We start from the raw sequence: 144,179 nt of genomic DNA, 5'->3' as shown, positions 1-144,179 counted from the left end.
CAACAATAATCTTCATGTTTTCAAGAACGTTTTGGTACTGACTTGCTTCGTTTTTGTCTCTCTGATAACAGGTTAAAAGAATCCTTAATTAATGAATTCATTTAAAACTGGTGTATGCTCTGAAAGTCAAAGTGAAAACTAGATACAAAAGATGATAAAATAAAACACATCTAAAAACATTGAAAGGGACCTCGAAAGAATGAGCATTACATTTCCAACAAATAGCAAATGGTCCCGCAGAATTATTAATCTCTCACAAATCTCCCAGTGTTGAAGCTCCAACCTGATATTTCCGAGGCACAAATAGATTTCTCTTTAATTTCCTCCCCGTTACCCCTCTGAAAGGTATTTGAATGGATTCTAACTACAGCGATGAACTGAAACATGATGCAATTGCTGTGATGCAATTTAGTTCATTGAAGGACTGATGAAAAGTATACAGATATTTATGTTCGTAACCCCATAAATTAATTATATAAGCATTATATTATCAGCATATTTCGTTCTATGACTCAATAGGTCGTGTAGTTTCAACTCGTTTGAGATATTTCTTGTGTAATTAGCACACGAGCACTCATGGTATTCGAGATATTTCTTGTGTAATTAGCACATGAGCACTCATAGTATCCCATTTTATCAAATTAACCAATTCAAAATAAATTACTACAAACTATCATTTATTTTCTCGGGCGTAGATGTGATGAGAAACATATACTTCACTTCCAGCTAATATTAAACCATAAATAAGCTACCAAAGCACCACAAGATGAATCCCACATCGAATGTAAAACCCCATTTGTAAGCGAACGCTGTCCCAATGGAAACCGTACGATGTCCGTTGCATATTTAACCAATAACCCAACAACAGAATTCAATTTCCCATCGATCCGGTACCAGTTTAACAGCCCGGTGCACCTCCGGCCGCAATGGGGTTGAAAAGCCACACAAAAACCAGTAATGCATCACACACATACACACCCACTGGTGAGGCGTGTTTCGACGGAAGAAGGAAGCATCGTACGAGCACAGCATAAATCATCTGCAACACTGTGTGCACTCAATGCAACAACGTGTCACAGAAAACTCTTCCTCGCCTGCCCGGACGATGCAGTGGACACCACGACTAAATCAATCAACGACGAACATCAGAACTATGCCCGTTGGCCAGCCCGATGTCCGGAGAGAAATAATAAGTACACATAGGACGCCATGCGTCGAGGACGTCGGAAGGAGGTCGGAAAAGCGGACGGATGCACTGGACACACAGCGGCCGTGGGTAACCGATCGGGCTGCTAATGTCTTCCCCGAGCTTCAGCTGCACTTGAACTTGTGCTCAAAAGCGCTCGAAAGGTATGTTTGTCCCATCACCGCCATTGCCATCAACATCATCATCATCATCATCATCATCATCTTCGCCCTAATCATTGGACAATGGGACTACTCAGGGCCTTTCGTGGAAACTCAATCAATGGCAGGATGGACGAAGCCGCTAGCAGTTTCCTTGGCTTTTCTGTTTGCTTTGCAACCCTACTTTTCTCTGGCCTTTTTTCTCCAATCTTAAATTTTACCCCGCTAACCCTGTCTGTTCCTTTGCCTGCATCCGCTTCCTGCCCTTGTCACGCGACGAACCAACTGCACAACCTCGACGAAGCGCTGCAGGCAACAATGAACGACGTTTCGACGTTCGGTGGCTGCGTCTGCCCGAATGCAATTGATTATTCATCCATTAAAACAGGGAAGACAGGGGTTTGCAGCGGAATGCGGAATCACGAGCCACCAGGCGTCTCCATCGCCGTCGTCAGGCTTTGCCTTTCGCATCGACCAACGAACCGAACGCACCGGTTTACAATCCCACCGTCCCTGCGGAACCTCTCCAGTTGGATTCCCGTTTCGAACTCGGCCGGCACGTGCACTTCTTGTATCTTGCAGTTCGCATTACAATGGAAAGTGCCTTTTGAGTACCGTTTTTCCGCCCGCTGTGGGTGGAAGGGGTGGTAGAGCGTAGTCCTCGCGAAGTGTTTTGCATAAGCACCAAACATTGACCTCCCGTTAATGCGGCGCTCGGTGGCAACCGGGTTGATGGACCTTTTGCTAGATGATCTTTATTCGCACGTCCGCACGATTGCGGGTCAGGCCGGAGCAACCGCCTTTCGTAATGCCGCACATTTTTCTTTAGTGGCCCGGTAGTAAATTTTAACACGGTTAAGCGTCCCCCGTTGGTGGAGTGGTCGTGCAACCCCTTCGGTGACACAGCCGGAAGGCGATTGTCCACCGGCGACGAGGCGAAAGGCAACTGACACTAAACAGCTTGCCGGCATCGTGGAAAATGTAATCTACCCGAGCCGTCGTTAAACATCTTATTATACAAAACCCTACCGGCCGAGTCGGTCGGCGTCGTTACCGACCAAAGCAACGGTACTCGGTGGTTTAAAGACGTTCGAGGGATAGCATAGAGCTGGTGTCTTGCAGAAAAAAGCCGCATGCTCGTAAAAATCGATCCGCCTTGGTAGGGGTTTTAATTAAATGACCCTAAGATCAAGCAGCAAGCTGACGTCTGATTATTTGACATTAAATTTAGACCACTACGTATTGTACATGGTTGTTTTTAGGTATGATCTTCTGTTGTTATTTTTATCATTAAACAGTCATCCAACTCTGGCAATTATGATGATGAACATTTTGGACACAAGACTTACATTTGAGTACGTCAACGTGAAGCTCATGGAAAACAACCTTCCACAAAATTTTGAGACGAGTATTCGTTTCATACATAATTACGAAGCAATTTAAATCTAATTTCATTCGTTCCACAACCAAATCACACATTTTGTACTGCCTCCCACACAGGCAAACTTTTTGCCATCCCAGGAAGAAAGAAACCCCTTTTGCGAAGCTGACGAGTAAGGACAACAATGTGGCGCAAGTGTGTTGCGATTCAGTTCCAAATCCATGTGGAAAATCAATTCCAGGATTTCTCTCGCAGCTTGTCAAGTGCCATACCATCCAGCTTAATATCATGCTCGTGCTTCGAAGGTGCGAACGTTTCTTCACCAGAAGCCAAAAGTCCCGGCCACGGCAAGGGTGTGAAGAAGCAGTTCATACATAATATTAATTATTCAACTGATGTGCTTTCAGTGTTCGCGCTTCACTGGTTGGTTCTTGCAAAAAAAAAAAAAATAAAACGACAAGGAATCCATAAAGGGGGTTGGAAAAAGTTAAAGCGAATTTGCGTTGCGAAAGCGCCCATGATGGATCCTCGGTCGGCGTCTGAAAAGTTTGGTGTCTCCATCTTTGTTGTGCGTTTCATCGTCCTAGCGTGGTAGAGGCACTGTGTAATGATTCGATTTTCGTCCACTATTGCCATAGGCCGCCAGGAGCCTTGAGGCATCCCCGACCACCGGACGACGCCCAGCAGTAGAGAAAATGATAAAGTTTCCAATATCCGCCGCATTCCGTTTCTCTTCCGTTGCAGCGGCTTCGGATAAGAAAAAAACATCAACATCAGCCAATGTCTGAGTGACTAAATCGCCCATGGATCACACACACACACACTCACATGCACCCCGGCCTTCCGGCAACCACCTCCGGTCGGTGGCATTGCAACGTCAAGTTTTGGGCTAGAGATAAACGCATTCGAGCCGAGTTTGGCGTCACGCTACGGTAGATCCACTGCCGAAGAAATCTTGCACACGCTCAAGAAGGAGTCTGGCAGGACTAACTTTGTTCGAGATTTACCCTTCACCACCGCTCGCAACCGTTACCCGTTCGGTAAGCATCCATTCGTAAACATTCCGCCCGTTGTTGGGTTGTCCGTGTGGCGAAAAGTTGATTGGCGCAGGCAACATTTACCCCCATCGCACGAAACCCAAAACCCGTCCACGGAAAGGGATGGAACCTGCGGCGCGTTGGCTAATGTTCGCAGCAGTCGCCTTCAAATCGCTTTAGTAGAAGTATGTGCTATGTGCTTTTTGAAGCTTTCAAAATTGGCCGGCGATAATTTGGTTTGATGTTCTATCGGGGGGAAAGTTTTCCATCTTATCATCGCAAAACTTTCGCAACGGGATCTGGGCCCGAAATTCCTTTGCTGGTGGGTAGCAACAAATTCCTTGCAAAATGCGCACAATACCCGCGACGCGGAGTGGGCACGAGACATTAAAATTTAGGGTGGAAAACTTTCAAATAATAGCTGTTTACGAAACACAGGGGAACAGCGCATTAAATTGCTATGCATAACGGATTTTAAAATGTAATTGAAAAGTATTTTTAAATAATTTATAGCGGGTTTATTTGAGCAGTAATATACAGTCCTATGGTTTTTATTTATGAGCACGCAATACCATTTTTAAAACGAAATTCTCCTATTGCATACATTCGGATGACTTGACAGTTGCCACTCTGAAAGTCATTTTTATTTAACCTTTAAAATTGATAAAACAGGATAATTTTCAGTATTAACTTAACTAAATCGGTAGAATGTGAACCGTGTTTCCAACATTCTTTTTAAAGCTTTGTTTCTCAGCCAAATCAAACCAGTTTTCCTTTGGCTATTAAAAATATGTTGCTATCACATTCAGCAGCTGTCCCCGCACGGTTATGTTGATTGTAGTTTATATTATAGTGTACCCCGGCCACTCGCAACATGTTACCAAGAGGTTGTAGCCCCGAGCAAACACATCACTGGGGGAAAAATACACGCCACAAGAAGGTAAACCCTACAATAATTAATATTATTACTAAACTTTTGCGCCTTCCTCTGATTGAGAAAAATGAAGCAAAACCCATATGTCTTTCCCTGGAACAAGTTATTAATGAAAACAAGGGAGCACTTTGAATTGTTGTTAGGATTCGGGGAACAGCTTTACCGAAGCGAGCTCCAATCCCCAAACTAAAGAACGAACGTTGAGAAGATCAACATTCCCATAGTAGTGATAATGTTACACCACATTTTCATAACCATTAGAAATTCAACTCGGAAGCCCCGGTACCTATTATCGTTAATGGACTTGCACATTTTCTAACAGGCTCGCCTGTGGGGAGAGTGAAAAACCCAGCATGCACACCTCCCGGCCGGTGTAGGGAACTGTTATGAGTGTGAATATTCTTCCAATTTTCCGCAGTGCGGAAAGCAATATTTGTCATTTGATGAACAGATGCAAATCCCTCAGCCGTAGTTCATGAATACAGGAAGCGAATGAAGCACGAACGAGACGCACCTCGAGTGAGCATAAATCAAAATGTCCCCACCAATTCTTACCCGGGGGTAGATGAAAGGGTGCATAGCATAAAACATTCCTAGGGGTGGACACATCATAATGTGAGAATCGTTTTCACACACTCAAACACACAAACACACACACTATATGAGATGGCACGACATTTTCTCGACCCCTTTTTGGAGCTAGCTGAGGAAAAGCGGCTACAGTTTCCACCCCAGCGGACACATGCGAATGGGAAATTGCGTCGGATGCATTCCGGTGCTAGGCATGCGGTGCACTGGAGAATCTATGCAATGCTCGACTCGCATGCATTTCTGGGATGTAAAAATACCTTGCATTCGAGTTTATCTCGCATCTTCGGGCTCGTTGACCATGCAGAGCATGAGTGAACCCGGAGTGAAATTCCTTCCCCTTCCAGGAAATGCCCACCGGGTGCATGTGGAAATGGAAATTCAAAAGTATATTGGCTTCGTACGACGGTGTAAGCGACCTGACTGGCTCGTCGTACGTGGCGTACGTTTTCATTTCCCTGCCATCCCCAGGCAGCCTAAAACGATCGGTTGAATTATCGACGCTATGAATCTCATTATCATAAAGCGGGCATTAATTGATTGCCGGGAGGGCGTACATCCTTTCCAAAATAGTGCCACTCTTGCACTGTAGCTTGATTTTAACCACACATTTCCATAAACAATGTCAAACACAGTCAGTGTAATTAAGCAGCAGGGTGTTATTTTATTGTGCCGAAAATAGCTGCTTACAAGCCGCTTGTACCTGGCGCCAACATGATGATAATAGTGGTTGACCCTGTCTGAAAGGCTACAGCATGAACGACCGTTTCTACTCTCAATTTTATCAACCTGTGCTACGAGTTTTAATCAAGTTGATAAATTTAATGTAATACACAGCACTCGTTTCGTATTCGTACGAAAACATAAAACAAATTAAGCTTCTACAAACACTCGCAAAAACAATATGTGAAAAAAAGCCAAACATAAAACCGGCAGGAAGGAAAGCGGGGTGCTCTTGGGTTACACGTGTGGGTACATGTGAAAAAAAAGAAGCCAAACTGAAAATCGATGACAAAGTTGGCATTGCTCGAGGACACCGGAAAACCTTCCCAAACTTTTCCTACCACAAAATAGTACGCATGCAGTGTGGAAAATTGGACACATTGCCAAAGGATGGAAGCAGCATGGGAGAAAGAAACGGATGCACTAAGCTAAAATGGGGATGAAAAGATAGAGCGATAGAGCAAGAGTTTAGAAACAGAGAAAGAAATGAACTACCCCACGCGAGTGAAAGAGGCGGATACTATGTTTATTCCTGCACAGCTGTTTAAGTCCTCCATGCTGCAAAAGGAAGTGTCCGGTGGAATGTGCAGCAAACATAGACAAACGCGGTGGGAGTGATAGTGCCGTAAATCACGACAAAAACCAATCACTAAAAGTCGGGTGCTATTTAATATATTTTATATACCTACAACGCTAATCCGGTGGCCAGCATGCAGACTGGTGAACGGGTGGCAGAAAAACCCCTAAAATGCTTTGCTCCTTTGTCGTACACCCGGTTGCACGCTACGGTCTATTTTGGATTTTATTGCCAATTTATTTTTAGCCAAACGAGGTTAAATTTGTCGTTGCTCTTTAAAAAAAACTCGTTTTATGAAACCTATTTCATTTCGACATGGGATAGAAAAAAAAGTTGACTGACAGATGAACTTACGGGGCGCAGTTCTGTTTCGCAAAAAACATGATCACATGTTGTTTTGGTTATCGAGGACATTCTTTTCTCAATTGTGCTCTAAGATTCCCTGTTCAATTTACATCAACCGTCGTTTTAAAAATGAGGCTACTGAAATGGTTCTAGTAACCTTGATTGACAGGTGAACTCACAGTTCATGTAGAATGGTTATGTCAAAATGTGTTTTCTTTCCGCCATGTTAATTGTTTACCTCGCCTACGCAACTGTCAAACACTATTTGAAAACGTCCTTTAGATTTACTGCGTAGCAATGGCGAGGAGCCTGATAGTTAAATCTTTGAGACAAACAAACAAAGCTATAGTATCGTTTCCATTGTACAATGTATACAGCAGTAATATAAATCAACTTAAAAAGTTTCTGGAAAATGTTATCTTATTTCGTAGCATACATTACCCAAGAAGAAAAATATCTCTAGTTCGAGTTGTCAAATGCATTTACATTGTATGGTTCGAGTTCAACTTACATGCAATCTAATGGAAGACGTCAGTTTGAAATATTTTCGTCAATCCGGTTTCAAATCGAAACACCAAAGCATAGTCTATCATCTCTTTCTATTTCTCATTCTCGACTGTTCTATCTTGAGCTAGCTCTAACAAATGGCGGAAACTTTGAATAGTGGACTGTTGTGAACAAGTGCTTTGCTTCTTTCGACGACTCGAAATTTTCTATTTGCTTACTGAATCAAATTAAGCAATCATGCCTAAATACATATGTTCGTCGTTTGAAACAAACCGGAGCATTGTACCGGTTAGTAAATCGACATGAAAGGCAAATGAGATGTGTTGAAAACGAAGCAGCTTCCGTAGATGAAGGGCCACAAATGATAGGTAAGCCAAAGATTGAGCTGAATCTGAAATATATGATAATATGAAAGCGCAATTTGTTCATGAACTTGTTTGTTACATGTTTCAGTCCCTGAAGAAATATGCGAAGCTACAGAGAGTAAAGTGATTTGTATAGCTACTGGTCCTGACGAAAACAAATGTACATTTATCCCATTACTCCATACACTTGTAAATTGAATGCAATAGATTAAGAAAAATAAAGTCAACCAGATACTTATAATATAATGGTTTAATTATTAGCGAAAGTGAATTATTGGAGACTTCTTACATATAACATATCTTAATTTCAAAGCAAACTTTTACGATTACGACACGAATCAAAATCATCAGCTCATCAATATCAATCAATCAATAAATCAGCTTCTAACCATTCAATCACTTTGTTGAGGTAATTTTCATTTTCTAGTAATTTTTCTCTTTCATGCAGATCTTCGGAAGACTTAAATATTTTAAAATCGAAGTTTGGTCGCCGTTGTATCCCTGCACCCGGTTTCACCATATCTACTAGAAGCTTTATTTGTGTTTCCTGGCGTTTTTGAGTCCGCTGAATGTCACGGATTACTATTGCAAAACCGTCAAATGCAGTGAAAATTTTATCTATTTTAGCTTCTAGTCGATCCAATGGGTCATTTTCTTCGTTGTGCTCATAAGTTTCTGAAATAGTTAACCAACAGTTCAATCTACAATATCATACAAATATTCTCAATGTTTTACCATTTTTTCGATGAGCGGTGTTGGAAGTCGATGCTGATACTTCTATGTGGATTGATTTGCGTTTCTTATGGTATTGTGGCTCGGTTTCCAATTGTGCTAAAAAAGTATTATATCCTTATCAAATCAACCCTGTAGAATACTTGTGTTTCAATAAAATTTAAAGATGAATTTCCACTAACCTTTCGCTATTGTACCATCCGTATAAACTACTGGACCGCTTTTGTTGACCACGGTTGTAGGTTTAGGAGCAACCGGTGGTTACAGCGTAGCTGGCAAAGACGAGCCTTGAATGAAAAATTAATATAATTACTTGCACACATTCTTGTTCAATAATACTTTTAATGCTTCCAGTTACCACTTGCTGCTGGATGACCCGTGAAATTCAGTAGACGCAATTGGCTTGGCTTGATCACGAATGCAGGTTTTGGTGCAACTGGTGGTTTCATCGCCGATGATGTGAGGAACCTTAAATAAAAATTAATATAATCACTTGCACACATTCTTCTTGTATGTTGTATTTAACGCTTCGAATTACTACTTGGTTTTGAAGAATCCGAAACTGTAATTCCTTGCGATCGACATTGCTGAACGTTTACTTCAGATAAAACTCGTTTGTGGGGCAATTGATCCATGGCACAGTTTGAAACAAAAAACACAGTTTTAATGTAGCCCGTCAGCGAAGTCGGCCTAGCTGCTTACGAAAACACGACGGTTCAACTGATCACAATGCAGCCTGCAGTAATGGGTTCTAATCCTGCTCCGGTAAGTACGAAACACTTTCATGTAAATAAAAATTTGAGAAATAACTAACATATACCACTTACCAGTAGTAACACACACATTTGTAAATCACAGCACATCTGATAATAACCGACGGTAACATACGATGGAAAAAGTGCGTAGTTGGAGCTGTCAATTCTTTTTTTTTTAATTTTCATACAGTGCTGCCAGAGACGATCAAAAATTTTGACAGCGGACAGTTCGAATAAGCGCTGCTGCTCGAGTGGGTTGTGACCATTAGTTCGAATTCAACTTAGAGGTCACAAACACCTCAAATAGCAGGGTTTTTTCTTCTTGGGTATTCGATGATCTGTCAAAATGCAATCGTTGAAGCAACCAGCGTCTAGATAGATTGTGGGGAAAATACGTAAACATTTGTCAGTGCAGCAGCAGGTGGATGGTGCAGGTGCAGGTGGACTTGTGCGAGTTGTACGATGGTGGAATGTTGTTCACTTATCAATTATTCACGCTTGTGCAGTTAGATTCCTAATCAAAGCACTGCGTTCAGCATTAGCACAACACCATCGATCCGGTATCGATTACTCGTAGTTTTACTGCGGCTGGTGTTTGTTGTTTCGTTGAACCACTTGTTCACAGTGAAGTCCGTTTTGCGGAACCATTTATTTACCTTTTTCCCAGCATGTTGATATGTTAACGTGAAAAGAAAACACAGCAGAAAGTGGTTGCAAACAAATAGCATTAAACAGTAAAATCAAGTCGCGTGAACGCTTTTCTTCACCCTCATTGCTCTCGTGTGAGCGCCGTCGTCGACAACGTGACGTCCGTGTCGTGCATTTTCCAGACGTACTTCGCTGCCCTCGTTTTCTACCTGCATAGCTGCAACTAAGAAAACGGGTGCTACTCGATGCTTACGTCGATGAGCTCATAGCCTGCTGTTGTGCTTGCAGTCGCTAGTTTTACTACGCGCACATCCCCCCTAGTCAAATGCCCCGCGGAGTAGTCGAAGTTCATTAGCCGCATCGCTGTTGGACGGCTACTATTATCAACCAGTGGCCACTGCTGGCGAGTCACAACAACCACAACAACGTCGCCGTCATCATCATCATCATCATCGCTCGCGTAATTCAGGAAGCGACGGGGAATCGCATTCGCAAGACCCAAAGTCCAAACGCACCACGTAATCGAGCCAACTGGATGACTGGATGACCCCTTGTCAGTGTGTGATACGAGAATGATAAGCTCCAAACCGCTGGCCGTGGTAGGCGCAGTCAGTTTGAGTTCGGTTTCATTCTTCAGCTGGCAGTGAATAGACACAGGTTTCGAGTATTTGAGTAGCATCGTTATCGCACCAAATTTCACAATGGACCAGCAGCAACGGCAAGAGCCCGCAGTGGCCAGCAGCAGTGAAAGTGGAAGCGGTCCAGAACAGCAGAACCTGATGCTGTTCGACAGTCTGATCGAGCTGTGTCGTAACAATGTTAATTACTTCGAGGGAGACGACACGGAGACCGGTTTGCGGCTGCACGGTGCATTCGTCGGGCTGATCGACCACATCGAGATGGCCAAGCCGCTCGTGCGCACGGTGCAAGGTTTCATGCACGAGTACGACTTCGATCCGTCCGTGCCGGGTAACGGGTTCCGCAGCTTCCTGGCCGTCGTCGATTGCTGCGTGAAGATGTCCCTGAAGCTGGCCCGTTACGTCATGGAAAACCGGAGCGCCATTCTGTTCCGCAAGGCGGTGTACGTGAAGGAGGTGGAAGCGTACAACCACCTGATGGCCAGCCTGTGCACGTGTCTCGAGCACGCGCAAACGCTACGCGAATGGACGCGCGAATCGGGCGACCTCTTCCCGGATGAGTCGCACTCGGTCGAGGAGCTGTTCGCCACCGGTGGCATTATCAATCAGTACTGCTTTTACGGCCGGTGTCTCGGATTTCAGTTCTGCGACTCGATCAAACCGCTGCTCAAGTTCATCTCGATCGGCATGGCCGGTTTCTCTGAGGGCTACTACTCCGAGGGTGGCCGCATTTCGAAGGCCACCAGCCTGATGTACACCAGCACCAAGTACATGCTCGATCCGGAGTTGCGCGCACGGCGCATTGTGAACATCTCGCAAAACTCGAACGTGGACTTTTGCAAGGCGTTCTGGTTTCTGGCCGAATCGGAGATGATGCACTCGCTACCGTCGTTCGTTGGCTTCAAGGTAAAGGTGAACCGCGTGATTACGATCCCACCGGAACCGATCCAGCTGAAGTCGACCGTACCGGATGCGGCCGTCTTCGTGGACATTCCCATCCCGAAGAGTCACGGTGGGGCGGCCCCGATTAAGGCTCGGCTCATATCGGCCGTCAAGCGCAAGGGTATGATTGGCGAGCGGAGTAACTCACAGCGGAGTACCATCTATCCGGCAAGCCGTGGCCTCCTGTTCCACTGCCACGGAGGCGGTTTTGTGGCGCAGAGTTCTAAATCGCACGAATCGTACCTGCGCGAGTGGGCCGTCTCGCTGAACGTGCCCATCCTTTCGATCGACTACAGTCTTGCACCGGAGGCACCATTCCCGAGGGCCTTGGAAGAGGTCTTTTATGCGTACTGCTGGGCGCTGCGCAACTGCGAGCTGCTTGGCACGACCGGCGAGAAGATTATCGTCGCCGGTGATTCGGCCGGTGCCAATCTCAATCTCGGCTGCGCGATGAAAGCGATCGAGTTGGGCATACGGCGCCCGGATGGTATCTTCATCGCGTACTGCCCCGTGCTGATCAGTTTCGTTCCCAGCCCGGCCCGTATGCTCTGCCTGATGGATCCACTGCTTCCGTTCGGATTTATGATGCGCTGCCTGAAGGCGTACGCCTGCCCCAGCCGGGAGGTGCTGGAGGAGAACCGAAAGCGCCACGAGCAACGGCAAGCGATCGTTAATGCTGGGCTGCAGGTGGCCAACAAACAGGCCGTTGAAGCGTCTGCAACATTGACCGTTTCGAACGCTGCTACCACAGTGATCAAGGAGGATGAGGACGAGGAGGAGGACGTGCAAGGAATCAACGGAAACAACAGTCCAGATCGATCGCCAGATTCGGTTGATGACAATTCGATGTGGGAACAGTTAAACAGCGTCAATACGGTGCAGGTAAGGTGTTTTATATTTTTCCAAACTAACTTGATGGTCCATGTAGTGGAATATTTGAAGTTCTCTAAGTGTAGCAAATTGAAATTACCGATTACTGCGAAATTTCTGAAAACGCACTATCATTTCTTTACATTATAAGGTTGCTGTTGAGGTGAAAAACGCTTTGTATTATTTTTTAAAGCTTGCTTATATCAAATTCCAGTTCTAAAGGCTCTCAAAACTTGATGGAACTTGTGAACACATTTTGGTTTTTTTTTGTCTAAGGATAACACGGAATATTTTTCGGCCAGGCAACGCCATGATACGCTTAAAAAAGTCATCTTAACAGTGAACAATTTTGGAGAAAAACATCACTCTTTCGGATTGGCCAGCACGAAAAGCGATACCTTTGGCCATTCTGCCAAACTTGGCCAATTCGATGCCGATTTTTTTTTTAATTCTCCTGTAAAAGACCGGGAAAAAACTAATCATTTGTTGTAGATTTTTAGTGAAATAATCAAGATAAATTGAAATAAAATTAGGTTGCGTTTATAGGAATTTCCTTTGGTAATAATTTCTTAATTTTTTTCTTTGTAAAATGGTCACCGCACCAACTCTAGTGAAAATCTCCACAGCTCTAATGAAAATCTCAAAGACAAAGAGCAAATAATATTTGTTTAAACTATACAAAGAAATTTAAACTTACTTCTGACGGTAATTGACTCAAACCATAAACATATGTGTATTAGTTGATTATCTAACATTAAAAAAACTGCAAATTTTAGGAAAACGTACAGGACACACCATGAAATCGTCCAACGGTTGAATTTCATAAACTTGTTTTTTTTTATAATAAAGGGCTCACGAAGATCCGTCCTATACGGTATAATCATCTTTGTTTGGCAGTACAGAAACAGAGCCCCATGCAGGACAATTTTAAGGTCATCTAGGCAACTGATAAGCTGTTATAAATGTGTTTTTTTTAATCGCCAAAACTCAGCATAACGAAGATAACAATTCCACAGCATTATATAAAAAGCGCATACCGAAGGATTTTTTTTATTATCAATTCATCGCATCACGGCGCCTCGAACAAAACATGGGAATGTATAACGAAATTAGAACATGCTGAATTACTTTTAGAAAAAAAACAAATAGTAATCAATAAGTTCATTTACACTGATATGATCTCGATTACGTTCCGTATGGCGTATTCAAGCGGATGCTCCTGTAGTACAATCTTTCGTTATCTCCCATTTGGCATCGTACAAATTCCAAGCGATTTGTTTGAAGCATTAGAAAAAATATGATTTAGTTCTGAATGCTTGATTAATGGTCACACTCCGTCTTTGTTCTGCTTTGAACACAGCTCCAAAACCAACATCTCAGCCCGGTGAGTGACACGGCCAGCGATACGCTTGCCCTGAAGAGCCAATCGGCCGGGAACACGATCGACATCATCAGCCCGGACGAGAGCAACACCATCACGTCGCTGGAGGAAGACTCTCAGCCGATTACGCTGCAACAGGTAACTCTTAACACCGAGCCCAGCAATGTGACCGTCGTGGACGATCTCGATATGGATATGCCAAGCGATATCAGCTCGGAGCGGACCACGCATAAGTACGTTTCAGATTTCATAGAAAGGTAGGTAGTTTGGGTGTGTTTGTGTGGCGCAAGTACGGCGTTTAATAATCACCTTCAAATTGGCTTGTTCGTTAGATACGTCCTCGATACGACCACCAATGCCGCGGGTGAAATTGAACCGATCCTCCGTCCGGTGTCGCGTTCACAATCGGAAGAAAATATAGTCCTCGATATCGGAAGGGAAGCGATCAGTGTACAGAACCTACAGGAACGGTAAGAGTGTTTAAATTAAAATCAACCAACATCCAAACGTATCTCATTCATGAACCTTCTAATCCTGCAGTGTTACGTCGGTCGCGAGTAACTTCGTCAGTAAGGTATGTAAGATGTTGGGTCCCTTATTCTCCTACTTCAATCGCACTTTGATTATATCTATGACTCAACTTCCCTAATCTTTCATTTTTAAAAGCCAACTCTTCTTTTTATCTGACTCGATTTGCCTGATCTTTCCCTTTTTCCTTTTCCCTCGACAACCATGTGTACTTTGATTAGCAAGGCCAACTCTGATTTTTACATCCAATTTTCAGGTATCGAGTACGATCACCAGCATTACCGCATCCAAACCTATCGCCGTCGGTGGAGGGTCGCAGAGCGAACTGCAGAGCAATCTCGATGCGCTGATTGCCCGCAGCCCGTCGGACGAGTTTATCTTTCACGTCCCGAAAGATTCCCACCTGTCACCGTACTGGGCTTCTGATGATGTACTGAGTCAATTTCCACCTACTAAAATTTTGGCAAGTATTTGGAAAAGATACGATTGGACACGTCGTCCCCATTGATAGGATTATTTTAATTTCATATTCATAATTTCGATACCTACATACCATTGCAGACAGTTGTTCTGGATCCCTGCCTCGACGACTGTGTGATGTTTGCCAAAAGACTGAAATCTTTAAACAGGTCCGTTTCGCTCGACATTCTCCCGGGGTTGCCGCATGGATTTTTGAACTTTGCAACCGTAAGTAAAGCTGTCTCTTGTGAAGCTTCATTTCGGTAAACATTAATTCCACCTGCTCTCTCAGATTTCCAAAGAGGCTCACGAAGGCTCCAAATTGTGCGTCCAGCGCATATCGGAGTTGCTCGATATACCGGCCACGCCGGAGGAGGAGGCCGGCACGACGCAGCAAGGCTGCTGTTAGCGAACCTGCTGGTAAAGCTGTCTCGAAGACCCACTTCGCAACTTCGCACGGCACACCGATACGCTACCGGCTGTAGTTCGGTTGATCATACGCGGGTCATGTTGGATAAACCCGGCAGTGAAAGAGAAAAAAAGATCATAAACGCCGTAGACAAGCTTTACAATGCGCTTACGTAGTGCGCGCTGCAGGAAACTGCAATGGGGGATTTTTTTCGATTTTATTTTACATCGGAGATATGCATTGAATACACTTTAACTTCGCTTCATCTCCCCATCATGCTCAAGCGAGGCTTCTACGTAGCCCTGTCATTGCCCCAAAATGTCCAAAACCGTAAAGATACTGGGTCGCTGAAAGCGCGGACCATGCATGGAACCAAGTGAACGTAACTAATTTCACCAACCCAGAAAAACGTAACACGTCCCGATAATGAGAATTTTGCAACCCAAAACGCAACCGATTGGCCTTTTTCCTCTGCATTGTTTTTTACTGGCGATGCGGCGATTATTATTGCACATTTATATACATTTATACATTGCGTAGGCAAAAGCATTCTAAAATGCGCCTCGTTTAGGTTTGTGGAGATGGAATTGGCGCAACTTACACATTGTACCGTATTGCAACTCGAAATCCATGAGCTGAGCAAAAAAAGAAACACACACTGCTTAATGATAACATAATAACCTGCTTCATCGTATCAAACCAATCTATCGTTGTTATTTTTTTTTGTTTTTGTATTGTTTAGCAAATAATTACTAAAAAAAAACTTGTTAGGTGTTGTTTTATTTTTTTAGTATCAATGGAATTGTTTAGAAACGTTAAGCTAAGCTTCAAACTGTTAAAGTATGCTAAAGATGGGTCACGGAGGGAATTGTCACACGATAGTGAAACTAAAATTGAAATAGCCAAACAATAAGCATTGGGAAAAGTAGTAATAAGGTAGAACAGTGGTATAGGAACGAGTACGACATAAAACAAAAACAAAAATCTCATCCGTTATCTTGTTGTTACACGTTACATACACATATTATACTAACAATACGATATGTTCAAGCAAAACTACCGCGAACAAAACAGAAAATACACAACATGATATTAGCGGTCGATGGAGAAGAATCTGAACAGGAAAGGAAACAAGGAGTAGTTGTATAACCAACCAGGGTCTGTTAGACATTCAATCATATCCGGTGACAAATCCAGCATTATGTTTCCCACCGTTTACCTTAACTTAGTTTTGTGGTAATTTAACTGTACAATCAGCTTTTTTTAATGCAATTCTAATATTCCGAACATCGGTTTTTCTTTTCACATAAGAGTGCAAGACTAGGAGTTTGTCGTGGTACTTGAAAGACTATGTAAAGATTAAAGTATTTGAGTAGCAAACTGCAACCGTAAAAAAAAACAAAAAAACACGTGTGCTATTAACGTTCATGTGTGCAATGTTCGTCCACTAATATACACGATGCAGCTAAGCTATTTCTAAAGCGATCATATTCTATACTGCTTATAAAAGAAAAATGAAACAATTGGTATAACAACTTCTGAGCCAACCAATTGTGGTTTTATTGATTTCCTATCGCAGGTTGATTCGAATCCGATGGTTAGAACAAAAAATGTACCTAAATTACTCAAGATGTTATTTATTCCCTTTCGACTGGAAAGATATTCAAAAAAACGACTTATTGTTCAACATAAGAAGATAGGAGATTCTCACGCTGACGAGAGGTATGTGATGCTGTAAAGTGAACAAAGTATATTTCTACAATACCATGGTCGAAGAATTCTAAAAATAAACTATTATTGCATTGTGAAACAGGTTGGGTCTATTTTAAGGGAATCAGCGAAAGAAAGAACCTGCTGAAAATAAGCTCATTGTTCGATCGAAAGACACGAGGGAGGAGGTGGGGGGGCAGAGGAAATTAACAGGACGATCTGACTACACGTTATACTGGTAAACTTTATTCGTCCTAAGATATTCGTTAGATGTTTGTTGTTCATTTTGTGTGGGGAGCATTTCCTCACATGACCGTCTCATTTTCGTATCGAATAAATGTTTCGCTTAACTATCGACGCGTTATTACTACAACAAAAAACACAGACCGAATTTGTCGTGACATTTCCCTCCAAAAGGGCGACACGAGCGGCGATCGCTAGGATAATTATTGTACACAGTACGGAAAGAAAACTGAGCGACGAAGAACTGTATGTAACATGGATGACCCGATAATTATCACCCATTTTTGCATTATAAAACAGCAGAACAAACATAATCAACATGATGTGTGGCTATTCTACGCTTAGTTTGTCTTATCGCGAAGAAGGCGAAGACACTAGTAGTATAGAAAATATATAATTTAACAAACACAATCAATCCACTTAACTGAGTAGAAAAGAAAAAGCTCTCTCGTTATCCCGTCCGGACACAACCGACTGCTGTCTTCGGGAACGATTCCTGATCCGGTTTTGCATCCATCCATGCATCGATTTTGGAGTGTGTCAAAAGGGCGGGAGGATCTTATCGATTTTTCTCCGGCGCCGACTTAGTTTGTTGCGAGGTCGAGTTTTGAATGCTAGAGTGATTGTTTACGTTCGGCGGAGCAACTGGTTCGGCTTCCGCCGGTTCACCCATGTCACCGTTGGTTTCGAGACACTCTTCCGCGTCATGGTGCTGCGTTGAGCTGCCACCACTGGACGCGGCCGCATCAGCGGCCTTCTTCGTCAACGTCTTCTGCAACACGTGCGCATCCGCCGGTTCGATTCGTTTGTAGTAGTGCTGTTTGGTTTCAACGATTTCGAATCCGAACCGTTTGTAGAACTCGATGGCGCCCTTGTTGTCCACCTTCACGTGCAGGAATATGCTGTCGAAGTTGCCGTCCCGCTCGACGCAGTTCAGTATGTGCTGCACCATGACCGTACCGATGCCGAGCCGCCGGTACGGATAGAGACAACCGAGGGTCATGATGTACAGGCGGCGCATGTTCTCGGACGTATCGACGCGGGAGCATACTGCCCCGACCACCACGTCGTTGTAGTAGGCCAGCTTCGCCAGCTCGCCCGATTGGAGCACATCCAGATAGAATTTATTGTTGTACGACACCGGCAGCACGACGGTGTTGATTTTCTTCAGCTGCTTCAGATTATGGTGGGTCACGTCGCCCAGCTCGATGTTGGCCCTGGGGGGTGCCTCGCGGATCAATCTGCAAGGAAGCCAGGAAGGAAAAATTAGCGAAATGAAAACAAAATATTGAGGTTAGAGTAGTCCGGGGGAGCCTCTGCTCGAAGGACGATAGCTCCGAAACTGTGCGCCGTACACTTACCGAGTCATTTTCGTTATTACTGCAACGGGACACAGCAAAACGCAGCCTGAATGGGGGAAATAAACTTAATTAAGAGAGGAAAATCACAAATTTTGGACGCAACAAGGCGCCTTCTTTGCACTGATCGACTGCTTCGAACTGGACTGACAGCGTAAAAAACGATGCTGTCAAATGCAAAGTGCCTATGCAATGTAAAGGTACAACTATTTTCTGCTGTCAAGTGCACCATTATTGAGGGAATGTTATACCCTTATTAGACAAGGAATGTATCAGTCATATTTTTCCAGAAGTTATCTGCCAAACGCTCTTGACAGATACATTCCTTCCTCAAAATCGGAATCAGGCATGACCGGTTCCGATTTTCTTTCGACTGGCATTTATATGTCAAAGTAGCGATTTGTTTACTTTTTGCTTTGTTGTTTGCAACGGATTTTGTTCGTTACTCTAGGATGAACAAAACGCTAAATTCAAACGTGAAAATGATCAAATAACTGCAAAACCCTTTTTGTGGAACTTTTCGTTATTACACGAGCGGACATCAGTTTTATGTCAAACGCCCTGCCAGAGCCTACTTTGACAGTAAAAGGATGCCCGGTTGACAAAAATTCAAATTTTTTACAGCTGTCATGTAGTACCAGCAAGTTTTTCCATGGCAGATTGCTGGGACTCTTGCTGGAACTACATAGTACCAGCAACAATGTCAATTTCTGTCAACCGGGTGGAAAAATATGGCAGATAAATTCCTTGTCTAATAAGGGTATTACAGGGATTTTCAGATGATCCCAAAACAGCAGCTGCATTATTTCTAACTGCAGCACATGATATTCCAACTGCATCAGTTGATTTTATACCGCGATCATGTTCATTATAACTTTGTAAGTTGAAATCAGAAGCGTAGCAGTTGATATTATAAGCCTGCTACAGCAGCTTGAGCGAAGTACGCAACTAGCATAGCACCCCAGCAGCACAAGAACGGAGGAAAGCGCATGCTAAAATCGATTAGTTCGACAAGTTCCGTTTTGATTCATTATCCTCCAGCTTTGCTCGATACATCGTTCGTGTTCTGTATTCAACAGTGTTGCACGGAAGCATTAATTGGTGCCATAATCAATAGAACCACCCAGGATTCAACAGGATTCAACCAGATTCAGTCGGATTCAACAGGATTCAACCGGATTCAAATCGGATTCAAACCGGATTCAACCGGATTAAAACCGGATTCAACCGGATTCAACCTGATTCAACCAGATTAACCTTCAGATCTACAACCGCCTACCTGGGTAAGTTTTGCCCTTTTACTTTGCGATTACTTCGAATTGAACAGTTATATCGACTCGAAATTCATGGAATGCCTCATGCAACATGTTCTCTATCATTCTGCCGAAAACCGACCTTTTATTTTTATTCTAAGTATTTTTTTACACCATTTTTCTATTTATACCCCTTAAATCTACAACCGCCTACCCGGGTAAGTCATACGTTTTGTATGAGAGTTTATATTTTTCTGTACCAAGAAAAACCACCAGTAGGTGAAAGGAGGTGCCTCTCGGGTTTTTCTTTTTATATTTATAATGAAAACAATCCAAATTTATCTAAGACACACTATGAAAGACTGTTTTACTCCTCGAACTCCTCGAACAATTAGTAATGAGATAAACTCGAAGACGATGTACAAATATGCAAATTATGCTACATTTTGGACCACACAGCGGAAACGAAAGCATTCTAGGTGAACTTTCATAATTTTCTACACAAAATAATAATTTATTAATTGCAAGAAAATCATGATGCAACGGGTTGAATTAAATACAAAAGAAACTGTTATCGTTTGAAACAAAACGATCGAATTTATGTATATGAGCTAAGTTTTAAAATGTTAAGGCTTAAATATTAGTTGTAACAATGTATAATGAAGAATTTCCTCCAGATATCCCACTGAATTTACTGAGGAACATGAACATTTCCAAAACGTAAAATTTAATAGAAAAATATTTTTACATCTTTGAAATTTCAATTTATAAGCAAAAATGTTGAAGACACCAAGAAGTTACTTCACCAGAAACTTAAGGAGTATAAACAAACACAATAACTTATTGAAAATGTATGGTTTACAGAGTTGGCGATTGTAGATCCATGGGATAAAATATATTTGAATGAAAAAATTACTTACTTATCGAATTTTTAATATTATTATTTGAATGGGATGTGTTAGAAAACATTCTTAAGTATCATTACTGAAAATTTCAACTCACTGCGGCATCTAGAACAAAAGATATTAGCTTTGAAGCACAGCAAAATGCAAACCCCCATGCAAAACGTATGGCCTACCCGGGTATGCGGTCGTATGTTAACGTAGGTATTTTTGGTCGTAGACCTGAAGGTTAAACTGAATTAAAATGGGTTCAACCTGGATTCAACCGAATTCTGAGGGTATTATGATTGGGAGCGCGGAAATGTAAACTTCTCGACGCTGGCCCATACAAAAGGTAAACAACACTTTGAAAAAAGCGAAAAAATGGCTGGGCGTCTCGACGATCCAAAACGACGCCACCTGCATGTCGAGACGATGCGCGGATACGAAACGACGCGCGTCGTTATCGTCGAGCAGTTTCAAGCACCTCCTGGTCGATGGATCTCTATAGACCGTATGTGTCCGAAGCATATGTGGGTTCTATGGATCTTGGTATTTACCAAGAACATGATAATTCAGGATGCACTTTTCATATCAACGTTGTGTTTAGACAAGTCACTTTGATTTATTTAGCCATTTAGCCATAGTATAAAACACACCAATAACTCGATCGTTTTGAAAATTGATTAAAAATCAAAGTGCTCGAAACTTGTTAAAAACTATATATTTATATACCTTGAAATACTTCCCGGTTGACAAAAATTCAAATTTTTTGCAGCTGTCATGTAGTACCAGCAAGTTTTTCCATGGCAGATTGCTGGGACTCTTGCTGGAACTACATAGTACCAGCAACAATGTCAATTTCTGTCAACCGGGTTGTATAAATACCCAGGTTGCTATTCGAGCAAATATGCGGAAACTTTCGAGCAATAACGCGGAACTGGATCATAATACCCTCATCTATCCAGATTTAACCCGGATTCAAATCGGATTCAACAATTTGTGAAATGTCGTTTTGCGCAACATGAAGCTACCTGCCACTAGCAATACCTTGGGCTTCCCTTTGTGTTGTCATTCGTACCGAAACCTTCGAGACTGCTGGATTGTTTGTTTGCGAAACGAAGAAAACAGTCGTAATTACCATTTTTAACTTTACAAAGTGGTCCACGAAAAACCATCTCTCGGTGAAACAACCAGTTAAGGCGTAAAACACAAAATGGGAGCCGTTTTGGGCCTAGTTTCAGCAGCCAATGTAAGTGCACCGTGAGTAATGGATTTGAACCAACATACTCGTTTCTCGTATTGATTTTCCGTGTTGGTCGTATCAAGGCCGCGGTGAAAAAAAAGGAATAGTAATGCTTGTTTGCTTTACTTTTATGTCCCAGTAATTTGATAAGCAAGAAAATACCGCTTATCTGCTGGTTTTTATATTCGTTACTGGTTTAAAGAACAAAAGTGAATCACGGAGAAGCAAGGATTCTGCGGCTACCGTCGAATAATTAGATGATTCATCCATTGTGTTTTTGCCCTCCACCATCTTTAGCTGGCATGCTGCTGTACGGGAACCGCTTGTTCCCTGTGCTGTTCGTTGTGTCCATCTTCGATGAAGTCCAACTCGGTCGCCACCCGGTTCATGTACGCCCTGATGCTGGTGCTCGGAGCAATCGTTGGGGCGATAATGTTAACACCGGGGTTGCAAGAAGCCCTACGAAAGGTACCGTTCTGTGCAAACTCGACATCGGTCGTTAAGGATGTGATTTCCATCGACTGTGATGCGGCCGTCGGTTATCTGGCGGTGTACCGCATCTGCTTCGCCCTGGTGTGCTTCTTCACGCTGTGGGCCCTGATGATGCTCGGTGTCCGCTCGTCGAAGGATCCCCGGGCGGCCCTGCAGAACGGCTTCTGGGGCATCAAGTTCATGATCGTGGTCGGCATTGCGATCGGTGCGTTCTTTATCCCCGAGACGGGCTTCGGAGTGGCGTGGATGTGGGTTGGCCTGATCGGTGGGTTTGCGTTCATCCTGGTGCAGCTCGTGTACATTATCGATTTCGCGCACAACTGGGCCGAGGCTTGGGTGAGCAACTACGAGCAGGATGAATCACGCGGCTGGTTCGCTGCGCTGTGCTGCGCCACCGGCGTCCAGTACGCGCTTTCGCTGACCGGTGTGGCACTGCTGTTCGTTTACTTCACGCAAGCGGACGACTGTTCGCTGAACAAATTCTTCATCACGATCAACTTGATCCTCTGCATCGGGGTGAGCATCCTGTCGATTACGCCGCGCGTTCAGGAAGCCCAGCCAAAGTCGGGACTGCTGCAAAGCTCGATGGTGATGTTGTATACCGTCTATCTGACCTGGTCGGCCGTCGCCAACAACCCGGATCCCGAATGCAACCCCGGTTTCTTGGGCATCATTGGGGAGAAGTCGAACAAGGTGCACTTCGACAAAACAAGCATCATCGGATTGGTTATCTGGTTGCTGTGTATCCTCTACTCGTCCCTGCGCTCGGCTAGCAACGTCTCCCGATTCTCTGATCCGGAGAAACAAGGTAAGATAGACTTCCCTTTAAGGTATCTGTTACAAATGGTTTGTAAAAACCTTGTAACGGAGCAGCTTAATGTAACGGGCTGAGTACCAACTGATTACTTTTGCCCGTGGAACTCACGGGTAAAAGGATATAAAGGGGGGCCACAGATGTGGCACACTCAGTGTGAAAAAATAGCCCAATAAAGGACTAATTTTTTAGTTTTTCCCACAAAGAAACTCTCAAAGAATTCCTTTATTTCACACTCTCGTTGCAGTTGCAACATTCTAAAAAATTAGTACATTAAAAACAAAAAGTTAACTCAGTAACAAGTGCTTCGCGATTGGTTTCGAAAAAAGGACGCGTTCGCGGTATGAAGTGAGAAGAAAATGACCGAACGATATTTGGCGGGATTCATCGGCAGCGTACGCGATGGCGTCGGCGCAAGATGCGCTATGCCGGAATACCCGGATCGGGTCACATCACTTCAAGGCGGATGGTTTTCTGGGCAGCCGGCAAGATGTGATTTCTACACGCCGAGGAGCCCCGGATGGTCGTATCCTACGCAAACGGAGCCACTACGCTACGAGCATGCACTGGGCCAGCCGTGCCAAAGGTCGAGTCAAGATGCCCGCTGGGAGCCGCCTGGATGGCACCACCGAAGCGCATCCTCGAGCTCGATTGAATCGAGCCGACCACCAAACCCTACTTACTATAGGGAGCACGAGCTGGAGCAAAGCTATCAGCTTAGATTAAGGCAAGTTGAGCTTGCCGAAATAGAGCTCGAAAAAAGAAAACTCGAGCTAGAGATGAAGAAACGCATCGCAATGGAGCAAGCGATGCGCACACGGTGGGAATGCGAAATGGACGCACTGGCGCAAACGGAGCGCCATTTTGCACACACCACGAAACACGGCACTTCAAGTGCAAATGCACTCCACACTACACACTCACACACTTCGCGACACCACACGGCAAATGGCACTGAATACGGTACACGGAACACTAAAACACCTTTGGAAGCAGTTCGTCCAAGTTATGCTCCATTCACGGAGGAGCAAATACGCGCACGTAAGGTGATGGATTGGAGATTGCCGGTATTTTCGGGGTCGCCGAAACAGTGGCCGAGGTTTATCGAAGCCTACGAAAGGTCAACGAAACTGTGTGGCTTCTGCGACATCGAAAACCTCCAGCGCCTGAGAGAAGCTCTCCAAGGAAAGGCGCGCAAAATGGTTTCGATGTCGTTAATTTTTCCCGCGACGGTTCATCTTGCGATTGAACACTTGAAATTGCGGTACGGCAGGACAGAGTTTAGCGAAGAAGGTTACCAGAGCGGAACGAGTGCGATGCAGAATAATGTCCTGAAAGAAGAATGCGAAATTAATCATTCTTCGCTACCACTGATGCCCTCCGTGACGGGACAAAACCAGAACGATACCGCGCTTGTGTTTACCGAACTGGCGCAGCATGCACCATCTGTATCGCCCAAGGAGTCTCGTGTAACGGCGGCAACACTAGCAGCCACGGCAGGTACAGTTACTTCAGCAACGCCTTTGTTCGTGGCAGCGGGTACGGAAAGGTCGGAATCCACCGAAGATACTCCGGACCCATCGATCGTGTCCCAATCGGTGCATGTTACCGAGCATCCGGCACAACGGGAGCACTTCACTGCGATCGTTATCGCACCTGGCATTTCGGATAGCACCATTGGAGATGAGCCGGACGAGGACACTAACGGTGGCGAGTTTCAGTCATCATTGGCTGCTTTGTCGAATGATCCGGCAGCACCAACAAGTAACGAGGTTGACAAACTCGCATTTGATAATTCCGTTGCCGCTGTGCTCACGCGCCAACAGCCACCTTTGGAGACCGTCCAGGAGGAAGGACCGCCTGCGCAGCTTGACCCGTCGTCAGCGCTGCAATTTCACGCCGCTGATAGTGTTCCTGGTTCAACGGAGCTGCAGCGGCATCCCACGATCGCGGTTGCCGAAGAAGCGGCTGCGATGAGTAGCAGCGTCGAGATGAATCCCATCGGAGCCAGCGGTCGGAGTAGTGTTGCTATCAATCCCGGTAGTTTTATTCGAATTTCGGCTGCTTTCCTAGCGGTGCTCGGTGTGATCAGCAGGCGAATCGCGATCTCACTGGATGGAGAATTACGTCGGCCAAAACCACCAAACGATGTGCCGCCAATCCGTGCGCTCAAACCACCTGACGAGCGCATTAATCGGGTCGCTGTGGCTGGAGCCTAAAAGGAAAATAATTAGCGACAATTTTGACTGGCACGAATTTACCCGGATTATGGATGCTGTCCTGTTTGTAAACCGCGTTGCTTTGACAGATGGCTGGCCCGTAACATTAAGCTGCGATTGTCTAAGTAGCACACAACACAGGGGTGTATGTGTGTACTGCCGAGGAGAATGTTACAAATGGTTTGTAAAAACCTTGTAACGGAGCAGCTTAATGTAACGGGCTGAGTACCAACTGATTACTTTTGCCCGTGGAACTCACGGGTAAAAGGATATAAAGGGGGGCCACAGATGTGGCACACTCAGTGTGAAAAAATAGCCCAATAAAGGACTAATTTTTTAGTTTTTCCCACAAAGAAACTCTCAAAGAATTCCTTTATTTCACACTCTCGTTGCAGTTGCAACAGTATCAGTTAACCATAATTTCGAAATGGCTGTTGCAAGATCTTAAGCATGTCGCTCTCCATTCCATTGTTACTAGCCCGTTTATCCTACAGACTGCGACTAATATATTGGGTTTTCAATTTTCTATCTTTTATACTCGGTAAACCGCCACGTTCGACACAAACTTTCTTGCTTTCTTGTGTGGGCTAAAATGTACTAACAACTGTATACAACCTGGTCGTGGCCGTAAATCTATTGCTCAACGTCCGGTGCCGGTTGTAACCGCAACAAATCCTACGGAAAATCTAATAATTAAAGATCTTACAGCTTCTCTCAGCGACGATGCTGCGGCCGGAGACCGAAATGGCAACGAGCTACGTGATAACGAAGAGGAAGCCGTCGCCTACAACTGGTCTCTGTTTCACGTCGTGTTTATTACGGCCACACTGTACGTTATGATGACGCTGACCAACTGGTACCAGTAAGTATTGAGGATGATAAAAAAAAAACAATCCCAACTTTTCGTGTGATTTAATGATTGGAAAAACTCCTGCTATTCCTCTTTTTTCCAGACCTAACTCGTCACTCGATACACTGAACGCAAACGCCGCCTCCATGTGGGTTAAGGTCGTCTCGAGCTGGATGTGCGTCACGCTGTACGGGTGGACACTTGTCGCGCCGATAGTACTGTCCGATCGTGAATTTAATTGAACTGACGTGTGCTAGAATATTTTATTCGCGACTAAATAGTAGCGACTATTGGATCTTAACGTTTTTTTTTTCTTTAGTTTTACATGTGATATGTGGTGTATGTTTAAAGGAAACTGAACTTTGTTTAACCAACCGAATAGGAATTAATCGCACCGGTTCATGATAGCTGGGTGCCTGCTGGTAATGCGAAGGATGGATGTACTGAAATATTCTACTGGAACGAGTTTGAATTTACGATTCGGCAGATAAATATTCACTTATTAGTAATACTCAAACTAATCACTTGCAACTAGAATCAACATTGTATTTGTCCTGGTACGTTTAGCTCCAACGCTTTTCTTCCACTCTTTACAACACAATATCGCAGCCCGGTGTATTTCATATGCATAACCGTAATGTAAAAACCAGCATCTAAGACGATTATCCACAGAAATAAATGAGAAAGTCGTTGAACACCAAAAGAGGGAAGTGTCTTCTTCTTATTCTTGCTCAGCGATGATTTAGCCCAGTACAGCTTTTGCATTCAGCTTTCTTGGCCTTCGCAAGGTAACGAGGAGACAGAGAACCCTAAAGGATCAAGGAGCGGCCATATGTCCCGATTTTCTTTGCCTAACCTTACTGTCTGTCTCAGTGGAAAGTGTCGGCTTTTGTGTTTACTTTACATAGCTTGCGCCTGGGAGCGTCATTTTTGCCTCCCAGCGGCCAGCTCTATCCGTTGGACCGTTTTTTCACGGCCCAATATTTCCATCATTTCCGGTACGGATGGGCCCTCCTGCAGGCCGCTCAGTCCCGACCGGAGCGCCTTCATGAGCTTCTCAAATGCAAGATGGTTCCGTTCGGCAAACGCTTTCATGAAGCGGCTGAGCTCGGACTTGTTGAACTCCGGTACGTCCGCGTCGGTGGCAAGATTTTTGGCGAGCAGTGCCAAAATGTCTACGATGAGGGAAAAGTAATTGCAGAAAGAATCTTACGAGAGGGGTTTTGCTTGGTTGTGCTAGTTTCGCCTTACCTGAATCGATCAGCTTCTCCTTCGAAGGTTGCGGTAACACCCACAGGAAGGACAGTTTACCCTTCACCAGGTCGTTTAGGGAATCTATTCTCGGAAGCGACCAGCTTAACACATCTCGGACGTGCCCGGGATCGAGCTGCAACTGTTTGGCGTCCTTGGCGAACTCTTTTCGTACCATTTCCGTAACGGCTGTCACGATCCGTTCGGCTGCTTCTGGATCGTTCTCTAGCCGATATCGTATCTCAGCCCGATTAAAGTGCTTCAGGAGCTCGGGATTGAGTCGACTAGAGTTTGCGTTAATTTTTTTCAGATCAAACTGCTTTATCAGGTCGGTCAGCTGGGGAGCTTCTATTTCAAGCAGCTCCCGGTCGAACCCTCCCCCACTCTGGGTGATATAGTTAAGTAGGGCCTGCGGGAATGTCCCATTGTTACGGTAGTGTTCCAGCTGAACGTCGCCCTGTCTTTTGCTGAGTTTCGATCCATTCGGGTTCATGATGAGGGGCAGATGAGCGTACTGCGGTGGCCGCCATCCGAACGCGTGGAACAGCTGAATGTGCTTTGGGGTGGATATTTGCCATTCGACCCCACGCAACACGTGCGTGATACGCATGTAATGGTCATCGACGACGTTGGCAAAGTGGTACGTCGGGTAGCCGTCCGATTTGATGATGACCGGGTCACCCTCCTGTTGTGCAATGAAGTACACGATCTTTCCGTAGATCAGGTCGTTAAACTCGTCGCCCTTCGAGGCGAGCCGAAAGCGGATGCAAAACTTATCGTTCTTTGCCAACCGTTCCGCAATCTGGCCCGGTGTTAAATGCCGACATTTATTGTCATACTTTGGCACCTGGCGCAGCCGGAGCGCTTCCTTGCGCAGCAACTCCAACCTTCGCTCGGTGCAGAAGCAGTAGTACGCCCGGCCATCTTCCATCAGCTTTTTCACCTCTTGCTTGTAGATATCGTACCGTTGGCTCTGTGTGTAGGGACCGTAAGGGCCCCCCTTGAACGGATCCTCGTCCGGTTCGACGCCGGCCCATTTCAGATCAGTGTACAGCTTTTCTGCCGCACCCTCGACGAACCGTTCCCGGTCGGTGTCCTCGATACGAAGCACAAACTTCCCTCCGTGCTGTTTTGCGAACAGATAATTATACAACGCGGTACGTAAACCACCGAGATGCATGAAGCCTGCGAATGAGGAATGGTAAGCGATGCAAGATAACAATTTTTCCATTGGGTTATGCCCGAATGAAACCCGGTACCTGTCGGGCTCGGTGCAAAACGAACGCGCACTTCTCCGTCGTCTTGAGACGGTTGGTCACAGTACGACCGTGTGCATCCTAAGGAGGTTGATCTCAGCACTGCCCGCAACCCCACTGGAAGACTAGTTTTCCACACTGCGCCGGAAATTACGCCCATAACTATTTATTCTCGGCGAACTATGCTTTCATGCCGCTACGTAAATATTCCGTGTGTACTTATTTGTTTTGATGTAGCGAGGTTTGACGTTTTGCATCATAACAAACCGGAACAGGGTGTTTCGAGATTAATCTTGAAATTATGGGATATCGAAATTCACTGCAATTAAATACAACTCGTGCGTCTCTAACATTAAAAAAATAGACTTAGAACTACCTTCTAAAACGGTTTATGATTAACTTAAACTTAGGATAAAATGTTTTTAAATTGTAATTAACCGCTACACCATACGGTAGCCCTGAAGCGTCAAACGATAAACAGCTGTTCGGATGTCATCAGTATTCCGTCAATGTTCAAATAACCCCACGGAATAAAAATGGTTTGTTGTTCAGTGTAAAAATTCCCTGCCCGCGCTAAACAGAATGTTTGTAGCTGTTTTGACGTAAACTTCCCTGCCCAGAATGCAACTGTAACATTCTGCAACATTCCGGGCGAACTTACAAACCACCGGAACCAACAAAAGCTGTTCCCCCCATCTTTCTGTTAGTCTTTCGAACACGAGTGCTACGTGAACAACGAATGCGTTGTTCCAACTAGCGGAGCGTGCACACAGTCCCCGTAGTCGTGACCTTCGTTCGACGAAGCATTCTATTGCCAACAGCATTGCGCGTGAGTAACCACCATGAGGAACTATGTACCAGACTTAATCATTTGGTGAGTTTTCATACTGTCGAAGGCATGGAGGGGGGAAGTAAACCCGGTTAATCCCGTACGTTTGTGTGTCGTTTTAGTTTTATCGTTATCGTTTCGATAACGACCGTACGGATAGTATCGCAGATCCTACACGAAACACTTAGCGATGGGCCCGATCTCAGTGCGCCGCCACCGGAAGGAAGTGCACCCCAGGTGGAACTTTCACTCAGCCAACTCATCGATAGAAAGTCCAAGGAGTACTCGTGGCTCCTACGGTTGATGGTGAACGTGTTTGGATACCTGTGCATCTTCGTGCCGGGTGTGCTGATCTACAAGTACTCCAAACGCAGCAAATATCTCGAACGCTCTGAACGATCGCATCTTTCATCGTTGGTAAAGTTTTGCTTCTCGGGAACCGATGGAACCGATCGGTCGCTCGACGGAGGAAGCCAATCCGGGGGCAAAGTAAAGCGCACAACGACCCAGGAGTGTATCCTCCTGTGCTACTGCCTGTTCGGTCTCATGGGATCGTATCTTACCTGGGGTGTGCTGCAGGAAAAGATCATGACGCAGGAGTACGAAGGGCCGGAAAAGCGAAAATCGCACTTCAAGGACTCCCAGTTCCTGGTGTTCTCGAACCGGGTACTCGGTTTCATGATAACCGCCGTGTACCTGGTGGTCAAGCGCCAATTTCGCCACCGGGCACCGCTGTACAAGTACTCGTACGCTTCCTTTTCGAACATCATGAGCGCCTGGTTCCAGTACGAGGCGCTCAAGTTCGTCAACTTTCCCACCCAGGTGTTGGCCAAATCGTGCAAAATCATACCGGTGATGATGATGGGCAAGATAATCTCGCGCAATAAGTACGAATTCTACGAGTACCTTACGGCGATCATGATCTCCGTAGGGATGATCTTCTTCCTCACCGGTTCGGCGGACGAATCGAAAGCGTCCGCCATGACTACGCTGACCGGGGTGCTGCTGCTGACGTTCTACATGATCTTCGATAGCTTCACGTCGAACTGGCAGGGCGAGCTGTTCAAGTCGTACTCGATGTCGTCCATCCAGATGATGTGCGGCGTGAATCTGTTCAGTACGCTGTTCACGGGCGCCTCGCTCGCCATGCAGGGCGGATTCTACAGCTCGCTCGTGTTTGCCGTCGATCATCCGAAGTTTGTGATCGACTGTGTGATCCTGTCGATTTCTTCCGCCATCGGCCAGCTGTTTATCTTCTACACCATTGCGACGTTTGGTGCGGTTGTGTTCACGATCATCATGACGCTCCGGCAGGCCATTGCCATACTGCTGTCGTGTCTCATCTATCAGCATCGGATCTCGTTCCTCGGTGTGATCGGTGTGCTGATCGTGTTCCTAGCCATATTTCTGCGAGTCTACTGTAATCAACGGTTGAAGGCAATCAAACAACGGCATCAAGCCGCGCCCGGTGGTACTAGTGGTGTTTCGGCCAAACCACGCATCAACGTCTAACCACGTGCGGTGGTGCGGACTGTTTTACTTAAGTAATTGCTACGGCAGTTGGACAGGAATTGCATTTAAATGCCTAACAATTGTTGACGAACAAAGGTGTTCATTCACGGCGGTTGTAGATTTATTTATAGATCCAGTTGAGCTTAAACTAATTTGGTATGGTAACAATTGACCAAAGCGCTGAATGCTGCACAGTTCGGATACCTGTCCTCTTTGATAGATGTTTCCTGTACCAGAATCTTCTTTTTCGATTGAATGAAATATTGCGCCAACTATAACATCCTCGAATTGTGATATCCACTATCGATTGAGTTTTCCCCTGCTTATATTCCACCGGACGTGACCAGCGGTATAGGTTAAAAATATATATTTTTATGCTTACGTATACTACTATCGACCATGCTAGACGAAGCGTGAGTAATCTGTAATTAAGTTGCAATAGCCAGAACCGAATCGAACGTTTTAAACGCTTAGATGCTTGTTAATCAACCAAAAAATGAAAAATAAACTGATTGTGAGTTGCAAATATGTGTGTAGTGTTCGTATGATGGTTAATAAAAACGCAAATTGCATGGAACAATAAAACGCTCGCGTTAAATTATTTGAAGAATTAGTTATTAAAAAAACTAAACCGAAAAATTATGTCGTTAATTATTGAGAGATAAAATGGATTTCACTTAAAGATACAATAATCCTTACATATGTTTATTCTCGGCGTTAGTATAAAACTTTGATTCCCGGATTAAGCGAGATTTTGCTAACGACCAATAAATTAGATATATTTAATATCAAATTCCACCATCTATAGAAAAACATTACTGTTACTGACGCGTTGCCTACCAGTAAAGTGATTTATAATGAGTGTCTCAACATTCTGCGAACCTTTAAAAGCTGCCGGTAGCGTGTTAGTCTGCGAAACATACTTTATTTCGAGTTAGTTTTGTCGTCGCACCGTGGGTGCGCAATCCAACAAGAATCATGGACAACGGGAAGCAATTACAATGGATATTTCAAATGATCACACTCAACTTGCTGCTGCAGGTAAGAATATCGTTACAGTTATGAACGCCAAATCTGAACGACGTTGGAGTGTCTATAATGTTGATCGATGTAAAATAATCTAGGGCATCGACGGTCAAACCACTGTTGCTCCGGTCAAAGTTCAGAAGGTATGTTATGAGGGTAGCATTAGGTAAGTGGGTTGGATAGTAATCATATTTACTTTGCTTTTACTCGCGTGCTTCAATGTACAAGAAAGCGGATCGATTGATCATCATGGATTATGAAAAAGTAGGAACAGCGGTAAGTATCCTTCGCTGCGTCGTACCTGGAAGCGGAAAATTCACATTTATCTTTTTTTTCGCTTTGAAGATCGCCCAACCGAATGCAGCAATAAAAGTGCAGGTACTTAAAAGAAAATCAGTTGATACACACTATTCGGGAGTTTTTCGCTGTAATTAATGTTTTGTAACTTTTTTTTTAATAACAGGCAACAACAAAACGGACAACTAGCGGTCAGGTATTTTGTAATTTGTCTTGGAAATTATAATAGTGGGCTAGTAAATATATATATATAAAATATCTATTCTCATAAAAAGGCATCATCAGGCAATACGTTCAATGCCGCAGGAGGTGGCGGGGTTATCACTAAATCGGTACGTATCTTCAAATGGGTTACATAGTTTGTAAAACATGTTGAAATAACCGTGCTACTGCAGGGGGGATTCTTCTACAGTGTCGGAGTAAACCAACCGGTTGCTGATGCTAACGTGACGGAGTGTACGAATTGTACCACAGAGTCGGATAATTATGTGTGGAACTATGACTATGGTAACTTCACTTGGATGACCAACTTCAGTTACCCTGATTATGGTGTCGATCTAGGAAACGATATGGGTAAAACGCCTGGAAATCATTTCACAAGGTTCCAAACTGAGTAAAATATGTTTTGCTTGATTCTTTTACCAAAGTGACAAAGAAAATTATAGTGCTAGACAACACGACGCTGGGGCCTGAAGCGGTAGGCGATCCGAGTACTACTGTAGCTCCACGTGAAACGGACAGACAACCTTCAGTTGTTGTTATACCCACACCGACCTCCGACAAAGTTGTGCAAGGTTCTCCAAAGGAGTCCGATGGTACGATAGCTGCCACCTCGCAGATAGGACCGACCGTATCGACGACGGAAGTAACCGAAGCGGCCACTACCTCCACGACCGATGCTCTAAGTACTACCAGGAAGAAGATAAAACGAAAGAAAACAACAACGACCACCACAACGACCACTACCACGACTACGACCACTGAAGCGCCGAAAAAGAAGCTGAAGAAAAAGAAAGTAATGAGGAACGAAAAAGAACGTAAAACATCGCCCAAAACCACCACTGCAACAACTTCCGCTCGGGGTAAAAAACGGACCACCACCATCGCCTCGGCCACCGGATAGGTATTTTCGACCCACCCTAAAGGACCCAGCCATGTGGCAAGCCCGATGGCACCCAGCTCAACCGTTAAATCACCAGCATAATCTTCACATTCGTTTTGCCCAAACGGTGGTAGCATTTTGTTGTTGTTGTTGTTGGATTGCTTTTATGCTGAACAGTAAAAATTAACCAGAATGGGTTGAAATAAAATGTCTAATCCCTGATGCCCTGTTGGGGAGGTTGCTAAAGCAAAGCCAAGGCGCCGTTAATGATAATGCCATTTCGACAGTGGCGCAAACTAATGGGAAATTACAAATGAATTCACCACAGGGACCCGACTCCCCTGTTCCGAGGCACCGATGTAAGTTGTTTGCCATTTTTGATGAAGGGGATTTTTCTTAAAACAGATGAGATCCTCTTTATCCTTCGTCACCGTTCAGGGACAGATGGAAGGTAAGCTGTGTTGCGCTAATGGGGGTTTGGACCGTTTGATACATGGCCAAATGTAGCCATTTTGTTTGGTGGAAGATTTAAATAAAAATCAAGCCGTAAGTAACATGCATGGGTTTGACAATGATTAGCTGTATGCTTTCTGGTTTGTATCGTAAAGCATGAGCTAAAGCCAATAGGCAATACGAATTCATTTCGGAAGTTTGAAATGGGTCGTAAGAAACAAAGATACGTTTGCTTGTTACGATTATAATTTTGAAATTGTAGGAAAAGACATTTTTAATAAAATAAATCTTATAAATCTTACCGAGCAAAAATCAGTGCAACTTGGAATTCTAAGAGATTTAACTCACGGAAACGTTTCAACTGATGTTTATTATTCTAGTGTCGAAATGAAACCTTTTTGCTTTGTGATTAACTTCAATTTAGAGTATAGTAATACTATAGTGTATTCACTAGTTAAAGTTTTGGATGTAACATACTGTAAAATTGTGCTGAAAACACTCTGCCACGTGTCCATAGTTTACCTTGTAATAACGATCATTACAACCAACTTCAAATAAAACTTGCAAGTTATGGAATTCCAAGCAGCAGTATTGCGCGTAAAGCACCATCCATTTAAAGTACAAACTAGTACGAGGCACGCCGCAATCGCGAAATAATTGCGGTCCCATACACCCCTCAAATGGCAGCCACACACGCTAATTGACTGTTATTGGCGAAGTGAAGTGAGTCGGTGTGGATAGTGGTGTAGAAAATAAAAAGTGGTAATGATAATGTGGGCATAATGTGGCTTGAGCGACTGCTGATAGCATCCAACTGGAGACCGTCGGAATGTGGCAATGTTTTCTTCGCGCGCAACAATTTAATGCTATTTTAAACTGTGACCGCGGCTGGACATGAAGATATTTAGAAAAGATTTGTGGAGTGGTAAATAATGATAATAAACAGTATGGCATCACTGATGAATTTTAGTGGGTGAATTCTATTCTATATGGCAGTTTTGTGCCTCGTAAAAAATATATAAATTTTTTTATTCAAAAATGTCCACTTATTCTATTCAATATTTTTTCTCATTGGAAATCAGTTTATTGTTTTATGTCGTATTCATTCCCACAACGTTAAAATGCGCCAGGCTTAAATATGCAAGGGATAATATTGATGGAAAATGTATACGAACAAAGTAAAAACTACCGTTTGATTAATTTTTTTTAAATTTCCTTTGGTAATCCCACACCGACAAGAAAAATAAATAATGCTATTACAAGGGACCGGAAAGTCGGGGAAAACTTCTGAACGAGGGAAAACGTGGGTACAGGAAACATGTACACATTGATAAGGTTAAACCTAATTTCCTATCAATTTTCTCTCGCTGCTAAGACGCGCAAGCATAAAATGGAGAATGCATCGCAACGGTGAACACATTGTGTAGGGAAAACTACGGTAAAAACTGTTACTAGACCGGCAAGATACGATGGGAGGGGGAAAATGGCTGACCCTGGCCCCGCCAACCATGCACTTGTTGGCGTTGGTCGGGCCTTTGTTTTGGCTTCACTCGACCAACGGCTGGTATGGACGTCGTAAAAGCATACAGTTTACGGCGACGATCCTTGGTTGAAGATTTGTCTTCGATCGCCCTTCGGTTCGGCGAGCCGGTCGGTTAAAAGACACTTTTCTGGGCCGGAAGTGGAAAATGTTGCCCCACTTTCGACGGTTGGGTTGTTTGCGTGTTGAGGCGTTCGGTACAACGGATCGGTGCGATGCTTTGTTCCGAGAAAGATCTGGCTCTGGCAGGAGTATGGTTTCCTCAAAACGAAGCCATCATAGACAGGATTCGCCATGGACCCGTGAGGCGAATTGTTCGTTGGGTGTTTTTGTGTATGCAATGCTTTGTTTTCACCACTCCTTGGCTTGGAATGATTATTTTATTTTTGTTTATTGTTGCGCACGTCAGTCCAGCAGGTGAAAGAAAAAATGAATATTTATAAAACAACAGATACAACATTCTCTTCATTACCATTACCGTTTGAATAAAAACGAAATGTAGCCCTTCGTCTTCCAAGATTTATGAGCATTTTTACGGTCGAAGTGATGAACGTTTAGCTGGCTGAGGTTGCACCGCTTTTTTCAGCAAAAGCAAACTTTTATTTTCATTTTGTGCAGCCAAACGAAGAAACAAAAGCGCTTGGGTGATTTTCAATCTAAATCAAAACAAAGCATCAGGGTCAGGGTTACGGAAAAATGGTTTAAAAAAATCAATTTCCGTTTACGCTGAGTAATTTGAATTGAAAAAAAGAAATATGAAATATTATTATTATTTATTGAGGTATGACGGACGTTGCCGTATTGTTAGAGAAGAAATATGAAATACTGTGAGAATAAAAATCCATTTGAATTTCAACATAAAAAAACATAAAAACAAAATTTTTGTTTGTCATTAAACCAAATCCCATCACACAAGGAAACGAATCAATGGTCGATAGGCATAATGAAAATTGGTTCCGCTCCTCGAGCTGCCATATTGCAGTACTATAGGCCTTGCGTAACTCTTCCTCCCTCACTCGTTTTACACACGGCCGTTGTAATCAGTATGGAAATCATGATTCTCATTTCAAACAACCATGTCATCTCCGATCGTTGATATCCTCATCAACCTCATAGTCGTCTTCACGGGTTGGGACGAGGATTACGGGAAGCCGAGAAAGCACACGAAAGTTCACATGTGAACCAGCTAAACTGGATGTCATTATGAGGTGGGGGGGGGGCTGCTGCTTTTTTATACCTACCAATCCCTCGTTGTGCTCGGCTAGGCACCCACGGAAAAAGGGATTTCAAAACGATGGTCCAGCTGGCGAAACGTTTTCCAATCAATGTCATTCCCATTTCGGATGAAGTTGGCATGCATATTTCAGTACGACCGGCTCGGAGGTAGTAACGGCCAGCGTGCTGAGCCGTACCTTGTGTGAAGCAAAAGCTCATCCAGTTGACCGGATGTATGGAGTCAGTCAAATTTAGAACCATCATGGTGAGTATTGCCTATAGTTTAACCTTTGCCTTTTTTTATCCAGCTTTTTCGTTCACTTTGAGCATAGAAATAATGGTGGAAATTTCGGTCCTTTTTCTACATTATTAAAACACGTCGCTTTTTTCCCTCAAAACCAAATGCTACCATTTCCATTAGCACGAAAGTTAAGTGACGCACATAAATCGTACAACTACCGGTAGGTCTCGAGCGTACTGACGCTACTTTTGTATCCAAAAATAGGAACCAAAGTGAATTTCCTGTGCGAGACGACCAAATAGAATAATTCATGACCGTGCACTTAACGACGAATTACTGAATTATACTAAATCGAGAGATAAACGAGGCGAACGTTCATGTAAGAAAGATGAAACGTGGATGAAACACGCCCAAAAAAAAAAATATAGTTGAGGTAGCGCGTAAAAAGGGTTCAGGCATGGAACGCTCCACTGTGGAGGTATGTAAGTAACATCTGCACAATATGGACCGTTGGGTCGGAATGTCCTGGACGTAATCATATTTTCTTATGTTTTTTGCTCCCGTAAGAGCCACAGCATGTTCGAGGCCCAAGACCATTCTGTTTGGGAAAGCAGTTCCAGGATACTCCCAGAACCGGGGAAAGTTTGGAAAATTCTTTCGCTTTATTTATCCGTGCGAATTTGTCATTGGAATACGTGGTAGGAAATACGCAACGGTGGATGTTCTATTTCACCAGGTCAGTAGACAGGAAAATTGAGCAAATAATTTGGTATGGAGAAGAAACGATTGACGGCACGCTTCAAGATTTATGGAAATGAAAAAGTATAAAAAACAACGAAACAACGCGCCATCCGAACCAAATGTCTAATAGGGTTGCGTGGCAGTAAACAGTGAGCTTGAATGACTTCCGCTCCCCGAACGCACGAGGGGCAGGAAATTGGGGCTGTTTCCGGTTCTTTCCGGCATATAAATTTGTCTGATGGATGACGGTAGCGTCTGATGCGTGCTCTCGTACGTATCCATTCACAAAAAATCGACCACCGGCGGCATGTTGATCGCAGAGATCGCCCTCACTCCCGCCAACCTTTGCCGAAACAATATACTGCTGAATCAAATCTGCCCTTCGACGGCAAAGTGGATCCGCCGTTACCAGAAGCCACCGGTTGTTAGGACATGATTTAACGGACGGCAAATATTTGTGGCCAGAATTTATGCACAGCTACCGGCCTGATATACCGGCCTTTCGCGTTTGCTCTGACTGCTAACAAAGCCTTGAAAAAACACCGGTGAAAAAGATTCTACACAAACAATCTCACCCGAAGTGGGCGGGTGTGCCTCTGGTGGGTTTTGGTACATCTGTCGAGCGTACAGCGATAATCTGCGGAAACAGGAAGCGAGGAAGATTGGCAAGGAGAAACACGCTAAAGCAATAAGCCCGAAGTGGTAGCAACAACATTCTTTGGCGCGCTTTTTCTTGGAATTTGGCCTGTGCTCGGGGAAGGAATGCCATTAGCTACAGTTGATCGGAGGTGTAAAGGAGGCAGCGGGATATTGGGTGCTATTATTAGTGCTTATCTCTGGCTCAGGAAGAGGAAGGGTTCGATACTTTATGAATTTACCCTAACGAGGTGGGTGTACACAAGGGCGAGACAGTGTCAGTACTGTTTAGAACTGAATCATTTTAAACGAAGTGTCTTGAACAATATAGCGTTAAACCTTTTGAACAAAACAATTTTTTTGTTAATGTCTGTTACCACGGCTTAAAACATGACTTGTGTAGAACTTGGACTTTATATACAATTTTGTTTTACATGATAAAAACCGTATTCGGCATGAACACCCATTTTTAATATTTTCCATGTTTTATTATCATCCAATCAATACTTCCAGATTAATTCTTCTTCATTCCTCTTTAATTGATTGTTTTCCATACATTTTCGTATTTTGTTCAAAATTTCTTTTGAATAACTAGAAGTTAAATGTTAGTTTTTTTTACAATGGCTGTTATAGTTGTATAGGATGAATGTGTATGTTATTGACTTATCCAAATGAAAATTCTATCTACATATTCTTAATCAGTTGTATAGGCTTTAATTGAAATGATTCCTGTTGTTTTATCTGAATAACTTGGAATGTGCCTACAAGCTTATTTATGCTTGTTTTCACTAACTTAAAAAAAATGGAACATGAGATCAACATTTCCACAACAGTTCGCTAGGCCTTTGTTCAATCAAACAAATCTTCCTTTTTGTTTCAAAAGATGAAACACGTACCTACCAACACACGAGCCATGATGTGCATACAAAATACAACAAGCCATAATTATGGCTGATGATGCCAAACCCCAAATCGATCGTCTATCTGCATGCCAAGCGACGACGTTGAACCATTGCCGGCGTGCCAGCACTACGTCGATACGGATAACAGTGTCGGAAGTTATTCTTGGGCTCCATAATTTAAAAGCCTTCAACCTTCAGGCAGGAAAGAAAAGGCGAGCGAAGAGTGCGAAACGGAAGCAAACAACAACAGTTCTGTTCCACCTTGTGTGCGCCTCCCTTGAGCGTGTAGACGAATGTTCCTCTTGGGGGAGAGGTCGGCGTGAAAATGAAAACTGTTTGCATACGTATGACCGATCGCGGGCACACAGCCACACACAAACGCACTTCAAGCCGCTGGCCCATTGATGGTCTTTTGTCTACGTAGCATTCATTATGTATGGGCTCGGTATTTTCGGCTGCACATCCTTTGTCGGTACGTTGGTTTTTCCAGCGTACCCGCATGTTTACTCACGGGGTACAAAGAAACCGAAAACACGTTCCCGAGATGTACCCTGTAGGGGCTTGGGCAAAAAGAAAAAGAATACAAAAGGAAAAACAACCCTGGAGACGACACAAAGGGCTGGAAGGTAGCAGTTTGAAAACAAAAAGCCGAAGGAATTTTCCATTCAGAATAGGACGCACCCCGGATGCGTTGTTTAGCGCACAGTTTTCCGACGGCAAGTGCGATTGGCATGCCGACCGCTTTCCACTCGGCTTCGGAGCACTCACGGTCGTGGTTAAGTGAATTCGATTAAACGCTTCGTAAATGGTATTAAAGATTTTTTTTTAAAGGATCTCGGCAGGTTCGTGGTCGACCACGGTGTGGCCTGAGTGTCGTGAATTGGTAACTCAAACGTTTCGTGTTTTGGTTGCCGTCACGTGAGTATGGCGTAACAAGGCGTGTAGCGTTGTTTTCGTGCGAAGAAAGAATAAGTCTTGCTCGAATGCGAGATTACCATCCGCACGGTCTTCGTGTTAATTGTCACGTGTCACTAAATGGTGCAGTTGTTCGTTCTCTTGATGCACGGTTATTATGGACAAGCACTGTTTGCTGGCACTTCAAAATTATGTTGCTATATTACACGCTCCGCGTGTTGTCTATCGGAACTCAACGCCCAAACGAGAACATGAATGGATTCCGACGCTTTTCGAGAGGCAATTGCTTCTCTAGCCATTTATAGTACATTCTTCTGCGAGTACATTTCCGTAAATGGCGGAACAATCCACTCCACGTGCCGTCCCGAACGTAGCACTCCTTGAGTGCACCAACGCCCCGAGAACGCGCAAAACCCGACGGACCGAAACGCGTTCAAGGCGTGCTTGAATATCCTCGCTTCGGGTTCGGTTTCCATTTTCGTGTCCTTTCGGTGGCGTGTGTTTGTTGTCGCGACATGGCGGGCTACGGCGATGTGTGCGTGTGTATTTGTACGTCTGTGTGTGCCGGTCGTCCTTGCGAAGTTGCACTCTCCGGTGGCCACGATTTCCAAGCATCCGTTTCGACCGAAAACACCAGATTTCCGTTTAGTCTGGTGCGAAAAATCACATGATACGGTTTAGTGTTCAGGCTGTGGAGCGGACCCGTTCAAGCAGACGGTTAGTGCTTCATCCGACGACGTGCTCGGGACGTGTGTTTCGTACTTCCCCGTACTTTTCCTGTGTTTCAGTGCCATACTCCAGTGGGGAAGTCTGTGCCAGTGCAGCCGGAAAGGCTTCTTCCCGAGCGTACACATACGGGTCGGGGGGAACTCAATGACGTCGCGCACGTATGTACATTTAAATGGGTTGCCGAATTTCGGGCATGCCGCGCCTGTTCCGGAACGAAGGGATGGAGGAATGCGGCGAAATGCGATTGAACTAGAACGAAACTAGGTCCCGATCCACCCATCCTCCAGGGCAGCGTTAGGGAAAAGCGCATAATTTCCCTGATTAGGCAATGGTCGGACACTTTCCATTGGGAATGGGAATGGCCAGTGTTGGTGACCTTTTTTGGTACCAAAACCACAGTAGAGTTTTCCAATTTAGTGCGTTATTGTGCTGTAAACTGCAGTAAATCCCGCTAGTGGAACAAACGAAAAAGAATAAAATGAGTAATTGAACTTGCGAACGCAACAAATTGTGCCACTCCCGGGCGGACTTTGCGCACGGTTGCAAGTGATTATAACACCCCGCGCACCACCGCCCCGGGGGCCTACCGGTGGAAAGTTAAATTGTTGCCGTACCGTTTTTCACCAAACCCTTGCGAGGACCGAGCACTGCGGGGGCTCCCATGTAAAATGGTTCTCACCGAAAGTGGAAAGTAATAATTAAGCTATCAACAACCGATTAAATGTGGCCATTAATATTGTTTGTGCTTTCTTTAGTCGGGTGTTCGCTTCGGTGGAAAGTTTAATAAAATAAAATAAAGTGCCCGATTTGCTGACCATGTTTTGCGGCGGTGCATTACACAACTGTACAGTGATCCCCCGAATGGTTGATACGTGAGGCTTTTACGTCGTTTTGTTTTTTGTTCCCCTGTAGCATGCTCTTATTTTAACGTTCGTTTGCGTTATGGTAAAGTTTCATATCAACCTGAAGTGATGCTAAATAAACCGATTGAAACATGAAACAGTGAGAGAGGCAAAACAAACCCATCCAACCAACACTATCGATCGTTGAGCGGAATTCAGCACGATATTCAATCGATCGGCGCTTCAAGAATCGGACCCATCGAGTAGCACGAACGTGCCAGCTGAAGGAGAACTTACAAACGGCCCCAACATGGATAAGGATTTAACGACTGCACAAAGGTAATTCTTATTGCGACACAATAAATTTGTTTTACCAATCGACCTGCTGCCGGTCTGTTTCCCATTCTCTAGCAATCGTAATCGACTTTTGTGTTACCCATTTCTCATTTAATGGTTTCATGAGTTAGTCGTTTGGCGCGTCAATCGATCGGTGTAGTGAACAGCGAAGTATATATCCCAACACAACACCACTTTTTCCTTATCCAAACCAACGCTGCCGAGCATAAATTTGCGATGCTGATCTTCCCGGCAATCAGAAGGTCGTAAAGAGAATGCTATCAAATAAATCCTCCCCTTTGGTTGGTTGTACCTTTTCCACTGATCGGTTACCGTCCGTTCGGCCGTTTAAAGTTGAAAATGTGTGCTTCACAGTTTGTCGAACGGTGCTTATCCGTTTGTATTTACCTTGGTGTGAGGTGTGGCCACGCTCCTCGCAATGATGGGTTCATTGCAGGCTTATTAAATTGTGCGATAAGGTGATAAAACATTTCATGGTTGTTTACCCAGTCTGAAGTTACCCCGAACCCGAGCGGGGGTGAGTGACGGTGGCGATGGGAAACGTGGGATGGAAAACGAGCAGCCATAACCATTCGGGAGAAGGATAATGCCTACAGCACCGTTTTTCGACCGGTGGTTTCGCTGTCGGAATTCACACACAGCGTGTGTGTGTGTGTGTGTGTATGTAGGACAAGTGTATCAAAAACCACGATAGCCACTCGTAACGGCTCGGGCGTTAGGGCAGGCTGGGAAATTGATCCAAACCCGTTATCGACTGGCATACGACTGCCGGTGTCGAAAATTCAATAAGCTCATTTGCTAATTGCTTTGAGCCCATCGCCATGCCGACTATGGAACGGTAATGTGCGCCATTAGGGTGCTGTTGTTCGGTACATGCCCGTTTATTGCCTACGAAGATAGACACGAGTCGTATTGTAGCAATTGGCCTGTTTGTGTCACCGAGTGCTGCTGCAGATCGCACGTTCTAATTAGTCCACCAACGGGGTGCGCCAAGCGAGCCTTATTGGAGGGTTAGAGCAAATAGAACCCTTATGACTATTGGTTGTATTTAGGTGCACGAAGGAGCACCGCTAATGTATCGGGCAACATTAGGAAGGGGGGAAAAAAGATGGTACAACAAAGCCGAACGAGAAATAGAAGAAAATTGACTCGGTTTGTGAATATTGTTTTCTATTAAATGTCGACTCCAGAATGTGGAACTTCTGTACAGTTACAACATAAGCGCTTGTGTTTAATTAATACATGATAGTCGCAGTTTTTTAATAACTTGTTAAAAAAAGAAGCGAGGAAAAACAGAGGATATTTCACAAGTGTAAACAAAATTTGAGTCATCAATTAAGTAAAGAAAATCGAATTGGCGCTGTGGTTTTATGGAGCATAGTTTTCCATTGAAAAGACAAGTACATTTTAAGTTAGATTTTGGTAAATCGCTTTTATTACTACAAAAAACAGAAAACTCTCATTTTTGTATAAACAACTTTTAGGAAAACCCTCAACGCGCGCTACAATAAAATATAATCAATGCATACAGAAAAACCAGCTTCAAAATGACTCAATATAAATGAACAAAAGATACAAAAACCTGTTTTGAAGATTACTCTATAGTTAAAGTTAATAATGATGGAGTAAATTTCAAACGAATATTGAAACCAGAAATTTCGTCTATTGCGGCTACGGCCACCATACGAGTTCGTTTCAAATGTACCACGAGAAGGAGCGGCCCACGCTGTTGGAAATTTACCCCTTTCGACCCCTACTTAGGAGCCTCCTGGCCGCGCAGAGGGTTCCGGAAAGTTTATGACCGCTACCGAAAATCCTCCCAAATCCGCTAACCTTTAGCCCTACGGCCGTAAATGAAACATTTCATTTAGAAGTTAACGGTCGAAACAAATACCGTTCGTTCATTTTTCTCCAGGCGGTGCTTCTGTTGTGTTTGTTTGCTGGCGGAGATACAACTTCACAACACCGTGTTCTACAGCGACGCACAGATTTATGGCGGCACGCAGGTAGGCCTGCGCGGGGGGAGCCGAGGTGGAGCAGTGATAGTGGTACGAGTGGCGGGCTCATCTCAGCACACGTGACAGGGATGCGAAAATCAAGCCCGACTCTCCGGAGTGTGCTCAGGTACAAATGGTGCGCATCTTGAGGAAATGGATAGCTTTCTTTATTCAGCGTGAGCCGTTTGTGGTGCAGAAACCTTTCGGATAGACATTGTGTGGGGATGTCGACGCCACAGCAACAGCCCGTAGTGAATCTGGCCGGGTTTGGATTTCATAAGGGTTTGTCGGTAGATACCCTTACCGTTTTGCTTTGATTGATGTGATTACGGTAGAAATCTGCGTTGTGGTTGGCAAGGATGTTTTCCTTGCTAGAAAATAATCAGTTCAATTCATAAACCTTATCTGTTTCATGACAGAGTGTTGTGTCCTTCATATTGCAATCGGTAGCTCAATAATCATCCGGTAAAAATCTGTTCTTCCTGTTAAAAGAAAACAACATTTGTGAGTCAATAATTTTCCCACAATCATTAGACGTTAGTGTACGTAACCAAACTAGATTCATTACATTGAAAGAATATCAGCCAAAATAACCACAAACATCAAAACACAAGATATGCACGCAATTAATCCTATTTATGTCAAATAACCAGCCACCAGATAATCTCCGTGAAGCTATGGTCGTTTGTTTCCCGGTATTTTCCTCCACCGGTTGCCGCCATTGTGACACTCGGTCGCCTGAGACGACTGACCGGCTATGGAAGGTGGTCCATGGTGTGCCATAAAAGGCGAGATTTCACACTGACAGCACATATCCATGGTGGAATATGTTATAGGATATCTCTTCCCCATCGCTGACCAGAACAACCGGATTGGGGTTGGCTGTTGCACAAAAAAAAGGGAGGAAAAAAACTACAGAAAAGCACACATTCCGATGTCGGCTTCGCGCGCGTATTCACATGTCACTAAAACTTTGTTATTCCCGGTCGGCCGCTCATCCGAGCTTGAAGCAGAGCACAACTCTCTGGCAGGTTACAAGGAGTGTGGATAAGCACCGACATAACGAAAAAAAAAATCGTCATTATCCCTTCGCACGGGAAAACCATACACACCGTCACGGCAGATGTGGTGTGTGATGCTGACTAGGTCGAGTGTTTCGACGTTGGCGGTAGGGGGGGAAAAAACCAAAATGGGGGCTTACACGACATGACGAAACAGAGCTCTGGCGCGCTGTAGGGGATGTTGCTGTTGTTGTTTTTGCTACTGCCTGTTACTGCCTGAAACGTTGTTGCATACTGGCGGCCAACATCGATTTCTGTCACACCGTGTTCCTTATGCCTATTGCATGTCACTGTCGGTTGACGTGCTCCGTTCACGTGCGAACGGTTCTAATGACTAGAACGAGGCAAGCGTAACGGCGGGCGGAAAAAGTAACAACAAGGAAACAAGTCCCCCGTAAGCAAGCAAGCAAGCCAGCATACAACGTTTCGGTGCTGAACCGGCCCTCAGCACACCTCCTAGGTAGTACAACAACCGTAATGTCAATAACGGTGCCTCGAGTAAAAGTTGACACTTGATGTCTAACGTGGGAACGGTGCCAAAGGGCAGGATTCTGAATGTTCAAATTATCTATAACGAGCTTCGGTAAAAGATAAGGGCCTAAGGTTTAGTTCATTTTCCGCCCAACAAGTAAGCGACGCCGTAGTCGTAGGCTTAAAGTTCTTGAAAACTAATATACTGCGGTTTGTGGATTGATTTATTTTCAAAACACTCCTCAGTTGAATGAGTACAAGAATTTCATTTTCAAAATTTCCTAAAATAAACCATCCCCTGCATGATGTGGCAATGTTTGCCCAGCTCACAGCCGAAGCTACACGACAAATATCCAAGCTGTCCGTTGCAGAAGGAAGGGCTGGGGTAGCCACGGACAGATTCCGTCATGCCCGACGTGCCAAGAACAGGCAAAACAGGAAACAATAACATTCGGTGCCACGAGAGCCACCGCCGTACGGCAGAATGTCGTTTGGCCACAGATGGGCTGTTGTGCTGCTGCTTACATTTCTCCATCTCCCAGAACGTTGGCCTCCAACCCCGGACGCATCTCGGTTTATAGAGAGCTGGTACGGGATAGGGCAATACATTCCTATGTCCAGGCTGTGTCTCATTTGCAAACACGAGCGTACCGTTAGAACGTTGACATCTTCGCCTCGTCTGGGTCTTCGTCGGTGAGCACGGTAGGCATTCCGGTTGCCTGGTCGACTATATTTTCAGCCACTGTGTGCACCCTGCTTCGCAAGAACTTCGGGTTTTTTTTTTTGCAAGGACTAAGACTTTTGATGTCCTGCTACTAAATAGCTGAATAACTCCGCTGGCAAATTTCGTGGCCGCACGTGGCCTTTAGGAACGTTTCAATTTGATCTGGAAGCGTCGAGCGGTTTGTTTGCCTTGACGATGGTACACGATGGCAGGCAGTTTTGGAAACAGACCATCAACAGTAGGCTTGGGTTTCCGGTGCGTTCAATAGTATTCGGAGAAAATGTATTCATATTTGGTTGGACGGAAATGTCCCGGTGGCGGTTGTGGCAGGATGTGGAAAGTGAGTTCGCTAGATCAAGCTGTTTGTTGATTGTTACGTTGGGTGGTTTACGTCGGGGAGTGGTAGTGGTGTTAATGGCTACGCGGGGTTGGAAAATCGATACATTCTTCATTGGAATATTTATTAACAAGTGCGCCGATAGGGCGTGTGACGCGTTCGCTGGTACGGTTAATATAATGTGGATATCATAAACGAGGTTCCCGGAGCTCGCTCGTGCTCATTCGTTGATTTTTCATTGGCGATTTTTAATCGATTTTCCACTAGGGATGAATATTGGTCTCTGTTTTGGTAGGTCACATTTGTTTTCGATTTACGCCGTGCGAACATTTGGCAGAGAATGAAAATGTTGACGGTGTTCAGTTGAATTCATTTATTTTATTTTTACCTGCATGATGTTTCTCGTTCGTTATCAATTGGGATATAAATATTAAAATGGGACAAAAAACAATCTTTTCTCTTTGCGTGGTCATTTGCCTATCGCTATGAAAAGTCAAGTTATGTTCATTTAAATATTCTACACGCAAACATAAACCATGTTGAATATTGAATAAGTTTGCAATCACTACAATTGTACGGTATTTAAAAGTGTGAAAATTAATATATCAATTTCATCACCCATAAAAAGATTCTTTAGTTTGGCGTGGTTGTGTTCTACATATATAAGTACCACACTACGTTGAAACCCCACATCTACGAGGCTGTCACATTAGGCTAGTGCTACTTTGCGCCTTTTCGTTCCGAGAAGCCTGCTCAAAACAGGTCAAGAGCGTAGCATCATTGTCTTATCAAAACCCACGGTGAGGCCCGAAAGGTCATCGAAAAAAGGCTTGCGAAGGCAGCATGCTTGAAGATTCTGTCTGTTCGTGGCTCTAGTGGTTACCGAACAACTTTTACCGCTCCCTCCACATACGCATACACACACACATTGTGCTATACGTGTGTCCATTCGGGTCTAGTTCCCTGCACTTTTGTGTAGGATGAGCAAATTTGTTGGTAGTGTTGAACACTTAGGTGAAGAAGCTAACCACTTCAGACGTATTACTAGAGAAGGAAGTTGCATGATTGTTGAAATATGTTTCAATTAATTTATTTTTATTCATTAAGAGGGAAGTATAACATATTATCAAGTATTGGTATAGAAATTATGAACACAAATGTTCAGTCAAATTTCTGTTTTATATAAATTCATAAGTTGCGTATTTCAAAGCTAAATCGGATATTTTTATTGTGCAACGTGGACTTTCAACATGTTTTTATAGCCATTTTCATTAATCATGATTCTCACTCCGTACATGTTTTCTACTATGAGTTTTTTTTACGGCCTACAATGAAAAACAACAGAATGATGGGATGGCCATTTGATCTTAATTCTACCAGCGAAAACTTTCGTCTATTTCGACACAATCCGGAATATGAATACCGTAGCGACGAGAGAAGCATTTGAAAAAGTTTATGTCCATTTTTTATTGCTTTTATGGGTCAGTTTTTATGGCAGACGTGACCGAAAGATTTTGTTACCACGAGGTTTTTCCGACGCTTAACGATGTTGTGTTTCATCGGCATCGAGCTTATTAAAAGCTATTTATGTTTTATGAGAATTTGAACATACTCCCATGGTGCTTAAAATTTTCTTTCAATGTTTTTTGAACCTAGGATTCAATAATCACCAATGCGCTGCTGATGGTGTGTCAATATAAACCACTTCTGACAAAAAACGGATGTATTCCGAAAAATTTTCATTCATGAAAATATGCCAATCGCGCATGTCGCAACGACGATAACAACTTTGAAACTCGCTCCGCTGTACAATTCTATAACGAAGCATGCAACCCTTTCAATTTCGTAAACAGCGTGATTCGTTTTCTTTTTCGATTTTCTAAAAGCATCCTTTAAATGGTCCTTTAAATGGTAGTCACAGAAAAAGATTTACGAGACGCTTTTCATACTCCTACACCCCATATGGGTAAACATTTGGGAGTATCCAAAGTATTTTTTCTACCTACGGAGAATGGTGACTTTTGATAGATGAAAGAAACATTTTCAAATGTCAGTGGCTGTAAAAGATTCTTATTTCGTAACGCTTGAACCCACACAGCATTCTTTAGCGTTGCTTGTTGTTCAACGAAGTGTGAGCTGGGCATTCCTCGAGATCAATGATCGAATAAAGAAAAAGCGGTGAGGCAAAAGGTGATTAACCAACCATTACTAAGTAGAATTGAACAAATGAAATTAAATCGTGCAAGAAGAAAACCTAGGGTTCTGTCTGAGTAGAAAGGGGAGCTATAGTATGTAGGTATATTTAACGGAAAATGCGCATATCTTGTTACAGATTATTTGATATAATAATAACCAGTGAAGAGATTGTAAGCACCCTACGAATAAGGTTAGGTGAATTCCAGAGTATTCATTATGTGCACAGCAATAAATTACTTGTAGCTGACAGATGCATATCAGCGGCTCATTAGTATTAACTAATGTTTTTATTCTCAGTCGCCTGGTCGTTGTCAACCGAACAAGGTTAACGTCTGTTTTACATTTATTTCTCGTTTATTGTTTCTTCTCGTATAAGACCTATGCCATGGAGCAAAGGAATATCTTTCCGTGAAGCCATTTACCGGATCGTGAATTATACATAAGACGCCACTTAACATCATGCCGTTTATCGTTCTAAAAGACTACGCTAGTTCAATAAACTAGCTGTTTTTAAAGCTAAAATTTTTTTAACAAACTAAACATAGTTTGTAAAAGTACGTAACGGTCACCATTTTTTTTTTTCAAATATCACTTTGCTCTCTGTTTCTATCACCTGTATTACAAGCACAGTGCTTAAGTTATCCTTTAAAGTTTCTCTCTGGTTTTCCATCTAATGCATTGATCGATGTAACATCATCCCTGATGCTATAATGGTGCAATGGTGAATCGAGATTTCCTGGTGTGTACGCTGCGGAGAAACAATTTATAATCCTTAGCACTAGGTGTTCGTGACACATGGATGCAATCACTCAAACTAGCGGCTAGCGCAAGTTTTAGAAAAATGAGGTGATAAATCTTATTTCAACAAGCACTTTGTTGCACTTTACAGATAGGTGCCGATAAGCGATACAATCCAGTCTAACACTTCTTGTACATTAAGGTGTGCTTCTCGATACCAGATTGTTATGATCTCAGCATAACATATGATGGTGCAAATTCATACGTGATTTAAATTTAAAGACTTTTAAATTTAACATACCATTATCGGTCATACGTTTGTTTGTGACATTTATTACACTCATGGGGGCGCCTGGTACTTCATGTTGCACGAAGGAAAGTAAACTTTGCACTCATTAGCACAAACGATAACACAACACAAGACACTTTTAATTCACAATGCAATTCCGAATTTCAAAGGATACTTCAACAATATTATTTTTTAAATATTTAACTTAAATTCCAGCAGTATTTTTTCATACCGATGGAGGCGCATGGTTGTTCATAAAAATACCTAACATTTGTTATACAGCTTATATCTAACTGATGAGGGTGAACCTAGTGTTCTTATATTAGACATTGAATGTAACTTTGTAGAACTTTAATGTTGCATGCTTTTGGTAAAGCGGTGTTGCTTTTATGGAACACGAACTGTTAGCCGAAGCCTGTTGCTTGTTAGTTACTTAGTGGAATCTTGAAATTATGCGGCAAAAAATACTGTAACATCGGCTTAGAGCAAATTAATTTGCAATTTTAACTTATTGCTCATGGTTGAAAACTTTTTAAATCTCAAACCATAATTTCTAAATGTCATTTACTATGGAAATGTAAAATGTTTCGTTGCCGTTACTTTTTTTGCACTTAACACCTCGGCTTCGTTTAAAACTGCGTTTCTCTACAACTTTTGCTTTTGACAGCTCCTCAAAGCAACTCATGTGATATATAATTCTCGTAGAACTCAATTGCTTTGCTGTTATATTGCGTTTTGTGCATTGCTTTATGTTCGATGGATTAATTTTTTTATATTCTAGCGAATTTTAGTTGAACTGAAATGTATTATTTAAGAATAAAATTAGAAAGTGTCCTGCTATATTTGAAGAAACAGTGAATTAATTTAGAACGTTCTGTTCAAGCGTATCGGTTCATTATAATTAATTAAAGTAGCTACACACACTCTCTGGGAGTTTGGCACGTTATGTGCCAGCTTTCTGGACATACGTAAAGAAGACTTTTCCGGTTAGGAGAGCCCTCTACGGTTCCTACGGATTCTACGGGCGAGGTCTAATTTTCCTAATGATTTTCACTTCGGTATCACAGCAGAGTGATTTCCTGCACATGCAATAGGATAATTCCACTCGGGTCAGAACCTCATTTTCCGAAGCATTCAAGTATGACGATTTGTATTATAATATGTTAGTTTACCGAAACGACTTTGCGAAACATGCTCGCTTAGGCCGTCGATAACAATGGTGTCGTAACATGTGGTGTTACTTGTGTACTTCATCATGCCTCAGCCATGCTAGAGTCATATATGCACACTAATGCTTGCTCTCTATCCATGCAAGCTCCTTTTTTCCTACTCATATTTTTCAACAAGGCTGTGCCGGCCAATATCATAAACTAGGTCAGTGCGAACTATGGAAGAGAAATGTCAAAAATCGATTTTTATCTCCTAGCGAGTTTCTATTGTACTAGTACTAAATTTAGTTCTTAGGTTTTTTTTATTACGGAAGCTTGGAAGACATTATGATAAATGTGAATAAAATTAACTAACTTTTCTAAGATGTTTTCAAGAATATATTCATTTGTTTTAATAAAGTTTTTCCCATTTAAAATTATTTCAAATATTTGTCTATGAAATGTATCCAAAAATAGTGTATTAATTTTTTTAAATATTTGTTTTTTCACCATTAATAGCGCACCTGAACATGTACTGAATGTATAGTACCCCACACAAATTATGTTTGATTTTTGTTTTCGCTTTCATTTCCGTTTTCCTACCAGTTCCAGGGTTCATTACGCTATCATCAATCATCATAGCGTGCAGGGTTAGCACGGTACGGTGGGTGCTTATTTTGCTCGTTTTCCTATCCCACCAAATAAGTTTTTTTTCTCTCCCATGAGTTTCTTGGTAGTGTACTCTGTTTATGTGTGCTTTCAATCTCCGGTCCGGGTCAGCTGGTAGAGCTTGCACTAAAATATACAAATTGTTGCATTTTCCGAGCATTGGTTGGATACTTGTGGATTGCGAGACTGGAGCGTAAGGATCCATTTTCATCAGGCTACGAGAGTGTGTACTTTGCCATGGTGCTTAAATTAACATGTTTTGCTTGATGTCTACTGGCAGAAAAATGTGTTGGTTGGTTGGTTAGTTGATCTTTCACAAATTACCATGAAATCAAATAAATGCAATATTATGCGGTTGAGAAAAATTATGTAGATTGTTTTGCTTTTTGTTGATCTGCTACGTACAAACAGGAATATTGAGTTATGTAACCTCTGACTGCGTTTATTCTTGTTCGTTGTATGCAGTTTAATGAGAAATGCCAAAAATAATGTTTGTCTAAGGTATACAATATTAACTGATTATAAATGGAAAGCCGGTTTGTTATTGTTACACTGATTTTTAATTTTTAATCCACCTAATTTTATCATACATCGATAAAACTTAATTTGACACGAGATCTAGTAACAAAATGTTTGTGTTTTCTAATAGGTTTGCAATTGTTTTTATCAAATTTATGTCGCAGCAAATGCGACAGGCTTTAGAAACAACAACTTATCGGTTATTGTTCATATCAGTCTTGGTTTTATCGATCCAAAACATAAAAGCATATGGTTTTTATCTGCAAAGGAACTGCTTTGCGTTGTTAGATAGCATACATTTCAGAGGTTAGTCCGAGTCCTCGACTCCCGGGAGCTTTGCAGATTTATTACCATACGATGGATATCCATTATACCAAGCACCGAATCATTGGTCATGTTATGGTTCCTATTCCACCGGGTATGTGTTTGTCATCGTGCCGCTTCTATTTTCCTATTGCGATGGCTGCTCCTCTTTTGGCTATTACTCGCATCTCGATTACGAAATGTGAGAATTCATCTCTTTCGTTCACTGCTAACACAGTGCTCGATCGAATAACGCCTGAAAACCAAAGCACCTTGACATGATAATTGGATACTTCTGGCCGCGGGTAGTTTGTTGGCCTTTGATTCCTCGTTTATCATTTATCTGTAAACAAGACATGATCTGGTGGTGTTATGCGATGTTTTACCATCTGCTGCGCCAAGAGAGTTTCAAAGATTATGGATAGTCTTTTGTGTTTCACGTGCTGGAGCGAATCTCTGGGAAAGGAAAATAATAAAACTTGGTCTTGCTGATAGCATCGTATCGTGTTACACTGTTGATATTTTTCGCACCACTTTAAATTGATCCACACTCAACACAGTTTTCAAACCGTCGAATTAGTAGCGTTACCGAACAATATAAACTCAACTGATTTAATATCACTTTATTTAAAAGATATTCTGATGCTGTTGGTTTAATAAACGTAATGAGGAAAGAGTAAGGAATGTGAGAAAAGAAGGAAATAAGAATAAATCATTATGTTCTATCTTTATGAGCGAAAAATAATGTTTGAAGAAAGATATTTTTTACAAATAATTTAGAGAAAGAAAACAGTAAATTCCAAGCGTAACATGTGTTAAATGTATTCTTTTATTTTATCGGTCTGTAGAATATTTATCATGATGTTACCAGCGTGCCCGGCATGAAACAAAATTTGGCAAAAACTTTTCTACTTTTTCATCATGGGATTGGAAATCCTTGCTTTGATAAATTCTTTCGGGCTGGCACTTCTGAATCGCTCAACCATTCGTCTACACAAAAAAGTTTATAATCACGTACCTCAGTTTAATCCTAAAATTTTATTTTTATGACTTTATTCACAGAACACTGTGTTTGTCGTTCTTCCTTTTGCATTTTCATTGTATGCCTAAGGCATCGGACGTTTAGGGGTATCGTTGACACCGGCTCGTCGTATCGTCTTCACCGTTTTGCTAACATAATATGGTGCAGCGCGGAACAATGGAGTCAAGTGGGGATAAAAATATAAAGCCGAGCCCAGACACCACTGCACGGCAAGGCAAAAGCCAAACTGTTTACCAGCATAACCGGCGGCCGAATGGGGCGAGTTTTGGGCGGCTCGGCTCAAAGTCAGGTAAACTGAAATCGGGGCACGTGGCGCAATACGTGCTCGGAGGCTTTTTATTAATTTAATAAGAAACACCGAGCCTGGACCGGTACGGTGGAAGAGGTCAGATTGGATTGCAGGTGCGATTGTGGTAAAAAGATCGTCCGCAGCGTGTCTCGAGCGTTACATTTTAAAGTAAACTTCACGGCTGCGTTTTTAGGTGAATAAATATCGCCACCATTTTTTCAATTCAAAATACTGAATGCGCAATGTAGAACAATCATCATGAGATGAAATGAGATCTCTTTTTGGTTGAAGTGATAGTTTTGAAAAGTCGTTGCTTTAATACTTTCGCTTTAAAATTCCATCAGATGATGAAATAACACGAGTGAAGGTACATGTAGGAAAAATGTTTATTTAATCTTTAGTAATGGTACCGTTTTGGATGGAGCTCTTCGGGGCACCTGATAACGGAATGTACCAAGATTATGCGCTATCTTAAACGACAATTTGAATTCATATGCCATAACACCACGAGGCTCACGTGATGTGGCGACTTCTTCTTAGCTGAACGTCGAACAAGACAATCACGACAACGGGCAACCGATTGTTGGCACCACGTGCCGCTCCAGGTACACCAAGTGAATGGTAAAGCCGGCTCTTACACAGGCAACATTACTCGGCAGGCACATTTTTTTGAAGATTCTTGATAAAGCAATGTCTCGCTGAAACTGTTTCATTTCTTCGTTCCCCAGCCTTCCCAGCTCTAATGGCATCCAAATAAACTCGGATGGAGTGATGGGATTGCCGCAGGAAATGCGCATTGTTTCGATAGTGAAATTCCTGCCACCGCTGCCACTTCTTTGGAACAGGAGCTGTATGAGCAGAAATCTCCACCAAATTTCTGCAGTTGAGACACGTTGCAAAAACACCGGAACGACGGCAAAGTTAAGAGAAACTCGTACAGGGAAGGGTAAACTCCTTTCCTGGGTGAGATAATTTTTAGAAACGCCAGAAAAGTGAGCGTGAAATCAGCTGAAGCCGTCTTAAGTACTTTATGTCAGCTGTTTTGCTTTTCGGTCGCTCTCAGGGGAATTTGTGGTTAGAGGCTTGGATGTGGTCTGGTTGAAAGTTGCATCATCAGCAGTTGGCGAGCGACGTTTCTAACCGTATTCTCGGCATAACCCTACGGCCCTCTTTGCGTGTCTGTGAATCGAGTCACGTGCCGAAGGGCACCGTTATTTGCTGCTGCAACATTTCCTGACCCTAAATGTATAATTTTCTCCTCTTGTTCCGGTGCTTGGTTTTGGTTGGTTGTACGGAGGATTTAGCTTAATTTTGACGCTACTCACAATCTGCAAACTGCTTAAAAACTAGGTTTTAATGTGATGTACTTTACTATAGTTGATCTCGTACAGTTCTGTTTTATGTTCAGCTGAGAGGGTGTCACCTATATTTTGGTTGAAGTGGCACAGCATCCCCTAGTGAGACTAGGGCTTTTTCAAAAGGGAATTACCGTTACCGGAAAACGGCAAAATAATACATTGATGGTCAGCCGTTTGTAATACCGGGGTACTGGTGATAGACTAGGGATTCGACCCTACTACCTCTGGCGTGTTTCCTCGCGCTACAGATGCATCATGAGCAACCCCAAGAAGAGGATGTCGCCTATAAGAATAAACTTGGAAAACAATTATATGTTTGGAACATAGACCTGATAGCAATGTATTGTGAATTCGAAACAAGTTTCATAGACGAAGAATTTTGACAGATAATTATGTTTTTATGATCTATATTTCATTTGGATTTATATTTATTAAGTTTATACGTTATATTATTCAGTTTTTAAAAGTAGATAATCCATTCTTTTAACAATTTCCCAACTAAAACAATCTGTTACGGTTGATCAACAGATCGAAAATGTAACAAACAAATCACAATGAAATATTTTTTGAAGAAAATAATCAGCAATGTTGTAGCTCTATCAACAGAGATTAACAATTTATAAAAAAAAGGGGTAATAAGCATTTTAATTTAAATGGTGTAGGCTAATATGCACATTTAATACTAAAAAAGCATTTAAAAACAAAAAATCGTTAAAAATAAACCATCATGTATTTTTGTAATTGAAACTAGTATACTTAAGAATTGCATTACGAAAAAACTATGTTTTCGATGGTAAACAGAAACGCATTGAAATCAATAATGATCAAACGATTTCGTTGGAACAAACGGTTTTGAAATCCTACACTGTTAGCACACGTCGTTTGGTTAACACAATGAGCACATTGCTTCCACAACAGAACAACAAATGGCACTCATCTTAGCTTTGAGGTGTTTCTGTGTGGGTGAATTTTGTGTCGCGCAACACCAGTTCCAAGCTTTCAAGAATAATGGCTGCGGTAACGCCCGGAAGTTCGTTTGGGCACACGGTAAACAGCTGTGACACGGTAAAAAGCTTTCTCACGATCCTGTTCACGTAAGCTTTCAGTTTCTTCCTTGAGCTTTTTCAACTGTTGCTCAATTCGTGAGCCGTGGGTAACGCGTATATGATATGTTATTTCAGCAACCGAGTTAGGTAGAATTTTCAAAACTACCAACTCTTATGCTACCAAATTTTGCGCACGTCTCATGTGTTGCATTACGGAAAGCTTAACTTTTGACTTCCCATTTTTGACATCCTTGTTATCACAAAGAAGAATTCGTCGCTTTTATATCACGAACTGATATTTGGGTTCACTTTTTAGTCCACCTTAGTCCTTAACGATAAAATGACCACTTCAATGTTGACGCATCGCTTTCCGTAAAGCGCGTGTCGCAACCCATCGGGCCCGACTATTGTAGTGTGTGATGGGAGCTTTCACCAGCGTGAAGCTGGGTATTTGGGCACACTGAGACCGTCCCGTTTCGGCCGTGCACCAGACACGTTCGGTCGCTGTGTTGATTTTCATTCATCAGCGGTGTCCCGTAACGTCGGGCTGCCATTCCAGATGGCATTCGCTTTCGGTCGGGAGACGGTAACGGTTGTGTGTGGTTCGCTCGCTCGTTGACTTGTGTGTTTGGCCAAGTTGGTCCGCGCTGTTATCCGTTGTCCGTTGTTAGTGGTTGCGTTTGTTTCCTTTCGAACTATTATTTGCGAAAGGGATAACCACGGTAGGCAGAACAGAGACTCTTTGTCCTGGTTTTTTTTTTGTGAGTGTGTTTTTACAGCTGGTTCCAATGTAGTGTTTTTTGCCATTCCCTTTTCGTTTCAACAACTCCGCGCCTATATTGGGTTTTATGGAAGGTGGTGTTTTTTTTTTCATTCTCAGTTTTCCGACTTGTTTTAACTGTTTGGAGTTAAATAAAACCACCACTTCTATGGTTTATGTTTCCACGGGTTTCCCTTTATTATGCGAGTGGTTTACGATTATTGCTTTTTTGGTTCTTAACGCAGCAGCTTCTGTTCCTGCCTTCGCTTCATTTTCCGGTATCGGTTCGTTTCCGTTTGTTCGGGAGGATCCTAAAAAAAATAAAACTAAAACGGATTCCTTTCACCCGGATTCGGCCACACAAAGGGCTGCTGTGCCGTTCCAACGGGAGGTCGGTAGTAAAAGTTTGCACTATTTGCAGCAGATCTCGACAGTGCCCTTCCGTGATTTATGGTTCTATTCCTATGGTGTATGTCCCGGATTGTGCCACGGTTCTCACTCCGATGAATAAAGCGCAATCGTCGTGCACCGGAAGGGGTTACAAGTGAAGTTTGTGGTTTAGGACGATGCCTGTGTTGGTGGAGAAGCATGGTTGTTGATTCCTCGAGAGCCACTGATGCTTGAGTGGCAGCTGCAGCTGACTAGCCGTGTGCATATAGCGTATGCATTGTTACACTCCTCGAGCCGGAAACAGCGCAGGTGTGTGTTTGTACGTTTATGCTAAAGTAACAAAGTAGATTATATTGCTTTAGCTTCCGCGCTCGAGTGCAACAAGTAATACACCAGCGGCGGAAGGAATTGAAAGTATAGGCACGTGTGGGAGCAATCGAATATTTACAGTCGATTTCCGTTCACCGTAGGAATTGCTCATGAAGTTGTGATGCCAAACGTTCTTCGGGCCCAGAGTTGTGGTGCGTTTAATTGCATTTCTTTGTTCGGCACTTCATGTTGATGTGATTGTCGGGTGGCATCAAAGTTTGGTGCATCCGAAGGCCATTGTGCCTTCTCGTGTGTAAACGCGCCAAGCAGCAGCATCAGCTCCAGAACGGGAAGCATTGTCAAGCCACGGAGTGGTGGGTGCATCTACATCGTTACCGTAGCAGTCATTAGCAGTTATGGATGGAAGCAGCCCGAATGCCCTCGGTTCCCCCCTCGAGGCTGGCTCGTCGAGCACCGGATGTTACGCAACACGGCAGCCTTCAACCACGGCTGGCAGCATGTCGACAATCGGGCTCTCTGCTTCGGGCCCACCATCCGGGTCAGCCGTTCCGTCGCAACCTGTTGCGGTCGCCGGGGCCTCGGCTGGTCAGGGCCAGCATAGCTCGCTATCGCCCCGGCGCAGGGCTCGACTGCAGCGATCCGAGCGCCTGCAGTCCGACAACTCCCAGTCGTCCCAGTCGCCCTCGTACTCGTCCTGGGAAGCGCTGATCCGGGACAGCTTCGGTCAGATCGTTTGGCCCATCCGCATCACCAGCTGGGAGGTGGTGCAGAGCGACCAGCGGATGCTCGGTGCTGGACCGATGCCCGGGGGCCGTAACGCTTCGTACCAGGTGCCCGATTACGTTGCAGCAAGGTGAGTTTGGCGTTCTGGGTATGGTCTGGGACACAAAAAAAGCAATCAGGGGGAAAAAAGCGCCAACAAAACCGATCCGCTTCGTCGGCCAAGGTGAGCGAGAGCTCCGCAGCGAACCAGAAACAACTGGAAAAATATGAAACCATCCGAAATGGTTGTGAAAGGGGAGGAAAAAATAGCTTACCGCCAAAAAGCAATGCTGGAAATCTGCTTTGGCTTTACGAAATCCCTCTCCGTACGATTTCTTGTCTGGCTTCGCGTTCGTTCCCTGTGACCGTTTGGCTAGCTTTGGCGTAAGATGAAGTTACTCTGTTTCTTTTGCTTTTTAACGTACCGTACGCTTTAAAGCTTTCTCTTCTCTCGTTTTGCTTCGTGCGGGCGCACGTGCTGGCGAATATTATTTTATCGTCCCTTCGGTCCACCAGACGCCTGGCGGGACGGTTTGCGTGATTGCGTAATAGAATTACGGTGCAAAACACCTGTAACAATTAAATCCCGGCGAGGATGAAATTTTCGCTAAACCGCCCCAAAACCGAACCCGACAGGTGTGGCTGAATGGAAGAAAATTGTGAAACCGCCGTTTCAGCGCGTTTATCATTGTGGTGTATTTTTTTGTCATTGTCGTGCTCTGTTTTGGCTGTCTTTGTAAATGTTGTTAAGCTCGGCGAAAAGTCGTGGATGCTCGGCCATAGAATAGCGCTTTGTCATTGTTGCGAGGGGCTACTTTGGACGGATTTTAATGGCACAAAGTTGTGGTACTAATGAGTCGCAATTGAACCGGCCGTTTTGTCAGGAAGTTGGTTTTTGTGGACTGTTTATTTTGGTTTTTTTTACAAAATTCATCCATTTTTCTTTATTGTTTATTTTCTTTGAATGGTGTGATGGAACGTTATTATGGCAATTCATAATGAACAACATTGTTCGCTTGGTAAAATAATTGATAAGTCATGTTTATGTTTGTCCAGATAAAACAGCCGAAGAATGTCTCGTGTAAATTTTAAGTTTACGACACTCTTCTCTCGCCATACGTCGATGAGGAAAGTTTTTTGTTTTCAATTATAACTTTGCCGCTTACATTAGTGTCTTCGCGCTTAACGAAACGTATCGAATTTTATCAGCCAATTTTATTTGTGAACATTTCCACAAACGGCAGCATTTGAACGACAACCACGACAAACATTTCCTTTTATTGCGCAAATGAATTGAAGGCTATGTTGGCAGCTTGTGCGAGATGATATCAAAACGCCGGGATGTTGCCGAGCTTGTACATATATTTTCTACCATATTCACTCATTTGTACGCCGAGCAGATGATGGCACGGTAACGGGTGGTACCCGTTCGATGTGGTTCCGGACGAAAGCGTAGTCGAGAACATCGGCGTCCGAACGTGCTGAGATGAGACGACATCCGTGAAAACCGGAAAAAAATAGACAAAAAGAAGACGCTAGGAGCAACAAATGCGATAAAATATGCCCAAACGTTCGTACTCGCATCGCTGGGGAATTGCTGGCATATTTTCTGCCGACGGATGGTTTGCGATCCAAGTTTTTCCCATGTGGACCGTTAGAGAATTAGCGTGGCCGGAGCGGCCGGTCGGGGTGTTGTGGGGGATGGCTCGGAGCGACATGATGAATATTTGGCAGTCTCACATTATGCTTCCAGGTAGGAATATAGCCCTCACTGGGGAATGTTATAAGGATGATTCTAGTGCACCGCTTCGCAGAAACCTGTTGACTATTCGGCGAAGCAGAGGTCTGTTTTACGGATGATAATTCTTCGCATGCCTGAAAGATATTTATTGCATCGTGAAACATGAGACGTAAAACGGTTATTCTTGATCAACTAGTATTATTTTTTCTTTTCCCTTTGTACAATAGTATTCATAAAGCAAATTGTTGTTCGGCATGAGGATTTTATTTTCGTATGTTTTATTATGCCAATAGGCATACACATCAGTAGTTCACTTATCAATTACAATACAGTTGTTCAAGTACGCAGCTTTTGTGTATATTTCTCTTTGGTGAATTTGCACAAGCAAAAATCGGTTTGAATGTGAAATTATCGTTTTCGGTATAAACAACCGGGCGCCTCCATTTTGTTAACTACCAGGCGTCTCCATCTTTTCAAAATGACCAACTGATAATTGTAAATTAAATAAAAAAGCAAGTCATTTAACATTTTCATATTTTTTAACTGCTAGATAAAAGGAGATTGCACAGAAGAGAGAATAAGACGGATTATGTGCACAATGTTTCAGTTATTTTAGTAAATTAAATTAATGTATTGACGAGCTTGAAAAGCTCATGATTGATATGGACCAAAAACACAACTAGTAATCATAAAATTACAACACAGATAAACCGGTACATACTCTTTTGTAAAAACTTCTATTGACAATGTTTTGCTCGTCCAGGCATGGCATGACTTTGAAAGGACGTAAAAATGACATCGGGTATCATTAATCGCTTCCCTTGAGATAAAATCACTTCTCTCATTGGGGTAACGAGAAAACAGCGGAGAATGAGCTTGCAAGGATTGTCCCTTTGAAAGCCTGCCAGTAATAGATAGTATGGCTCTTGCATTGTTTAGACAATGCTCCGATAGGGATCTAATGGCATGGCTTTGTTCCTATGACATTGTCGTGCGCTTCATGCTGGAATTCTGGAATTGACAGAAACTGCAAAAAGTGACAGCATTTCTGCGGAGCTTTAAATTATTATGATAGTTGCTCTTTTTTCATAAATAATTTCATCATTTGATCGATTTATTGTCACTTTCATTTAATTTGGAACATAACAAAATAATGCGAGAAACATAAATATTTAATTCTTAACTTGCCGAACAAATTCACAGCCTTTTCTTGATGGAAGTTATGATCCGGTGCTGCGCGCGCGGTTTAATTACAAACTAAACATAGCTTCGTTGGTTGATGCTTCCTAGAGAAACCAGTAAAACTCTTTCTCTTGCGTTTCCCATTTACCAGAGTTATTTCTTTGATGATTTGATGGCAGTTTTCAACAGATGGTGGTTGTCCCCCTTTTCACTCATCCAAACTTCCATGATAAAACGAAACTGGAGAATGTTCATACATTTGCCGTATTTCACGAGCTGCAATCCAAAAGTAGGCCATAGCGGATTCCATTTCATGAAAATACTATGGGACAGTAAAAATACCTCAAATGCCACCAAGCCATTGAACGTACGGTGTCTTTCAGTGTATGGGAAGCAAACGTTGCAACAGAAATAACAGTGGCATTAGTAGTAATGGTTATGCTCGTCCTTTCATGTTTATCTTTCATGCCACGCATTCCTCGTTAACGAAGCAACATTAAGAGTAAAAAATGTATACTTTTAGTTACAGTAGACACGTATCGACGACTTGCATATCAAAACGGAGCCGACATGGTGGTTAGAAAATATAACTTTAACGTGGAAAAATGTCAAAGATAACATTGGGAAATAAATATTGAAGACACTGAGAGAAGAGAATAATAACGATTCACAGTCAAGAACTACTTTTAGCTGTAAAAATGTTTTCATCGAGTTTGGTCTGTTTTTCCTGGGATAGAAAATATGTTCTTTATGAAAGTTCTACTTTTCAGTTTCAGGGATTCAAATATTTGAAAAAATAAGAGTTTCAAACACAATATTGACGACCTTAGGAACAATAGTAGCCGTTTTGCAAAGAAAAGCTGTTCTATGTATTCGGATGTTGATTGGAATATGCAAAGTTTAACCATAGTTTGTGCTTCCCTCCTTCATCCGCTCCGTATTTGCAAAGTTTGGCCTCGCTCCTTGTTGCGGACGGACCATATGTTCGTTCGTAACCAAGACAAAAAGATACAATATTTAAAGTTGAACTTGAAAACGAAAAGAAAGAACTGGCGACAATGTAGGGAGAGGCCAGATAAAAAAAAATCAATCTAAACAACGGAAGCAAGTTAGGAGGCAAACCATAAAATATCACGTTCAATCGCGAGCAGGCGCGACGTAACAATGTATTCACGAATACCGAAATCCAGAAAACCAAATTAACGCACAACATTGTAGAACGAACAATCGAACGAAGTGAGAGCGCGTTGACGGACGTTGCGCTGCGACCGACCTCGTAAACAATCTTCAATTGTTTACGCGATCGACATAAGGGTTCAAGTGCACGGCCAGCATAAGATCCGAATACGTGACATTGAATCAAGGGCTAAACGCAACATTGAAGCCTATACCGAAATAACTAAATTCAGATTAGAACATAGTAACGCATGTATCGGAAACAGGCCGAAACAGAAAGACACAACAATGTAACCACGCATAGAACAGTTCCACATTAAGTTTAACGGAACTTGCAAAAAACCGCGAACATGAATGTAATTAGCGAACGCGGATGTTGGAACGAGATCCTCTATCTCGCCCACGCTTCTTAGTTGATAGGAACAACCTAGCTATATAAGCCGAAGAAATTTTTGAATAAAGCATCATCTTAACCTCGACGTTTTAGAGGAAAGGAAGTCCGGTCTAATTATTTTCTTACCCTTTCAGCAACCTTACCCTAAGAACTTAGGAAATCTTGAGAGCGTCCCCTCCGGCGTCGGCATAGTCACGGCACGGACCAAACTCCCAGGAAATCCACAAGTTCAATTCCCTCCTTACCCAAGGGCTTAGGAAATTTCGAGAGCGTCCCCTCCGGCGTCGGCGTAGTCACGGCACGGACCAAACTCCCGAAAAATCCGCGAGTCCCATCCCAATCCGGTTACGATTTCTCCGTTGTCGGCGTAGTCACGGCGCGGACCGATCGTACCGAAAGCCAACTTCCTAACCCTATCCGAAAGACTTAACGATAATTCGCCAGAATCTCTCTCCGTTGGCGGCGTAGTCACGTCGCGGACCGAATTCTCGGTTATCGTCAAGTCAAGGTTTTAGTATCACACGTTGTTTTCTCCGGTGTCGGCATAGTCACGGCCCGGACCGAACACGTTGATACTAAAGCCGAAGGAGTCGAGCGCATTAAAAGGTGTTCGCGTTGGAGACGACCAACGCACACGGTCAAGCTACCTTCGCGCTTGATCGGACAATTCCACGTCGTTACACTCCTTAAAAGTTTTATCTTACATTACAACAGTGTATGGGTATGGTTTCTCTCACACATAAATGACGCTGTTCCTTCACTTTTGTTCGAAAACTCAAGCAACCAGGAGCCGTATAAAGCAATATTGTTGATGGTTTCTGGGGTTTTGTGGAAATTTGTAAGTGTTGATGAAGCGCGTTCCGAACGCAACATCCTTCTTTGCAGACATCTGCGGTAAATTACGGTCCCTTCCCAATCCACATCCATTTGCAGCCGCAGCGCTGTGATGTGGCATTTTACGAGCCAACGATTTCGCCCTCTTATCACGCCCGGCCAGCAGCTAACGAGTGTGTAGCCTATTTACGCTTCTGTCGGAGAGGGCCGGTAGACATTCTCACGATCCAAGGCTTTCCCTCCAGGGTCTGCCTTCGTGCCACTTAAAATGAAGTGTTAATTTTTGATCCTCGAAATTTCGCCTCGCCGATAAAGCGGATCGCTCGTGTCGTAAGAAGTGGCCGAGTACGAACGCGATGCGATAGATGAGGTTAAAATTAACGGTCCTAGTCGGGCGTTGCGTCTTACAGTGGGGTAGGTTTTTTGCTAGCCGAACCCATGGCATACGTTAGCTGGCCCGTAAGCGTATCTTTACATTTTGAGTTGGAAGCCATGTGGTAGCGGGAAGCTGTGGCAATTTCTGGCGTACGCCTAGCACGATGTAGGATTAAATCGAACCGTGGAAAGTTTATGTTGTACGAGCTACGGTGATGAAGAGCAGGGATGCGGTTTGAGGAGGGTCGAGGGAGAAGACATTTGGCAGCGAAGAGGGCGGCTCAGTTCGGTTCAGCTCATCCGTGAAACACTCGACACACATACGGGCGCATCCGGGACGCAAAGGTGAGCAACCGGTTTCCGTACCCGAAAACCTTTGAGGTTTTGAAAACCTTATGGAAAATGTATATTGTATACTGGCAAAGTGGTGGCAACTTTACATCGTACGCGAGGAAGAAAACATCGCACACCAGTGCGTACCAAAATGGGTGTTCGCTTCCTGCATGCACGGTATAAAACCTACAAGCCACAAAATAGACCAAAGGATGGAGGCTTTGGCGCAACTTTGGGCAAAGGGCCATTTTACGCTTCCGTGCCGTTTACCACGCAATATGCGCGCGCGAAAACCGTGAGTGCATCCGTTACGTGCGTTGCTTACCTTTGTTTGTGTTAGTTTACCAAGTGGCTTTTGAATGTAGCGCTGCAGTGGTAACGGTTCAGCAAACTGGAAAGGAGTAGAAAATGGGTTGCGGAAAATGTCACAAGATTAAAGGCTCTCACGAACGAAAATGGTAATCAAACTTTACTGGATAAAGGATTTTGCAGAACCGTTCGGAGTTCGCTTCCAAACAAAGCACACGTACGTATGACGTATGCAGGGAGTGGAAACACTGAGCGAGGAGGAGCAGCTCATAATTAATTTACGGCCGAAGCATTAACATCATTAAAATGCATAACGTGGCTTGGCGAACTGTGAGGGAATTCGATTTTGTGGTAGCTTTAACGACCCAAGTGTGTGAGTGTTGGATGGCAGAATGGATCAAAATTAGTAAATTTCAACTTAACCTTCGCAGCGTCAGTTATGCTATTATGAGTTTTTCTTTTCCATCTGTTTAATGATTTGAAAAACATGCACAGTCTCTTAAAGGTTTTTGCATAAACCACTCGGCGATCAATAACTGTCAGCGCAAGTGTTGAACCGTCAAGCGACAAACAATGGCGGAACACATAGTCGCACTTCGCAACATCAAAGAGAATTAAATTGGCACGATGAAATGTAAAATACTAATTAGCATACAAATGAACATTTCGCATAATCTTGGACGTCCCTTGTGCATGGGTCACGTGCAAGGGACACAGCACCCAGCTGGCTGAACCGGGCACGAACGTAAGTCCAGATTATCCGTGATTCGAATCGAATTGCACTCGAATAGATTGAACGGAGCACGGCAACATAACAACAAATAAATTGCAATGTAAAACACCTCTGCCGGCAAGCATGAAAAAAGAACGCGCTCGGATACAATTTGCTCTGCGACCCTCGGTTGCATTCGCTATCGCCACTATGGACTGGAGCAACAAACGATGGGAAGGACTCACGGATATTGAAGTAATGTTGTGCAGGACGATCGCCAAAGTCGAGGTACCATTTTACATATATTGAATTTCCAAACCCGCTGCCACTGAACGACAAACCGAACACAAGCGCTAGGAGAAACGAAGTTGAGAGATTGCTCCACCATCTTCTCTAAGCAATTTCCATCAGCTGAAGATTCTGTATGTTAACAAAGTTTTTTTTCCATTTCCTACCCTCCCATGCAAGGGTAAGCGGGCACCTTTTCCATTATACCGCTTCGATGAATAGTTGGCACTTTCTTGTGAGCTGCCTTGGTGAGCAAGCAGCATCAGCGTAGTGTATATTGCAGAGGAGTATCTTTTAAACGGTTGTGCATAGTTAGAATGCATGAATTAACTTTCTGTTAAGGTAAAGAATATCATTCTTCCTACTCAACACTAAAGGATCATTTGTAGACTTTTAAAAAGTAATGTAGAAAACTTTCGGAAATTTAAATATGTAATGTTTTCTTATGTGATGGTTTAAATAGTTTCGTTCAAGTTATCTAAAAAATTCACTAAAACTTTGACGAATGTCTCGAAAGGAGATTACGCTTTGTTAACCCGACAGCTGACTGATTGTTGAAATTATTACTTCCAATGCTGTCGCTCTTACTTCCAATGTTGCTCTTCCTGAAAGGTTGAACAGTCCCTGGTGGATCGTTACATTATTGATATAAGCCTCCGTCAAGAATTTTTCCAGCCTCGGGGCCACTTAGAACGGTATGAAAATGATCTAACAAATTTCATGCATATATTCCACTTGCCGTTCCACTTGCCCCTACTGGTTTGTGCACCTTATCCCGTTGAAAGCTTTCATAAACAAGCTTTCATCACGGTCCGGGCCGCTAGTAGATAGATGGTTTACACTTTAAAAATTCATTCATTTTGAAAAAGCTTATCTCTGAAACAGTTTTCTATGCTGAAAGGAAACTAAGAAAGGTAATTGTAAAAAAAACATACTGCCCGAAAGTGCCATGCTTATCCAACATGAAAAAAGGGAGAGGTTCCCTTGGTAAACCTTTCTTGTATGTACTTCCGGTAGATTAATTCCAATTTTGAGACGTTTCTAACGAGGTATACGGTCAGCGTCTGGAGAGGATATTAATAATTAATATGAGAATAATCCGCTTTTTTTAACGTACTCAGGTTAGGGATTAAGCTTTATGGTATCTCTCGCTCGTTCTGTACCCCAAAATGTGCTGTAAGGTTGAATGTGTTATGAAGACTATCAATTGTGAGCGACCGTTTTGCTACTATATACTCTATACTGGTCGTACCTAGTTTTAGTATGATGTTTACCCTATTTTTGGCGCGCTAAACTAAGTTTTCCTACCGTGTTATTTTATAGAGTTGACATTTTCACTCCTAGAACTCCTAAGAACCTAAGAAAAAAAACTTCAATTGGACTCGGAGAGTTTCTCATCAACAAGATAATGTGGTTGCACGAAAAGGAAACGGTATGAACAGTATCATATTAACACCAGGAACCTCTTGAATAGAAAATTAAGAAAATAAATATGTTACTTCGCATGGAAGCTGCAATAGACTATCTCTTTTACTTCCATTTTGTGTGCAAGATTCTCCATACGTGAGTGTGGATCTTAAATCAAGTCATCATGCCGTAAGACGTGATACTTAATCCATTTCTGTAAGTAACGCCTGTGTTACAAATGGCGCATAATTAATCAAACCGGCGACAAACGCTGGGCTCGCACCGTTTCGGTGACACTCAGTAAGTGATGGGTAGGAGAAATAAAAAAAAGCAGCATTCCATTAGGCGAAGAAGTGATTAATCTAATTCATTTCCTATTACGAGCCCATAAATCAATCATCAACGTTCAATTCACCGCCAGAGTGTACTAAGGCGCCCCGATTGCCGACGGGTGCGATGATCCGATGCTACAATTTAGCCAACGATACATCCTCCAAGTGAAGCTCGCCATCATCGAGGGATCGCTGGGCCTTTTTTCTGCAAGTTTATTTTTGTAACAATTTTGTTTACTCGCGACCAAACACCGAATCCATCCAATCATAAGTTCAGGTGGTTTTTCGTGTATCTTCCGTTGCGGGACGTGCGCGAAGGGAGATCGGATAGCGGAGTACCGGTGGAGTTCGTATCGATTTTAACCAACCGGAAACCGTGCGCTTCAGTTACCGGAAGGTGATGAATCGATCGCTCCAAACCATCGAACCAACCAACGGTTCGGTATGGTTTCAATCTCACCGAAAGTCTGCATCCGTCGCGATATTTGACTCCAATGTGTACCTACATTTTTTCCCCAAACGGAAACCGTGCAAACCAACGCAGGAAGTAGGATGTGGAAAATCCCGGTAAATGATGGCCGATCGAAAAAAAAGTGGTGTATCGAAACAAGAAAAAAAAAATAACGGTACCTTTCTCCCGGGAAGTAAGGTACCGTTTGGGGTCATTGATTCGATTTGTTCGGGGCTGTAGATTGGGGTGAATTTATTCCCCGCAAACATTGTTAATATGGGAAAAGGTGCATTATTGGCTGGAAAAATAGTCATTTTTCAATTCGGTAGCGAGTGAGCAATGAGCTTTTTGACGGCTTAGTGGACCATTTTTACATGATACTTTTTGTAATGTAAATTTGTTAAACAATCTTCATTCTTCTATATCTTTTCAGGTAAGCGGATTTAGTTTGAACATAAAAATCAACATAAGTAAGTGTTTGTTTTTTTATTATGTAGAATACTTCACTATTTTGTTAGTCTTAGAGATATTTTTCTATCAATTATATCCTAGAGGTTTCTTCTTCTTCTTCTTCTTGGCGTAACGACCTCTTGGTCATGCCTGCCCGTTAAGGGCTTACGAGACTTGTTTCCCTGTTGTACGTGGATAGTCAGTCCTCTCGTACAGGGCAGGGTCCGGTCTCGGTTGGGATTCGAACCCACGCCGTCGAGGTGGTGAGCCTCGGCGCTCATGGGCCGATGTTCTAACCGGCGCTACCGCTCGGCTGTCGCGGACCCCCGAGGTTTCTTATAATCAAATATTATTATGTCCTATTTTGAACACTAAAATGAACTTATATGGTTATTGATTAAACAGTTTGTTTACTTTAGGAAAGAAACCTACCCAATATTCATATGTTTATAATAAAACCATAATTTTGACCCGAGAACAAAGTTCAAACTCCAGCCAGAGGTAGTGTTAGCTTAAATCCCGTTTGCGTAGTCTGGGTTTTCTAAATGGCGTCCGTAGATCAGTTCCAGCACCGTTCCACACCATCCGCAGCTACCCATCGCCAGGTTAGTAATTTTTCCGGAGCAGCTTTCCGTAAATTGGTTGTGAAAACGGCTAAATTAGATTTCCTGTCAAGCTCTAAACTAGGTCGATGGCGACGGAATGGTGAAATTATTCGGGACGACAGGGGACTGGGACCGTTGTTTGTTCTATTGATTCCACCGAATGCTCTCCGCCAGTCCCGAAACGCTGAGGTTATACTGAAATGGCTAAAGTGGGCATCCAAACGAGCGAACGAACGAACGCACGATCGAATTGAGGAACGACCGTATTGTCTGGAGATTTGGAAAAGAGCCGTTAAAGCGGAATCCTCTGTTTCGAACACTAATGGAAAATACCTCCCGAGCAGCGGTGTGATTTATGTACTTGCGAGGGACTTCCGAACGTTCGTCGTTCGGCGGAAGCCCAAAGCCGGGCACCGGTTGCTCGACCGGCAAGCCCGGGCGATAAAAGTGAACAGAAACAATTAAAGTAAATAAGCTCAGGGTCACGGAGTGAAAGCTCACGGTCGCCACGGTGGGTGAAAGGAAGGGATGGATCGGGTCTACACCAAGCAAGGCCGACACCACACCTTTGGCCCGGAAAATGTCGGAAAGCGAACGGGTTTCTATACGGTTTGAGTGAAAGTTCCATTGTGCCGGGAAAGGCCGGGATCTACGCTGCGACGCTCGAGCATACCGATTCAAGCGACCGGGTTTTACAAACAGGCTTATGGCGTCGGTGGCGTGACGGTTGTGACAGGGAAACGAAAGGATATCTCCACCGTTGGCGTCTTTCGGATGGCTCCCGGGAAGATTGCCATCCTCATCCAGGGTAAATCCGTTGATGGAAAACCATGTGTCGGAAGTTGAAGATATTTTTTTCTTTCTTTCTGCAAACACTCGCTCTTTCGCACGAACACATATTCCCAGCTTCTTATACCTCCTTCACTTGCTTGAATAAACTTTCTTCGATCGCACAAAGCTCTGAGGAAGGGAAGCGAGACAATTCACGAGTGTGGCATATATCAACAAGTTTTGCCGTGTTGGACTCAAGCTCCCTGTGAGTTCGCTGAACTGTATCGTGAATGCGAAACGATACACCGGCCCCGGAGGGAATTCTCTACCGTTTGCGGAGGAACTTTGAAGTTCCTGTTAGCAAATGGTATGGAATGTTACCGATCGTTTCTTTTTCGCTTCGTTGTTCCGATGCTCCGGTTCTTGTTCGGTTTCATGATGAGCCTAACTTTTTCCTTCAGTCCTCGCTCCTCAACAATTGGACATCTTACGAGCATTTTCTGAGTCGGTTGCCAGTTGTAGCGACAGACGTTCCTCAAATCTCGCCTCAGCACTGTCCGGAAGATTGAGTGAGGAACTTCCAAAGTAATTAGGATAATTTCACTCGATTTGACCCCAAAAACCCTTGCCAAATCGTAGCTGTTGAGCTGACTCGAAAGTGATTAGGCGAGGTGGACTCAAGCAGAATTGAAAACTTTTTGATTTGCATGATTTATAAAGTTAGTGCGCTCAGATCCGGGACAGGTAGCGTAGAGACGGCTGGCCATTCGAAACAAGGACGTGCCAGCTGGGAAATGGCATAATTAATTAGTTTACACAACTCGCCCAGTTTGAGGAAGTGCCATGCGGTTCCATTTGAAGTGATATTGTATTCTGACAAAGTTAAAGAATGCTTTACGCAGGGTCTGGTTGTAATTCAATGTATTTTGTTATTTAATCAATTCACAAATGAGGTATAATCTTCAAACGAAACGATTGATCTTGATGCTCTGATGAAAACCATACAGCAATCATTGTAACAAATACATTGTAACTTATTTTGGCATCGGTATATCACATCAAATTTTAAGCACAATGTGTTTGGCAAGTTAAGTAACTCTTTCGCCATAAAGATGTTGGAAGAAATGTTGTTTGAATAACTTGTACTGTCAATTTGCTCACACCGTTCAATATTTGCACATAAATAAGACTAGTTTTGGTGGACAATTTGGTGTTTAAATACTATTAACTAGGACAATACACATGTACCAAGTGACCAGGATGTAAAAACTGTTCTCGTTGCGTATTATTCGAGAATGTCCTTAAATGTAAATAAGCAAAACAAAACACCGTTGGAGAACTCTTTTCTATGAGTGACAACAATAGGATCTAAACGTCGTAACAAAGTACTGATAGTGGCACTAAGACCTTTTCCAGCTTCCACAGATGACGGTGTGTGTGTTTATTTTTCCCCAAGTAGAGCAGCTTTGTCCCAACGATGGTAGCAATGACGACATTTTTCCCTCGCACGTTAGACCACCTGCCGATCATCGTTAGTGCGGCCAGAGATTGGTTCCGTGTGCAACCCTGGTGACGGACATTCGTTCCATCTAGCGTCCTACTGTTGAATGCAGCAGAATGGAAGTGGAAGAGGCGGGAAGGAGATAATTGTCCTGCCACTACCTGCCGGGTCGTTCGCAACGAAGTCGCAAAAAAAAGGGAAAGAAACGCTAACGCGTCTCACCGGCTTCTGGGATGCAGATTAGCCTTAATGGACAATGCGGCGGAGCAGTGGGCAGCTTGACATTCGAGCACCGATTGAAACTCGCTCTGCGACACACGTCAAGGCGGTCCGACGTCTGACAACGGAATGCCATCGGTGTCGATGTCGGGCACACTGACATCGGTCCCCGTTCCGCATCCTTCCCCCGGTCCGGTAATCCGAAGGCCGCAAACGGGTGGCATCATCATGGCGGTTATACGGGCATGCCATCCCCGCTGCCCATCACTCAACCGGCCGGACTCGGGTCGCAGAAAACTTCTGCACAAGATAGCTTCCGAGAAGCAACAAGAAAGAATGAAGGACAGGCGAAAAGAGAAACAAACGCTGGGAAAAATGAAGAAACTAACGCCATGCCATGAAAGCGGACCTGTGGCGCGGCCGAAGGCGAGCATAATAATAATAACGCCGGCAGCTCGCGCATATGGCAATGGGGCGATAAAAATATGCTCTCGGATTCTTGCTCCTTTCGCGATACTTTGCGCGGATCCAGCATCGCGAGCCGGATGTTGGTGGTAGTCGTCGCCGTCGTCGTCGTTCGTCGTCGTGTGGTCGTGTTGTCTAACGTGGTCGGGGGGAGGGAAATAAAAGGGCTTAAGCTCAGATTTGTGAGGCAAGGTCGGATGCGGGATCGGTGACTTGGAAAATCGACAGTGAAAAATGTACTACAGTGGAAGCAGAAGAAGTCGTGAGAGACAGAGAGTGGGAGAGAGTGAAGGGAAGAAATTGAAAAACGCAAAGAAAAATAAACACGTCGGAAGCTGTGATGAACCAATCCTAGGTTGGTTGACAATTTACCGAGGCATTTATTTTCATTGCGCTCATAAAAATTACGTTGCAAAAATTTGCAACAGTAGAGTTTGTTATCCAACAACTGTTACCTCTGCAAATTAAAATGCCGCCACAAGGCCCATTTTAATTTCAAATATTTTATCCAAACAATTAACCTACTTTTTGCGCAGCATCTCATTAAACTATCTCCATTGTGTGCTTTATCGCAAATGACAGTCGAATCAAACGGTTGCAGGAGACTCTTCACGAGGTTAGTTTATGAGCAACTCGTCGTCGGTGAAAAGGAAAAGCAAAACCGGGACACACAGCACGGGGGCTGCGGACATAACGGGGTCCCTTGTAAATGAGACCAATTACCGGAAGTTAAACAAACCATTGCAAACGGGGTTGAAAGCGGGGCCCCGCTTCGCAGACCGATTAGTGAGAACGGCCGCTGCTCATGCCGCTTCGAATCGTAAAATGTCTCGTTAGTGTGCACGGTGCTGCTGAAATCACGGCTCGATTCACCCTCCCGCGCGTGAAGCTGGGAGAAAACGGGAAGCAAAAAAATCGACGAAAGGAAAGCAACGGACGTCAGGGGTTTGGGAGGACGCAAAGCAGGAAAGAAATACCCTTCCCACCCGGTATATCCACCCACCCACCCACGGGCGTTCCGGTCAGTGGATGGAGAACACATTGTCGCCATTCCGGGAAAGGATGATATGGCCAGCCGGGTCGGCATCGTGTGGCCGGATTTTGATCCTTTCCCATTTGGATTGTGTTTTTTGTTTTGTGTATTCCGTCGATCGCCGCTGTCCTCGTGTACGTGTGCGAACGGGCCGTAGCGCAACAGGACAGCAACAGTGGCAGCCTCGGTGCACAAGGGCCCAGCGAGATGAGCGTGTGGGTGTGTATGTGTTGAAAGAGGAAGGACCGAATTCGCTACCGACCGCCCCGCGTCCAGGCGTCCCGTGGGAAAAGCAAATAGATCAACCTGAGAGCTCTCGTGTTGCCTCGTGGTCGATGTCGCTCGTCGTGTGGCCATCGCAAGCCGCACGGCTGAAGCCACAGTCGGTTGCAGTCGGCCCTGCAGGCAGGAGCGATTTTTTGACGGAATCCTGGCCAACCCTAGCTGCCCGGAGCTCGGCGAGAAGGAAGCGTGGAAAAATTAAGATGGGAAAATAAACTTAATCCTGGTGCGTCGCTTCTCCCAATCTCGAAAGAGACTTCCGGTCGGATTGACAAACGGTGAACCGATTTTCCTTCCGGTATTACATGATTCTCAAAATCAGCATCCAGTTCACATTGTGTACGGTGGTTGTGTTTTGTTGTGTGTGTGTGTTTGTCTTCAAGGTTTCCGTGTGCTAACAGTTATTTCAAGTGTTGATTTTTTCACTTATACCGTTTTTTTCCCAACACTCGGTCCATTGGTATTTGCTTAATCCTATAATCCCTACCACTAATACGGCGTTCCAAGGAAATCGATTCTATGTGGAAGTGTTTGTTCGCGCGAAGAAGCTGTACTGGAAGCGTGATGTTCTGGTTTTATTTTCAGAACGTGCTACACTTGAGGCTAAATCAATAATTACCCAGCTGGCGCGAACGATTGTCAAATGGAATTTTATGATTCTACATTTCTTAGTGTTGGTTTTGGGTTATGTAATCGATGAAAAACTAAGGGCTCAACGATGTACAAGTACGAGTAAATCGTTCTACTATCCAAACACGATTTGCTAAGAAAAAAGGGAAAATGGAAAAATACTGATACTTGAAGTCGGTAAACTAATATTTCAAGAGATACTTAATCTAATTGCTTTACGTGACTTGAAACGAAATAAAGAGTATTATCTGTAACTGAAATTTATCTCTCGGTACAGATTGGCATTACACAAATAAAAACAAAACTGAATCATACATAATTCATTTGTAACGGAATTTCAGCTGTGAATCGGAATAAATAATTCAAATAGTAAATTTTTAAACATAAAAGTACTCACCATTTTACTTGACGAATCATAAAAGAGATTTGGGTATAATATGACAATTTTTTCTATTACATTTTTTTTGTAATTTAACTTAAGTAATGATTTCTTATAGTTGATGAACGATTCACAGAAAATCCAATAACTGAAACTTAATTTTAAAGATCATTATGACATGAAAACAAAATAGCCAAGTATAGTGTAATATTTTTTGGAAAGGGTAAAGAATCATAATCCAAACGGTTTGGCTATCCTTCTGGATTCCATTCAATATACAAACTCACATTTTTATTACACCCTCAAGTCACGTCTAGACAAGTTAGCCACTTTTGAGCGTCGTTGACAACGAAAAACGCATCACTCGAATGCACTTTGGTTTTTAATGCAGCCAACTTTACCCACCAACTTCACCGGTTTTTATTTCCGTCGAAGGACAAAGGACACTTCCGCCAACCGCCAACTACTGACAGGCTCAGATTGAGCACATTTTTATGGCTGCACGATGATTGCGCGGTTTTATTACACGCTAAGCATCTCATCAATTTTGATGAAACGACGGAAACAATAATCATTTCTCGATGGGATGGACCGGCCCGAGTCTCGGGGCGTCATAAAACCGCACTGTTGGGCGCGGGTTGGTGCTTCCTATCGTGACAAAGTTTCCCATTGGTTCCTCTACTCGGGAAAATTCTCTCACGCCGCAATCGACCGGCGGCAAAATCCTTGCGGAAACTCCTCGCAGGCCCGGATGCTGCGCGCTGTATGTCACATAAACCAGACCATCAATAAACGAGTCGGTGGCTATGAGACAGGGCCGGCGGAATCGATCACCGTTCTAGCGAACGGCGGAAGAAGCAAGGGAAGTGGCAGAGAAAATAAATCGTTTTCAGTGATGAAACAAACCTTAGTTACAGTAACAAAAACTCCCGTGCACGACATACACACGCTGGAGGATAATGAAAAGTAAGCAGCTTTGCGGAGTGGTAAAATCCTCCTCCATCGCGGGCGGAAGTGTGTTGCGAGAAAGAGGACACAATGGATGCAACATCGCGCCGAAGATAAAGAAGACAAAATGGTTTATCGAGAAGTGCTTGATGGATCTATAAAGTTGTTCATTATCAAACACACGCGAGCTTTGGTGGTGCGGGTCGGAGAAGGGTGTGTCGGTGGATTGTTTGTTAAGTTAGGTAGTTCGTTCGCCTGGCGTTGACTGGATCTTCCCAGGATTCGTCCCGCCGGGTACTAGGAAGCCAAAGTGCCGGTGTATGTACGTGCGCGATTATTTACAGTTCGTCTGGTAGGGCGTTCGAGCATGGGAAATCCCGGTCGCTGAGTGGTCGTGCTAGAAGGTTGGCACTAGCGAGCCAACCGTTGGCCGGAAGTGTTGTCGCGTGTGCCGTGCTTTTCGGTGGGACGAAATCCGGGTTTTCCGGTGCTTGCGCTACACCTTTCGCTGGTGAATCAATATCGATTCCCGAGTGCCTCGATTATATTCGCATTAAAACGAGACCTTTTCTGGCTCTTGAAAGGGCGCTTGAGTGCACCTATGTTCCGGCGGAGCAAACCGGTAAGCTACCACGATTGCCAGCGGTATGGCGAGCCGTCCGTCTAAGCCCGCCAAAGGAGCGAATCCGGTCGCGGCCGGGGGAGGCTTCGGGGCGAACTTATCGGCCCGACGGAAGAGTGTTGCCCTGCGGACCGGAAGCTTCGACGAGCAACAGCTTCAGCGCACCGACCGTGAACCGTCACCGGCCAGTGCCAAAGGGTCGTCGCATCTGGCGGCCCCCGGTGGCACCTCCTCACCGCACTCGCCCAAGTTTTTCCGCACGCAAAGCTTCGGCGACCGGTTGCTCGCCTCGTCGCCCAAGTTTGTAAAGTCGAAAAAGATTTTCCTCTCCGTCGGACCGAAATCGTCCTCCTCGACGGCGCTGTTCTATGCACCGGAGGTGCCGACGGCCAACGTGAAGGGATCGCCCGCCGGTGGATCTTCGTTTGGGTCGCGCCGGAAAAACGTCGACGGATGTACCGCACGGCCTCAGGCACATATTGCGGAGCCCACGCCAACCGAGGACGGTGGCCACGAGCCGGCGGACACGCACGATCCTCTCATTGCCTTCCGGGACGAGCTGCGGCAGCTGAGGCAGCTTCAGAAGGAACGCTTTCGATCCCGCAGTAGCAGCATTTCCGTGGAGCGTTGGAATGAAAACGCTTCCGGTCAGAGGTGAGCCAAACGTGACAAATGATATCGCATAGAAAGAAGGAACAAACGTGATTTAGTGGGAAGGGATAGGACTTGCGGCATATTTCAAATGTGTATTTAATGACCTACACGCGTCCGGAGCACGGGGAGGCGACGGAACTAGATGGTGGTATCGAATTGTGATTTCCGGTATCGGTGACAAAATGCTTAAATTTATTGCTCACCGTTAGTCATCAAACTGATTTAAGCACCGTTGTTGAAAATTCATTTCCAATTTCTCTGCAAGAGCCTCTGATACCATAATTTTCAAATTGTTAGATCGGAAAAAATCGTATGTGGGATGGGATATTTTCCTCCTCGACCAAATGATGTTGTGTCATTGGGGGAGGAAAAAGCAACTAGCGACCCATAGATTGATAAATGTCATTCCATTCGAACAAGCTTTTTTTTCCAACGCACGGGATAAAGTTTCGTGTCGCTTTTACGCACACAAATTTTATTTTTTCGTTTCTTCTTGTCATCGTCCCTGTCCACTCCGGGCGTTTGACGTGTTGGATGACAGCGTGCGCCTCCAAAAAGGACACCAGCGAATCCGTTAATCATCGCGGCTGATAAATGGGAAAGCAGAATCGTGTGATTTGCGAGTGGCAGGGCGGAAGGTTTCTTCCCATCCACTCGCTTTCCGTTTTCCCGCTGAAGCTGTTTTTCGCTTCTTCTTTTGGTGCGGCGTTACACCACATTCCAGCGGCCCATTCTCTTGGGCCGTGACGCGTCGCTGTGAAGTAATGACGGGTGTCCGGTGGCGCTGTTAATGTTAGGGGCTGTCACCGAATGTAGGCCACGATGCTGACAGTAGTATAAAGTTCTCCGAGGCGGCATTAAGTGCCGTGCCAGCTTGTTGAGAACACGTTTAACAAACGTTCAGATTTATTTCATTAAACTGGGGAGGGTTCACCGTTAAATAGAGGGCACTTGCGAGAAAATATGAGAATCTTTTCTAAAAATGGATGAAACTATTAAATAGAATTATTGGAACGTGATGCTAAATTTCTTTTTCTGGGAATATTTACTCCGGACGCAAACAAGCTCCAAAATATACGTCTCTTCACCCTCGCGAAAAACGGTGTTTGTTGACATCGTTAGACTAACGAAATATAAATATTGGATGTTGAAATTGCTCGCTGCTAGTTTAATTAGTTACTTCAATCCAATCAGTCCAGTTGATGAACCCAATCTATTGAAATATCATTTTTCCTTTTTAATTGGCATTTCATGCTTTGCGTGTTTTCATGCCAACATGTTTGTCAATACACACAAGTCGAAAAACGTTTTCTTTTTAACGTTGAATTCGATGTTTTCCTGTTTTTTTTTCAGTGATAAATTGATAGAAAGAGAAACACATGATAGATAAATATGTTTTACCGTTTTTCATGCACTGAAAGATCGTGCACTGTTATGAGTTTATTCTGTATATTAATTTAATTTAACGTTTAGGGAAATTTTGGGAAAATAAGAAACATATTGTTCATACGTAAATGTAAAATTTAGGAAATTGAATTTAAATACGAGGTACAAAACTAGCTAGGAATTTAAATATAAATTAATCACTAAGCAAGTCCTGTAGTAATGCCATCCGGTTAGATCCAGGCGAGGAATCAGGGGCCAATAGACGTCGGGGGTTTTGGCCGGTAAAAATCCGGCACTAACCGTGGACCCTTGACAGGCGGGGACCGGTTGTCTATCGAAGATTTCCTCCTCATCCAAAAAAAAAAAAAAAAAAAAAAAAATCACTAAGCAAACTTTAAGTTATAAAACCATCGAGCGCATCTTTCACGAGGTATTCCTGGATCACAGTGTGTTTAAACATTGATACATACTGCAAGTTTCAACTTAACTTAACAATTCTTTATTTCATAGAAACAATTATCTTTTAACTGCATTTGATTTACATTACCATTTACGTAGCACATTATTTAATAACAATTTGTTTTCTTTGCAGGTAAGGCGCTGAAATATGTTTGCTGTTCTGGTAAGCCTTGTTCAGTTGCTTGAGTATCACAGGTTTATTTGAAATAAATCATCGCGAAGATATTTGTTACGTCGGAAATATTTCTGGCGTAGCAAGGACGACGCTTTTCCGACTGCATGAGCTACAATATTCAGGAAAAAGCATTCCTCCCAAAGGCTTGCACACAAGTATACCAAAAAGCTCGCTGTGATAAGAATACTTCGAAACGCTTTTGTAGTAAGCTTTTCCACCCTGTGTTCGCACATTTCCAGCTCCCCATTTTCCGGCTGGTTCATGCGGCCACACTTGCGAAGCGAAAGTTTGTTTACACTTCACCGACGCTTACCATGGCGACCGGTTGGTGCGCCTGTCTTAGTGAAACCCGTCGGCTCCGACCTGTTTCCGGTTGCAGCGTCGACCGATGTTGTTGGCAGGAAAGGCTGCATGAATGAATGCGTCCCGCTTTGCGGTACAAAGGCCCCGCATCGGAGCGTCGTGCGCGCCCATTTTGCTTTGCATGTAGTGGAGACGCCACTGTATTACGCCTGTCGGTTTGTTGCCCGCCGTCACGACCATGCGCTTTTCCGTCCCGTTTCCCCACCCGGCAGCACTGGTTCGGCTTCTTCATGTTTTGCCTGGCTGTTGTTTGTTTATTGTTTTGTGTGTGTATTTTTACTAGTGTTTTCACCCCTTACCCCTGTCGCCGTCGTGGCCCCAAACCGACACCGACGGTAATCGATGACGTTACGAACCGCCTTTCCGTGACGTGTTGTGCTTTGTGCGCTCGGTGGGAAAAAGGAGGATAGGAAAAACTGTGCGCGCGTGGCGAGGAGGCAAAGGGACGCATCGCAGGCGGGATGCTTCGAGCGAGTACATTTCGGGCTGGCTGCTTGCTTCGGAAAATTGTATTTCGTGTCAGTTTCCCGCGAGCTTTCGACCGGTACGGTTCAGTTTTGGCGATCCGTTTTATTTTCTCGGTGTTTTCTCGCCCATTGTTAGCGTATGGTTCGTGCCAATTCCGTTACTATTGCGGTGTATAATCGATGATTGGTGTGAGTTTAGTGTCTCTTAAGAAGAAGAATAAGTGAAGCAATGTATACGAATATGTTTCAACGGATGCCCGTGTATTAGCGGAATTTATCACGAGTGGTGTCAAAAAGGGACACACCCGTTGTTATTGTGTACACATCCTGGGTGCAGGGTTTATGGAGTTGGATAGGAACTTTTCCTCAGCATTGTGTTTAACTTCTTATGTTTGTGTTCATGTTGTTTGTATTAACTAAAATTTGTAGTCTAATTGAAATTCTTTCTCGGTTTCTTAACCGTTTCTAAACGAAAGAGTTGACGAGAAAAGTTAATGAAATCGCTAAAAAGAGTGAGTGGGGACAAAGACTAGCAAAATCCATGGGGACGGTATAATCTGGGGAAGAAACATAATAACTGAATTATTGTCAAAGTTCCCTATCGACCACTTTTTACAATTTTATCTGATTGCTAGTCCCACCAATTAAGGATCGATATATTTCCACCGGACGGACGAGGCAAGAAAATCGTGCAAAATTTGTTGGAAGAAACCACATTCTAACTGCACCATTCATGGTGCCGCAGTGGTAGCTGTATTGAATAAGTAATAATCAAACCTGCGTAACATAATTTTGGCCACATTATGAACGATTCGAATGGCCACGTCCTTTTGGGAATTTTATCTTCGCTGAAGGGTTTTTCTCCGACGTTAAGCTTTGGTCCACTGTAACGGAGGAAAAATAATTTATTCACTCCAGTCACCGCGGCGCGGAAGGGCAAAGCAATCAGTCCGAGACGGATGCTGAACGGATTTCAATTAACAAGCGCATAATTTAATCAACAGTTGTACATGATGACTGTGTGGTGTAATTTAAGAACTATGCTTGCCGTTTGTCCGTAGCGTGTATCGATTTGCAGATGGCGCAAGAAATTATTCATCCCCTTTTTTCTCCATCTCCGCCCTATCGGGTTCCAGATGTCGGCCAGGCTTTTCTAGTGCTCCGGTGTTTCTCCAATTACAGCGTCAGACTGCGACACCGCGCTGATGGGCCCTTGCGATAAGAGGCTTACTCGGTTCACATCGATCTGCCCGGGTGGTGGCGATACCGATAGGCAAACCCCGGGTGATACATTGCATGTAGCAAGTTGTTTGCGAATGGGATTAATTAACACCTGTGCGCAGAGCTGCGGTGTCGCGCTTGGTGGATCAAAGATTGATTTTTCTCGAGCCTTCGTCCCATTTTTCTTCCATTAGCAAAACCGAGCGGAACGTGAGCGCGAAATGATAGCGACTGTTTGCAAAACATATTAAAATGCCGTTCCAACAGGCAGAACCTTCCGGTGTCGAGCGTTAGTGGGTGATAAGACCAGAAAAAAAAATAGGAAAAACATGTCAGTCACGGCCTAGTTAATGGGAAAGTGTGGTCTCGTGTAAACGCGATCGATCGTGATCGTTTGTCACGTGTTGTTGACAGTAGGGGAAGCAATTTGATGCCCACTCGCTAATTGTGGGTGAACTGTGGGAGAAGAAAAATAATAAATTACACTCGTTTCGCAGAAACCATTACGATACCGGTACCGTCACTATGGCATTGGGGCGATGTTTCGTTTGAGTGCCCTTCCTTAAAGTATCTTAACAGCTATGCATGAGTTTTCAATTTGCTCATGACACACGCTAAATTTTTTTTTTCAGATCATAAATCTTTAATTTAAGATAGAGTGAGTTTTCCAACATCAAAATAACAAGATGTACATTTTTAGTGCGGTTCGTTTTCGTTGGCCAAAAACAAACGTCTGCACAATTCTGACGGCAAGAAACAATCCCACAGGACGCCTTAAAAGGAATGGCGCTCAATATCATCCACAAGCACATTACATCGTCAAATCAAATACACATTACATCAAAGACGACTATGCCCAAGTGAACGCTCCGTGCGAACGTATCCCAGATCGACCCCTACCTTTTGCTGCTGCACAAACACACACACTGCCTACGCGGACTGTGTAAGTGGATGAAGCCACAGTCATTTCCCCCGGTGGCTTTCCATTGAGCGGGATCTAGCGCAAAGCCCGTACCCGGTTCGGCATTTGATGGGTTAAAGTTTTAATTACCTCCTCCAACGCATCGGCCAGGCGTCCGTATGTTTGAGATCCCGATTTCGGTTCGTTCCAATCCCTTTTATTTTACCACGTTTTTTGGCGCTTCCAGCGTGACCCGGTGTGCCAGGGAAAATATGCACTTCGGGCCGGTGTTTGCTCAACCGGAGGCGCCACGTGTGAACGCTTGAGGTGAAGATGCTGAAGAAACTTTTTCTACACGCGCTGTCCCAATGAACGTGGTGTTAGGATTTTTTCTTCTTGTTTTATGTTTTTGATCTCACCATCATTTACGTGGTTGGGTCGCCATTGAATTCTGCCCCAAACTTTGCCGTTTGGGGTCGCTTCGGGTTCGAGTGAGCGTGTTTTCTGCCTGCCAAAACCCGATCACTAATGGATGTTTGATAGGAGAGAGATGCAGAGAAAAAAAAAACACTAAACGAAAAATACCACAGCTAACATCACCACTTCACCGTTGAGATAGGAACCATCTCCGGGAGGGCCGCTGGTTCTGGCGTCAACCATTCAACCGGGTTGGCGCACGTAAAAAGGGCAAGCGTAAACTAAACGACACGCTTTGAAAACCACATTGAAAGGGTGCTGGTGGGAAATTGCCTGGAAAGCAGTGCCATTGTCTAAACGTGTCAAAATCAGATTCGATTAAATTTTGCTGAAGCTTACCAATACATCTCGGGAGGATTAGTTGGAGGTAAAAACGTTTTCATGGTCATGGTTGTGTATGCATTTTCTAACCGAACGCCGGCAGCATTTTCGTTAGCGAACCGGCAGCAACACCATTTCGAAAAGTCTTTATGAATATTAAATTAATCAACATTCATTCAGACGTAAGTGGAGCTACACAATGCCGCATTGAGTGCTTTTAAAGAGGGGACACATTTGCGAAACTGTGCCGAAAAAAGCCGTTAACCTGCGGTTGTTGAAACTCTTTTCGGTGCCTCGGCGAACGCTGTGCCATACTCCCTGCTCTGTGTCACTTTTTGACAGCCGGGAAACAACACACAAAAACCGAGGTCCGTGGAGACTTTCTAGACGTGTCCCTGGTACCGGATGTTGCAGGCGAACGGGTCGGGCGTGTGGCGAGAAAAACTGCACAAGAAAAGCGAGGCAAGAAAAATGTACCAACCCTCGGGGGAGATATTTTTGGGCAACTTTAAAAGCTTCCTACCGCAGTTTTAGATCCACACGGAGCGGGCTCCTAATCGATAGCACAGTCTCGGACATTTTCGAAGGAAACAGGAACAGTCAGTCGAACAGTGTGCAACCAAGCTTGAGATTTATTTTTAGTACCCTCTCCGTTACGTGTGTGCAAAACATTTGCCGAATATCCATGACTGAGCGGGAAACGGAGGTTTTCGGGTCGGGTAATGGTACGTGACGCGGGGCGACTAGAATCTTTCGCATGTCCATGTAAAATACTATTCACCGTGTGCATGTTACGGCACCAGACGGCTGGCGTTTGGGTTGATCAATATGCACGTTGGATGGTACCATGAAGCAAGCGGTTGAGCGAGGTAAAGGATAGACTCGATCGACATGCTGGAAGTAAAATCAGAACACTGGCGATGAGCTGAAACTGAAAAGTCTAGAAAAAGTATTGTGCCTTCTTGATACTCTAAAACAGTGATGTCAAACTCGTTTCTCCTCGCGGGCCGCATTTCCTCCCAAAATAGATTCGCGGGCCGCATTTCCTCCCAAAATAGGTTCGCGGGCCAAACCATATAATTGATTGGATTGATAAAAATATGTTCTTATCAATGTGGTTTTATCTTAACAGACAATCATGTTTTACATTTTCACATTTTTTCATATTATATTTCTTCTTATAAAATCTACTAATTTTGTGTAAAAGAGAGGGTTTGTCGCTCAATCGTTTTCCAAATTTTAACGAATTCAAATCAAGTTTATTGAAATATATGTTGCAGTTCAACACTATTGTGTATTTCGGTAAAGATTTTAGAAAAGTAAAGGTATATAATTACAATAGCTAACTTATTGCTCAACATATGTTATTTTGTTTGGAATGGTCTTGTAGTTCATCACGTTTGTTTTCTATAAACACTATTTATCCACTTGTCTAGAAAAATCTGCGTAAAACCATTGCTGTTGTCAACTGCTATATGTCGGCGTGATGTGGATCAAAGTTGCATATAACTTTCTTATTGAAATTGTTTAAATTGACAATCGTTCAGTTCACTTGCAATTCGCAGTTCGTGAAACGATTTACATTAAATATTTTGCTATTGAAAGGAAAGCCAATACTCAAGGATCCAAACTTTCGATGTATTGTTTCAAAGGGGTCGCGGGCCGCACCCAATGTTCTTGCGGGCCGCATGTGGCCCGCGGGCCGCATGTTTGACATCCCTGCTCTAAAACATCGTATTTTATTCATATTACACCGTACCATAATATTGAAGCAAAAGGTAGAACTACTAACATGATTTGTTGCAAAAATTGGTATAAAAGATTAAAAAAAACCAAATGTACAATTTTAAATAGTTTGTCGTTATCAAACAATTGTGATCACTGAGAATGCAATTACATGCATTACATAAATCGTTAGACCTTTTTTAAATGGTTCAACTGTACACCATATCGAATGCTTTTTCTCCATGCGTAACGTGTAAGTGATATGCAATAACAACGCTTTCAACCATACCCCATATGGTACAGATACCCTCCATTACATCATCGGTGGCGATGCGATTCTAGCACCATTATTTGCCGTCGTAAGTTCATCCCTCTATTGTGTATCACGTGGGCTTTACAACAATTGCCCCCGCTGTAGCAGCGCCGATCGTATGACATTGTAGAAGGTTGCTCGGGACATCTTTGAATGCTCATCATACTACCTGTCGCTGGCAGAAGCGCCGGCTCACGTTTCATGGCAAACGATTTTCCTCCCGCAGACGCAGACCAACGTTTGCCGGGAAGAGCGTTTCCGAACGGAACCAATTGCAAAGCCCCTACCCGGGTCGTGTTAAAACGGTTAACTTCAAGCAACGCGACCTCTCGACTCCCGTTCGAGGATGGCTTTGCAATATTGTACAAAGGAAGGATCCGACTGCACTTTAACCAAGACCGATGGAGGCGCCCGGTTGTTCGTGCACGTAGATGTAACGCAAAAGGCTGGAAACGACAGTATTGCTATGATCTTACTTTTAGCCATGGTGCAGTTTGAGTTTGCAACTTTGGACGAGTGGTGGTGGTTGGTTTGGGGAATAGTTTATGTGCTTGGTTGAAGTAGTCCGAATGAATTACTCATGCAGAATACTGGTATGAATATGGACTGTGAAGCATGAGCAGATTACATTTCCTGGTCCTTTAACTTCTAGGTTGTTCGAATTTCAGATGCTCGTACAGTGTTATCTTATTTATTTGATAACACCATGTCAAGTACATCGAACCAAGATGTTTTCAGAAAAGAAGGTTTGTGTCAGCAACTGCCACAATTTAATTGGTATGAATTATTTCTATCTTTTATTGTGTCGTCCAACTAGAGATTTGTTTTCCTCCTGGTGTCCTGAGCAGATTAAATTGAACAAAACAATCACCATTAAACTTTAATTGAGATGAATTTCCCGCGCGCTGTTAACAGATTGCCTTCCAGCAATCAACAAATAAAACTTCCGCAACAGGATCTTTGAATCGCTAAGTGTCAGTTGCAGCCACTAAGATGATTCCGACACGAACCTGCCTCATCAACAAAGCTGTGGGTTCAAAGGAGCGCATCGTTGTTTAACTAAAGTCACCCCATAGGACAACAAGGATCGTTTGTTTAGCAAACGAAAATTACGCGAAAATAAAATGTAATTTTTTCCAAATAGCTTTCTCGTTTCCTCTATCGAAACAATTTTTTAAAAATTAGCTGCAGTTTGTTAGATCTTCATATACATTTGTTGAGTATATATGACGATGAGAAGAGTATTGTGAGTTTAGTTTCTGTATGAAACATTTATACTATCTGTAATCAAAACCTGTAAGATTTTCCATGAAAGGAAGGTATTGTCAATATAACTCTTCGTGCACTACCTCCATTTATTGCTCAATGAAACACTTGAGTCTTCATTTCCATTACAAAGAATAAAGGTGTTTAGTTTTCCCGTTACGTACTCCAACAGACTCGTTCCTTTGAATCTCGGATGTTCTGTGGACAGTAGATACAAAATAAAAATAGACTTAACATTCCCAGCACTTCCACGAATACCGGAGTTAGTGTTGGCCACCACAACAACGCTGTTGCACAAGCTTCTCGATAATCTAGCAACTAAGAAAAGATAATCTTTAAAGAGCAATAGACTTCCATTCTTGGAGCGTTGGTAACTTGGTGGTGGTATCGAATTATAAAAATACGGATTTGATGAAGGCACGAATTCCATCAAGGAGATAAAGCGATAGTTAACGGAACGGGCGATCGAGGGCTCCAAAAGGTACGGAGGCTCATCTTACCTCATCATTACTTGCCAGATCAGGTTGTGTATCGCCTCGCAAAGAACCACTTTAAGTCTACTCCAGCAGTTGCTCGGAGTTCAAGCTGATTTCCTCCTCCAATTCGCTTCAGGTCATCAATCAATCGGTCCGACGATAGCGAACCCTCACAACTACTTCTCGGACGAATACCGTTCGGCGTTCGATAGAGTGGAATTGAATCCGTTGTTCCGGCATCAAGCTTTTGTGCCGAGCGTAGCATGGATGAATAACCTTCCTGTTTTATTTTCGTGCTCTTTATTTTATGCTACCGACTGAGCCAGGTGAATTGGTTGTGTTTTCAGTGGAAATTCATCGTGATGGTAGCTATCAATATTTCCGTTATTACTCGAATGTTTCGAGCCGGATTGATATGTTGAACCAGCTGCACTAACCGCTGTGCCAGTTTTTCGGATTCAACTTGATATCCTGATACGAAAATTCAGTTAATGTAACATTAAAAATTGGCAGAATGCTAGTAACGAAAATCGTATCATTTATTTTTTATAGGGTTGCCAGTTTTAGGTTACCCGTTGCTGTTATAGTTTCATTTTTTCAGGCAATAAACAACTTTAATCCCACAACTCTTTGATAAAGAATTGAAACTTTCCCATAACACAATGGTTTTGTACAATTTGAAGTACTTAAAATAACAGAAACACAAAACATTCTGTGCACAAGCTTTAAGAACCAGTTTGGGAAGACTAAAAAACCCCTCTCGTCAGTGTCTAGTTCATGTAAAGCCATCGTACAGCATGAAAACACTTGCCAAATTACTGATAAACTTTCATTGCACTATAGCACAGGGCGATGACGCATGTTTCCACAACTCACTCATGCTAGCCATTGCAGGGTGCCTTACAGGTCGTTGCACTGGGCTATTTCTATCGGGGTCAGAGGACAGCAAGCCTTTGTTACTGCCGGAAAGATGGAGCTCGTTTTTATTTCAAGAGGAAAATGTTGCTATAAAAACCAAATTTGAAACGGCTGATCCCCGTCCGTGCGAGAATGCATCGGGTCGTATATGAGCATGGCAGATAATGAGGGCAATGCAGGCGACCCAAAGATGGGCCTGCGTTACCACCACCCGATTCCAACAGACTCGTGCCGTACTATCGATTACTGCGTAGATTGTGGATTCCTCCAAAAAAAACGGTGCTGCATATTTGGGAATATGATGTCTAACATTGAGCCGCCGTAAGTTGTAGTTTAACGATGGTATTTCACTGTTCCACTGACACAATTTTGGGGCGCCAGTTTGGCTGGTTTTCAACCATCGTTGCTTATCAAAACGTGATGAAGCTTTATTTGAGAACGTTTGATGTTGCTGTCGAGCACTTCATTCATTGCTGGTTATTAATGAATATTCCTTCCTGCCCGATTCGCATAGAACATAATCAAATACGAAGGTTAAACAAGGTTTAATTGCTTTATCCTATTGACTCCCGCGTTGACAGGCGAAGGAAAGGAAAGTTGGTTTTCATTTGACCTACAACTAATCTGACTTAATAAAAGGAATAGCTTAGAATCGTTTTGGTCTGCCATAAAAAAAGGCATGGCTTTGAATCATTTGAAAATGCCGTTGGTTGAGACAACAGTGACACGTGTGATCCAATTAGGCGAAATTATGTTATATCTATCCGTCTCATTTGTTCAGTACCGTTTTCCATTCTCCACGAAAAGCTGGATATTGTGACATTTTCCTGGGCAAGGGCTTTCCTGAGTTTTGCAAATTGAAAGCAATAGAATTTAATTCCAAGGTCTAAGGACTCAAGTTAACTAAAGTACGAGAATTAAAATTACCTTTAAACATTGTCAGTTCGTTGCCCAATCAAATTTTCAACGTATCAGTTCGAGTAGTCTAGATGGAAGGATAGCACCATTCAACCCAAAGTAAACGTTTGCTTTTCGTTCTAGTTATCAGAGTAAACAACATTATCATTGCATTCCCCAGTAGAAAATGTCGTCCCGCAGTCCGATGTTTCTCTGTTTCTCCAACAGCCTGTTGAAAATTCAGTTGAACTCGGGGGTTTAGTTATGTATAGATATAACTAAACCTGGAGTTCAACTGAATTTCAGTCGGCAAAATATTCAAACCGTTTCTAGTTACGTTTCTTTGTAGCCATGTATGTGCAGGCGATCTACAATGGTGGAAAATGCACCCACCTACTCATGAGTTTTCCTTTTAAACACACATGCTGCCATTGTCAGCTGAATCCTAAACCTACTCATTTCGTGTTTCGGGTTCGATCCGTTTTGCAGCACGTAATGTGGTCAGTGGAAAGGAAAACTGACCATCTGAAATGTTCAAACACTTTGCAGCACAGTGAAGAGTGTGAATAATTCTTCAAAACCTTTCCCGTTTTAAGATAGTTTGAAAAGGAAGGAATCGTAAACGTACGTTAAGCTTTAATCTGATTTGAGTTGGAAAATTGATAAGTTATAAAACTAACATCTGTCTATGTTAGTTTTTGCCAGTGCAAGTAAACAATCAATTAGTGGAAACAGTTTTAATCAATCTTAAGCCGGATTTAAATTGTCACCACAAATCACCACGTCGATTGCGTAAATCCCAGTTCATTTATCGGTCGCTAAATGGGCCAGTTTGAGATGTAATTGCATCTGCCTTCGATGCCGGTATCCCCTGGAGAAGCCGGCATCCACACTAACTTCACGCGTCCGTGACTAATGTGCCCCTAATCGCGTTTGGGACCGAGAATTGCATAAACCTGGTCGGATCCGGGTGGCGTGATATATCTTTCTGCAGTTAATTACCGATTCGAATGGCTCGGCTTCTCGACTCGCTCGGTCAGCAGGGAAAGTGGTAAACGGTTGCGCGAGCCAATTGCAATTCCGAAGCTCGCACGTGTCGTTTGCAGCTTGACGCAGATGGTTACCGTGACTTCCACACCTCCCGCACTAGACGCCTCCACACCTGTTTCGTCGATCAGAGTCTACAGAGCGTCATCAGATTACCGCCGATCTGTTTGTGACAGTGCCGCTTATCGATATCTGGCCCCGGTTAATGAGAAAGACAAAGTTTTACCTCCCCCACGGCGCTGGTTCTTTGTTGACCTTACCCTTTGCCCGGGTACAAGCTCGTTTCGTTAGGCTTCGGCAAAAGCTACCCTTTACTTTGACGTGAACAGATCGCAGCATGCTGTGATGGAAATGGAAAGCGTACAAGCAACTCGTGGCTGAAGCTGTCAGTTTCTCTTAACGATTACCACCGATTACGCTTAGCGGATTTCCTAGCAATCGGCATTCGGACGAACTTGTCCAACTAACAATAAGCACAACTTCTACCTTTGGTTACTTTCCACCCGCCGCAAGTTAGTAGCAATCCAATCCCGAGACATTGTGATGGATAGTGTGCCATAGTGTGAAGCAGTGTGCCCCCGGGGCAGGCTGCAACGGCAGCAACAAAAGCAATCTATAACAAAATAACACCAACATAAGCAGCATGTGATAGGGAGTTGGTTTCGTAAGTAAACAACCATGTTCAAGTGATTCCGACCATAAAAGTCTCCCACGGAGCGTTAGCAACGAGTGTTTGTGTTCGAGCCGGGTAGTAGGCGACCAGAACGGTTAGAAAATTAACAACGATAGCCTCGGTCCAGCTTACAAGCAACCGAAGAAAACACAGAAGCCAACCCGCCTCCCACGTCCACCGCCCGTCCATTCCGTTAGGCGACAGGTCCTTTTTCGATTCCGTCTCGATCGCTCGGCCAACTGCTACATTGAAAAGTCAGGCCGAAATCAACCCATCCACGCACACTACGGTTCCGTCCACGCACCCAAAACCCCGTCAGTGCTCCGACGTTCGGGCGACCAAAATCCCGCTGAGTTGCAATGAGTGGTGCTGAGTTGCGCTGGTGAAGTGATCCGCTGGTGGGTCCCTGTTCCATGTGCCCCGTTCCGGTGATGGTGCTGGTGGTGGTAGTGGCGGTGTGTGCCCGGCTAAAAGCTCGAACCCCTGGCGGACCATGTTGTGCTTTAATCTGAAAATTGCGACCATCTTCCGCACGTACCGGGAGTCGGATCCGGTGCGCGACCGTAGTCAGAGTTTGTTCTCGCCACCTCCGCGCGCCCCAAACCGGGATATTGGGGCACTGCGGGTCCTGCAAAGACGTGCATCGAGTGTTATGTAAGTTATGTGCCCTCTTTCCTTAAGCATCTGTTCGAACCACAACAGTTACCCTATTAAACGTCCAACCGACTAATGAAACAAAGCATAAGTTGTTTGAGTTTCCTTTTCTGGATAGGATTTTATAGTTGATCTTTACTATTCTAATTACGGCTTTACTATCAAAGAGCATCCTGAATTATTCATCGGCAATTTGAAAAGTTTGCCTTCAGTAACGAGTACTGTTTCTGCATTTTATTCAACGTGCGGCAGTAAAATAAAATTTACTGCTTTCGTGACCGAATAAGGTGTATACTAACTAAGCACAGATCTAATGCACCAAGACCCGTTTATTCGGCGCTGAACCTTCGTTTCTCGCATTTACTTCAACCCAAAAACTCTTGAAGACTGTACGTGTATATTTTTACCATCGTTACTCTAGAACATTTCATATGTGGGGAACTTTCGTGCGTGGGGAGCACGTCTCACTAACAACCGTTCCGCAAGCCAGCGAGGCGTAAAGGAAAGCCTTTGCAGAGTTTTACTCCAAAACAATGCTTTTAGATAGGCATGACAACAGAATATTGTTGCTTTTATGCACTACAGTCGTTTGTTTCGGTAACACAAAGGTGCAATGAGATAAGAACGGAGGTTCTTATGGTTTTGAAAGGTATGCTCCGATTTCACAAGCCGGATTAGGTAAAGCCTTTATTTCCAGTATGTAGGAGGTTGGGTATGTGAAACTGAAGGAGTTCGGATTTGGTTGTTTGTGTTACGAAAAGCTACAATTTCAAACACCTTCATCAGTTGTTCATTGCATTCGAGTTTAGGGCTAACATTTCCAGCTCCAATTCAAGCATTATATTATTAATTAGACCACTCTGTATTCTCTGTGCGAACAACGCAACTTGTTGAGGAAAAAGACGTCCGGTCGATATTTTGGCCCAACTTTATGCATCACAAACAGAAGCCTACAGCAGTGCAGCTTGTAGGAATGATTGCTAAGTGACCTGATAGCGAATCGATTTCAACCATGTGGACAAGCTACTGATGTTACACGAGCAGACTCACCAGTATATTATTGTTAGCTTTCTCGCCGACCGATGGTTATGATTCTTTCGCCCTTCGATCAACAATTCGACCAGCTGTAGCGTGTCTGTTTGAGAAGAAAAGTCCGTTGCCAACCTGTGACTAACTGCAGACTTTGTAGGTCTTTAAATGCTAAATTTATCTCCACTTGTTGGCCATCTACTTGTTTAACTGGTGCTATAAAGATGCAAACGTAATACGAAATCAAGTTATGTTGGTACCGATTACATATTTTTCTATCAATACTGTTCTTTATTTAAAACATGTTACATGTGTCATGGAATTGAAGATTCAGCATAAATAAAACACGTCGTACAACTTTTTAATAATGCATCTGTTTAATGAAATAGAAAAATAATTTAAAACACTCTTCGTGGATATTATTATTGCACACTGAACAATTTCCTCCAGAGTAAAGTTCTTATCAAGCTAAACGGATATTAAATTCAGTCACGAGCACCTCTTTGTGTGTCGTTTTATTGCTTTTAAAATTGTGGTAAAAATAATCACTATGAACACCAATCATAACAAAACAACACCGCACAGCAGTGGCTTTTATTTAATTCATTTCGGTGTTCCTTCAACCGGAGGCACCAACGCTACCGAAAAAAGCAAACGCTCTTCGGTGAGCACTGTGAAAACCCTTATTCCCTAGGCTACGAGGTGACATTGATAAATGGGACTCGGAGAGCAAAAACGATGCCGAATCTTTGCCTTTAATTAGGGCACCAGTTTGTTTATCTGTTAATTTCCAATTATTTTCACTTTGAGAGAGTCTCCGGAGTTAATCTAAAGCAATGGGATTCGAGCAAATATTCATCCGTTACCAATTAGTGAATTTATGTGGTTTTATGTTGACTCTATCCAACAGCTTTTTATCTTCTCCTCCCGTTTTATTGTGACTCCAAAGTGGTTTAGCATGTTTTTGTACAACGTCGAAAATTGGGTTGAGAAGAAAAAATATGTGATTTTCAATATTGCTTATTTTCTGTTTTATCTCTCGTTTGCAGTACTTCCGCTACCGAACTTATTTCTAGACGAGGTGTCTTTTCTCGACGGCACTATGGATCCGTGGATCAGGTAAGCGAACCATTTATAAAGAGTTTAATTTATTAAAAAAAAACAACTTTTGAATAATTAACGGTTTTTATAAATTTCGTGGATGATATCGAAAATATGTTTTACACGCTGAAAAACTTCAAACGGTGCTTTCGGTTGAAAAGAAAATTAAGTTGTTACTTGAAACTTCGAGCAATATTGAATAAAAGAAAATAGAATACCTTTTTTGGCAATGAAGTATTAACGGAAAAAGGGTTGAATATTTTCACGGTCAATCTGTTCTTTCCCCTTTGGATAATAAATTTCTTTTAAGCTCGAAGCCCTGTCTGCACCTTTTTGATGAACTTCATTTATCTTACGCTTACGGTTTTCGCAATTCTTCATGCAGGATACTCATACCTTTTTCGCTCTATTTTTTGTGAACATCTCATAAAAAAAAATCTACAATTACAAGCTTTGGATCGTTTACTCATTTATGTGCTTGTACTAGCTGTACCGTACTAAAGCATGGTAGCTTATTCCATGATGGTCGGATCCGCTGCGTTGCTTGATTAAGCTGAACGATTAATATAACCGTTCTAGAACCTACCGCGCTTGCTAGTTTGCTGCGTGGAAGTTCAAAGGGACCGCCGGAGACCTTTCAGCATCCTTTCGATTTTTCATTCTTCCACGCCATTGATCCCTGTGCGGAAATCCATATTAATGACGATTAAATGAAGGACGATGCGGGTACCTAAGGATATGAATCGCTACGGGTTCGAGGCTTCCGGTTCTCAGCTGTGAATAAGAAAGAGCTGCTGAATGAGATAAGAAGTGTACGAGTAATGGATTAATAACATTGCAGTAGATTATTTTCAAAACATCTGTCAAACAGTACAGGATGCTGTAAGAAGAAAAGAAATTGTTGATCATTTATAAAAAAATAGTTTTTCTATTAATATCCCCAGTTAGTATGATAATTTATAATCTAATTGATCTTATCTAAGCGGTTTCGGTGTGGTGATTCGAGTGTTTTCGGTGGGTTTGCTTTCCTGCGAAGAAGAACGAACGATCAAGGGCGAGCAACGGAAGAAAGTTCCATTAATAAACGTTAAAAACACGGGCACCGTACTTACGGTTCGGCAGGATGAAGATTTTGTTCGTTATCTGATAGTAGTCGTAGTCCTCGTCCGACTCCTCCGATTCCTCCGCCTGCTGGCTGGACGGGTCGTCGCCCAAGTAGTCCGGATCGGGCGTGGGGTAGGGCTGCGAGTTGTAAAACTTGTCCAGTATGTGGCGCGGTACCTCCGGGTAGCGCGCTTTGTTCGGCACGTTCTCGATGCCGAGCTTCATCAGCACGTGCGCCTTGATCGACTTCAGCGAGGCCATGGCGTACACGTTGCGGTACTGGCACGCCTGGCACCGGAACTGATGGTGGTTGAACGGTGAGTCCGGCCCGTCCGCGTGCCCGTAGTCGGCCGTCAGCTCGGGCGAATCGTAGCCACCGGTCAGCTCGGAGGGCTGGAAGGCCTGGCTGGTGTTGAGGTGATTGTCGTACTTGGCCCCACTCGGGACCGACTCCTTCGAGCCGCCCTCAGAGCCGTACGGGTCGTGGCCGCGGATGGCGACGGGCAGCAGCAGCACGGAAACGTGCAGCAGCCACATCACACACACTGCCCGGACCGAGTGGCAGGCTCCGTTCGGATGCATGGCAAACAGCACGACTCACTCGGACTCCTTTTTCTTCACACGGTAGTTACTTTTTTTCTCGCTTGTTTTCAGAACACCTTCTCCAATTTCCCTCGCACACAATGACGTAAAATGTAGGTTTTCCACTGTTTGCGCCCAGTTCACTGCACCGGCCGCTGGCGCTGAGTTCACCGATCTAGAACGATGTGCCACGCCGCCCCAAAAAGGGACACTGCCAACCGTTACCTATGCTAGTCACAGCCCGAGAGCAGTCTGAATTTGCACTACCATCAGCGTGAACCGTCCCGAGCCACACCAAGTTGCAAACTGCGCCAAGCGACCGACCGTTACAATGTTGCCCGCCGCGAAGGCTAATGATATTTATACAACCCCGGTGCGCACCGATCGGGCGGGTGGGGTTAACGGCGTGAATAACTGGTCGTAACGACACTTCTCACCGCGTCCCGCTGGTGAGGACAGCGGTCCGAGCCGCGCGCCCTGGGAAATCAGCCTTGGGGTGGAAAGAAAAAGTGAACCGAAAACACAAACGAACGAAGCGCTCCCGAGCGCGTGTCAATCAATTGGCATCAATGAGCGCAGCACGATGGCGCCATTTTTTCGCGAGAACTGGTCCCCTAGGGGCCCACTGGCCTCCAGACCGACCCAACCGACAGCGCCAGCGGAACGCACGGCCATCCGCAGAAACACGGGTTGCCCCGGCGATGGGTTAAATGATTTCAATTAAAATTGATTTTAATCGGCTCGCACCCGTGTGGTGCGCCACCAAACGGAAATGCTTTCTCGCCCGGCATGCCCGACATGCGTGCGGCCTGTTGCCAGCTCCCTCCCTCTCTCCCCCCGCTCCCTCCGCCATTGGCCCGGCTGCTGGTGTCGCTGAACTCTTTATGGGTGCATCTTTATGGTGATTGGCTTCCGATGTTGGCGACTCACTGCGCTCTCGTTGGCGCGGCTTGATGCAATTGCATTTGAAACAATGTGGGAAAACATAAAAAAATGGGGATCGTAACGATGATGTCAACGGGGAGCGAATGATCGTCGAGTGAAATGAAAATGATTGCTGTGAGGCAAACATGGTTTGTGATTTATAGTTTTGAGCTACCCTGTGATAGTTTCAGTTTCAAATCGGTTTCTAGCCGCTTTTGAATCATAAAATTAATACCATAAAATTGTTAACAGTAAAAGATACTGTTTTCGATGTATAATGCTTAGTTTACACGACGCGCAAAAGCCTCAAAATACACGCAAAAATATCAGTTCAGCTGTAACTTTTTTTTCGTTTCGTGTAGACGTTACTATTCGTGAGCCGATCCAAATGAAAGCGCGTTCAATATTGATTTGAGTATTTCACTGTAAAAAAAAACTGCAGAGAGGTCATCTGTTCCTCAAAATCTTATCAACAAGCATCACAAACAACTATGTTCCACACGCTCGCCCTCGTAAATTTTAGAAAATCGATTTTGTACTCGCCGAGCGATAAACAAATCTTCGCATATTTTGGTAGTTGAAGCGCAATGCAAACGATAAAATGTTGTCAGTCGGTCAGTCGGTGTTTTTCGGTAAGCGAGTGCAAAAATGTGCGCTTAAATAAATCGATTTGCAAAAATGTGCGCTTTTGTTAAACAAGCAAATTATGATGGCTACTAGCTAGACCAAAATAAAACTTGCCTTGCCGTCTTCAAAACACTTGCAATTTAAATTTGTAGTAGTTTTAGGCTGAATCCCCCTGTAAGTTTATTTACACATTTGAAAGTTAAATATGTTGTGGTAATATTATATTCTTGATAGAAATTGAGATATAGAAAGCTCTAATGCAATGCAGTTGACTGCTCATATTTTCTAGAAAATGTTTAAAGTATGTGAAAAAAGTCGCAAATTTTAACTCGACTTAGTCAATAACTTTTGCAATTTTTGCAATTGTGCATAACTTTTGTCATGTTTATAACTTCTTCTAAAATAAACTAAAATCTTTTCTTTGTTTTGATTTGATTATTTTCAACTTGTTGATGAGAAGTACGAGTGCAATATAGTTTTTAATAAAAAAAAAAAGGAAACCCGCAAAAACTGTTCGTATATGACCCTGGAAAGTGTCCAATTTTCGCAATAAACTTTCAACAGGCGAAAAGACGTCCTCCTTGTACGCTCAGATTCTTATTTTCCGTGGCTAGTCCACCCTCTCAAGAAGTTTTTACGCAAAAGAGAAAAAGAAGGGCGTATCTTGTCGATGAACGCCAAACTGTGCTGTTTGCGGCTCGCTGCCACCGATATTAGAGTCCGGCTTCTGGCGCCGGTTTGTGGTACTCTGGGCAGTTGTGTTCTCGTTTCTCATAAGAAAGTTCTATATCAAGCCGAACTCGAATTCCGAGCCACCGGAGAGGGTGGGCAACTGCCAGCTGCAACAGAGTGTCAAAGGCTCCGGCTGCCACTTGTTGTGACATTTAACGACGTTTTCCTATCTATGTTTAATTCATACGTTGCAAACCGTTCGCAAGGCATCCAACGTCCGAGTGGATCGTGTAGGAACGCCCAGCTTCATTCCATTGTTTGCTTTGAAGGGCAACCGTAAGTCTGGGGGAGGTTTGTGGTTTTTTGACGGTCAGTTAGGATAAGAACGAGCAACAGTGTTGACAGTGAGTGTGTGGGATTCTGAAAGTTTGATAAAGAAATTTAATCAGAACCTAAACTTATTAGGAGTAGGATACAATTTGTTTATAAAATATACATCAAATATGAAGCGGAATTTTATCAGAACGAAAATACTTCCCTCGCTGTTAGTATTTCCTTAACCAAACACCTTAAAGTGGAACGCAAAAGAAGACCAAAAGCACCATTATTTCCGTGGCCCGTACGGAACCGACAGCAGCCAGGGGGAGTGAGAAAATTCTTTCCGAAGACTCAAATTCTTTCCCGCAGCAAGCAAAACAATCAATTCGATTCCATTTTCCACCGATCGAACCGCTGGCATCAGGTGGAATCGTGCTTATGTGCGTCTGCATACCGCTGGCATTCCGAACCCACCAGCTGGGACGGGTGGGCAAAAATTTACCACCATAACCTAATAGCCGCACCGAAGCACGTTTTCCCGTTCGAAGGATTTTCCAATAAACGGGTAGGAGAACCTGTCTGCGCGGGACCGCAGCGTTGATGTTTGAGCTGAAATGTGAAACCTCGTTCGACCGGAGCAGATCGCCACCTCGGTATCACTTCGTCCGGAACTCGACTCGTTTCGCTGTGGCAGATCATTAGCTCAGCAGGTCAGCCGGCAAGTTGACGGTGCGTTGGCTGAGATGGAAGGGAATGAAAACGGTTGGAAACGGAAGGCCGTGTAGACAAAGGGATACGGTTCCATCAATTATGGGAAAAATGAAACTGGCCTCAAGCTCCCGGGGCTGAGATGTAAAAAGCTGATGAAGAGGATCCTTCTCGTAGATGCTGTTTGGCACTTGCACCGGGCCCCTTCGGATGACAAGAACGGTGTCTTCAATCAAACGTGTTTGATCATCCAGCCCGACGACCTTCTCGACAGCATCCAGCCCGACGACGCGCTGGCTCGCAAACCTTGCAAAACCGAAACTGGCTAGAACTGCTGAACGTTGCGTATTTTTGAAGTCCTCAATTTTCCCGCAACGAAAATCTTATGCGAACGGTTTCAAAGGACTTCGTGCAGAGCAAACTGAGCGCTGTTGAACAAACGTTTTCCTCCGTTTCGCGACACCAAATTCGTGGCTCAACCGTGTGTGGGTCACCTTCTGCATTACCATACCGAGTGGGCAAACACTTCACCGTGCCACCGGCAATGAATTATGCATTCCGCGCCGAATAGTCCATGCGGACGTGCGCGTACACACAGGGCCTTCTGTCGTCTAGGCAAGACTAGGCAAGGTTCCTACGGGAACCGCACGCTCACCTTGGCGCTCCTGATGCGCTAGTTCTCCGATGGCCTGTAAAAATGGAACGTTTGGTAAAGAATATGAAGAAATGAATGAACTGGTAACTGGTCGACCACCAAGCCGGTGCCGCATTGGTGCCTCCGAGCACCGGGATCCAACATCCAGCATCCTGCTGAGGCAGTGATTTTGTGAAGCTGTAGGACAATAGTTTTTAATTATTCACCTTCCGCCCTTTCCTTCCGTGGCTTTACATGCATGTCCTTTCCCTTTCAATTTGCCTCCCATACCCAAGCGATGGTCTCCCGTATAACCACGTTTTTCCAAGTCTTCCAGCCAACCTCTGACCCCGTGTGCAGATGAAAATCCGCTCCGCTTGTTGGAAGATTCGTATCCCGCTGGAGTTTCACTGCTCGGAAAGTGATCTTTACGATCTGGAAACTTGGGCCAAAACCGACGCGCCTAATATGATTTAACAATCAACAGCACCATTTGAATGTCTCCATGTTTTCTCCCCTTTTGCAGCTGCCGCAGTCGGAAATTGATGGATTAGATCCCAACTGTCGCCGGTTTCGGCTGGAAAATGGGGAATCGCTAGCGGAAAAGGATGAGGTGAGTAAAAACCGCCCCTCCATTTAGGATGTGTGTCGGCTCCGTTGAGGAACAGTGAAGATGATTGAAATTAATTTCCCAAGCCGTTTGTGGCTTGTTTTATATTTCATTTTAATTTAATTTAATTTAAATTGATCAAACCAAATGAAATCCAACCACTAGTCGTATTGAAGAGACTTTTTTGAGTAATTGTAACAGTATTTAATTCAACGAGTTCTTAAAATACTTGTTATTTCGAAGATCACATTTCCACTTAGCTCATTTCGCATATTTCAAATACAAGTTAGCATTTTCCATTTCTGCTCATTCCTCTGAACCGGAAGAAATAAATTACAATTCTGGATGGGTTTATATAACAACATTTCATCGGGTTCGCCTGAATACGCCTTGCAACGAAATTCAACGGATAAAATTAGCTTTTTCCTGACACACAAAAAGTTGACAAACGAATTCGATGCTATGGGGACCAGTTTTTGATGGAACTTTGTGAGTAATTTGAATGAATTGCACCCCCCGGGGGAACCGGATGTAGCTCGAAAAGCGGTATGCTGAATGTATTTTAAATGAATAAGGAGGATAGAAAAACAACATTACATGAAAAACCGCTCACTCCCTGCGATGGGACATTTCCATCCCGACAGCTAATACATCATCCCCGATCTCCGAAGGAAAAGCGACAGCCTGTTCTAGAGTACTATCGATTAGCTGATAGGGAAACCCTTGGTTTTGCGGAGGGTGTAGGAAACGAATATCGAAATAAGAATGACACGATATTCGGCCGGAAAGGGACACCAGACTTTAATCATATGACCCACGACAACGTCCCAGAGGGTGGAAATATTCCAATATTCATCTTATTCTCCGGTTCTACTCTTTCTCCACTCTCTTCTTTCATGAGCACAATTTAAATATATTTAAAAAAAGACAAACAAATACACAAAAAATCTCAACCCCCAAACGCTTTTTCTATTATAACTTTCGACACAACAACTCGGGGGCTGCAACTTTTTTGGGCGCGCGCTTTCACCGACCGAACGGATACACCCTACGATGCCCTCTGAAACACCGGCACGCTGAACACAAATCGACAAAAAAAGGTTTTCGGGTCGCCCAGCATCCCCATTCTGGAGAATCCGGAACATCAAACGCGATGGTACTTTAAGTACTTTTTGGGAAAATGTGAGTATGACGCAGTTCGTTTTTGTTCCTTTCGCCGTCTGCATACTTTTAATTTGAGCCAGTCTATTACCTGTTTTTAACCATTTTCACCATTTTGCAACATTTTCCTCTACTTTTCATTTCGCATCAAGTGGTCTGCAAACTAAAATGTAATATCAATCGATAAATTCCACTTCGCAAGGTCACTTGGCTGTGGAAAAAGTCGGCAGATTCTTGGCCAATTTTATTTCCCCTTCGCCCGACCCCGTAACCTCCACTCGAATGCTCCGGTTGGCGAATGATTGCGAAACATTTTTGTAACATGCTTGGCCCTCAGCTGAAGTGTTCTCTTTCCCCTCCGTTATTGTGCTCTGCTTCCTACCCCGGACTGTTTAGTTTTGAAAAGTTTCCTTTTATTATTTATTTCATCATACATTTTGTCGGTGCACGTTTTTCCACCTTTATTTCACCATCTTTACTGCTTTTCTATCTTTCGCTCGTTTTCAGTGCATCAAAACTATGTCGGGATGGATTCGGAGAAGAGCCCCTACTTCCTCTCGATCGTGTCGCAGGACTCGGGCAGCAAGTGTATGCCACTGTACCGCGTGATGCTGTTCCGGAAACAGGTAACTTAGTGGAGTGATAGCAACGTCAAGCGTGGGGAAAAGTACAATATTAAATGCCATCCAAAAGCTGATCTTCCCGGAAGCGTGGAAAGTTGGAACGATTACCGTTTACTCAACAATGCAATAAACACACACACACACTAGCATAAGCGGGACAAGCGGAGCTGTTGGCACCCGCAAGCACGTTTGGCCAGTATTGGTTTAATCTCTGATCGGCCACTTTATGACACACTTGACGAGGAAACTAATAACACCGGGTTTGGTTCGTCGAAGATCGTTCGCTCAGAGCGGTAAGACAATGGTTTTTCCCGACGACGACTTTAACTACTTCAAAACAACCCAAAGGGATCTTGGTAGCGGGGCAGCAAAGCATTTCCCGGGAAATGGCCACGCTGTGCTGGGCGGTGGAAAACACGCAGCCATACACTCGAGTGGGCCACGTTTCGCTGATTGCGTGTCCACAATTCGGGACCTAATTCTTCCGGGGGTACTTCACGGCCGGAAGCTCTATTCATATCTATGCGCCACGCTGTCTTATCGGAAACGAAGGTCCTCTCCTCCGTGTTTCGAGAGATCCTTCTCATTGTGCTGGAAGTGCGTGTCCCGTACGGCCTCGGTACTCCCACCTACTAGCAGCTTTCACTTTCCGAAATTGCCGTTGTTTGCCGACAAGTTTTCTCATTCGCTTGCCCTCGGCTCGGTTGGCCGGATGTCAAGCCCCTCCCCACCCCTCCCTCTCTCCTCTTCCGGTCGGTTTTTGACCGGAGGAAGATACACGGGATTTTCCCGCGGGAATAGACAAATCGAAATGGGATGAACCGTTTTGCCGTGCCATTCGTGGGCGGGTTTATCCGGAAACTTGCTACGAATTGTTTTTCATCGGCGGAAAACGTGACACCGCGGGACCCGAGTATCGTTTGCCTTCGGTGTTAAATTATTCGGTTCGTTTTAAAGCCTCCCGTGAACTGGTGCGAATAAATTGTGGCCCGAATTGTGAGCAGCACTACCGGTGCATCATAAAATAAATCTTATCTAAAATATGGTTATATCTTTCCGAATCCGATACGCAATCTTACGGTAAATTCGCGCACTTCTAAAGATATGGATTCAATCTCCCGGAAGCATGAACATGCCATGCTTCAACGCGCACGTTTGTCTCGCTAGGGCAGCATTGTCTATTGATTTATGCCGTGCACGTCCGTAACCTTTACCGATTCCTCGTAGCATAACAAAGCACTAAAATAAAATAAAATGCTGCCGCATGAGAATGACGTTGGTAACGTGTTTCTGTATCGCTCTCGGTTTACCATTTCCTGCCGATGCGATTTCTCCTCCCGCCTGCAGCGGACAAACGATCAAACCTACAGTCACTGGCGTGCGTAATGGAGCACCGTAGATTTCTACCACGGGAAATTGTTCACCAGCTCTACTCATGTCACTAAATTCTGTACCCAAACTTAAAGGGTTAATTTTTAAACAGTTGCTTTATTACTTTACTCTGGAGGTAAGCATACAAATAAGAGGTTAAAACACAACGTTATATTTTGAAAAAAAAACAGCAAAACTATTTAAATCAAAGTATCTATGAACACGGCAACATTTATTCCTAAATTTAATTATGAAATGAGATTAGAAACTAAATAATAAATTGATAAAAACAGGCCCTTCCAGATTGTTCTACTTTTACTGTAAGCGACAGTGCTTCAACCTTGCTTCGCACAAAGCCGGCAAAGGAGGAAAAAAGTCGACATCTTTTTATATTCCTTCCAACACTCAGATCATGCAGATTCCACAATTCGCTTTGAAGTGCTCTCTCCATCCACATCTTGTGCAGGTCTTCAATGGGTGGGGGGGTTGTTTACGAATACTTCCCAATGTGTAATGTTTAGGTAAAAAACAGGACCTTTCCGTTACGACACTCCATCTCGGTGAAGCCCACGGAAGAAACACACGTTGCGCATTGCGTGTGCGGGCGCTGACGGTATATGCAAAATAATCGTCATTCTTGGGGAAAATTTTTTGTGCGTCAATCTTTAAACATGCGGGAATGTTGGTGGGGCATGTTTTTAATTTTCCTCCCTCCGCTGACGAACGAAACACACTCCACACCTTGCGGAGATAAATGGCACAAAAGGGACGCAATGATTGCCCGCGCTTATCCGACCCCCGTGCCCGTATCACAGCTAATCTTATCGCACTGCCTGTTCTAATCACATCCACCTTCGCTCCACACGAAAACAGGGTGCACAGAAACTCGCCCTTCCGTACAACCCCCAGCAGAAGCTGACGGTGAAGCAGATCCTGGCCAACTTTGCGCTGATGGACGCGAGCAAGTCACCGAAGGAGATCTTCTCCGCCGACATCCAGAAGGATCTGCTGCTGCTCGAGGAGCAGGAGGGCTCGGTGAACTTCAAGTTTGGCGTCGTGTACATGAAGGCAGGCCAAAAGCTGGACGACGAGATGCTGAGCAATGGTGAGGGGACACGCCTGAGGTGGCTCGGGTCGGTAGGCTGAAATTATTGTCAACCGTGCATTTCTTTTCTTCTACTCTTCAGAAAGCGGAAGTGAAGAATTTGACGATTTCCTGTCCCTCTTGGGCGAAAGAATACGACTGAAGGACTGGGAGCGGTACCGTGGGGGGCTCGATGTGAAAGGTGAGTGTAATTTTCACTATGGGAGGTTAATTTGATTACAAGAACACTACCACCCCACACACATAAACATATGCGCACACCATGGCGAATATCATTGATCGTTTATCGAACTCATAAACAAATGCAAATGCACTCAATTTCGAAGCCACCATAATGCATAAGCACGTCGATGCATGCCAGCAGGGCCCCGGGTTCGAAATGCAATTTACTGTTCATCGTCCTTCCGGCTTATCAGAGTTTCGTATATATTTCAGGCGATATGACGGGAAAGTACTCCATCTACACGCTGTACGAGGGTCACGAAATTATGTTCCACGTATCGACACTACTGCCCTTCAGCAGAGATAATCGACAGCAGGTGAGTGCTAATTTATGCGCCGTTCATGCAGAGCAGCTTGGTGTTTGCGTGCCTGTTGCAAACGCCCACTGGCTCCGGTTGTCGATATGAGGAGCATCCTTTGGTTTCTGGTGACCTTGGATACACGCGCGTCAGCATCATCAGTTCACCGTTGAACCTGCATGCAGAGAAGGATGCTTTCAAAGTCCTGCGTTACATAATGGAACCCTGACCGCTCATTAAAACTCCTCTGAGGTTATCGCTAACGTCGTGTACATCGGCACGACCGATTGTTTGAATTGTAAAGCGTTCAATTACGCGGTCGTTTTTTCACCGATCGACGACAAAGACACTTTGCACATACAAAAAACCTTCTGATTCTGGTTTTAATTGTTTCTGTCCAGGTCGAACGGAAGCGCCACATTGGCAATGATATCGTCAACATCGTGTTCATCGACGAAGGCTCATCCGGAGAGGAGACGGAGTTTATCCCGAACAACGTGAAAAGTCAATTTACACGTAAGCATCAGGCGGGATTATAAGTTTGATTCTGTCCCCTGCAAGGGTGTAATTACATTTCAAAAACATACTTTACCCGTTATAACTGAGCCAAACATGGGTTGGGTAAAAACAAAACTAAACAGAGACAACATCTTGATCAATCTAAACTATCTCATTTAATCTTCGTTGATTTTTTGTGCTCTTTCAATCTTCAATATTCTAATTAGAGGATCTGCTTGATGAATTGAAGACTTTGATGAGTAGTTTTTAAATGTTTTATTTCTTTTACCAGATATCGTATCTATTTTATCATCATCTAAATTCAATCTCAGGATTTTCAATTAGTGTGATAGTTCAATTTCAGTGTTGTAAAACAAGCCTTTCTCCGTTACTTGACCTTTTTACGTTACCTTTTTTCCTAATTTGAAAGTTAGGATTTTTTTTAAAAACATAAAGTATTTAAGTTCATATCAAGTCCCAGTTGGTGTTTATATTTGACTTTAAAGTAAGATATTTTCTCAAATTAATTAACCTAAATGTTTTATTATTATTTTTTCATATGCCTTTAATTTCTAACCGTCATTCTAAAAACCTAAATTTATTGTTTTCTCAAACTGCCATAAAAAATACATTCGTTTAGAGGGGGGGATTAAACAGGCACAGTTCGTTGAAGTATACTTGTCTAGATAGAGGCGGATCATACCGTAAACCAACTAAGCAGCTGCTTGGGGGCCCGAGCTTAGAAGGGCCCATCCCTTTGGCCCATTTTTTTTATTTTGAACAAAATTGACTGTTTTATTAAATGCGTGATGAGTTTTTTTTTTATTACTTTACTTTTGAAAGAAAGTGAATGAAGAATTTGGAAATGCACGAATGATCTAATTTGTATGAATTGTTTTTTCAGACAGAAAAGATGGTGTATTTATGGGTGAAAATATGATTAGAGTTAAAATTTCAATAAAAAAAGAGGGCAATTCTCAGAACAGTTTGAAGAGAATGGATTAGCAAGACTAATGTCCTGGACATTTCCGAATATAGTAATTTTGCTTAACATTAGTTTTATTGTTGTTCTTTTTCAATCATTTCAAGATTTAAATCGACCTAAAATATACAAAAGTTAAATACAAAATTAAATTACTTAATTCGTTTCATAAAAAAATGTGTTAATGGAAAATAATTCTCTTAAAAAGTTATAGATGCTTTCGCATCAAAGACAGCATTGATTTTCAAAGGCTTTCGGCAATCAATATTTTTCAACCCAATAACGCCTTCAACTTATAGCTGTTTAGAACCCCCTAGAACGCTTAATCCGCCTCTGTGTCTAGATGTAACATTCGCTACGCAGATGGTTCATGAAGGAGCTGTATTTAAATCGCCGTTTAATTTCACCCAGCCATGCCATAAATCATGTTTCTATCGACGAATTATATCGACACCTTTCCACAACTCATTGTTACTCTTTTCTTTCTTCTCCACCCCTTGTTTTTCCCCATCTTTTGGCAGATGTTTTCGCTGTCGTGACAAAGCGTGGAACCCGCTACCGGCTGGCCGTCTACTGCGACGAAACGGTTCCACCGTTTGGCCCCACACTTCCCAACCCACCGGAGTTTGAGGTAAACGTGTAATCGACTCAATCGTACAACCTGTCCCAACAAGCAACCATTTGTCCCATTTTCGACGCCATCCAACCGTGACCTGAAACGTTGTTCGCGGAAAATAGGCCTCGGGTTGGTAATTAAATTGCAAGCATTTTTCATAGAAAGGGAAAAGTGTGAAAATTCCCACATCTGCCCCGGTGTTGGACATGATTTCGCTGAGTCCTTTATCTTGGGGATAAGGTGTGAAAAATGAGCGAGGCAAAAAAGGAAAACACTGTGTTGTGTAGTAAAAGCACACTCCAACCACGGTGAAGCTTTCAGCGACAGGAATCTAAATCTCATTCTAGTTAATTGCCCATAGACCACCAGCGCCTCCACTCTTTCCTCGCTTTCCCGCGTCGACGGTCCGCATAATAATTACAAAGTTGTGGTAGGAGTTTGGATGGGAGGTAAAAAAAAAGTAATTCACACATAAACAACGAGGAGGAACAAACTACGCATCACGTGACTTAACGTCCAGCCCAACGGTGGCATAACACCCTGTGGAAAACCGCCCGCCACATTCCGTGCCTTTCGTGCAAAGGGCAACGCGGTAGAATGTACCAGACCGTATCGGATTGCACCGGGAGGAAGCGAAAAAATATGGTGGCAAATAGCAAAAACGAAATGCTGAAAAGAAAAAGAACGCAGAAACCACCGGTAAACTGACAGACACCACCTACAATGTGTTGAATGTCCTTTCCCGTGTCCCGGCGACCCCTTCGGGCGTTAGAGACCGCCCAACGAAATCTCTGCCCGACGGCAATCCGTCTGTGAAGCCTGATTATGGCTAGCTGATGGATTATTACAGATTACTGCTACCACCATGCACCGCCAAGTTGAGGCCGGCCGAGTTTCGAGGGGAAGCTTCATTTTGTTTTTTTTTTTTGCTGGAAGGAGGCGACAATCCCACACGAAACAGGTCAAACGACGTCGTAACAAATGATAATGGGTGCCTCCCTCCGGGCCACGCCGCGGCTTAAATGAATATGAAATGTACGAATAACGAAGCAAAACACAAATAAATCGGTGAAAGTTGGCCTCGAGGGAAGCAAATTGGAACTAGGAAAGATACAGATCGTAGAAAAAAGAAATCGAATCCTTTCCCCCCATCAAGACCAGCTGTTAATGTCCTAATGCTATAATTATTAGAATGCTTGATTTAGAGAGGAGCGTGTCAGTATTCCAATTATGATATAAATAGAGGTTCGGGTTTTCTACAACATTTGCTTTTTGGATGATGGAAGAAAATTGCGATTTTTGTGTTAGAAAAAACTTTAATTTTAATAATATAAAATAGAAAGAAAACAAATACATAAACAAAATCCTCATAGTTAAAAATATTTAATAATATTTGTGAGAAAAACAAAAACAAATTAATTCAATATCAATTCTAGGCCTATTTAATAAGACCACGAAGCAATCTAGCTAGTTAGACCGGGTTTAGGAGCATAAACAAAAACCGAAAAACTCTGTCAATTTTCCCATACACATCCACCGTATCGTATAAAACCATTGTTTCCGCACAACACTCGAGACAGCAAATCTTGTTACGATTGATGGCCTTTTGCATGATTCAAACCATCGTCAATTCCAACCCATTAACGTTACGTGGCAGTCCCTTTTCTCTAACGCCGCGTTCCGTCGCCGTGGACAGAGTTGACGCGGGACGAAAAATATAAACCGGGTCAACGAAAATACGTCCTAACCTTTGACACGTGGTCACGGAGATGGGCAGTGGGAAAAACGGAAAAACTGGTCACCGGCGATAAATGAAAATGGTCCCTTTGTTTCTATTTCATTTTCCGCTTCCGCAGGGCCCGAACACGGTCGACGGAGGCGATCTTGTGCTTTTTTCGTTGCTTTACTCATTTCCTATTTTTTCCCTTCCGTCCACTATGGTCACATCGTATCGTATCACATTGGCATGCTCTGGTGGTTGCTCGTCACTTGCCCCAAAACTGCAGGATCCGGCCGTCTTCAGGGACTTTCTGCTGGTGAAGCTGATCAACGGTGAGAAGGCCACCTTCCAAACGCCAACCTTCGCAAGGAAGCGTGAACGGACGCTGGAAATGTTGATAAAGGACCTGTACGAGGAGTATGTGCACGACAATAAAATGGTAAGTTTGAGGCGTGGGTACACCGACGGGTAATTTTGCGGTTCGTTTTTGTTTTTCGGTGATACGACGCGGTTTTGCGAGTGATGGAACGGAAAAGTATTTCCGGAAGTTTTTCGTTCCTTCGCTCAGCGCGACCGGAACGAAACGCCGTGCACCGTGATGCAGAAACTCTCCGACGGGATGGAAAAATTGATTGTTTTCGTATGCCCTCGCCCGGAACGGGAATGTGTGACCGAGCACATGAACCGTCTACTGAGAGGGTAATCGGTCTACTGCTGGACAAAAGTTCCAAAGTTAGTGACGGTTTTTTTTTCTACCGAAACGGGTTGAAACCGCTTGGAGATAGGAAAAAAGGGGAGGCAAAGAACGTTTACTAGCCACGAGAAGGTGAGGTGGTCCGTGAAGCCACAGGAATTGATGCTGAGGTAATACCGGGTAGGAGTTTTTGGTGCTTTTGGCCATCCTGTATTTAATGGATGGAGCAATAGTGAAGCGTGATGAACACCAAAGAAGCAAGAACATTTAACAGATGGTGAGTACTCTGCACCTAATAAAAACGTGACCAAAATTCTCGTCCAGTTTTTACTTGATTTTCAGATGAGTTATGGTGTATTTTTAAACTTATTTCGTGATGAATTACAGATGCTTTTGTTTGTGTAGTAGCAATTGGTTTTATTTACCAATTTAATCGTAACGAGCTTTATCCATATATTTTTGGATACCGAATTAATTTGAGGACGTTGGATATCCTCATAAATTTCTAATCGACCCGGCACTGTCGTTTCGTTCTTGCTTTACATATTCCAACACAACCAATCAAAAGATAGTCCCACGTGCGTTTTAGGGGCTTCTCCTACCGAAGGCCTACGTCAAACATGGAGAATGGTACATAAAAATCACCTGTGACCTACTGGCGGTTGGAGTTTTATTTTTCCTATCATCTTTTAGGCGCCAATATACTCGTAACCCTGGTATAACAGAAGTGATGAGTCAAATCAAACACTATCCTTGCGTAGATTGAAGTAGAAGAAGGTAACAGAAAGATTAAGAAAATACCTGTTTGGATGAAATCCTAAGAAACCACCGACATTATTGGTCACTCTACATCGTTTACTGTTGGATATGGTTTTCTAGTTTGATTTTCGATATACTTTGATAGTTATCATTGTTAATTTTCAACTTTTAAGCCTTGGTAGAATTTGTTTTCTTTTACCTTTTTACTTTTTTTATTTGAACTTTCTAAAAAACAAGATCCTCTTCAAAAAGTAGAGTAGATTTGAATTTTTTAACAGAAATAAAACAGAATGGAATGAGAATGAGAAAAGTATTAAAATGAGTAGATTTCAATCGGAAAAAAATATTATGATGTCTTGGTGAGGATTTACATGCCGTAATACAATGAATTTTAAAAGATGCATATTAAACAACATGCAAACAGTGGATAAAAAAATGTGAATTACGTATCACATTATATTGGTGCTGAATTTATGAAATCTGAATCGAAATCCGATTAGAGATTAAAAAACTAAAAAAGCAGGTTCGAAATATAATAATTTATTTAAATTCTTCTCTTGCTATTTCCCAAGCACTGTTTTAGAATTTTTTGCTATTGATAAACATAAAAACTACATGACAATACTGCAAACATGTATAATGGATTTCAACCTCTCATAAAACAAATAAATCTTTGATCTTTAGTATAGATTCATTTGGGGTATGTAAATGTCTGGAGATTGTTGAATGATCCGCCTCTGCCTCTCGTAGATGCAATAAATCAACCCCAAGCAGTTCTAGCCTGTTTTGCATTGAAGATATTTAATTTTTGTGTCATTATCCAACGAAAATCTTTTATTTTTCATGCACAATAACTAGTAACATTGTCTTTTTCACCCACTTTTAGAACATGCTGAACAGAAGAGCCTTCTCGGAGGTCCTGTACGATGCGCCACGCACGTCGAAGCTAAAGGAGGACGCCCGACAGGTGGAGTTTGTTCGCATTGGCCAAGCGCTCAAGCTGGAAGCGATCGTTCGAGGGGACGCTCCGACCAGCATAGCGTCGGCTGGGACCGTATTCAAGAGGCCACCCTGGGAGCCTCAGTGCTTCTACCCGACGTTCCAGCCTCGCAACGACCTGGTCGGCGACAGCTGGGGCCAGGACCAGGTGTTTCTCGCCTCGGACGAAGGTACATATCTCATCAAGGAGGACCAAACACACCGGACCGTGTTCGATCGGACGCTGTGCGTGAAGCAGATGAACGTGGTCGAGGATCACGGCATCATGCTGGTGCGGGGTGGGTCGGCTGTGCAGAAGGACGGACACCGGATACACGTGTTCCGGCTGAACGAGTTCACCGACGATCGGTTGGTGCAGCGGTCACGCGTTGACGTGAAGGAGCGTCGGATCGAGAAGACACGCGGCTGCCACCTGTACGCGATCTCGCGGGCCGGCGAAGCGCATCTACGGATGGCGGTGGCGGTGGGCAGGAAGCTGCTGATCTACCAGTGGAAACATACGGCCGCCTGGACGTCTTGGTGCCCGAACAGTGATAACGATACAGTAGAGGGGTTCCTGTTCCTGAAGGAGATCCACCTGCACGACTCGCCGACGATTATGACGATCCTGGAGGGGTCCTGTCCAAATGCGGGCCTGCTGATATGTGTCGGCTATCGGCACCACTTTGAGATCGTGTCGGAGCTGACCGGACACGCGACGAAGTTGCACGAGACGGACACGCTGAAGCGATCCCAGACGCACCTGGTGGCTGCATTGGATCTCTACGATGGCCAGGATACGGAGCTTCTGTTGTGTTATAATCGTAAGTAATGCTTTGTGTGGTAAGAACCGCCTTTGTAACGATCTTGCCCTTCCCGCAGATACCTGCCACTTCCAGAAGCTATCGGAGGAGTGTAACAACAGCACCGAGTTTGACTTCCAGTTCAACACGCCACCGACCTCGGTTGTGTGTGCATTCCCGTACATCATCGCATTCACCCCCGACACGATGGAGATCCGGCTGCTGGTCAACGGAAACCTCGTGCACACGGTCACGATGGCCGAACTGCAGCTGATCACGTCCAAGAAGGACATCTTCTTCGTAACGACCGCCCCCGAGTTCATTCCCAAAGGTGCCAAACTGCGTGGCCTCGATGCGGAGGACCACGAGCAGATGAACCGACCTCGGATCGAGGAGAGCCGTGTTGCGCCAGAGGAGGATCCCGCAGCGACCAGCCCTGGCCGAAGTAGACTGAGCTCGGACGAGGATAACTCGACCGGTGCATCCCCGGTTGCACCGACGGACGTAGATCCAGCCGAATCGGGCAAGGATCTGACTCCGGCCGGCTCCGGACCGGGACTTGGACTTGTCACACCACAAATTCAGCGTGCGAAATCACTGCAAAACCCCAAGTCCGAGTCGGATACGGTCGGTGTCAAACCGAAGGAGGTTACCCTCTCCGTCGACGACCTCAAGCGGCCGATTTCGAAAAGTAACTCGTACGGTGAAGCCGGCACATCTTTCTCCATACCGACGACCACCTGTAGCAAAGATCTGGCCAAACACTTCGGTGCCCAACCGTTACCGAACACCAAGGATCTTTGTCGGCACTTTGGTGAAGCCTCGGTACCTCCCAACTCGCCACGCAACAGTACGATCGTAAAGGGCACCTCGCCCAGTTCGCCGACACGCAAATCATTCATTCGGCAACCCACGCTCAACCTCGGGAAGTCGCAGACGAACGACGGTGAAACGTCTCCTTCGAACGGCAGCTCGGCCAATAAACCCCTGCGGGTGTACCGTATCCCGCTGACGAACCTTACGGGGACACACGTGCAGTCGCACCACTACCACTATCCCAGCAATGATCCCGCCAAAAAACCGACCGCCATCGCGACCAAGATGCACCCGAGTGCGGCCATCGCAGCGGCCGTCGTGACCCGGCCGAGCGAAAGTGCTCAGGAGCGGGTCAGGCAGCTGCAATCTTCGAACGAGGAGGACGAGGACGCCATTTCACCGTGCGATGAGCTGCCGGGGGGGCATGCGGAAGCGACCGTCCCGGGTGGCGTGCCGGCGGCCATGAGTATCTTTGACCAGATCCAACAGGATCTTCAGGAGCTCAGCATGAAGGATAAGCTCGAATCGGAGGAGCTTTGTAACTCGGTCTTGACGCAATTGTAAGACGGTTGTTTCTTGAGGGTGGAAGAGGGAGCTCCTTGTCCAATTTATCAGACTGTAACTGTGCACAATGTGGGAGGACACGGTTGGCTACACGCACATACAACACTCCAGCAATTACATCATCATTAGAACTACATCCCTTTCTCTCGCTGCCACAACTGTGTTGAGTTCTTGCACGTTCGACACGCAAGAATGCAACGCTGTCTAATGTATGAATTAATCAAAACATTAAAAACTATGCTAAGAAAATGGTTTCATCAAACGTTCGCTTTCCGACGGAAAAGGAAGGTTGATTGTTGATAGTAGAGAAAACAGCAGTTCGGAAGAGATGTTGATAAAGGCATCTGTGGAACCTGGCGAATGTCAGCAACTATCAGCATCGGGTAAAATGTTCAATGACGCAGAAAAAATAGGATAGTGATCGTTATTTTCTGCCTCGTTCAACGGATTGTTTGATGCGGTGGGCAACAACATTTGTTAGTGTGAAAAAAGGAATTATTTTAACAACCGTTACAAAAATGCTTAGCACTAAGCTACATTCATTTTTTTCTATCATCTTACACTGCTCACTGCGAGCTTACGTTTTCGACCGTGCACTAAAGCGTAGCGTTAATGTGACTGAATCTAGAAAGTTCCTTACGGATGCCATGCCTTCTGCACCTGCACTTCATTGGACCGCAGGTTGCTAAACGGTGGAACACTCTCGAAATTGCTCCCGGTTCCGATGTTTCGGCAGCAAACCTGCATGAATGGTAGTCCAACCGACGTACGGATCAATTCAATCGAGCCCTTTGAATTAATCGTATTCATCTTTGGCGGAACATACGAACCAAGGCGATTTGAGTGGTACCACAAACACACAGTTATACAGCTTGAAATTTCCCTCCTTGGCCACGTGGACGGCCACTCTACGGTTCCACCGGATAACCTTGTTTCGTTAAGTTATCATAACAAGTGCACGAGTTATTATTCCTCTCAACTCCGTAGGGTGGAAAATTTGTTGATAAAATGGATTCCTATACGAGTCCAAATCATTGAATTGCTTGCGAAGCTCATAGTAATTACATGTCATTAAACATGCCGGCATACATAGCACATATACGATGTAAGTGTTGAACCAAAAAATAACAATGTTATCCCCTAGAAAATGGTGCAAACAATATATCATTCAAATACACAACCAACAAACTGAAATGGGGGAGAAGAAACAGGCGTATAGGTCGCCTGGCGGAAGATAACATACAACATAACAAACTCGTTAACACGAGCAATAAGAGAATATTAATTTACCAAAGCAAGTATTTTACATTCGAACAAGTGTTAAGGTTATCAAACAAGATGAAACAAATAATGAACTAGTGCTCATGGAAAACAGGTAGTAAAAACCAAAATTAGTAAAGCATATTATATACACGGAAGGAGATGAAACGCTACAACCCAACAACAGGGAATTAGGGCAAAGGATCTGCTGGCAGCATTGCACTATTTCGGAACCCCTACCCCCCATTTCGTAAAGTGATAGGGAGGTGGTTTCCACCCGGGCCACATGAGTGCGCGCACGAGGTGGCGCCAAAATCTCGTTGCTAAAATCTTCTTCTCGAGAAGCCTTTTTAAAAAAAACATGAACGTGTTTCCCTGTTTTTCTTGCGCTGTGAACTAACATTATTAACAGTAACTGAACCGACCTAAGCGAATTGACAAAAACTTGTCCCAACACTGTCAAACCGACAAACTGTATGTGTCCGGTCCGTCGAATATTATTAGATTCGAAAAACATAAAGCAAATATACATATACACCATTCAAGAAGACAAGGAGTCAAACAACAAAACACAAAAATCTATATATTATTGTATCGCAAACATATGTAAGGTAAACCAAAGAGACAGAGATAAAGAGAGGGAACGCGAGAAAGAGATGGTGAGAGAAAGGTACAGTAAACGAATTATATTACCGAATTGTATTTACTATTACTATACTACTATTATTTACAATCGCTAGAGCCTATATCCCTTCAGAAACATGGATCATTTTACCGTGACAACATAGGAAAATAAATAATAATGAGTTTTGAGTTAAGTTGAATCGATTGTATTTTACTTCCTGTATCCGTGGTTGTAATAAACCGAACAGTTTGGTAGCACATTTTGACGCACATGGTTTGGCAGACTGAAAAGGAACACATGCATGATTTCTTTTTTATCAAAGCAAATATTTATTTTCATTTCATTCCGAACGGTTACACAACAAGCATTGATTCCCACAGGGGGGAAATGCTTTAACAAACATTTCTGCTCGATTGTTAGCGGTTTTTGTTTTTTTTTTAATTGTCTTTACAAATAATAGATTTGGCTACAATCTCATATTCAAATATGCAATATTCTACATGAAGACATGTTGATGATATTTTGAATCGTGATCGCAAGGCCTCTTTCCAATTGTAATTTTTTCATCGCGGTTTATGAAAGAAACCATCTTTGAATTATTGCAACTTTTTCCCTAAATGATTTTTTTAACAGCTTTTTAAACATAACACTTCCGCTTACTTAATATCACTCGTTTATGATCATGGTCATAAATTATGTCCTATCTCACACGAATCGCTGCCGTTTATCGCCCCATTTCCTTTTCTGACTAGAGGATCTCCTCTCGAACGCGGGGTAGTTTTGTTGTGTGGTATGTCATAAAGCAGTCCTCTTTTGATCATAAGGCACGTTCTCTAAACTGAGTCAGGGCGGGATGCTCTTGATCGAATCTTTTTAATCTTGCTGCTTATTTTTACGAAGCAATCATCTAATCGGTTCATTTTGCACAGCCATACAGACAATGCCTACTCAGATCAACATTTTTCAGTTAATACATACATTTCTTCTGATGACTAGATCAACATCCTATCCCACGTGTTATCTTGATCGTAAAGCACGCGTCTTCGACACATCCACACACATCTTTTAAGGTGAAATCTATCCAATTTTAATTAAACACCACGTTACGAGAAGATCCCCATCAGAAAACTAAAATGATCGGGCAGGTACACGGACCGCAAAGGTAGAGCTTACTGACTACAAGTACATTCAAATATGCAATATAATACATAAGTACAATACATACACTTGAACTATCCACTTCATGGCTAGATCTGGTTAGTTTTATACAGGAAAAAGGGTTCCGTTTAATAACGGTGCTGGTTAAACTGTTCTGTCCGGTGTAATACCATCGACATCTTAGCATAAGTACGCTGGGAGATCCTTCTAAACATAGGATTAATGCCTTTTCCAAGTGTCGGTTTGTTAGTACAATCCACAAGCTTTGTGTGGAGGGTTTATGTTATTTTTAGAGCAGAAGATACCAGCGAGTAACAATATCATACGTACACAATGCATCTAATAGTGCGGCTAAAGCTAGTTCGAAGGCAGGACAAGCACTTTGGGGACGGCAGTTCGAGCGGAACAATTCCCTCAAATAGTCAAATCTTCCCAGTCTTCCTTCACCCGGTCCGACAGCTCGATCCGGAACGACACGTTGGCATGCTTCAGCAGATCGTGGCAGAAGGGCGTCAGGGGATTGTGCCGCAAATCGACCAACTCCAACGACTCGGACGTGATGATTTCGTCCCGATCGATGTCGATGATGGCATTGTTGTTCGCTCGCAGCTCGCGCAGCTTAGGCATTTTGAACACCACGTTCGGCAGGCTGATGAAGGAGTTGTGCGAAATGTCCAACACTTCCAGCGAGTGCAAGTCGGCCAGCTCGTCCGGCAGTCTGGCCATTTGGTTGTGGGACAGATTTAGTTCTACGGAAGGAAAACAATTTGAAATATGAGAAAAACAGTCATAGCTTCCCCAAAGGCCTTCATTTTACCTGTGATAAAACTGAACTTAACGGCGAATTTGGGTGAAATCTTCGTTATCACGTTGCCACTTAGATCGCACGTTTTCAGTTCCGTGTTTCTCATCAGATGGTAGACTGCATCCGGAACCTGGATGAGCTCACATTCGGAGAGGTCTGCAGAGACAGTGAGATATGAAAATATGAAAATCGTGTTATTAGGTAAAATTCAACTATAAATAACTCGCCCCTCAAAGGGTATTCCACGTGCATTAAAACATAAGAATCCAACAAACAAAACACCCCACCTAAATGGTTCGATTCGGCGGCTTCTTCACAACGGTTTACCACTTTTGCCACGAACGAAGCCATCATCAGCCGTCAGGAACAGGTTTGCGACCGCTTAGTATTGATGGTGTAATGAAAATAATTTTTAAAACCGATGGCACCGGTTTCGACGGTCTAATAATACAAAAAAATATACACACAGCTATAAATAACTATGACTTAACCACCATGTCCCCGGTACACGGTTTCTAAGGTTCACGGAGTTCAAAGCCCGGCCGAATTTTTACAACAATGTAACAGGAGCGCTACACTAGCTGCACTATCTTGTAATCTTTTGCGTCTTTTACTGTTGAGCTAACTTTAACTAAAATAAAAACTCTGTAGGAACGTAACAACACAGGAAATAGATAGTAAAATCTGTTTTAACGACTAGCAAAACATTTTGCTGGTCTTGTTTACAATAAAGTCACGGTGTGTAAACAATACCTGGTCGTGTCATGTAGAAGGAAAATGACAGTTCTATAACGTTTTCGAAAATGAATTGAAAACCATGGTGATTTTCGAATATTTGAAAATGCATAACGGAAACATTTAGCTTTCGTATAATATTTGATATCACATATTGAACACGTTTACACATACATTGCTTGATGCGAATGTAAAATAAAAAAAATGTATGTTCAAGGTAAAAGTGTTAAAGGAATACTAAGTACATTTTGTTCATCAGACAGCTTGACCTAGATTTGAACGAATCGCGACTAATAAACAAATAATGAGATATGTATCGACCAATTTTACAAAGCCATTTTAACAGAGATAGGGGTTGTTGACAGTGGATTTTTTCCCGATAACCTTTGGCGGAGATGGCGCACGTTATCAGCTGTACCAGTGTAATCGTCGCTACCGATATCATTAGTCAGTGACGCGTAATCACACAACGGTCGTAGAAAGCAAAACCGCGTAGATACGGCGGTTGTTGTTTACGCCACCATAAGCTAGACGGTTTGGAGTCTTTGTCGCAGTTGTAAGCCAACCACCCCTGCACTCATCTTTGAAGAGAAACACTTCACGATAGCTAAAACGCACCATTTCCTTGTGCCATGAAATGATGGCGTTGTATTTTTAGTTTTTGCAATTCACGAGCTTCAAATTATGATGTGTGTGAAAAGTTTGATGTGGAATGAAGGCAGAAATGAGTTTCCACGATGGCGTTCACGCGTAGGTATGATAAAAGATGAAAAAAGTGCCGGCGGAAGGAAAAACATGGATGAGGGCTTATCGAAGCTTAAAATTAAAGGTATAGGAAAGCATTGATACCCGATGCTTGTCCCTTTCCAAAAGTGGTCTTTGTTGAGGTACCAACAGGCAGCAGAAAGCAAAAACTCGGAAGTCGAATTAGAAGATGATATGTAATGGAGGAAAATAAATAACATAACGTACGATGAAAAACGGCACGAAACAGGATGTAGCGCTGCAGCCATTCCATGCATGCCCGAGAAAAGGCAAAATAGTCTCGCGATCGATGGCGTTACGGCGGTGCTGGACGTGCACACAGTTCCGTTTCATTATTGGTTACATCAACACCCGTGTGTTTAAGACCCGGCATGTTTTTTTTCGCCCGCCATTAACGAACCACGTGCGCGAGCCTGCACACATCGGTGGCGCTTCTGTGGCTTATTTAATTGCTCTGCACGGAAATCGAAGCCACATTCGAAGGTGCCATGAACTGCGAACTATTCAAGTACGCCACCGCATCCTCGCTTAAATTGTTTTGCCCGCATGACGCAGCTCCACCCGATGCGCACTATTCCCAGATTGTGTGGCGTTGGTTGGAAGAAATAAATAGGTGGCCAACACGAAAAAAACAACCGTTGCTGGCGAGGGTGAACATTTTCATTTTCCCAATCTGCCACCGGGGTGGAAAATAACGCTCGCCACCGAACGCCGACACTGCAAACCAATGGGGAAAACCCCAGTTTCCCGAAGCTGCGTCAATCCACGCCAACTCACCTTCGCTCGATCGCATCTCGACTGCGCAATGCGCACCGCGGACAACGATCGGACAGTAACCGGAAAATTCATAAATCACCGTTCTGAATCGGTCGGAAATGAGCCAGAGGATGGGAGGTCGGTGCAAACGACGTAAAGTAGGACGCCGTACGTGATTTTGCCGGTAAATGGGATGAAATTTCCGTCTTAGGGCGAGCGTCGCGTCAGCGTCTTGTTCTGGCGACCTCTGTGTTCCTCTTCCGCGTTCGATCCCAGAGGACGAAGAACGCGCAGGTTTAAGTTTATTTACACAAAACGGCGAGGCGTGCGCGATGTTTTCCTTGCGCATTTCCCATCACGCTTGGGCAATGGGAAATGTAACAGATTGCCGGATAAACACGTTTCCTAACAATCTTTGTACGCGTACTCTCTCACTCTCTTTTTCTCGTCGTTTTTAAAACGACGACATACGACACGTTTCCATTTCAATTTTTATTTCGAACAGGACAGTACAACAGAGAAGCGGCCTTCGAATCATTCTTAACACGGTTTTTTGACCGGAAAAAGGATCTCTATTTAAGACCCTGTTTGTATTGACAAGGAAATGTCTGTTTTGTGTCATTCAATTGAATCTGTGATTTTAATTGTGAAAGAGTATAAATTAGCGTTTTTAATTTGAAAAGAATACATTACGTTTTGATCTCCAGCGAACGCTCAAGAAATCCAACATAATAACCGGATTATAGCAATTTTACAAGCTTTAATAATGATATTGCCGATTTAATAATTATATTTAAAAAGAGAAGAGCGTGATTGAAATCCCACATGTTACTTTTTTAACCTTTTTTAAAATTTACTATTTCTTTTCATCCGAAATAATTTTGAGCATGATCTGTCATAACTTTATACCTTTCATCTTCTGCAGTGTTGGGACATTCACACATTAAATCGTGTTTTGCGAAATTTCCAAAGCAATCACGATGAGCCGTCTTGGTTAAAGTAAACGCCAAAAATGCAAATAAACACCCAAAAGGTCCGATTCAAATTGCGAAACGATACGAAATCAGTAACGATCAATTGCATCGTAGGCACCGTTGCCGACAGCGTGCCTGATGCGAGATTTGAAGAGCTTCAACAAGAGGCGCCGAAGACGCTTTAGTTCAAAGATCGTGTGTGGATCTGATCGCTCAACATGGTAAAGATCGCGATAATGCGCCAGATCCATTCCAGCAGCAGGCCGAGGCGCGAAACCTTCGGGCGGCCAAGTGAAGACATTACACTTTCTAAGAGGTTTTTTCCCTTCCTTCTATTATGGAATCACGCGCGCTAGTACCGCGAGCTTTTATTGTATGCGATGAGTTTTGTTGATACGACTGATTAATAGGTGAAAACAGTACCATCCTTGTACACGCCGAAAAGGAACGCCAATCCGTATTTATTCAACGAGGCTAAGGCGATCCGATGAAAAAGCGAGATTTTCCTTGTTTAGCAACATTGGCTAATCGCTGAACAGATGATGAATTTGATGCATACAATGTAATTTGTTGTTACAATGAATGTGAGAACGTATTATGAACGTAATTGAGAGATTTTTTGCGATAGAAAGTAGCTAAAGTTGACAGCGGAAATTAAAAAACTTGAATTACATTAGAAATAAAGCATCAATTGGAAAATTTAATATTCAGTGTAAAACATAAGAAAACCAAAACAAACAAGGACAAACAATGTGCTTTAAATCCTATATTAATCGTAAACCGATAAAAGATTGCAAGACTGTGTACCTGAGAAGATCAGAAACAAATATAAGTTTTACGCTTTCACAATCCAATCGTTACAAAATGTTAAACAAATCCCATAAACCTTGATTATTGACTGCAGTAAAAGCTAAAAGCTGCCGATAGCAAAAGTTTCAAAATTGTCGGTCACCTTTGTTGCACTTGCACCAAGAGGCTTCCAACTAGCAGTTGGCACTTCGGAGTGGTTTAAGGTCGTCTCACGTGACTTAACGCGTGCCCGAATTGGGTGCGCGCCTTGTGCCTCCATGGTGGGATCGTTTGTTTTCGACGCCGAGCGTGGAAAACTAGGTTGTTTTCATCGCTTTTCCTTTCGGGTTTTCGATTTGTTGCATGTGGATGGGTTGGCAGTTGGATGGGTGGGGAGGGGGCTGCGCTGATGTAACCGTTGGTCACTTTCCCGCGCACCCGCAACGGGGAGGGTTGGTTTTCCGTAACGTTTTCATCTTCGCTTGACGCACGTCAAAGGGTGGGCAAGGCAAGGCGAAAAATAATTCACCAAAATGTCCATACATTAAGCGCACTTATCCAACCGATTGAACGTGGCGTTTGGTGCGTGCCGTAGACCAAAATTGCTGAGGCTGGTTAAGCCGCTGTTAAAGTAAGTCAATAAACATAAATAAACGAACGTGGTCATAACGTTCCGGATCAATGTGGCTTACGCTCTCGGAGGCTCAACCGTTGGAGCTAATTTTTCCCCCCTGTCAAACTGTCAGGTGACTGCCATTGCGCAGACTTAACCTTTTTTTTTTGTTATGTAAGTGCACGGTGCATCTGGACGCCCTTAAACTGGAGCATGCGAAAACACTACCGGAACGCTTCGGTTGCAGCAATTTGCAGTGAATGCAGAGCTGAAGTGCAATAAAGGGAACTACAGCACTGCCTCAGTGCATTGCTTATGGGCATGAAACATAATTCATTACAAAATGGAAAGTAATTGTGTGGCTCGTTGCGCTAGGTACCGATGGGAAAAGAGCCCTTTTTCCCGGGGATGCCTTCACAAAAAGACGCTTTCAGCAAATGAGGCCTTTATGCTTTTATTTTGCAGCACAATCTCGTTTTCGTTCAATAGATTTAAATGGAAATAGTTAGCGCAGCATAATGAAGTGTAGCAATTGTATTGTTTCTATGACAAAATGAGTGCACGAGTGCATGAGTGCACATTTAAATGAAATTAGTTTGAAAATATATTATTAGGTTTGTATCTAACTATCACATATTCCTGAGTTGTATCAAATGAATACAACAAAATACTTATTTTACTTCCACAACTCCCCATCTGAAGTTATGTTCCTGGTCTTTAATCTGTTTAGTTTAATAATAATGATTAAAACTTTGTTTGATTTCATGCAACGATGTAGGGGTAAATGCTAGCAAAAACTTCCCATAAACATTAAATTTCACTGGCAATTGGATAACAGGTGGAGGAATCCATGCGTGGAACCATCATTTGAATGTGCCGAGCTCGCACCCATCATCATAAATCATCACTCGCTTTGCAGGTCCTCCCCGCTTTGCGCGGGGTGGCACATTTAGCATTTGCGTCTTTGCTCCACCGTGCCAGCACCGATAGAGTTGTCCGCACCGACACCGGCGCCCCTAGACATGTGTCATCGTGCGCGATCCCCGAGGGCTTCCTGTTCATTCTGTTGTCCAGTTTGCTACGAGCTGTTCTTCTGCACGATGATCACGATTTCGGTTTCTTTTTCTTGCCCAACGTCAGATGATTGAGTAGCACGTGCTGAAGGAACACCTTAGCGGGGGTCTAAAGTCTTCATCAGCCATCAAACGACGGACCCTGCCGTTGCCGCGGGTTCCTTTACCGGCTCTCTACCGGACAAGGGTCGGCTGGTTTTTCCCTTAAAAGGGCTAATTTTAATAGCGCTCGCGGTCGTCCACCGTTCGTACGCTTCGCTTGCGGGCCGGTGCAAAGATCAAGACGGCGCTGACCTCGGTAATCAGGAAGCTCGCAGGCAGTCAGCCAGTGGAGGAAGGCGCCACTGAATGCCAGCCGGTTGTGGCTTGCGGGAAGTTGGAAGCGGTTCGCCCAAGGCGCCACACATCATCGTAGGAATTAGCAGTGATCGACGAAAGTGGCGAAAACCGTACCGTACTGTGATGGTGGCGGGAGTTGCGCAAGAGATTACAGTTTCCGCCCATGCATACAGCGTCCAAGTGATTAAGCCGATTTTTGTGGCTACAATTAAAACTCGCATGTAGTTTTCTTCTCTATTTTCTGGTTAAATAACTCAGCAAACCGAAGCGTGCAATGTTGCAGGAATGAAACAAAACTAGTGTGTGAATTATTCGATTGCTTTTACAGTTTAAAGGTTTCGAATTCACTACAAATAATTTCACTGTTTCCGAATAACACACCCATGAAAAACGAAAGCTTAAACACCGTTCCATCGTGCCTTTCCTTTCCGTCAATGTTTGACCCAGTTATGCTAATGCCGTAAGCGATAGCATAACGGCGACGGTGGAGCATAAATTAATGCACATCACTGGTTCACTCGAAGTCAGGGGCACAGTGGAGCAAAAAAAAAAAAACTCACACACACAAAACTGTGGCGAGTAAATCCTTATGCTTATGCTACCGTGCTACAACGGTGCTCAAGAAGTTGTGAGTTTGATTGTTGTTTGTTTTTTTCGGTTCCCATCAAAGGTCGCGCCAGATGGCGGAACGCGCTAATGCACAACGGTTGTCACGGAAACGGAGAACATGTTTGGGGTGTGTTGCTCGGGAGTGTTTGTGCTAGGCGAACTTTGAGACTAATGTCCGGTTAATTTTAGGCTAAAAGACAACCCAACCAAGCGGCCAAACCCTCATGCATCGGATGCTGATTCACGCGAATCCATCGCAGGAAAGCACGTGGAGAAGCAATGAGTTGCTCTCTCTTTCCCTCCCACTATCACTCGACGCTTCTATTTTGTCTATTCTCTTTCTATTTCGAACGGTCCAATTGATCTCGCGCCGGGGGAAACACCGTATAGACAGTTTGTTGTGGTTTTCACTTTCGTTCGTGAAAACACGTAACCGCGCGGTCTCGTGTTTGGCAAATGGCCCTCAGGGTTGTAAACGGAAGTGCTTGGTAGTAGTGTTGTTTTTTTCTTTTCCCTTGAATGATTTTTTTTATTTTGTTTTTTGTTTGTAATGGCAACAATTTCACCGAACGATTACAATATAGCATACTATTACGCCATCGGATTATGCAGCACTTTAAAGGTAAATATAGCTTATGTATCTTTTTCAAACCGTTGGGGAGTTCGCTCCATTTAAATGTGTTTAAAATTAGCAAACTGTGGTACATTTTGTTTGAAAAAAGGTATGTGGTGACGATTAGGGTTTAATAGTTACTAAAAATGTAAAAATGTAATTACAATTTCAACTCAAATTGAACATGATCTTGCAATTGTCAATTATCATACAAGCTTTTTTTTACATTGGACCGACTTTCGATTTTCAAAAAATCCTCCAATGGACATCGTTTATGGACCGTTATTAAGTTCGCCACCGTTAATTGCTTACAACCATCGAAACCATCCACTGAGCCACCAAAAATCTAGACCACAGCGCCGCGCATCGTGAGAGGGGGTTGATCTCGAATTTAAAGCCCCAACCCGGTGACCTCGAACCACAAGCAACCGCCCGGTTCGCTTCTCCGCCACCCTCTCGAAGAGTTTCCCGACGACCGATTGGTACACCATGACCAACTCCGTAGTCTCGGAGTTGACGGTTGGGAAACGTCGCTTAGCTAACGCCGATCGGGCAGGCTTTGAAGGGGGTGTGGTGGAGGTAGTCCAAACCCAATGCGATGCATAGGCTCGCCGGTTCGCTGGACCCGGTCGAATGAGCGCCAGCGACGAACAATCGCCCGGTCGCGAGTCGCAAGACGCCGTCACCAGCACCGTGGAAGCGTTGAGGCCCGGGCCTTCCGCTGTTCGTGCTGTGTTGGAACACGCGACGACTCGAGACACTATTCGGACACTTTGGCGCTGCGCAATCGCGCGAACGCGGGCCACTATTTTTCCCCCCATGGCCACGGGTCGCTCGGTGCGCAACGCAATCCAGCGACGCAACGCCACAAAACACGCTATCAGAAGCTATAACTGTGAAGGAACGGCTTCCAAGCCATTTGTTTGTTGTTCGGATCATCCCCACGGGTTTTGCTTTAGCTTGAGCCAGTTTTATGCAACCGTCACGATTGTTACAAATAATTAAAATTCGATACAGAAAAATAATCACTGTTTTTCCATTTCAATGTTCAAATGAAAATAAAGTGGAAATGGATTAAAATTTCGAAAAATAAGGAAACGATTTACAATTCCGTTTTAAAAAAAGAAACAATTGATAGTGGCACATCTTGTTAGTTCAATATCGATCAAAAACACATCAGAACTATTGTCGATTGATGAACAAAATCCATTTGTGAAACAGTTAATCCCGCTCAGATACAAATACAAATTTACCAAAATATGCGTTGTTCACAAGTTCGAATATGCATTACTTCGTGGGCAATTGTAAAATAGATTTAAATGCTTTGAAGTAAGATACCTTCAACCATATTGATGAAAAATTACACCATCTTTGGCAAGTAAAAGATAACAAACCAGTTGGTGGAATTAATACCGAATCGTGAACATCAAAAGCAAACTGAAGTAATTGTGGATATTCGACTAATTTCAATGACAGAAATGATTTAGCAGCCACGAAGCCTTTTTAAACGGAGTTGTATCTTGGAAAGAGAGATTTAAACGACCCCTGAGCTTCAACATCTACTTTTGACAGTTTGATTCTTTTTCTGCGTATGCTGAAATTAGATATTTTCGAAACAAAAACTTCTCTTAAGGGAACTTAATCGCAACTAATTTGAGATTTGATGCTCTTTTGTTCTCAATTGCCTCCTTATGCCTCACATATTGAAATATTGGTTTTGTGCAATGGAACAACCCTTGAATATATAAACAATGCATACTGCTTGATGTTTTAAACCTGTTGTAAAAGTTATTGAAGCTAGTGAAATATGAAATATACCCAATCCGTTTCTCCTCGATGAAGTTTTTTTAAAACCCCCCAAACAACCCTTCGTTACTCAACCCTCTCATCAATTATATCAGTACCCTTTCCATGAGGTTGGTTCCCTTTCCCCTTGCCTACCTAGATTACTGTTCTCCTTCGCATCGTCGCAACGCTCGACCACGCGGATGATCCCACTTCCGGCGTTCTTCGGAAGAGGCCGCGTGGCACCGTTCTGCGTCAGCCGTTCGACGATGAAATCAGTGTTGCTCCGACCGTTGTTGTTGTTGTTGTTATTGTTATTGTTGTTGTTGCCACCGTTGCCATTGTTTCCACCACTTCCGCCATTGCTGTTAGTCTGGTTGTTCTGCTCCTCAGCGCCGTTCGCCTCGGTGTTGGTAATGTCATTACCAAAGTGCGTCGGTGGCCTCATGATGTCGGTTTGTGATGTTTTATTTGCTTATCCCGTTTGCCTTGTGAAGATCGCTTCCAAGCGCCTTTAAAGTATTCCTTTCCGATTAACTTAACTGCACCTTACGCTTACACTTTTCGGTTTGCTTTCTTTTTCGTTGATTAGCTGCAAGCGTTAAATTTCGGTTTCACCTTTGCTATGCGATGGAGAAGAAATGATGCAACGCAAAATGCAGTCCACTGCCCTTGGCGTGGCGATCGGCAAACGAAAACGTCCACACAAAAAAAAAACCGTACGACTTGGCTTGCGATCAATTTCGTTCTACTTAAAATCACCAGATGCTAAAACACAAGCCGTTGGAGAAAAAGCACTTTCTTTCCCGCGGACTCAACGCGGTACGAACCGTTTCTTCTTCTTCGACTTTGCTCTCTGCAGACCACACGATCGATTCGTTGCACTTGACGATATGCACTGCTCCACCGTCCGAACGCGAATGACTTGTCGGGCGCACGGATCGCTCGAGCGGACCGCGAAAAGGCCGCGCAATTCAAAACAGTCGCGACCCCCGTTCCACCCCCTCCTCGAAACCTGGCACCCATCACAAACACGTCGCACACGCTGGCTCACGAACACCACGGTGTGTGGAATGGTGTGTCGCACCGTCTGGTCTCACTCGCTCCGTCTTTTCCTTAGGGCGGTTACCCCACCACCCCATGGGGATGCTGACCACACGAGTTGGGTCGGCGATGGAAGGGTGCGCTTTGTCATTGTTTGCATATGCATCCCGCGAGGTATAAAGGACGCCCTAGAGGCTACGACGACGCCGAGCTGCACGAACATGGGGTAGGTAATAATTGGCCAAACACCGTGTCAACCCACGCGACTTTCTTTCTTCTCCAAAAATTCTTCCCACCCCGGCGACAAAGAGCAATCGAGCCGCGCCATTTCCTTGTCTAACGTCTTGGGGTGGGAAAAATGGGGCCTTGAAGCGGGTTGTTTGCACATGGAAAATCTCCAGCGGGGGAAAAACCCCTTCGCCAATGCCAATGCACACACATCGCAGTTGGATCGTATTGCGATTCGGTTTGTTTGCTTTGGCCGCGGGGCGATGGCGTTTTGCGACGCGAAAATGCGTAGTTTATATTTGGGGGAAGAAAGAAAATGTTTTCCGCTGCAAGTATTGCTGGGAAATTGCAACGCAATGGGGATATATAGGAGGTAATCGTACCTGACCTAGAATTGGTTATTCCTATAGGTCATTGAAATTTCCTGGTGGTTCACAGCTTTGTTTCCATTATAGTCAATTGTTTTCTCGTTTTACAAGAGTGTAATATTTCAGCGAACTATTGCATATGGTCTGTATTAGCTTGATTAATTCTGTTTACCATGCAAATGTCAATTTGACTTAGTTTGATTCTTTTGTACCGATGCCCACCAAACAAAAACAGCTCAAGGAAACAACACAGAAGAAAATCAACAAGGATAAAGGCATGTTTCCTTATTTCCTGTCTGCCGCACGCATCGTTGGTTTTGCGTCGTGCAAGTAAAGACTCTTTGTTTCCACGAACAAGAACCGTTACCATTTCAACACCCAAACACTGGTCATATTTTCTTCCCCATGGAGGATAGGAAAATCTTCCCATGACGCCGAAGGGTGCGGAAAATATCGTTGGGCACGTAAAATCCTCACCCCGCGCGACACGCCACGCCGGTGAAAGGAAAACCAAACCGCACGCAATTACAAATTGGGGCCATCGGTTCGGGGTTCGAGTGGGAAGCGGGAAAAGAAAATCGATCAACGACGCGTGCGCGATCGTCGAATGCCGGATGCGAGCCGGAGATCAGCTGAGCCGCGAAGTGAATCACGCACGCACGCACACACGCGGTGGGAAAGAGATGGCAGGCAAACAAAGCAGCCAACTTGGTGGGGTGTGGGCAGTAGTGGTAGTAGTGATGCCTCCACCGCGAGTAAACAGCTGTCCGTCAATCCATCGCGCGATGCGGATCTTTGTTTTGCGACGGCGTGTTTATCAGCATTGCGCGTGCGTTTCGTGCGATAGGGCACTTTAATCGCCCACCCGGTGAAGTTGGCGGCCAAGGGTTCAATCGCACTAAGGCTGCAAGTTGGTCATCAAACTTGACGAGTTCATCTGATAAAAACCGAACATCGTCATATCATATGTGTTTGAAAGGAAAGCGTAGTATGAATAATCGTGTGGAACTTAGAAGACCCGCACTTCATTAATGTATTATAACATTTGTTAATTTGATTTTCTGAAGAAGTAAAAAACTAAACACAGTTTAGAAAATGAAAGATTAGTTTTATTTCCATAGGGAAGGAAGGGTTTAAAAACGGAAGTGGAGTTAAAAGGATAAATAAGTATCCATCAAATATAAATCATCTAGGAAAATGCAAAGTTGCAAAGATTTGTTTTAAAAATTGTGCGAAATATGTAATTCCATTCAACAGTCTAATCATAGCGGCATAGATACTTCTTTGATTCAAATCCAAACTTTTGTACTAATCATGGATCTTGATCAGGGGTTGGCAAACATTTTCTAAAAAGGGCCAGATTATCAAATGGAAACCGTAAATGCGAACCGGATACCTTATGATTTAATGTTTTCAAAGTAGTATTGGAGTATCAACTTTTTGAATGGAGCATCAACTTTCTGAATAATAAAGTTACACAAAAAGTGGTAAAAGATAAAATATTTGAAATTTTTCCGTTAAGCTTTTTCAAACACTTTCATACTTATTATCGTTGAATTCAGACTTTTATTTTTTCAAACTATAACAACGCCTCGTTCAATAATTTTATTCTTCATTTTTGGCAAGAAATCAAACCTGCATCGTGAAAAAATCTGATAAAAATAGAGATGGGTTTTTTGTACGAAGCACTAAAATTTACTTATGGGCCAGATAAAATTAGTTGGCGCGCAAGATTTGGCCCGCGGACCGGACTTTGCCGACCCCTGAATTAGAAACACTGAACACAGCTTAGATAAGAAAATTTCGTAGGTCTAGTTCTATTTTTGTTTTAAAACTTTGTTTGGTAACAGTAAAATTTGAAATATGAAATTGTCTCTTATACTGATTCTTGAAACTGTTAAAGGATATTCGTAATAAGTTAAAATTATACAACATTTGATTAGTTTGTTTAAATAACGTAACGAGTGCATACATTTTTACCGAACTTAAACAATCGCTTGCCCGTATCGATAACACGCGCACCTCCGTGCAACCAACACTGCAAACGTAATATGTCTAGACTAGATAATATGTTACAGTGTAAACTCCAAGATGCCCTTCAACTTAACTTGCCTCAAACGGGAATCGAAAGGGTTCAACATGCATGCACAGGGATTCAAAAAAAAAAACAACAACAAAGAAACTAAACAGTCCACTTTGTTTCAGTCGACGACATAACCTTGAGATTAACATACCATGCTGTCATGCAGGTGCGGTTCATGCGGTAGCAACTTTCAAGAAGCAAAGAATAAGGTGCATCGCCATCACGTGTTTTTCTCGGCATCATCACAGTTCTGGCCAGGATGAAGGATAGCCTTGAACTCCGCCGTCAGCATTGAAGGGCGAAGAAAAGTTCGCATTCTCTGTCATGCCGCACCAACCGAATGTCTTTGTTCCGATCACATGTTGTAGGTCTTTGAGGGTTGTTTTCTTTTTTTATCGATCTACTCTCTCTCTACTATAAGACATTCTAGCACTCGGTTATTATTTTGCAAACGATGGAGTACCTCATTCGATTTCATTTTGGATTCTCTATTTTTATTAGACACGTTTTTCACATTTCATTTAGGTACACTAAAACTTACAACGAAGCAAAGTTCGACGTATTTGAGCGCGGTTTCGTGTAAAACGCATAAAAGTTCTTATAGCGAACAACACAATTCGGTCAAATAGATGTATGTGCATCACTACCCTCGTCGTGGTCTATTTGTTCTCTCCCAAAACCGCCCAATGCGTACAACCATCCATAATCATCTGCCCGCTTGTAGGCCGTAGGAGCGTCTGCTTGTCGCGTAACGATCGCTTACATATTGGCCGCCTTTCTAATCGGACCGAACGAACGCGCCAGCCACCCTTGCTACTGTGGCAACTAAATGTGGCTTTGACGAATATGGCCCCAACTCACGTCCCCTTCAACGAGACAGCCAGTAGTGCCCGATGGTTGATTCGTTTACCGACGGTTCGCAGCCACGCGTGGTCGCACGCGTGTACCAAATGGACGTGATCGTGACCGACGTTGCGCGGTGCGGAAAAGATGTTCGAACGATGGCTCGTGTCAGCCAGTTTCCCGGTTGGATGCCCCAAACAGTGTGGTTACAAGCCGTTCGAATAATTCTTATTTGGATTTTCGAGAATGAAATGTACGGCTTTGATTTTATTTGTTGGGGACATTAGCTCAAACTACTAGACTATCGTAACACCATGTTGTAGGGAGTCTCCACTGTGGAAACGTTCAAAACATTCATATTGGCAGATAATCACTCCAGTTTGGTGTGATAACAGTTCTATTTGGTATTGGTATTGTAAACAATCCTAATTTAATTTAATTTTTAATTAATTCCTCCACTCTGTCTGAATCTAACGCAGATTCCATGCACCATTAGTACCATATCCTACAGAAGCTAATAATGCTCCTCCAGTTCCTTATTGGTTCTAACAGATTTAGCAAAAATCAAGCAATTTTATTTGTATGGACGGTACACCTCTTTCGAAAACAGGAAATTAACATAGCTCAGTAAACGTAAAATGCTCACTTCAAAACACCTTGAATTCATAGGACAAACCACGCATATGTAGTAGACTAAACCTGTGCAACCATCTGTCATTTAAGTAGGAGGGATATTATGATAACAAGAAATAAAACAAATAAAAATATGTTTTACGTTTCTATTGCTACTTAAAAAGGTTCAGTTTGAGTTGCGAACTATGTACTTTTATTGAATTCTGTCAAGGTACACAATATATGTTGAAGGGTTTTTGTTGAAGCTCCGAAACACAATACATAATGATTATTACTTTAAATGAAGTCACTTAATCGCTCGATTGAATGGCTTATAAACCAATGAGACTATGTCACAAATGAAATAAAACTTGAAGATGACTGAAGATGCACTAAAAGTAACTGATTCAATGCACGAAGGCACGGACTTGAATCGCTTATTTGAATTTGTTATACTCAGTTGAAACCGTGTCTAAAATAATAAACAGCGTCTCAAAACGTATTGCTGGAGAGCAAGGACAATGCTGAACGGAGCACAAATGATAGAGACATATAATTAAGTGATACACAACATTATTAATGTTGTTTTGATTTTCTTCTCTTTTTGTAAAACTTTATTCCCGATATTTCGTCTCCAAGTTTTCGTCTTCAAGTTTTTATTTGTTTGTTATGTTACGATGTTGAGTGGTAATGCAGAAAAAAATACCGAAACATTCAATCAGAACAACACTATGCCGACACGGGTGGGTAACCGTGTCGTGGTGGGATTAGGGTGGAAAGCTAAGGTCCGGCCTACCTACTGCAGATGACACGTTACGCCCACCATCAGCTACGATCCTGCTTTGGCCCGTCCCGACTGTGCCCCATCGGCCGTGATTTATTATTATTGGTTTTCCTCTCGTAGCCGAACTTTCGGCCTCCCAAACAGTGTTGCCATCCTGCCGTCCGTTGGTGTGTAAGTGTGCGTGCTTGTGCGCAAGGAAGAGCAACATTACATCTTATCGATGTTCGATTTGTCAAAATCTTGCGTCAGCAGCATCGTTAGTTTTTTTCGTGTATTTATCCATTTTTGCTCCGTACTTCGTCCTTATTTGTTCTTTTTCTCTGAGACATATTTACCTTTGGTACGGTACCTCCATTCTATCTACATCTCTTTTTGTGCCCCTGGGTGGATCATTTTGTTCGGCTAACCCTCGTACCGGATCATCCCGTCCGATCCTGGGACGGTTCGCTGGCCATCTGTTTGGATGGAGATAATTTATCAGCTATGGATCAATAATAACGATTCCACGACGTCGGCAAAGGGCCGTGCCGGAAAAAAAGGGATTGGACGTACTAACAGGCACCTGTCACCGCTCCGTTCGCTTACCTGACGATCGTCGGTTGGGCAAAGATGTGGAGTCCTGGGATCCCGAGCCCGTCCGGTAAACTGCGTGATAAAATGTCCAATAAAAATGACAACACTCGCCCGACCAGTAGCAGTTCTTATTTCAAAAAGGGACTGTGAAAGTTATTTGTTTTCGGTTGATTTTTCAACAATGCAGGTTGCCACATTGCGTCGATCAAATGGCGATGGGCTTCATTTTTTCCAATCCCAGAAAACTTGTTGCTCATCAGTAGGGAAAATCGATCCGATATAGGGAAGAGATGGTTCAAAGTGTCATGTTCCAATATGTGACGGACAGTGAAAAATTAATTGCATCGATTGGCGTGCATTAAACGTTCCCGATGTTGTTCCATCCACAGTGGGAGATTATTTTTGATTGATTTCCATTCAGTTTCGCACACATGCACACCGGTCGGTGCAAGTCATGTATTACATGTGAACGCTGCTGCTAAAGCAAATAAAGCCTGCAGTGAAGAGTTAAATAAATAAAAACACTCTGCACTGCTCGACTCGGGATACTGGCGAGCAATTAGACTGAAAAAAAAAAATGGATACTTAAAGAGGTTTTGCATACGGCATCAGCACTTAAAGCCATCTCTCTAGAGTGACGATGCGATGAGAAAATTAGTGAAACTTTAAACAATTATTTGTACTTGTATCGTTTCTTTTTTTCTGTGGCTTAACTTATGTTCACTGGTACTTGCATTTTGTTATATTCTTTTAACGGTTTAAGTACCCTTTTGTAGTAGTTATTTCCATGCAATATGGAAATATATGTAAAAATACACCTTGAAGAATGAAAAATATGCAAATACAATCATTTTGTTGAACCACCTAAATTGTAAAAGTTTTCCAGTGAAGTCCTAGATTAGACAAATTAAAGCCCAGTCAACCTAGATAAGACAAATTAAAATGGAATTAATGTATGATTCAACATTAAAAGTTTCTATCAAATTGAAAAAAAAAAATAAAGAAACTGTTGTTCGTTACATTATTTCCACTCAGTTGGCACACCAAAGCTCATGTATTTGTGCTAGCTTTCAACAAAGATGTTCGGGATTGAAAAATAAATCAAACTTTAGAACTATACATTGTTTTAATCATTCTATGTTTACCTATACATACTTTACTCTTATATTTGTAGCTAGTACGATTTATTGATTTGAAAAATTTATTTATTGAACGGCATAATTTTGATGTTTGAAGATCGGTTATTACTATTGCAAAGTGAAAAACTGTTGTGCATACTCGTCGATCGCAGTTATAAACAATTATATTACAAACGGGTCAGAACGCGTGCTTCATTTTCCTGGTCCTGGTCTCGGGAGAAACATACCAGTGGATGAGAAAACTTTGGACTACCGGACGACATTTAATAAAGAATTCAGTTATTATTTATCTTCGGACAACAAACAGACCAAGTTTATGACGCCATAAACACTCTTCGGGGGCTCGTTACCGGAGATGGTGCGCTTGGAAATGAAGGGGAATACTTTTAAAGAGCCAGTGTTTATTGAAAGACACAAACAAAACTATTTGAGACGCATTCTGTCCTGCTCGAGAAAACGGCAGAACCTTCCCAAAGATTACAGCAAACGAGCAGAAGTGCGTAGACCCATTAAGTTCATAGCTTAAATTACTTTGCCTTTCAGCATTCCTGCTTCGGTGGAGCGTCATTTCGCGCCGGTTTCGTGGGGTGCGTCACTGTTCTTCGCCCAGCGGGGTGGTAGCATAATGGTTTCAATAAAACTAACCATAAACGCAGCTAATCGGCAAATGTGTTCACTTTCACACAATACCACGGTTGCTTTACTCCATCCCTCGCTTGACGGTTGTATATTAACAAGCATTCTGGGTCATCAATATACTACAAAAATATTTTCCAACATTCTTTGCTGAGTTGTACTGCGCTGCACTGGGAAGGGCATTTAGCGATGTTTATCAAAATTTTATGTGGAAAATTTGTACCATAACAAAACTTTTCCCGTTCGCTGCTTTAAAACAAAGGGCAAGAGAAGGATGTGTGAACCCCAGCGGACCCATGGAAGTGCGAAGCATAAATGGGAGTTGTTGTGGGAAATATTCTTCTCACCGCTCATCCCACCCATGGTTCACCCTTCGCCTCAAGTGCGCTGCATCATTAGAAAGTGTTAAATGCGGAGATGATCGTCATAAATCTCAATTTTATGCGACATGAAGGAAACCAGCCACCAGGGTGACACTGCTGCAAAACCGCACGAACGGGTGATGTCGGTCGTTAAAAAATGTGGGTCGCAAAAGCCACCGAAACAAGCGCAATCGAACGTCGCCGTCCCGGCGCCCGCCACACACAAAAACCTTTGCCTGACGTCCCCGCGGAGATGCATGCAATCGCGATTGGGATGTAGGGAAAAACAAAAGCATAATATAAACACGATGAAAGCATCATTTCCACCCGATGGATGGTGTTCTACTAATGGATCATCTCGAGGGCGGAATAATGGAACGTCTTCGGATCTGCCGAAGGCACACATCTCTCTGGCGACTGATGAGCATCTCCTCGCTTCGTCGAAATGATGTGTCGTTGTTGTCGCCGGAGGAAAATTTTCTTCCCATCCGCATTGGTTCCTTCTCTGCGTGGAATCCGTTTTGCTGGCGGTGGGGGCTTCGAACTGGGTGACACGAGGGAAATCATTTCCACACCCAATGCACACACATACACATACACAGGAGACAATCACAACGAACGAAATGTTTGTCCCGTTGTGCGCTGGGCTTTGTGTGGCGATTTTGGGCATGGAAAATGATGATCCCGAGACGAACCATTAAATGGGCGTAAAATAAACGTTTTACTGCCCCCGGTGTTTTCCACTGGAAAACACACAACTGCCGGCAAGCTGTTAAAGTTCACGTATGTAAAATTTTCGTAAAGGTGAAGGGAGAAATTATGTAGCTGTTAGGATGCTTTTTTTCAGACGCTTTCGAAGGTTCGAGTTGTTTTGTTCCTCGCAAATTTCCACAAGCACAGTATGGAATTTTACCATCCGATTTCACATTTTCCGGGTACGTAGCAAAGTAAAAAGCTACTCCTATGAGGGTGTTATGTTTGATTATTCTTAAGATATAGCTTACGCTTAATAGTGTAGTCAATAAATTTCCACCCCAACGTCAATTACCATGCATCGAAGGAAAATAAAATCAGAAAACTTTTAGCAAATCCGTGCCATTTTCCTTGTCTGACTTCTGCAAAGCCGATTTTACGGATGTTTAAATCATTTAAACCTATTTATCCTTGACTCATCGAACCCTGGTGCAATGGCTACACTTCGTAGGATTAAAAACAAAATGCGTTAATGAGAGGATGTGCTGTTTTGCATCGTTATTAATTTCATGGTAATATAATCTCTTTGTGTACACCATTTATTGCTCCTTTGCACTTCTCCGATAGAGTTGCAATTACGATTGAACCCACTTAATGCAGTTCCGGGCGAAGCTACCATGATGTAAAACATTGCAATTATTTTTTAATGATTCACACGTTTTACTGTTGAGTCATTCGATGTCAATGAGCAACAATCAAGTTACAAAACGAAAGCCATCATCAGTCTCGTAATTTAGTTTTGGTTTGTAATTACACTTATTAGGAAATCTTTTTTTTTTGCGTCTCAGATTTATTTAAAAGCTTGAACCCTGTTGAATGATCTTGTGAAAAAATATAACTGGAACAATATGTGGTAAAATAGACTCAAATTGTTTATGAACTGATTTGCCAATTGTTAAACTTGATTATATAAAATTTCATAATGCAAAAATCTTGAAACACAGCGAATAAAATTAAAAATGCAAGATCTAAATAAATACTATGGATCAGTTTATTTTTTATAGTATATTAGTATATATTTGATCTAAATCGTTTGATTTTGTAGTTTTTTGACAAGTGGATTGCTTTGAAAATATCTCGCATTCCTTGTGCCCAAGATTTTTTTAAAATCTTTCATCAATTTTTATCTATTTTAAAATTCAAACAATGTGAGACAAAATGTTTTTTGTCTGCATTTCCCGTCAATATCCAATAATATGCGTTGGTAATATATCTTTTTTATACTGTCAACTTAACCAAATCCTGTTGAGTGATCTTTCCTTATACCATATTAATGAAAGCATTTCGATAATATACATGTTTATGGAACACCACAAGTGTGACGTTAACGCATGCCGCTTTGCAACAAAATCGATTGAGTGGTCGTAAAGAATTTCGACACTTCTGAACAGCTAACCCGGCAACCCGTTTCGCTTCTGGTTTCGTTGTTCGTATCACAGCATCGAAGGCCACCGGAAACCCGTCCACATGCCGAACTACCGGCAGTCGGATTAGCGCAGTGCATCCCATCGGTGGCGGGTGTTTTCGCCGGCCTTGTGGGCTGGGTCACATTTGCAGGCAATTACCGAAGCTTCAAATTAATGGGGTTAAGAATCGAGGAAGATGTACGAACGCCGATGTCGCTGTCGGCGTCAACGTCGTCGTGCACCGGTCCCATGTTCCGAGTCATCGTTGTCGTCTTAGGCTTCTCCGAACATGGTTTGGGCGCGTCTGGTTGAATGTTGTTTGTGCATTTGCACTTGTAATTGCCCCCGCGCTCCATGCTCCGCCGGTCCTGAAGTGGCGCAGAGACGGACAACGTGGCGTCGTCTGACGCCATTCCTCTAGGCGCATCCTAACGCTCCAGATGTACGCCCTCCAACGTCTCCACTCCACCCCTTGCGTCCAATCGATCGTCTGTCATGTAGGTTTATCCCCCTCGTAGGGTGGAAATTCCGCCGGAGCCACCCCCAAGAATATGGCTTTCTACATCGATGATGTAGCTATCAGTTCAGGGAAATTAATTTCTTGTTTTGACAGCCGGAACACGGACGATCCAATACGCGCACGAGCACACGGGCGCCTCAAGGTATCGGTGGTCGAGATAGCAGTAAGCCGCATTGTCCTTGGTGCAGCTGCGACCCTCTGCACACCTCGCCATGCCGGCTTCCCTCACCCACACTCCATGGTTAACTGATTCGATGTTGATAGATGATGACACTTTACAGCTTCGTGTGTACACCCCGCAGTCGACATAAGCCCACCACCCAGGAAGCTGTAATACACTTCGGCAGCTCGTTATCGTTCCCAGGATAATTGAAATCATTAGAAAGCCCCATCCGGACACCGGAAGGCCGGTGCTGCCGAACGAATAGCAGCAATTGATTGCAATGGATATGGGCACTTTTATTTTAACGGCCTCTACGCTGGTGAGTTTTACCGAAGGATTGTGTTTAGGGATGTGGAGTCCAGTAAGGGAGGTCCTATCAACCCAGGGATGGGCATGAAACGGAAGGGAATAAATGGCTCCGGTTTCATTCGTTCGCTCGCCTTTGGACGACTTGAATGTACCCGTTTTGTCGCACGATTACCGTCAAATGGATTTCATTGGCAACTGTCGGTTTTGGACGAGGTACGATAAAACCGGTCCCATATGGAAAGCAGGCCGCCGACAGTCGGAGTGAGCAATATTGTCACTTTGTGTGCATTGTCAAGCCACCGGGATGGGTTTTTTGGTGTGTTCCGGATCGGCTCATATTTTTCAATGCCACTTTTTGCCACCCGCTTCCATCGACGGCCGGTCCCCCCGGCCTCTCGATGCACCGTGCGGACAGAAACGTGTCTACTTGTTCGGGGGAAAATCGTGACGACCCAATCTGACACGAGCTACCCGATGCTGGATGCTGCTATTGAGCGCTGGCTCTGCCCAACTCAAAGGCTATTATTTACGATCGAAATGATTTCGAAATAATTTTCCGCTGCGCCAAGCGGAAGTGTACCGTCGCTTATCGGTCGCGAGTGATTGTGCCCGGGCTGCCGGGTGGAAAATTGTGTTAGCGATTAGTATCGATTTTGGGCTGCTACATTTGCGACAGAATGTGAACTAGATGCAAACGCGATTTTTCGGTTCATTTAAGACCGAGTCAAATCGATACGGTAATGATTATCAGTTTTGATGGGTATCTCAATTCAATATTCTTTATCCAACGTATAATTTTGCCAACATTGATAGCATAATTTATTTCTGCAACTTTCACAGCGCCGTTTGGCACAGCGGTTAATCAAGACGTAAGACTCCTTTGGGCTCAAACTCCCGTACAATATCGATCCCTGCCACCAGCAGACCTAACCTAAAAGTCATCTGTTGCCGCAGCGTACGGTTGTCCTTCATGATGGGAATCGGGAAATACGACGCCCAACCGAAGCAAGTTCGGAAGTCCACCAGGCCAAATCAGCTGATATCCACTTTCGAACCGGCACAAGATGAACTTACCGGAATGAACCACTTCCCGTCGGAACCGAACGATATTTTTCGTACATGCGCACCACCATTCCCCAACATGAATCGTTGTCGGGACGTTCATTCACTTTTTCTCTTACCAGCTCAGGCCGTGTTTCATGCCATCTGAGGTGTAGCCGCCCTAAAAACACTAAATGGATCCACCACGGCCTGGAGTTTTCTGGTCGGATACTTTGGCAAGCGCATTCAACCTTTTGCCCTAATGGCGGAACCCCAAGCGCTCGTACAAGCAAGCTGGGTTACCTGTTCGTGTGCCAATTTCGTGCCGCATCGCAAAGTCAACGTCCAAAGTTTGCAGCCTCGTGCCCAAGGTCTCTGGCGTATGGCCACACATATGCACTTATTACCGTGGTGACCATGGCCTGATGAGGTGGAGCCGCATGAAAGTTACCGTCGGAACTGCAGCCCGTCCTGTCCACCACGTACACACAGTTTTTTCTTTGAGGAGACAAACTTTTGCTACAGTGGGGTTTTCGTTCGCAGTACATAGATGTACTTACTATTGGATTGCCAGTGAAACAAAAGTAAACTTTCCTAACTTCAACAAATGTAAAAGTTTTGTTAAGAAGATTAGACAAAATTACCCGTTGCACCTTGTTTGCAATAAAAGCCATGTTATTAGCATGTGCACGCCAGTAAAAATCAATTGACTCTTTATTTTAATTATAGGCTATGATTTCAGACAAATTCCTAAATCTGAATAAAACCTCTTACACATGGTTAAGTTTAAATACAAATCATTCTCGGAGATACGATTATCACAGCAATTACAACCGAACCAGCTGTCGATCAACATGACAAGACATGGCAGATCAACATGACAAGACTCATTGATATTCTTGTTTATTCGGTAATTCGGTAAAATTCGGTCTTGTAGAAAAATACCTGCATTCTTTCAAATAAAATTAATTGTAAATCCATAATGACTTTCACATATCAATTTTAAGGTTCAGTATAAGTAAACTGTTTTACACCATTATTGAATAGACAAATTATATTAAACATTTTTTTCAATTAAAAATCATCTCCACTACTGGCAACTGGTTTTATCTAAAAAGTATCGTAGTCAAGGAATTTTAACTTTCCTGGAAATCCCATTGATTATTACACATGGAACATAATTTCTACAGATATAATCACCGGAATAATTTCCACGCACCACACTGCGGTTGTACCATAAAACATCGTCACTAAGTTTAATTTAATGGTGACAGTTTTTTTTACCTTTTCCGTCTACAAACTTCAATCCACTAAATGCAATGGTCAATGCTACTGGAAGAATGTTTGTTGATGGAAACAAGCAACCAGTACTAGAGACCATGGAATTGTGGTTATTTTTGACCTACTTTCCAGTAAAAGTTTACACTTCAACTGCAACGGTCGGTACGCGATTTCACGGTAAATGGAAGTTGGGATAATTGTTTAAAACAAGTGCTTCACTTACTACAGTGAGGCACGTTTTCCAAAATTTCTTGTTTACTTGTTACTGTCTCTCCATTTCACGCTATTAAATTTGCTAATCTTCCTCTTTTTTCCGTCATTCCTAGAAATGCAATTGCTTTGAACTTTTACAATACCAACATCGAAACGCAACATGCTAGTTTATGATTCGGATACTTGCAGTTGCTCCCTGGAGAGACGCGAAGTTTTCCGACAGCTAACCGGTAAGGAGTAGGCTAAACCCTCACACTTTCAAGCGTTGCATCAACTTTGTGCAGTGGCTTTCACCCTCACCTGTTTGGTTCGATTTTTGTCCTTGTATTGTCCTGCGCACCGGTTGGTTCGGCTTCAACATTTTCCATCGGTGCATTCCCCAGAGTTGCAAACTGCCACTTCTCGACGGAGCAGTTGCACGATCGAGAACTTTTTACTCGATGACACTCGAAAAGTTTCCGATAAAATTAATATCAACGCTGTAGGTCCCGCTGACGGTTGGGTCGGGCCACGATTTCGAGCGTCGTGATGGCGTAGAAAATTTCCTTCAACATACCGAGCACTTCTCATGTAGAAGTACCCACGGATGGAAATGCCAGCTCCGCTAGGGGTAGGGTTTATTATATTGCTACGTAGCTTGTTGCACGGTGCGTAATCATCAACTTTACGATAAACCGATAGGAAGCCTGGCTGCACTTGACTCGAAAGAACTACACTTTCATTGCGGTTTTATTAAACTTTTAGTCCGTCCCCCTCGCTACCACTCGGCGCTACCTTTCGGGCTGCAGATTAAGAGGCTAATAAACTCTCTCGTGGCAAAATTCCCACGCTGACGTGCCAAGTGGTGCTTGTTCAGGTAGTTTCCGGTTTTAAAGGTGTCCTCGTTTACACCCAGCACATAATTACAGCAAGTGTTTGAGTAAAATACTATTTTTGATTAGTTTTCCCTCCTATTTTACCGACAGCTAGATCAAAATTTAATTAATGCTAGTCGTGAGCTAAATAGTTTGGACACATGGCGTAAATCATCATAGTTTATTAGCCTTTCATTTGGCCTATGTTGATGCCGGAAATACCTTTATTACAAGATAATTAAATTTCTTCATCACATCCCTATACGAGTTTCATTCATTTTCAATGAGAACTCCTGATCGTAAAATGGAATCATACTGATTGATATGTTTTATGTTTAATTACAGCTAGGGTCGTTTGAACTTTGTAACCAGATGCTAGAGCAATTAAATAAATTAATATCCGCATGATCGACGCATGGCACTTCAGTAGAGACCTAAAATGCCATGTACCTGATACTTCAGCTTAAAGAAAACATGTCACCCTACTATTTCTATTTACTAGTATATTCCTCATCCAGAAGAGCACATGCGATTGGCTTCGAGAGGGTGCTTTGATCTCGTTGAAAATGTCAGACATTTAATCTGTGCTGGAAAATATTATTGAACCATAGCCTGTTTGAACTGTTCAGTTGGCGAAAGAATCGATTGAAATCCTGAGCGACTTATTGAACTTTTGCTTGCCTTGTGTGGTACGGTGCATTGAAAGCTGGCGTTGGGAAGTGTTAACATCATGCGTGCAATGTTGATTTTACTCTTTATCCTGCAGCACCCGAACGGCACACGGAAATTGAGCTCACCCGGGATGAGGCTTTATTCAATTACGGCCACCATACTCGTGTTGGATTATCTTGTTTGGATTATGTGTTCATTACTGGGCCATGTTAAGGTTTTCCTTTTTTTTCATTCTCTGTTTCGGTTTCGGAAAATAAAAAAATCTATTTGCCCGCACGGATCATTATTTCACACCCCGTTTCACACCTCATCGAAGCCGTTCAATAACGCGTTAATATTCCATCCCGATTGACTATTTACGCTTGAAATCGAGGAATTAACGCAGCATCTGCCACTGGTCGCCGTAAACTACTGTACTCAGTTCGTTTATTTAAGTTTTTTGTTTCGATCTGTCCAGGTTTTTTATAGACCTCGTTTTGGGTGAAATTTCGATTGCCTTTTTCATTTACTCACTCCATTTTTTCCTGGCCTGTGAGTCGTGCAATGAAACATGCATAGTTGCCATTTTATTTATTCTTATTTCGTTGAATTCATCCTTAAATCCTGGGTGCAGTTGGGACATGCCTCGGAGCTGTAGGTATTCAATATTTGGATTGGGCTTTTTGTTTTCATTTTCACGAAATAATCAATACAGCTTAACTCTGTAGTGCTATAAAATAAAGGCCTGTCAAATTGATATTGAACATGAGAAAAATGTGGAACAAGTGAAAAATATTTGGTGACAAGTACAATTGAAGGCTACATGCATTGTAGAATACTATTTTTTTTAAACTGATGAGCAAGAAGCCAAATCAGTTTTACTTTATGATTGAAGAAGTAGACAATGGTATAAAAATATTTCAATACAGGGTTTGTTAAACCAACGAAAATTCTTATGACAACTATTCGTAAAAATAACAAAACCAACTGATTTGGTTTGCAAATCTAGCATGCGGATTTGCTAGATAAAACTGGTGAGTCGGGAATTGACCTGATGTCAATAAGTATAGGTGAGCGTACATGTTTCACCCGGCTCATAAATCATTTCTGTTAACATTAAAAATTAATTAGTTTATTTCAAAACACACCCGTGGCTGATACTTTTTCCTTGCAATTTCCGAGTGCCCTTTTGGTGCCCTTGCTAATTTGTTGTCCTACGGCAGAGCTTTATCCTTATCGGGGCTCGCACGGTCAGCTAGATCCAGCCCTGCGGCTAATGACAGGGAATGATGTGGGAAAATTTCCATAAGATTTAATTCGTGCGATTTTCCCTTCTGGGTCGTTGAACCGGTCGGAAGGCGGCTGGAGGGTTGGTATTTGCTACGATACCGACGTGATGAATGATTCAATGTGTGAAAAGGTTGTCTCGGTTGTTTGGCAAATATTGCTTTCATAAGCGGTCATTAGCACCGCAAGGACGGAATCAGATGGAACTCATCGATCGTGATAGCGTTGGGTCTCAAAAGTTTTAGATTCATCAGCGAACTATATAATTTTCTATGCTTCAGTTCCTCTATATTTAGGTATTTCTTCCAAGTATATGAGGTTTTCTGTTATAAAACCTGCGATTTAATTTAAAAGCGTATCTATAATAGCTAAGCATCAACTAACATTTCTAAGCCGGCCGGATCTGCATCAGAATAATGTTGATGTAATTTCATCTCACAAGCAAATCCTTTCCCATCGATTGGGACGCTCGCTGCGGTAACTGTGAAGACGGATCCCATTTTAAGCTGGATCACTCATTTACATACAGATTATACCGCCCCGGGAGCTTCGGTAAGTAGCAAGGCACATCCCGTGCGCCCAAACCGGGACGGGTTTCCGAGGACGAGGCCACTGATTAACAGACCCAGGGACATGCAGCAGCATACCTTTGAACCAGGCTCCGATCGTTCAGATCAGATGAGATACTTTCGTCGACTTTGGCTAACGAGTGGGCTCTGGCTTCGGAAAGAGGTTATTGATTGGTGACGTACACGTGAAAGGGCGCCGGCCAAAGGACGTCTACGACTCTTGTTCGTAGCATTGCCCAGCGTGCCGCCAGTTGTTGGGCTAGCTAGGAAAGGAAAACACGGAAAGGTTGCTTTTAAAAGCGACAAGACATTGACAGTGATTGATTACGGGACGACGAGCAGTTTTCTTTGAAGGTGGAACGCAAAGCTCGAGGTTCAATCGGGCCTCTTTTGTCTTTCCACGATGAACTTCCTTTGGCGTTGTTTCACGATGTAACTCCTACGAACGTTCTATTTTGCATTAAGTATATCGATTTGTACTGTTTCAGTTAATGAAACAGATTTTTTAATACTGAAGAAAAAATATATTTGTGATATGGTAGATTTGAGTATCGGAGATAAAACTAATAAAAATTAAATATGAATTAAATTAAAACAAATTTTATCGATGGACTACTAACTAACTAAGTTTTCATACACAACATGTCGGGAAATGTAATTTAATGGTCCAGAATGATCAACAATGTAACATCCAATAGAATCGTCACAAATATATTTGAATGTGTTGATGAGCTTTGCGTGATGAAACTAAATTGGCTGAATGGAGTGATGTGGAAGAATAATATGGTAACCTAATAAATCAGCGTGACGGCGGTGCGCTGTTGAATATTTGTTCCACCAAATTCTCCCGGTGCTTTCGCATCGGGAACCTGCCGCGTGCAGAATCGAGCAGGACGTACAACTCGAGCGCAGCTTCAAACCAGTTGATTGAAAGTAGGTTAAATTTCATTAGCATAAGAACACGTACGGGAGTGACGGGCGCGCTGGCACAGTTAAATCCCAGATACCGTGCCGACCCCAAGTCGAGTTGTGTTTCGAGGAAAGGGGTGAGCTTTTTCGGTGCCGTAAAGTGAACGCGGGCTAAATTGTAGACCTGAAAAGGGTACAACGTCTACCGAGAATTCGGCAACGCGCAGTATCTGTTCGACGCAGCGGAAGCAGGAGTGAGCGGAAAACCAGCAATGGAACACAAATAGTAGACGACGTCCTCCCTCTCCTCCGTGTTCCAATTGATGGGTTTTATCGGTTTGCTTAGGGAAATCCTATTAGTATTCCATCTCCATCAAAGCCACCGCCCCCTTCCGGAAACCTTTTCTGGGCACGGTGTACCTGTGTCTACGGAAATCGAGTTGAACAAATCTGAAATTAAACCGTGGCCTTTTCTTTTGAACCTATTTCCACCGCTACCGATAATGTACCCCTTCGCTTTCCTGCCATCACCGCTGGGTGCTCTACCTGCCAGCAAAAGACGCACGGAACAAACATGGTTTTGGTTTTTATTTTTTATTTTTCGTTTCCATTCTATATCTATTCTGGGCACATGTCGGCAGGAGAAAACATGCAAAACATTAGTTTTTTTTTTTAACAACTATTGGAGCAAGGTTTTCCGTGAGTGAAATAACCTTTCTAGAATTACCAATGGCAATTTGAACGCATGCTGACGACAAACATTTGTTTTGGAACATTCCTTCAAACGCATTGTAG

The 144,179-nt window shown here is 43.5% G+C and overlaps 7 protein-coding genes across 10 annotated transcripts; 4 read left to right on the top strand and 3 right to left on the bottom strand.

The window, feature by feature from the left end:
* Window positions 1-9,751: 9,751 nt before the first annotated feature.
* Window positions 9,752-16,747, top strand: LOC131258872 (hormone-sensitive lipase). The gene is made up of 8 exons (XM_058260262.1): window positions 9,752-9,851; window positions 9,959-12,401; window positions 13,750-14,027; window positions 14,103-14,240; window positions 14,311-14,344; window positions 14,555-14,761; window positions 14,860-14,985; window positions 15,050-16,747. Exons 2-8 carry the CDS (start codon window positions 10,641-10,643, stop codon window positions 15,164-15,166), a joined length of 2,661 nt encoding a protein of 886 aa, XP_058116245.1. The 5' UTR covers window positions 9,752-9,851; window positions 9,959-10,640; the 3' UTR covers window positions 15,167-16,747.
* A 353-nt stretch (window positions 16,748-17,100) lies between these two features.
* Window positions 17,101-18,618, bottom strand: LOC131258878 (probable N-acetyltransferase san). The gene is made up of 2 exons (XM_058260272.1): window positions 18,481-18,618; window positions 17,101-18,360 (listed from the first exon to the last, which is right to left on the bottom strand). Exons 1-2 carry the CDS (start codon window positions 18,486-18,488, stop codon window positions 17,679-17,681), a joined length of 690 nt encoding a protein of 229 aa, XP_058116255.1. The 5' UTR covers window positions 18,489-18,618; the 3' UTR covers window positions 17,101-17,678.
* A 3,086-nt stretch (window positions 18,619-21,704) lies between these two features.
* On the top strand, window positions 21,705-26,495 carry LOC131258876 (serine incorporator 1). Of its 4 annotated transcripts, XM_058260270.1 has the most exons (5): window positions 21,705-21,863; window positions 22,155-23,157; window positions 24,457-24,474; window positions 26,121-26,244; window positions 26,336-26,495. In XM_058260270.1, the coding sequence occupies exons 1-5, from the start codon at window positions 21,828-21,830 to the stop codon at window positions 26,472-26,474; spliced, it is 1,320 nt and encodes a 439-aa protein (XP_058116253.1). In that variant the 5' UTR covers window positions 21,705-21,827; the 3' UTR covers window positions 26,475-26,495. The 4 variants fall into 4 exon arrangements, with proteins under 4 accessions (XP_058116253.1, XP_058116251.1, XP_058116250.1 ...); XM_058260268.1 differs by lacking the exon at window positions 24,457-24,474 and having other exon boundaries at window positions 26,091-26,244; XM_058260267.1 differs by lacking the exon at window positions 24,457-24,474 and having other exon boundaries at window positions 26,082-26,244.
* On the bottom strand, window positions 26,466-28,937 carry LOC131258874 (probable glutamate--tRNA ligase, mitochondrial). The gene is made up of 3 exons (XM_058260264.1): window positions 28,743-28,937; window positions 27,484-28,668; window positions 26,466-27,407 (listed from the first exon to the last, which is right to left on the bottom strand). The coding sequence occupies exons 1-3, from the start codon at window positions 28,897-28,899 to the stop codon at window positions 27,157-27,159; spliced, it is 1,593 nt and encodes a 530-aa protein (XP_058116247.1). The 5' UTR covers window positions 28,900-28,937; the 3' UTR covers window positions 26,466-27,156.
* A 365-nt stretch (window positions 28,938-29,302) lies between these two features.
* On the top strand, window positions 29,303-31,644 carry LOC131258875 (adenosine 3'-phospho 5'-phosphosulfate transporter 1). The gene is made up of 2 exons (XM_058260266.1): window positions 29,303-29,613; window positions 29,691-31,644. The coding sequence occupies exons 1-2, from the start codon at window positions 29,582-29,584 to the stop codon at window positions 31,078-31,080; spliced, it is 1,422 nt and encodes a 473-aa protein (XP_058116249.1). The 5' UTR covers window positions 29,303-29,581; the 3' UTR covers window positions 31,081-31,644.
* A 44,325-nt stretch (window positions 31,645-75,969) lies between these two features.
* On the top strand, window positions 75,970-113,925 carry LOC131262222 (GTPase-activating Rap/Ran-GAP domain-like protein 3). The gene is made up of 13 exons (XM_058264180.1): window positions 75,970-76,598; window positions 92,416-92,485; window positions 98,563-98,649; window positions 99,747-99,828; window positions 100,315-100,433; window positions 102,675-102,906; window positions 102,989-103,087; window positions 103,342-103,445; window positions 103,829-103,943; window positions 105,429-105,538; window positions 107,530-107,682; window positions 109,583-110,498; window positions 110,557-113,925. The coding sequence occupies exons 1-13, from the start codon at window positions 75,970-75,972 to the stop codon at window positions 111,855-111,857; spliced, it is 4,017 nt and encodes a 1,338-aa protein (XP_058120163.1). The 3' UTR covers window positions 111,858-113,925.
* Window positions 113,926-114,144: 219 nt separating this feature from the next.
* Window positions 114,145-125,204, bottom strand: LOC131258877 (leucine-rich repeat-containing protein 20). Its single transcript, XM_058260271.1, has 3 exons — window positions 124,913-125,204; window positions 115,718-115,861; window positions 114,145-115,649 (listed from the first exon to the last, which is right to left on the bottom strand). Exons 1-3 carry the CDS (start codon window positions 125,202-125,204, stop codon window positions 115,315-115,317), a joined length of 771 nt encoding a protein of 256 aa, XP_058116254.1. The 3' UTR covers window positions 114,145-115,314.
* Window positions 125,205-144,179: the final 18,975 nt, after the last annotated feature.

This window comes from Anopheles coustani, chromosome 3, assembly GCF_943734705.1.
Source record: "Anopheles coustani chromosome 3, idAnoCousDA_361_x.2, whole genome shotgun sequence".
NCBI classification, from domain to species: domain Eukaryota; kingdom Metazoa; phylum Arthropoda; class Insecta; order Diptera; family Culicidae; genus Anopheles; species Anopheles coustani.
The sequence above is the reverse complement of the archived record's forward strand: the minus strand, read 5'-3'. Positions and strand labels throughout refer to the sequence as shown.

Excerpts from the sequence above, each read along its gene's own strand:
- LOC131258875 (XM_058260266.1), top strand. The coding sequence starts at position 29,582 with ATGAGGAACTATGTACCAGACTTAATCATTTG. Across the intron at positions 29,614-29,690 it reads GTACCAGACTTAATCATTTG|TTTTATCGTTATCGTTTCGA; the intron begins GTGAGTTTTCAT and ends GTGTCGTTTTAG.
- LOC131258874 (XM_058260264.1), bottom strand. The coding sequence starts at position 28,899 with ATGGGCGTAATTTCCGGCGCAGTGTGGAAAACTAGTCTTCCAGTGGGG. Across the intron at positions 28,669-28,742 it reads TTTTGCACCGAGCCCGACAG|GCTTCATGCATCTCGGTGGT; the intron begins GTACCGGGTTTC and ends CCTCATTCGCAG. Across the intron at positions 27,408-27,483 it reads GGAGAAGCTGATCGATTCAG|ACATTTTGGCACTGCTCGCC; the intron begins GTAAGGCGAAAC and ends CCCTCATCGTAG.
- LOC131258876 (XM_058260267.1), top strand. The coding sequence starts at position 21,828 with ATGGGAGCCGTTTTGGGCCTAGTTTCAGCAGCCAAT. Across the intron at positions 23,158-26,081 it reads CTCTGATCCGGAGAAACAAG|ATCTTACAGCTTCTCTCAGC; the intron begins GTAAGATAGACT and ends TAATAATTAAAG. Across the intron at positions 26,245-26,335 it reads ACGCTGACCAACTGGTACCA|ACCTAACTCGTCACTCGATA; the intron begins GTAAGTATTGAG and ends TCTTTTTTCCAG.
- LOC131258877 (XM_058260271.1), bottom strand. The coding sequence starts at position 125,204 with ATGAGGCCACCGACGCACTTTGGTAATGACATTACCAACACCGAGGCG. Across the intron at positions 115,862-124,912 it reads GAAGGAGAACAGTAATCTAG|ACCTCTCCGAATGTGAGCTC; the intron begins GTAGGCAAGGGG and ends CTGTCTCTGCAG. Across the intron at positions 115,650-115,717 it reads TAAGTTCAGTTTTATCACAG|AACTAAATCTGTCCCACAAC; the intron begins GTAAAATGAAGG and ends TTCCTTCCGTAG.
- LOC131262222 (XM_058264180.1), top strand. The coding sequence starts at position 75,970 with ATGGCGAGCCGTCCGTCTAAGCCCGCCAAAGGAGCGAATCCGGTCGCG. Across the intron at positions 102,907-102,988 it reads CGACGAGATGCTGAGCAATG|AAAGCGGAAGTGAAGAATTT; the intron begins GTGAGGGGACAC and ends TCTACTCTTCAG. Across the intron at positions 103,446-103,828 it reads GCAGAGATAATCGACAGCAG|GTCGAACGGAAGCGCCACAT; the intron begins GTGAGTGCTAAT and ends GTTTCTGTCCAG.
- LOC131258872 (XM_058260262.1), top strand. The coding sequence starts at position 10,641 with ATGGACCAGCAGCAACGGCAAGAGCCCGCAGTGGCCAGCAGCAGTGAA. Across the intron at positions 12,402-13,749 it reads ACAGCGTCAATACGGTGCAG|CTCCAAAACCAACATCTCAG; the intron begins GTAAGGTGTTTT and ends CTTTGAACACAG. Across the intron at positions 14,762-14,859 it reads TTCCACCTACTAAAATTTTG|ACAGTTGTTCTGGATCCCTG; the intron begins GCAAGTATTTGG and ends ATACCATTGCAG.